Here is a 144,179-nt window from a genome sequence, read left to right as displayed (position 1 = left end):
ACTCTATCTTGGTTTCGAGGTTGTGGCGTCTGCTGTAGAGTTGGTGTATGAGATGGTTGCAGAGTGTGCGGGAGGTACGGCGGCAGAGTCTCTCAGCGTAATCCGAGTTGTATGTGGACTTGAGTGGGTTCTTGATCTGTAGTCCTTTCGGGATCTTGTCTGCTTTCTTGCAGCTCTGTAAAAACTTGATGTCTGTGTCGATATGCGCAATCTTCATGGAGATCCTTAACACTGTGAGCCGGCAGTTTGTGGTGTCGATAGTAGCCATGATGTGGAGATGCCGGTGATGGACTGGGGTGGACAAATGTAAGGAATCTTACAACACCAGGTTATAGTCCAACAAATTTATTTTAAAATCACAAGCTTTCGGAGATTATCTCCTTCGTCAGATGATTGAATGAAAAGGTTCTCAAATCGCATATCTTATACGATGTTGGGACAGCATCACACCAATCAAAAGGTGTCGTTGTTATTCAAACAGGCCAGTCACGGAGAACAGCACGTCCCAGTACACTCGATATACATTGTGTCTTTTACAGATGAGAAAAGACCAAGGTCCATCTAGTTCACCTTCTACCGTCCTGGTGGCCGCATGACACAATGATAATGGAGTTGTTGACTAATGGAAGCAATCAATCTCTATCAATTAGTCTACAACAGACCCAGACATGAGGTGAGGAAAACCCCATTTTTTTATTTATTCACAGATGACGTAAGGTTTAACTCGATATGTCACGGATATTCGAAGCACTGCATGACTTCATAGTTGGAAAATACAAATTGGACTGGACTAGTTGCAAAGTGATGGGCAGCAAATATGACAAGTAGGAATACCAGAGTTGTGAGAAGAATATCTGAGGCAGCTGATAATTATATTGTTTGGAATCACTGTTTCATTCACCGCAAAGCTTTGGCTTCCAAGGGTATTCCCCCTGATCTTACGGAAGTACTGAAGGAAGTAGTGAAAATTGTTAATTTCATGAAAGGAAGCTCACTGAACTGTAGGCTTTTTGAAGTGTTATGCTGAGAAATGGGAACGGAACATACTCATTTACCGTTTCACACTGAAGTACGATGGCTGTCATGGGGCAGGGTGCTTACAAGGTTGTACGACCTCCGCAAAGAGATTCACATTTTTCTGGTAGAGAGACAGTCTAACTTGGCAAATTTGTTTCACGATGACAGCTGGCTAATGAAGTTGTCATACCTAGCTGACATGTTCTCAATTTTAAACAAACTGAATTTGAAATTACAAGGAAGAGGCAATGATTCGTTTCGACATTGTGAACAGATACAAGCATTCCAAAAGTCATTAGAACTGTGGCAAGCGTGACTGAAAAGTAATCACCCGAGCTATTCCATGTTCCCAACACTGTTACAGCGTATTGAGGAGAACAGCATCAATGAAGAAAAAGTGAATGAAATGAAATGTCATACGGTTACATCTCGCTGCTCTGTCTGACAACTTTTGTCGCTACTTCCCTGCAGAGGGGTTTGAAAATTTGAAGGAAAAGCGTTTTGGGAAAGATCCTTTCGGTTTTGAAAATCCTGAATCAATAATGAAGCTAAACTTGATGCCTGAGCAAGAAAACAAGCCGGTGCAACTCACCTGTGATAGCACATTGAGAACACGCCGCAAGTCATTAAGTCTGCCATCTTTTTGGATCAGAGCTTTCAAAGAATATCCACTGTTAAGTAAGATCAGTGTTCTGTTGTTGCTGCGTTAACAAGAACCTACATGTGCGAACTGGAATTTTCGACTTTGACAAGGTTAAAAACAAGAGAAAGAAACTGACTCAACAGTGCACCTGATATGCGTGTAGTGCTTTCATCCTGTAACCCAGATTGGAATGAGATCATGAACAACAGGCAGACCCACATTAAGTAGGTGAAAGTCAACCTGATCTTTTTTTAAACTGTATTTATACTGTATTTAAAATGTTTTTCAAGTAACATTGATGTCTGATTTTAGTTATTACTTGAAGTGAAGTGGTTAAATCCAGCATGTCTTGACCTTTATTGTGATTTTATGAAAACTCTAATCAGAAGATATTATTGTTTTGGGTCCCTGGGGTAAGTGTTTGTCTTCCACTGGGTCACGAGAAAAAAAGGTTGAAAAACACTGTTCTACACAGTGCTAAACAGTTCGTGTTACAGACTACAGTATCATAAGTTCAATGCAGTGAGCTATTGTTACAGACAACATTCTCACAAGTTCTAAGCAGTGTATAAAGTACAGTAGGTTATACAGAGATTTCTGGTTCTCTGTGGTTAGTAAATAACATTCAGTATCCTGAAGGTAATGACTAACTTTCTTGATATGTTATGAAAAGTTCCCTGCAGTGTGGCACTAGGGAGCTCTGTACTTGTGCATAAATTCACCAATAGCAGAATAAAACACCGAGTGGACATGATCTGAAACCTGCTGTATAGGATCTTGTGACGAGGAAGATAGGTGATCAGCCCAAGCTGTCAAAACTGAACCACAAACATTTTTATAATGCAGACTCCGGCTGAGGATCAGTTGTTTTTTTTTAAATGGGAACAAATCCCAATCCAGATGTGATCATCAGGCTATGCGGGGCACAGTGCTATCTCTCTGCCCACACATATTCCCATTGCTTTTCACAGGGACAATGCTGGCAATTTTCTACAAACAGCTCCTGTGATATGTGTAGTTTCCGTAATTGCTAGTTTGCTGTGTATCGATTAAAAATAAATCATTCAGCACCTTCAGGATCGGGCATTGCTGTGATGTTCTCTGTGGTCAAATAGTCTGCCCTCTCTCGGTGTCCAGGTTAGCTCATGAAGAATGACCACTCGGGTCATGTACCGGGGTAACCAGCACCTGTGGAGCTGTAAGGAGCCAGGTGACTCGAGAGAAGGGAGAAAAGCTTTCATTCAGTGTGGAGAATGTTGATTGACAATAATGATGCTGAAAGTACCATTACTACTATAATGGTACTGCCCCACTGTAAGTCAGTCACAAGGGGTCATCCATTTAAAACTGTCACTGAAAGAGTGAGAAGAGCAGTTAGGAGAAATTTATGGAGAGAGTTGTTGAACTTGGAATGCTTTGAGACTGAGACTAGTAGAGGCAGAGGCCATTGCACCTTTTAAGGGAAAGGTGGATGAATATTTGAAGCGAAGAAAGATACGGGGCAGTGGGATTAATTTTGGATTGATATGGCTAAGAGTTCTGTGTTGTAAACGGCTTTCCTGCTAAGTGTGCGGCACCGGTAATGCAGACAGGGTGCTTTAGATTTAGAAATCTTTAGGAAGTGAAACAAACCCACCCTGTTCTCCCATGTGGTGGTGCACTGACGGCGCAAACTTGCTGCATCCAGCTCGGACTGGTCAACTTTAAAGTGAAACCTCTCATTGAAAACTCAGTGTGATGTCTGAGGAACAACGGTTGTTTTATTACTTGTTAGAAATCTGTTGTGGTTCATCAACAAGACTTTAACGTAAACATCTGCGTAGTGTAAAGGGAAAAAAGAAGATTAGGTTTGTTTAGGATGCATTTCATAAGAACATAAATAGGAGCAGGAGGAGGCCATTCGGCCCCTTGAGCCTGCTCCACCATTCAATAAGATCATGGCTGATCTTCGACCTCAACTCCACTTTCCTCCCCGATCCCAATATTCCTTGATTCCGTTAAGAATCCAAAAGTCTATTGATCTCAGTCTTGAATATGAAGAATTTCAAAGATTTACAACCCTCTGAGTGAAGAAATTTCTCCTCATCTCAGTCCCAAATGGCCGACTTCTTATCCTGAGACTATGACTCCTGGTTCTAGACTCCAGCCAGGGGAAACAGTATCTCAGCATCTACCCTGTCAAACCCTCTCAGAATCTTATATGTTTCAAGGACATCACCTCTCATTCTTTTAAACTCCAGAGAGTATAGGCCCATTCTACTCAATCTCTCCCCAGGAATCAATCTAGTGAACCTTTGTTGCACTGCAAGTATATCCTTCCTTAGGTAAGGAGACCAAAACTGTGCACAGTACCCCAGGTGTGGTCTCACCAAAGCCCTGTACAATTGCAGCAAGACTTCCTTACTCTTGTACTCCAACCCCCTTGCAATAAAGGCCAAGATACCATTTGCCTTCCTGTTTGCTTGCTATGCCTGCCTGTTAACTTTTTGTGTTTCTTGTACGAGGACACCGAAATCCCTCTGAACACCAACATTTAATAGTTTCTCACCATTTAAAAAATATTACATTTTTCTATTCATCCTACCAAAGTGAATAACTTCACATATCCTCACATTGTACTCCATTTGTCACTTTCTTGCTCATTCATTTAACCTGCCTTTATCGCTTTGCAGACTCTGTGTCCTCCTCACAGCTTACTTTCCCAACTAACTTTGTGTCATCAGCAAACTTGGATACTTTACACTTAGTTACTTCATCTAAGTCATTAAAATAGTTTGTAAATAGCTGAGGCCCAAGCACTGACCCTTGTGGCACCCCAGTAGTTACAGTCTGCCAAGCTGAAAATTTCGTAGTGAATTGTAAAGGACTCGATAAATGTTTCATAGGATCTTCAGTAACAGGAATTAATCAGAAGTATTATCTTCAATTTAGTATATCAGTATAATTTATTCAGAACAATATAAAATATTCTGTTTTAAACATTTCATTTATCCAATGCTTCTCATCGCACTTGGTACTAATTAAGGACGATATACTGGATAACAATGACAGCACCTTGCCCACTTCCCGCAGTTTCTACTGGGGGAAGTGGTGCTCATTAGTCACCCGTTAAACCAATCCTGGTGCTGTCTTTTAAGAGCTAATAATTTCAGTGAGAATAATTGAGTTTTAGCTCTTTGAAGAGGAAATGGAAGTTAATCTCCGAGTAATTGACTCACTGCTGGATATCATCACTTGGTTTAATGCCTTGCTCATCTGAGGGATGGGGAGGGGTGAGGAGGAGGGCACATTTGTTTCTTAACATTAACTCATAGGACGGTTATAAAGAAATGTCAAGTTTCTCTTTACTTTCAGAGTCAAAGGTCGAAAGATCAGGTTTAATTAATTACCTATCGTACTTATCCACTCATTCCCATTAATTGTGAGACAAAGTTCTATAAACCAGTTTATTTTTTATTCGGGGAAGCAGGACCGGCATCAGTGCTTATCGAGATGAAGCATGCCCATGTTGGGGAATGGGCTGATTTTGCCAATTTTGTCACCCAGTGCTCCCAGGTTAGGTACAGCACAGCCACATGCAGAGGAAAGCTCCCTCTGCTATGCCCCATCCTTGAAAGAGCATCAGAGTGGCATTTCCATCTCCCACATCAACCGTCCTCATGGAGTGAGATGAACAAGTCTATTGACAGTTTAGTAATGGGAAAATTCATTTCACACAGGACCTTCACAGTCAGTGAGAGTAGACTTTCATCCCATCAGTAGCCTGAGTTTGAACCCAGAACTCCAAATTGTCCGTCTCACTCACTTTCCCAGCCAGTTCCCCCAATTTACGTCATTAGCACTCACTCTTAAAATAAAATGATCTCATTTGCAGATGTTTACAAGCAAACATTTCAATCCTGTTTGCAGTAAAAATGCTGCAATAATTGTGACATTTTAAAGACTTGACACTAACATCTTAAAAATTGATTTTTGTTTGGAGTAATTTTAACCAATTTTTATGGTGTTTTGATACCCATTAGACCAAATACATTTTGACTAAACACATTGGCCCGGATTTTGCTGTAAAAATAACGCTGAGGCTAACAGTGCTCATCGTTATTCATGTGCAAATCAGACAGTAACTTCCAGCGACTGCACATGCGCAGTTAAACACGGAAATCCGGAAGTTGCTGGCCGAGATGTGATGCTCCTCCAAAAGCTGTGCGAAAATGGCATCTCGCTGTCTGGCTCCCCATTCAAATGTATTGAACGGCGTGAAGCTCCTGTACTTACCTTACATAGAATTACATGGAATGTACAAAACAGGATCAGGCCATTCAACCCAACAGGTCCGTGTGCTTTATGCTCCACACGAGCCTCCTCCCTCCCTACTTTATCTAACCCTATCAGCATGTCCTTCTATTCCTTTCTCCCTCATGTGTTTATCTAGATTCCCTTTAAATACATCTATGCTAATCGCCTCAACTACTCCATGTGGTAGCGAGTTCCACATTCTAACCACTCTCTGGGTAAAGAAGTTTCTCCTCAATTCCCTGTTGGATTTATTAGTGACTATCTTATATTTATGGCCCCTAGCTCTCGTCTCCCCCACAACTGGAAAAATCTTCGAGAAACGAGCCCCAGCCTGTTCAATCTTTCTTGAAAGGTATAACCTCCATTTCTGGTATCATCCTAGTAAATCTTTTTTGCAACTTCTCCAGTGCTTCTATATGCTTTCTATAATAAGGAGACCAGAACTGTTGACAGTACTCCAAGTGTGGTCCAAGTTTAACTTGCTTTCGATTCCCGAGTCCAAATTGTTTATGTAAATGGTGAACAACAGTGGACCCAGCACCGATCCTTGTGGAACACCACTTCCCATCTTTTGCCAGTCTGAGTAACTACCTTTAACCCCGACTCTCTGTTTTCTGTTTTGTAGCCAGCTTGCTATCCATTCTGCTATTTGTCCCCTGCCTCCACATGCACTGACCTTAGTCATGGGTCCACTATGCAGTACCTTAGCAAAGGCCTTTTGAAAATCCAAATATATTACATCTACTGCATTACACTTGTCTACTCTTTCTGTTACTTCTTCAAAGAATTCAGTAAGGCTGGTCAAGCATGACCTTCCCTTTTGAAATCCATGCTGACTAATCTTATTATATTTTTGCTTTCCAAATGTTTTTCCAGACATCTTTTAGTAAGGCTTCCATTATCTATCTTACCACCGATATTAAGCTAATTGGTCTAATCTTCCCTAACTTCTTTTAATGTGCGTGGATGCGATCCATCCTGACCAGGGGTTTTATCCTCTCGACGTTTGATTAGTTTATCTCCCCCTTTCTATCTTAAATGTCTTTATTTCTTTTTTGATTTCTTCTTCTAATGTCATGCTGACTATGTTAGTCTCCCTGGTAAATAATGATGCTAAGTAATGATTCAATATTTCTGCCATTTCGCTGTCATTACCTGTGAATTTATCATATGTGTCCCTTAGTGGCCCTATCCCTATCCTGATTTTTCTTTTGTTATTTATGTATCTGCAGGATAATTTACTATTTCTTTTTAAATTTGTTGACAATTGAATTTCATAGTTTCTCTTTGTCTTCCCAATTGTTTTTTTTACTTCTTTCCTAACCATTTCATATTCCCTCTTGTCATCCACTCCTTTTTTGTCTATGTACACAGTGTATTCCTTTTTCTTCAGTTTCAGCTTTGTCCTTATTTCTTTAATCATTCAAGGTGTGTCATTATTGGCTAGTTTTTTCTTGCTTTTTAGTTGGATATATTTCTCCTGGACTCTATTGATCATCGTTTTAAATGTTTCCCACTGCTGTTCTATTTCTTTGTTTCTCAGTAATTTTTTCCAGTTTATTTTCCCTAGTTCTATGCTCATCCCCTTAAAATTAACTTTTTTTCCAATTTATTACTTTGTTCTTTGTCTTACTTATGTCCTTCTCAATCTTTATCTTAAACCTTATGTTGTGATCGCTATTGCCCATATGTTTCCCGATGCTTACATTGGTTATCTGTTCTGGTTCACTTCCCGTTACTAGATCCAGCAGTTCTTCCTCTCTTGTTGGGCCTTTTACATATTGGGTAAGAAAGGAGCCCTGCACACATTGTAAAAACTCCATTCCCTGCACCCTTTTACCTATCTCTTCTTGCCAGTCTATTTGTGGTTTGTTAAAATCTCCCACAATTATTACTTTATGCCCTTTACTCATTTCATATATTTGCTTATATATTTCTTCCTCCACTTCCTTTCCACTATTAGATGTTCAGTAATATTCCCTTATCAGCATGATCGATCTCTTATCTTTTATTTCAATCCATATGCATCCTGTTTCTATCCTTTTTTCTATTGCCATTATGTTATCTCTGATTTGTACTGCTGCTCCACCTCCCTTTCTTCCTTCCCTGTCCTTTCTGATTATGTTATAACCTGCAATATTTAGTTGCCACTCCTGTTCTTTACGTAGCCATGTTTCAGTTATTCCTATTACATCTCGTTCCTCACTGTGGATTATTGCCTCCAGTTCCCCTTTTTATTTTGGACGCCGTGTTCGTTGCTGTGCAGGCAGTCTAATTCATAGTTGTTCCTTTTGCTTTATTTTTAACAATCCTTTATACTTCTGTTTTATAACTGTATTTGTTCCTTGACTGTTTATGTTATCTTTATTCCTTACCCTTTACACTCATCTCCTGTTTCTTTTATCTTTAGGTTTTTGTTATTGCAACCAAATCCCTCCTCCCATCTTGCTAGTTTAAAGCCTTTTTCAGCGCCCTATTTATCCTTTCTGCTAGGACTGAGGTTCCATTCATTGTTGCAGTGACATGTTTTGCTGTTTGCTGAATTAAGGTGCCAGACAAAAATGGCAAGTGGTCGAGAATTATACTGAAAAGGCTGAACACTGCAAACAAACAGAGATTTCCTCTCCACTCAGTCTTGTGCTGTGGATTCTCAGGGTTGGTTATAGTTTCCCATCTCAGTAGCTGTTAAACACTGTATAACTTAGGTAGTAATATAGAGTAATCGACTCTCTGACTGTAAAAGTAATCTTTTCACACATATAGGGAGAGCATAACCCAGAGTCTCAGTGCAAGTCATAACCTTATCATGTAACTGGGCAGTGTATATTTTAGGCACTGTAGCTCAGGTTGTGTAAACCATCAAATAGTGTCTTGCATATCTGGGACAGTGTACTCTAAGTAGTATATACTCTGGAGAGTGTACTTTGTGTAGTACATATCTAGGGCTGTGTCGGCAGGTAATAAGTTTGGTGCTCATTTAATGTGCATTCCGGATTTTGTACCCCACAAATCATTACCCTGAACACACTGGTGGGTCACTCGGTGATGGGTTTCTACAGGCTGCTAACCCTCACTGTCCAGGCTCAGGCGAGAAGAGCTGCTGCTTGTATGAGTTGCTGGAGGGTCACTACCAGAACGTGTGCTATAATGAGCGAGTCAGACTCTTGAGGAAGACAAGAAAGAAATAATATAACTGGGCTTGCGCAGCTTTGATGTGATATTCACCCCAGAGTGTAATCAGGGCAGAAGCAGCATCTTATAGAACAATTTCCCTTTTGAGGGGTGTCTATGATATAAATGGATATTGAACAGGAAATTAGGTTCCGATCTGTGATTTCCATTGTGCATCATTGGGAACATTTTCCTGAAACCGAAGGCTTTTTTTTAGACTTTTTTACAGGGCTACATTGGTTCCTACACTACAACAGTGACGACACTTCAAAAGCACTTCATTGGCTGTAAAGCGTTTTGGGACATCCTGAGGTCTGGAAAGAGCACTACATAAATGCAAGACTTTCTTCTCTATGTACTGACCGAGATCTTGTTAACGTTGCGGCTGATTTTCAGGTTACGTGCCGCTGGTTGGGAGCTGTGCCCAGCACCCCGCGCCTGCCCAGTAATTACTTGGAATCTCGGCCCCGTTCTTCCCACAGTGTTTGCAGGAGTTTAAATTTGCCAATATGGTTTTACATATTCGGATAATGTCACATGATTCGAGAGCCTTGAGATTTGATTGGCAATGGTCCTGGAGAGGATGGTGGGCAGTCAGGAAGGGATGTGTGGAACCTCCAACCAAAGAAGATTTTTTTGTGTGAATTGGGTTGCTTTTCTGTGTAGCACCTCAGACTTCTTGATCTCTGGTTCACACTTCCAGATAGTCCAGCCCAAAACCGACCAGTTAGCAATCTTAGATGCTCAGTTCCCCCCCGGGACAGGCCCAGCAGACATAGGGTTGTAGGTAGTTGGGTTGTAAGGCTGGTAATTGCCTTCTTTGACTAATTTGGTTAGCGTTGACACTGCACTTGACAGGAATTTGTGTATGAGAAGGCCTTTCTTCTAATGAAACATGAGCAAGGAAGGACCTGAAAATATCAAAATTTTCTTTCCGCATGCTCGTTTGTAATGGTTAGACTTCCTCTTTTCCTTGATCTCATGGTACGTTAACTGTAGCGGATATATTACTGCTACACCGCCACCATAGAAGGTTCCAGCACACAGACAGGCCATTAACCCCTCAAGTCTGCCTCAGTGTTTCTTTGCACATGAACCACCTAGTCTAATCCCACCGTCCTGCACTTTTTGTGATTATCTTAAATTTGTACCCTCTTGTTACAATCTTGCCAACTAGTGAAAACAATCAATCATTATTTATCTTATCATAATCGTTCATGATCTTGAAGATCAGTCATTTTTGCGCCTGGAAGGCTGTTTCCAGTGGGGACTCGCAAGGCTCAGTACTAGGTCCCTTGCTTTTTGTGGTATGTACTAATGATTTGGACTTGAATGTGGGGGGCTTGATCAAGAAGTTTGTAGATGATACAAAAATTGGCCGTGTGGTTGATAGTGAGGAGGGAAAGCTGTAGACTGCAGGAAGATATCAATGGACTGGCCAAGTGGGCAGAAAAGTGGCAAATGGAATTCAGTCCAGAGAAATGTGAGGTAATGCATTTGGGGAGGGCAAACAAGGAATGGGAGCACACAATAAATGGGAGGATACTGAGAGGTGTAGAGGAACAAAGGGACCTTGGAGTGCATGTCCACAGATCCCTGAAGGTAGCAGGACAGTTTGATAAGGTGGTTAAAACGGCGTACTTTCCTTTATTAGCCGAGGCATAGAATATAAGAGCAGGGAGGTTATGCTAGAACTGTATGAAACATTGGTTCGGCCACAGCTTGAGTATTGCGACAAGTTCCGGTCACCACATTACAGGAAAGATATAATTGCACTAGAGAGGGTACAGAGGAGATTTATGAGGATGTTGCCAGGGCTGGAGAATTTTAGCTATGAGAAAAGATTGGATAGGCTGGGTTGTTTTCGTTGAAACAAAGGAGGCTGAGTGGAGATTTAATTGACGTATACACAATTATGACGGGACTGGATAGAGAGGTTATAGAGGACCTATTTCCCTTAGCAGAAGGGTCAGTGACCAGGTGCCTTTGATTTAAAGTAATTGGTAGAAAGATTAGAGGGGAGCTGAGGAGAATTTTTTTCACCCAGAGCGTGGTGGGGGTCTGGAACTCACTGCCTGTAAGGGTGGCAGAGGCAGAAACCCTCAACTCATTTAAAAAGTACTTGGATGTTCACCTGAAGTGCCGTAACCTACAGGGCTACGGACCAAGTGCTGGAAAGTGGGATTAGGCTGAATAGCTCTTTTTTGGCCGGCACGGACATGATGGGCCAAGTGGCCTCCTTCTGTGCCTTGACTTTCTATGATTCTATATGACCTCTGTCAGGTCACCCTTAAATATTTTCCCTTCAAGTATTTGTCTAATTCCCTTTTGAAAGTTACTATTGAATCTGCTTCCACCACCCTTTCAGGCAGTGCATTCCAGATCATTACAACTCGCTGGGCAAAGAAACAAAACTGCTGCTGTGTAGGATTTTGTGACACGGAGAGATTGTAGGAACAGGTGATCAGCCCAAGCTGTCAAAACAGAAACACAAACATTTTTATAATGCAGACTCCGGCTGACGAGTCTGTTGTTTTTTTTGAATGGAAACAAATCCCGATCCAGATGTGATCATCAGGCTGTATCCAGCTCGGACTGGTCAACTTTGAAGTGAAACATTTCAGTGAAAACTGGGTGCGAAGTCTGGGGACCAACAGTTGTTTTTTCACTCTTTAGAAATCGATTGTGGTTCGTCAATAAGACTTAACATGAGCATCAGCGGAGTGTAAAGGGAAAATAGAAAATTGGCTTTGTTTAAGACACATTTTGTAGAGAATTGTAAAGGACCAGAGAGATATCTGATAGGCTCTTCAGTAACTGGAACTGATCAGAAGCATTATCTTCAATTTAAACTGTTAGTACTGATCTACCATTAGTAAGTACAAACATATTCTGTTTTAAATATTTAATACATCAAATCCTTTCGATCGCATTTGGTATTAATTAAGGACGATGCACCAGAGAAAGGACAATGCTCCTTTGCTGAACCCCAATAGTTTCTACTGCGGGAAGCGGTGCTCATTAGCAATCCTTTATGCCAACCTACCCTGTGAGAGCGTTCACTGTTATCCAGTGTATTGTCCTTAATTCCCTTTTGAAAGTTACTATTGAATCTGCTTCCACCACCCTTTCAGGCAGTGCATTCCAGATCATTACAACTCGCTGGGTTAAAAAACGACCTACCAAGCTCCCAACCGACCGCCATAGTGAGAAAGAAAAAAACTTAAGGTACCGTGCCCTCGCCGGAACCAGGCAGTAGACCCTTTGCAAATGCAAATAAGGGTCTGCGCTGAGTCGTCAGGTTTCAACCTGCGTGGTGGTAGGGCCTCTCCAATTGGCCTCAGCAACCCCGCATTTGTGAGGGGAAAAATTCACCTGCACCCAATCGCTGTGCAGTTGTTGTTTTTGTATCTTCGCACTCTTCCCTTGGAGAATAGTGTGAAGTAGTGGAAGGCTTCACAGGCTGATTCACAGTCCAACAGGCCACACCATGATCGGTCCTGTGACCATCTCTATACCAGTCAATAGGGTGCTTAAACCTTTACGACGTTAGAGTTTTATGGGCTCCCACCATCCACACAATGAGGTGGGGGGAGCCACCCACACTTACTGGGCGCGATTATTTCACTGGCTGTCAGCCCAGAATTCAGAGCCAGAGCTCTGGTCTCCACTCACTGGGACTGTCTGGAGTGGGATTCGGATCCTGCACCTTCTGACTCACAGGCAGGAATGCTACCACTAAGCCCAAGGCCAGCTCCTATCGCTATGCAGGGCAGCTTCATTCCCAATGCTTTGTTTAAAACTCCTGCTTTGGGTTTACAGAGGCCACAAGCTGTCTGATTGATGAATTTTTGAAAACTACAGCCCACTGCTGGATACTGGGGCAGGTGGAGGGGAGGGGAGGAGAAACAGGTGCATTAACTACAGCAGTAATTAAGTTTGAAACTTTAAACCAGAAGCAAGATACTGCGGATGCTGGAAATCTGAAATAAAACAAAAATATTATAAACCTATTCTTTATAAATGGGTTTCCGATTTTGGGCATAATTTTTACTGCGAGCCGGGTGCCCCACCATCCGCAGATACTCGTGTGAGGAACCCGGAAGCGAATTGAGTGCATTGCAATCTGCCAGATTGACATACTGGCCACCTGTTGGAAATGAAAGGAGCTGCAAATCAGAGAGGGGGTCGGAAGGGAAAAAGAGATCATCGGGCTTTGAAAAAAATCAGAGTGGGGGAAGTGGGGGCATGTAAATGACATCGGGGATCAGGGGGTCAGCCAGCCGCAGGGTAGGGGGTGTTCACCCGACACCAGACATCGGGGCGGGGGTGGGGTCACTTTCAGTGTTCCTGTCGGCCAGGTGAGCTTGTTGGGCCTGGATGAAGCACTCCTGATCCTCCGGGCCCACAAGCAGTGCAATAAAGGCACTCACCTCATGGATCCAACCCTTCCCACCTACTTTCACCTGACGTGAATCGGAAGCGATGGGAATCCCGAACAGTTAAGGTTAAATTAATTTTAAGTGTCCATTACACAAAATATTAAGTACCTCAAGTATCTCAATCAGATACATTGCCCCTTCAAGTATTGGCCTGCCGGCCTTAAGTGGGGGTTGCACTTCCTGGTGTCTGCTGTGCATGCACTCACAAATCTGCCTGGGTTAAACCCAGAAGTGGGCGAGTTGGAATTGGGAGGCGGTCCCACTCCAAAAAACTGTTATTTTAACCTCCCACCTGACCCCAACCCACCTGTTCTTGGGGGTTAATATTTACCCTTTTGTGTCAGTGCACAAGGAAATAGAATCATAGATCTCTCCATAATCATAATCTCTCCATGATCCATTCCTAATGGCGAAATACTGCTCAGTTTTCTGAAGTACAGCTGAATCCTGCTGGAAGAAACTACATGGGCTAAGATAACAAGACAGAATTTATGTCGAGCTTTTTCACATCCCAAAGCACTTCAGGGACTCGGAGGCGAGAGTGCTGCTCACTGAGCTAAGTTGTGAAGTGGAAATAATTTGTGTTTTTAAAATTCATCATTTGAGCTTTCTTCCCTAAACCACCTATTGTGAAGTTAATGATTTACACAAATTCCCTTGCACGTTAAAGGAGTAAATTTAACGATTTCCAATCTAGTGCTCCAGATGCAGAACTTTGTGCGATGGAACGTTAAGGAAATGGTCTGAAAATGTTGTGGTCCAATCGGTTCCACCAACTCCATGAGCAAGTCCCCAGTAAGAGCTCATTAATATAGAAGCAGCTGGTCAGCAGAATCCTCAGAGTGCTGCTGAACCCAATGATTTCTTGTAAACTTCTGCATATCTACGAATAAAATAACAGTCCAGCTCCTCATCTTTACTAAAGTCATCTTGTGGGCCATCCAAAATTCTCAACCAGGTTTAAAATGTACTTGCAAGCAAAAAACAAAAGTCTTTTGGATGTTTTGGCAAGGGAGGTTGAATCAAGGTTCCTTTAACTGGTCGGTGATGCGTTTGTGTTCCTGCTCTTTCAGATATCACTGTGTACTGGGACCACTGGCGGGGAGAGGAGATGTTGCAATCCACCCCAAGGAGTAAAATGATCAAGCTGGGACCCTGCTTACAGATTCAGGCTGCACAGTGTAGATGCTTCGTTCTACTGACATTGTTTATTATGGGATAAAGGTGCATTGGCACTTGGGGTTAACAGTATGTTTGGGTCTGGATACAAAATGCTGGAGAAAGTTCAGTACCTTACCAAACTAAACTGCAGCAGTACTAGTTACCAGAGAGACTGCTACTGAGACAGGAAAGTTCAAACGATTCATAACCACCATCTGAGCCCAGAGTAGTAATTATAAAGGGTAATTTTGCTCGACTCCAGAGCCAGTGTGAAGTCAGTAGCAGTTACCAAAAATTACTTTGTTGCCTTTTTTACTAATAATTGCTACTCAAACTGCTCCTGCCAACTCCCCTTCTGCTGTGACATCCACCTTTTGCTTAGCTCTTAAGCCGACTGTTATCAATAGTGCCACTCCTCCTCCCACCCCGCCTTATTTTGTTGGGTGAGTCTTTACAAAACGCTGTATACCTCCTTAGTCCCATCTCATGTCCATTATCTAGTCTCAGCCATGTCTCAGTGCTCCCGAAAATATCAATACGGTCTCTGGCTGCATATGCTTCTAATTCTAATTCTAATAGTTTACTCCTAATGGTCCTTCCATTAATGCAATGATTTTTTTTCCATATATCTTTAACAATTGCTACTCTTTCTTATGCACATATGTATCCTGTGTTGTTACTTAACAGTAATATTCAGCCTTATGTTTAAGTTGAGCACTTTCTCCCAGACCTCCTGACAGGTCCTCTCAGTCATTGGTGACAATGCTGACCCTTGTGTCATTGCCATTCTAGCAGGGTGTCCTGTCCCACCGAAAGTATGTTTGCATTGTTCCATTTACCTAACTTAACAGCAATGGCAGGGCCTTGCTGGAAAATTGGCTCTTTCTCAACTGGCATTCAGACATTTTCGACAACAAAAGCTAGGAACTAAATTAAAAAGCAGGATCTCACAGGCACTAATTGGCATAGGGATAGGTAGATCAGAAAGGTGAATGCATGGCTGAAAGACTGGTGTGGGAAGGAAGGGTCCATTTCATGGAACAGTGGCATCAGTACTGGGACAGGAGGGAGGTGCACCATTGGGATGGGCTCCACCTGAACCAGAGTGGGAGCAGAGACCTAGCGGAAAGGATAAATAGGGCCGTGCATAAGGCTTTAAACTAGCAAGACGTGGGGAGGGATCTGGTAGCAATAATAAAAGCCTAAAGATAAAAGAAACAGGAGATAAGTGTAAAGGTCAGACCAGGGTAAGGAATAAAGACAACATAAATGGTCAAGGAACAAATACAGTTATAAAACAGAAGTATAAAAGGACTGTTAAAAATAAAGTAAACGGAACAACTATTAAAGATGAATTCAACTGCCTGTAGAGCAATGTACGTAGCGTCCAAAATAAAATGGGGGAACCGGAGGCAATAATCCGTAGCGAGGAACCAGATGTAGTAGGAATAACTGAAACATGGTTATATAAAGAACAGAACTGGCAACTAAATGTTGCAGGTTATAACATAATCAGGAAGGATAGGGAAGGAAGAAGGTCGGGGGGGGGAGGTGGCTGGAGTAGCTGTATTAATTAGAAATAACATAATGGCAGTAGAAAAAAATGGGCATAACTAACAGAAGGATAGAAACAGAATCCATATGGATTGAAATAAAAGAAAAGGGATTGATCACGCTAATACGCGTATACTATAGACCCTGTAATAGTGGAAAGGAAATGGAGGAAGAAATATGTAAGAAAATATGCGAAATGAATAAAGGACGTAGAATAATAATCATTGGAGATTTTAACTACCCCCAAATAAATTGGCAGGAAGAGGGGTATCGGGAATAGAGTTTTTACAATGTGTGCAATATTCTTATCATACCCAATATGTAAAAAGCCCAAGAGAGGAAGCACTGCTGGATCTAGTAATGGGAAATGAACCAGAACAGATACGAAAAGTAAGTGTTGGGGAACATCTAGGCAATAGCGATCACAACATAATAAGGTTTAAGATTGAGAAGAACATATTCAAGGCTGAGATGGATAGATTTTTGGACCCTAGGAGAATCAAGGGATATGGGGATCGGGCGGGAAAGTGGAGTTGAGATCAAAGATCAGCCATGATCTGATTGAATGGCGGAGCAGGCTTGAGGGGCCGTATGGCCTATTCCTGCTCCTATTTGTTATGTTCTTATGTTCTCACAGGTCATGAGTGTATCATACTGTAATCCCTATTTCCTGACCCACGCTCGTGTCTAGTGAAGCGCGACACTGGCAGTGAAGCCTCACAAAGTCACCCCTATAGCCTTGATTTTAGTCCCGTGCACTTGTAATTTATCCTGTTGAATTTGTGGTGCATTAATTCTTCTTACGGTGATTTGGGATGGAAGTGAAGGTGAGGCCGAAATTCAGGACAGAAAAATTTGATTGTCCTTCAAAGGTGGTATTTAGGGTGAGTGACACAAGCTGTTGGTCAAGGCTGGGACTCAGGTCGAGTCTGGATGTTTTCTGCGATTCAGGGCGAGTCTGGATGTTGAAGCTGGGATTCAGGGCAGAAGGGTCAGTAACCAGACAACACAGATATAAGGTATTTGGCAAAAGACCCAGAGGTGACACGAGGAAGAAATTTTTTATGCAGCAAGTTGTTATGACCTGGAATGCACTGCTTGAAAAGGGGGCGGAAGCATATTCAATAATAACTTTCAAAAGGGAATTGGATAAATACTTGAAGGGAAAAAATTTGCAGGGCTACGGGGTAAGAGCAGGGGAGTGGGACTAATTGGACAGCTCTTTCAAAGAGCCGGCATGGGCTCGATGGGCCAAATGGCGTACTTCTGTGCTGTAACCATTCTATTATTCTCTGAACCCTATCGGCATATCCTTCTATTCCTTTCTCCCTTGTGTTTATCTAGATTCCCCTTAAATGCTTCTATGCTATTCGGCTCAACTACTCCTTGTGGTAGCAAGTTCCACATTCTAACCGCTCTCTGGGTAAAGAATTTTCTCCTGAATTCTCTACTGGATTCATTAGTGACTATCTCATATTTATGGCCCCTAGTTCTGGTCTCCCCAGCAAGTGGAAATATATTCTCTACATCTACCCTATCAAACCCCTCCATAATCTTGAAGACCTCTATCATGGCATCCTCCTGTGTGTATCATTCTGTGATTCTATGAGGGCGAGTCTGGAGGTTGTCTGGGATTCAGGATGAGTCTGAATGTTGAGACTGGGATTCAGATGCCCAGGTGTGATTGTTGGTTGAGATTGTGAATCAAATTAAAAGTTGTTTGGGTTGGATCCTTATACTTTCCTGTTAAAGGCACTGGACTGAGTGACAGGATTCAGATTAAAGGCACTGGACTGAGTGACATGATCCAGATTAAATGCATTAGACTGAGTGAGAGGATCCAGATTAAAGGCATTGGACTGAGTGACAGGATCCAGATTAAAGGCATTGAACTGAGTGACAGGATCCAGATAAAGGCATTGGACTGAGTGACATGATCCAGATTAAAGACATTGGACTGAGTGACATGATCCAGATTAAAGACATTGGACTGAGTGACATGATCCAGATTAAAGGCACTGGACTGAGTGAGAGGACCCAGAAGTCATTTGTAGAAACCTGTCTATTATTAGCCACTGTTAGTCCCAGACTATTGAACAGGAGCACAGCACCTTTTGCCAGTCTCAGTCCTAATCCTTGTAACATTCTCTAAGTGCCTCCTGGTAATCCCACTTCCAGTCGTTCACGCTTGGTGTCAGTTTAGTGTGTGGTTTTATACATGTTAATTTTGCCTGTCTGACAGTTCTCTGTACGTATAAAGCTAATTGTTCCTGAATGTTTTGTTTCTAAAGGGTCCCAAACAGTGAATACAACGGTACTGAAGGAGCTCGTAGCACATATTTCATCCCAGCACTCTCAACTTCTGACTGTGGAGCCCACAAACCATCAACGTGCGGACTCTGTGCAGTATGTGAACCTCGATAAGCTGCTGCCAGGCCTGGTGGTACATGCACGACTCAAAGTCGTCCTCATCACTGTGCTCTCAGGTCTGTGCCCTCTGACCACTCCCTGTTTTTCTCCCGATGTTTGTTCCCCTTCTCTCCTGAAGGTCCGGGGCTTCCACAGGCACCTGCAGTGCCTCTCCCCACCACTACCTTACACAAAGCAGCTATTCTTTACGTGTGAGCAGTAAACAGAGTGTGTGGCCAGCTATTTAACCATGGAGGGCATCACATGAACGCTTCATCCTGTCTTGACAAGCGCACTTCCCAGCGGTGGCCCTGGACAGCGATCAGGAGTGGGAATCCTGGCTAATGTTTTTCATTCCTTCTCAGGCTAATTCTAATCTGAGATCAGCTAACTCAGCACAGACTGGAAATCAAACACAGCTGAATTCCACACCACGCGGTGTATTCACCCGTCAGGGGTTGGATGCTGTCTGATATTCAAAGCTGTAAAAGTTTTTTTCTTATGCTCATCATGGTGAGGGACATTACTGCTGGAGAATGGAACACTTCCCACTCAACAACAACAACAACAGCAACAACAACTCGCATTTATACAGCACCTTTAACGTAGTAAAACCTCCCAAGTTGCTTCACAGGAGAGTTATCAGACAAAATTTGACACGGAGCCACATAAGGAGATATTCGGACAGGCTTGGTCAAAGAGCTAGGTTTTAAGGAGCGTCTTAAAGGAGGAGAGAGAGGTAGAGAAACTGAGAAGTTTAGGGAGGAAATTCCAGAACTTAGGGCCTGGACAGCTGAAGGCACGGCCGCCAATGGAGGAGCGAAGCAAATTGGGGATGCGCCAGAGGCCAGAATTGGAGAAACGCAGAGTCCTCAGAGGGTTGTAGGGCTGGAGGAGGCTACAGCGATAGGAAAGGATGAGGTCATGGAGGGATTTAAACACAAGGATGAGAATTTAAAATTTGAGGTGTTGCCGGACTGGGAGCCAATGTCGGTCAGCGAGAATAGGGGTGATGGTTGAACGGTACTTGGAGCGAGTCAGGATACGGGCAGCAGAGTTTTGGATGAGCTGACGTTTACGGAGGGTGCAAGGTGGGAGGCCGGGCAGGAGAGCATTGGAATTGTCGGGTCTGGAGGTAACGAGAGCATGGATGAGGGTTTTAGCAGCAGATGGGCTGCGGCAGGGGTGGAGACGGGTGATATTATGGTCACTTAAGGCTCCACTGTCACCATCGAACACTCCCAGGTCAGGTACAGCTCTGCCACCTCTGTTGTAAAGCTCCCTTTACTCATCCCCAAGCTTCAATCCTACCTCAAGAGCACCTCTTGTTGCACCATTGTGACATATTTTCCGTTTCCCACATTAGCCTAACTCTAGCCTCTGAATAAGATTACCAATTAGCAACAGTTTTGTGCTGTGGGCACATGTCCACAAGAAGTCTGCTCAGACTCATTGCACAGAGGACACTGACAGCCAGTAGAGGAGACTTTCATCCCTTCATCCGTCTTTTAGATGAGACGTTAAACGGAGAACCCGTCCCACTGAATCAGTCCTCCTCCATGTTGAACACCACTTGGAGGAAGCACTGAGGGTAGCAAGGGCACAAAATGTACTCTGGGTGGGGGACTTCAATGTCCATCACCAAGAGTGGCTCGGTAGCACCACTACTGAACGAGCTGGCCGAGTCCTGAAGGACATAGCTGCGAGACTGGGCCTGCGGCAGGTGGTGAGCGAACCAACACGAGGGAAAAATTTACTTGACCTCGTCCTCACCAATCTACCTGTTGCAAATGCATCTGTCCATGACAGTATTGGTAGGAGTGACCACCGCACAGTCCTCGTGGAGATGAAATCCCGTCTTTGCACTGAGGACACCATCCAACGTGTTGTGTGGCACTACCACCGTGCTAAATGGGATAGATTCAGAACAGATCTAGCAGCTCAAAACTGGGCACCCATGAGGCGCTGTGGGCCATCAGCAGCAGCAGAATTGTATTCCAGCACAATCTGTAACCTCATGGCCCGGCATATTCCTCACTCTACCATTACCAACAAGCCAGGGGATCAACCCTGGTTCAATGAGGAGTGTAGCATGCCAGGAGCAGCACCAGGCGTACCTAAAAATGAGGTGCCAACCTGGTGAAGCTACAACTCAGGACTACATGCATGCTAAACAGCGGAAGCAACATGTTATAGACAGAGCGAAGCGATTCCACAACCAACGGATCAGATCAAAGCTCTGCAGTCCTGCCACATCCAGTTGTGAATGGTGGTGGACAATTAAACAACTAACGGGAGGAGGAGGCTCTGCAAACATCCCCATTCTCAATGATGGCGGAGTCCAGCACGTGAGTGCAAAAGACAAGGCTGAAGCGTTTGCAACCATCTTCAGCCAGAAGTGCCGAGTGGATAATCCATCTCAGCCTCCTCCCGATATCCCCACCATCACGGAAGCCAGTCTTCGGCCAATTCGATTCACTCCACGTGATATCAAGAAACGGCTGAGTGCACTGGATACAGCAAAAGGCTATGGGCCCTGACAACATCCCAGCTGTAGTGCTGAAGACTTGTGCTCCAGAACTAGCTGCGCCTCTAGCCAAGCTGTTCCAGTACAGCTACAACACTGGCATCCACCCGACAATGTGGAAAATTGCCCAGGTATGTCCTGTCCACAAAAAGCAGGACAAATCCAATCCGGCCAATTACCGCCCCATCAGTCTACTCTCAATCATCAGCAAAGTGATGGAAGGTGTCGTCGACAGTGCTATCAAGCGACACTTACTCACCAATAACCTGTTCACCGATGCTCAGTTTGGGTTCCGCCAGGACCACTCGGCTCCAGACCTCATTACAGCCTTGGTCCAAACATGGACAAAAGAGCTGAATTCCAGAGGTGAGGTGAGAGTGACTGCCCTTGACATCAAGGCAGCATTTGACCGAGTGTGGCACCAAGGAGCCCTTGTAAAATTGAAGTCCATGGGAATCAGGGGGAAAACTCTCCAGTGGCTGGAGTCATACCTAGCACAAAGGAAGATGGTAGTGGTTGTTGGAGGCCAATCATCTCAGCCCCAGGGCATTGCTGCAGGAGTTCCTCAGGGCAGTGTCCTAGGCCCAACCATCTTCAGCTGCTTCATCAATGACCTTCCCTCCATCATAAGGTCAGAAATGGGGATGTTCGCTGATGACTGCACAGTGTTCAGTTCCATTCGCAACCCCTCAGATAATGAAGCAGTCCGAGCCTGCATGCAGCAAGACCTGGACAACATCCAGGCTTGGGCTGATAAGTGGCAAGTAACATTCGCGCCAGATAAGTACCAGGCAATGACCATCTCCAACAAGAGAGAGTCTAACCACCTCCCCTTGACATTCAACGGCATTACCATCGCCGAATCCCCCACCATCAACATCCTGGGGGTCACCATTGACCAGAAACTTAACTGGACCAGCCATATAAATACTGTGGCTACAAGAGCAGGTCAGAGGCTGGGTATTCTGCGGCGAGTGACTCACCTCCTGACTCCCCAAAGCCTTTCCACCATCTACAAGGCACAAGTCAGGAGTGTGATGGAATACTCTCCACTTGCCTGGATGAGTGCAGCTCCAACAACACTCAAGAAGCTCGACACCATCCAAGATAAAGCAGCCCGCTTGATTGGCACCCCATCCACCACCCTAAACATTCACTCCCTTCACCACCGGCGCACTGTGGCTGCAGTGTGCACCATCCACAGGATGCACTGCAGCAACTCGCCAAGGCTTCTTCGACAGCACCTCCCAAACCCGCGACCTCTACCACCTAGAAGGACAAGGGCAGCAGGCGCATGGGAACAACACCACCTGCACGTTCCCCTCCAAGTCACACACCATCCCGACTTGGAAATATATCGCCGTTCCTTCATTGTCGCTGGGTCAAAATCCTGGAACTCCCTTCCTAACAGCACTGTGGGAGAACCGTCACCACACGGACTGCAGCGGTTCAAGAAGGCGGCTCACCACCACCTTCTCGAGGGCAATTAGGGATGGGCAATAAATGCCGGCCTTGCCAGCGACGCCCACATCCCGTGAACGAATAAAAAAAAAACTCCAGAGACTTGAGCACATAATGCAGGGAGCGAGGGAGTGCTGCACTGTCGGAGGTGCCGTCTTTCAGAAGAGATGTTAAACTCAGGCCCCGTCTGCCCTCTCAGGTGGATGTAAAAGATCCCATGGCACTATTTCGAAGAAAAGCAAGGGAGTTCGCCCAATGTCCTGGCCAATATTTATCCCTCAACCAACATTGCTGAAACAGATTATCTGGTCATTATCAAATTGCTGTTTGTGGGACCTTGCTGTGCACAAATTGGCTGCCATGTTTCCCATTACAACAGTGACTACACTTCAAAAGTACTTCATTGGCTGTAAAGCGCTTTGGGTCGTCCTGAGGTCACGATAGGCGCTATATAAATGCAAGTCTTTTTTCTTTTCTTCAGACTTTGAACTTTGACCTGGAGATGAAAGGCCAGCGTTCCCACCTGGTTCCCAGAGAAAGTGTTTTTTGATGAAAACTTGTTTCAGTTCACTCGTTCAAAGGTTATTCTGACCTTTATTCTATTAAGAGTAAGGGTTCCTAGTATTAGTGACATATCGAGTTAAACCTTACGTCACCCTGCATAGTTTTCAGTGTTAGATTTTGTAGTGTCATTTACATGACAGAGTATTGGAAGGTCAGAGCAGGAAAACTCACCTCCTGGGAGTGCAGGAACCAGAAGGAGTTGGGAGGGGAGAATCAGACAGGGTTCCCTCTCTGATTGCTACTTAGTGACCCAACTACAAACTGTGTCAGTGAGGACAGGCTGGAGAGGTTTCTGAGACCCTCTCTATAGTCTAATACCAGGCTGGCGCGCACGTGTGTGGAAAAAGGCACTGGAAAAAAAGATTTTGTAAAACTTGAGAAACCTCATTTTAAAAAAAAGTGCAGTATTTATTATATGATCATCTAAACACGGGTCACTAACAAGCAGATTCAAACACTCCATTATTTATGCTTCTGTTCAGTAAAATATTTACAGGTTGCTGCGGCTGATGGTGCACTGTATAACGTGACATTACCTCATGTACAGAGAACACCTACACATATAGTGGGAAGGGAAAGTATTGCTGAGCGTGGAGCAGGTCAAAGATCACCCAGGCACGTTGACGCTTTGGGGAAATGGGACAGCCTGGCACGCTCGGATTCAAAAAAAATTGGGTGAGTGAGACACAGCGTCGATAGTAATGAGTGACCAAGGGCTAATGATGGACAATGTGTGTAAGGAGTGACCGAGGGGTAATAACGGATGGTGTGTGTAAGGAGTGATCGAGGGGTATTGATGGACAGCGTGTGTAAGGATTACCCGAGGGATAATAATGGACGGAGTGTGTAAAGATTGACCAAGTGATAATGATGGACGGTGTGTGTAAGAAGTGACCGAGGGGTAATGATGCTCGATGTCTGTAAGGGCCATTGAATAATGAACAGTCTGTTTCCTTTCCTAAATTTCTCCCACCCCTGCTGAAAATGCTGCTTGTTGTTTGGTGAACCAAATTCTGAGAGTCGACTGGCCATTTGACCGTGAAATGAATGGTAAATTCACAGCCTTTCTGGATCCTGTCCTCACCCGATGTAAATGCAGGGATCATTGGGCATTTGATCAGGAACAGGATCCCTGTCTGAGTTTTCTCCTCGAGAATCCGAGCTCACTGAGCCAAATTGTAACTCTTACCCTGGCTCAGCACAGACTGGGCATTGCAACTGTGAGTCCCAGTTCTATATGGACAGTGTTACATATCCTGTGCCTCTGCCCAGTTGACCTGATATCCCTGCTTCTGTTTATCGTTTTACTTATTGTGACTAAAGCCCATTACTGCTGCATCCGTTGGTCTTTTAGGTCATGTCTGGGACTTCAGAAAGCTGCTGGTCAGTCAAAATCCCATCACTGGGGACCTGGAACTGCACACCACACCTTGGTCATCCTACGAGTGCCTGTTTGATGATGATGAAAGAGCCATTGAGTTCAGGACCAAGTATCAACCCAGCGAGACAGCCTCTATTAAAGTGTAGGCCATTCAGCCACTCGAGCCTGTTCTGCCATTCAATTAGATCATGGCTAACCTGTACCTTAACTCCATCTACCCACTTTGGTTCTGTAACTCTTAATACCGTTGCCTAACAAAAATCTATCAATCTCAGTTTTGAAATTTTCAATTGACCCCCCGCCTCAACAGCTTTTTGTGGAGAGAGTTCCAGATTTCCACTACCCTTTGTGTGAAGAAGTGCTTCCTGACATCACCCCTGAACGGCCTAACTCTAATTTTAAGTTGTAAACAATTTTACAACACCAAGTTATAGTCCAGCAATTTTATTTTAAATTCACAAGCTTTCGGAGGCTTCCTCCTTCCTCAGGTGAACGATGTCGAAATGAAATCCTCGAAATGAAATAGCATTTATAATTCACAGAACAATGCTTGGTGATTACAGACAGTTTTTTCAACTGCCCGTTGCCAAGGCAATCAGTGTGCAGACAGACAGGTGTTACCTGCAAGGTCTCAGAATATACAAATCACCAAAAAAAACAACAAACAAAAAAAAAACAGAGATAGAGAGGTAGAAACATAGAAAAGACAGCAACTGACCTGTTATATTAAAAACAGATAACATTTGTTCGTTGGTGGGGTAACGTGTAAGGTTATGCTCCCTTGTTCTGGACTCCCTTGCCAGAGGAAATAGTTTCTCTCTATCTACACTATCAACTCCTTTAATCATCTTTAACACCTCAATTACATCACCCCATAATCTTCTATACTCAAGGGAATACAAGCCCAGTCTATGCAATCTATCCTCATAATTTAACCCTGTTAGCCCTGGTATCATTCTGGTGAATCTGCGCTGCACTCCCTCCAAGGCCAATATACCCTTTGCCAGAATCGCATGATGCTGCCTAACCTACAATATTTGTTTTAATAACCAACCCATGAATGGCGAGGAGGAGTAAGGCTCCTCTTTATTTGAGCAGAGGTGCGCTCGCTAGGATTTGCAGTGAGGAACAGTATCTGTCTGTTTGTACTGAGTTCAGGTTACTTGGGTTCATTAGTCTGGATTGGCTGCTATGATAGACCAATGGTCAGAGGTGTCACTCAACCCTAACGCTAACAGTTACGCCACAGCTGCGATCCGCTGTTCAGAATGGGGCTCGTTGTGGGATTTGTTGTAGGTGGAAAATCGCAGGTCCTGCTCTCTGGAATTTCCCCAAGATCCTGTCCCAACCGGGAGCCCCAGATCACAGAATCACCCCTCATACGAGCTCAGCCATTGGGCAGTTTCTCTCCGTCAGCTGCGCTCCACGGTTCAAACAAGCCTGGCTCCGTATCCTGACTGCATTGTAAAACCTGGCTGTGTGATTCGCTGGGATAAGGGAACAGGTTGCAGCAGTGTAAACACAGGGAGCTGGGCCGTGGCCATCGCTCTCTAACTAAAGCAACAAATACAAAATCCCTTTAAATCGGGCGCAGCAGAGGGTTTCTGGCTCAGTTCTTGTCTGCGCTGAGTTGGCTGATCTCGGCTAGATGGCAGTATGGAAGCTGCAGCTAGCCTCAGCGTCCGGGGAGGCTGAGGAGGGGAGAAACCAGCTGAGGTTCCCTATTCAGTGATCCCTGCTGGAAACTGCAAAGGGTTGAGAACACGGTCAGACTGAGCTGTGAAGCCCTGGTACACACCCCTCCCACTCGTGGTAAGCAGTCTGTGTGTGTCCTGCTGATGCTGGAAAGTGCTTGTTTGTAGATGGCAGATGCTCTCCATGGTGGAATAGCACTAACTGGCAAGACAATGCTTTATATAAACTGACACAGTCTATCCTATTTTGCTGGCACTAGATGGCATGCTAGAGCTTTCAAACACACTGACACAGTTTAACCTGAAGCTGGCACGAGATGGCATGAATGAGTTTAGAAACAGAAATCTTAGCACAGACAGGCTACATTGAACTTAGGTCGCTCTTGGGAATTTATTTTACACAGCCCTATTTCCTGCTCTCTCCCCAAATGCATCCCCTTTTCCTGCTTTCTCCCGATACCCTTTTTTATTCTTCTTCCTTACGTAATTATCCAATTCCTTTGAATGCTGTATGTGATTTAACATCAATCATGACTTATGACAAAGCATCTGAGACTCCAATGACTGCATGAAAACATTTTTTCCAATCCCCTTTCATACTCCTAGTGCTTATCTTGCAATAATGGGCACTTATCTTTCATTTACCAACCAATAGAAGTAACCTCTCTAGATACCCACTGATCCACTCTATCCTAAAGCAGGCAATAGAATGCTGAGAATGTTTTATATACTCTCGTCCATTCCGTCCTCTGTAGCCAGCACTGGTTGGTATGAGAGTACTTCATGCACGTGGATACAGACCACTCTATAGCTGGTATTAATTGGCATCAGATTCATTCATACAGACTACCCTATTGCTTACACTGGATGGCATGAGAGTATTTTATACATTCTGATAGAATGAGTCAAGCACTAGATTACATCTGGGCTTTAGAAACACTTCTACAGTCAATTCTGCATCACTGCTTAAAAGTATAAGTCCCACCAATGCCCCTCATTCATTTGATTAATGGAGAGAGTCTGAATAAAAACTTACACATAGAATCATTTATAATATGGGGTGTTTAATATTCATTTTGCACATTCTGTTAAGCCTCATCGAGGCTAACATTTCAAATCTTCCCAATATCATTGGTCCGGTATCACTCTCTTTTTGTGTACTTATACATATTTTAACTAAAAAATATAAAATATTTAACAGTAAAACTAATGTTAGTCGAATATTTTTCCGTTGAAAAACCTGTGCCAAGGACTAGGGCTCACAGCTCAGCACACTGCAGTGGTTGAAAAGAGCAGGAGAGAAGATGATCAAAATCTGGAACTAAAGATTAGGTGACATCAAGATTGAGTTTTAAAGACTGATGCATGTAAGGAGTTCCATAGATTTGAGACCCTGAGAACGATTGAGTTCTGTGTCTGGCAAATGTTGTGAAAGCTGCCCAAGGGAACGAGAACGACTGCAGGGTTCAAAATGTGTTGATTGGCTCAAGTGCCCCATTCACTAAAAATTGACAAATCAATAACCGCTATCTGAAAGAAGCGGCTGCAGCTGCACACTTCTAGCACTAGGTGGAGCTCCAGCCGCTGCTGATGGGCTGAATGGCCTCCTTCTGTGCTGTATGAGTCTATGAGTCACACTTAGGGCTCGATATTAGGAGGGCGGCGGGGGGGCGAATGGGCACGTGGGTAACACACCCGGTGAAATCAGTCTGCCCCGCGCGCGATCACAGCCTATTTGGATCCACTTACCTGGTCTCCCGGGTTCCCCGCTGCTGAGCTGCGCATCGGGTGGACTGCGCATGCGCAGTAAGATCTGTCAGCTGGAGGAGCTCTATTTAAAGGGGCAGTCCTCCACTGACTGATGCTGCAAGAAATAGGAAAAATTACAGCATGAAGCAGCCCAGGGAGAAGGCTGCTCCCAGGTTTAATGATGCCTCACTCCAGGTCCTACTGGATGGGGTGAGGAGGAGGGGGAGGACAGAGATCTTTCCCCCGGCGGGCGGGAGGAAGCGGCCTGCCTCTGCCACCAAGAAGGCCTGGCTCAAGGTGGCAGAGGAGGTCACCTGCACCACCAACATATCGCCCACCTGCATACAGTGCAGGAGGCGCTGCAATGACCTAAGTAGGTCAGCCAAAGTGAGTACACTTACTCATTCCCCTACACTCCGTCTGCCACATCACCGCCCCCACCCCACACCTCCTTCTGCACTGCCAACACTACACTGTCACATCACCCTTCACACCCATTCAAAGCTCATCCTCATCTTACCTGCACTTGCTCACCTCGCCAGTACTCATCCCGCCACTACCACTCAACCCAATCCTCATACAATCTCATGGCTCTATCACATACTCACCCTCTCATGCATCTCTTTCACGGTCAGCCTCACTCAACCTGCCACTACCTGTGCTGCAGCCACAGGGCATGCATCACATATGTGCAGTAGGCAGTGTAAGGCAAACGTGTTGTGAGCATGAAGGGGATGCACAAGGGTGTTTGAGGGTTTGTCATGGTTTTTACTTATATTTAATTTCTGACCAACTCACATCACATATATTGGCACCACTACTGCCACATCTGTGTGAATCTTGTCCGGTTCGTGCAATAATGCCCTTTCCTGAGGATCACAATGAAGACCCACACCTGATGCCACCCATTGTGTCACTGCAGAGTGGGTGTAGGTGTATTTGCAGGGCTCTTTTGTGCAGACGACTGAGAGACGTCGGCAATGTCCCCAGTGGCACCCTGGAAGGATGCGGAGGAGAAGTTGTTGAGGGCAGTGGTGACTTTGACAGCGACAGGTAAGAAGATGGTGCTCGGGCCAGCTGGGAGCAGCTCGGCATGAAGGAGGCTGCAGATGTCCACGACTACATGTCGAGTGACTCTGAGCCTCCATGTGCACTGCTGCTCAGAGAGATCCAGGAAGCTGAGCCTCGGTCTATAGACCCTGTGGCGAGGGTAGTGCCCTCTGCGACGCATCTCTCTCTGCGGTAGCCCTCCCTCCTGCTGTACAGGTGGATGTGTCACAGCACTGTGTTGTGGAGCTCCACGTGTCAGAGGTGGACGGCTTGGCCGGTGAGGCTGGTGATGCTGTTCGCCCTCCGAGGAGGTCATGACTGCAGCTACGGCGGCCCCCATCCGGAAGATGTACATCTGAGGGGATCCGCAAGGTAGGTAAATGTCTCTGGACCCCAGGGTAAGTGTGCAAGTTGGTGAATTTGATTGTTAGGAGGAGGGTGGTGGAGGCCAAACTTTGTCCCAAGTGACAGAGTGGCCTCCTGCAATGAGTGAGGGTCTCCCCGCCCCCCCCCACCTGTCAAATGGATCTTTGCAGCTGCCACAGGCTGATGGCTGCAACATGTCCATTTCAACTGGGAGAGTTTCCCCCAGTACGGGAAACAGTCCCAGTTGTTTGTAAAATTCCACCCCTCCTGAAATATCTCCTTAATCAGGTCAGTTAATGACCTGAAATACCAGAATAAATACTGTTAAGTGGAACCCCGCCGGCTTTAATTGCCTGCGGGAGTCCCACATGCGGGGGCTGCACACGCACGTCAGCGCGTCTGTGGGGAACCCGGAAGTGGGCGGGTTGGAGCTGGGCTCCCGACCCGCTCCGGGATTCCCCGATTTTCGGAGGCGCCCCTCCGCCAGGAACGCACCCGATAGCGGGTGCTAATATCGGGCCCTTAATGGTTGGTCCAACAATTGTGATGATGGTTAACTCGATGAGGGTAATTAGTGAGGCTCCACACTACAGTTGATTGAAATATTGATGGGCCCTATATTGACGGGCAAGATTTGCAGCAAAACGTTTGCCTGTAAATTGCTCCGAGTGACGAACCAGCACTGCTCACCGCTCGTTACATTTAAATTCACCCACTAAGTTACTGTGTTCTTTTTGGCGGCAACTTCCTTGATCTGCGAGTTCAAATAAAATCAGCGTTCTTTCCCGGGCTGTGTGAGTGGTGAAAGGATCGCTCAGGCCCCTCAACCAATCAGTTTGAAGCAAACCATGCTGTAAGAACCAGGAAGTGCAGTTCACTCACAAACTGCGCTGACTGAAAACTCGGATGTGCCCGATAAGGTATTATAAAATGAGATAGAGAAAGGGAAACAAAGAGAGGATAAGAGTAAAAGACTGAGACAAAAGTGATCGAAGGAAAAAGATTAAAAGATAATTTTAAATTTCTTAATTTTAAACAGTTTTTTTAAATGTCCAAAAACTATTAAAATGAGAAGTAATGAGACTCCACATTTGTAAAAGTTGATTTTTCGTGCCTGAGAGGATGTTTGTCAGTCATTAAAACTTACCATGTTGTTAAAACTTAGTTTAGACTTAAAAATTTGAGCAAACCTGTTCTGTGGCGAGATTAGTTTAAGGCGAAACTGTCACATTGTCAGCGAACCAGGAAGAGCAAATTCCAGATTTCCCCGTTTAACCGCACATGTGCGGTTGCCGGAACTTGCTGTTCGATTTCGCCCTTAATAACGGTTGGGCTCACCGTTATTTTAAAAGCAATTTCTGGGCCGTTAATTCTGATTCTTCCCTTGCTTGTGACATGGGCTCCAGCCTTTCATTTATTGTTTCTTGCTTTTTTACTACCCCTTGCTGCCGAGCCAGGTGTTTATTTGCATTCTTCACTGTCTCTTTTCAAATTATGCTTAATTTGATTTCCTGCTGCCATCATGTTGGATGATGTCTGTTTATACTCGTGCTGATGCCCATTTCATTAGCACAGACCTGGATACACTTCGAGCTATCATTTGCCAGTTGATTTCATGTGCGGATGGGTCCCAGTTTAGATGGGATTTTGGTATCTGTTACTGTGTTTTCTTTATGGGATTATCTGTAGCTTAATCTCAGTAATGTTCCTTGGTACTTTTCCATTTTAGCTATTGGAAATTCTTCATTAGGTCATGGATAAGCCTGGATTAGGAATTTGTGCCAAGGAGCACTGGATACTGTCAGATAATGTCATATGGAGCTCTGGCTAAATCCCTTCACATAATTCCCGGTGGAGTGATACTGTGGTTTGCTTTGACATTCAGTATCTCTGCAAACATTGGTTGTGATTAACAGCAAGAAAACAGATTTGCGGCCAAAAGCTTTGTGTCCCTTTAATGTTACGGAAGTGTTCCGAGTGGAAACTTGTCGAGCTGTCCTGGCTGCTGTCGGATCCGCCACGTTCCACGGCCCAAGCATCAAAATTGTTCTGCCCGGCTGTTTACGAGTCTGGATTTGCCCCACAGACATTCCCCAGTGATTTTTGGAATGCACGCTCCAAGGGGTAGCCTCACCCACTGGGTGTGATAATCGGGATATAGAGGGGACGCTCCCGGGGGTAGCCTCACCCACTGCGTGTGATAATCGGGATATAGTGGGCACGGTACAGGACAAACTTTGTCACTAAGATTGAGACCATCCGTACCAGCTGCCTCTGCTGCTTCCCTGCCTTCCCCTAGCCCACCAAGCCAAATTCCCCTACGGTTACCTCCTGCCCCAGACCTGAACTTGCATTAGAACATAAGAAACAGGAGCAGGAGTAGGCTGTACAGCCACTCGAGCCTGCTCCTCCATTCAGTAAGATCATGGCTGATCTTCAACCTCAACTCCGCTTTCCTGCCCAATCCCCATAACCTTTGGTTCCCTTAGAATCCAAAAATCGATCGATCCCAGTCTTGAATCTACTCAACGACTGAGCACACTAAAATCAACAAAGGGTCACAAAACAGATAGTAAAAGCTACAAAAAGAGAGTATGATAAGAAACTTGCAAGGGATATCAAAACCAATACGAAGAACTTTTATAGTTATATTAGGAAAAAGAGGATAGTCAGGAGCATTGTTGGCCCCTTAAAAACGGAAAGAGGGGATATTGTCATTGACAGTGGGGAAATGGCGGACATGTTGAACAGTTACTTTTTTTTTATTCGTTCATGGGATGTGGGCGTCGCTGGCAAGGCCGGCATTTATTGCCCATCCCTAATTGCCCTTGAGAAGGTGGTGGTGAGCCGCCTTCTTGAACCGCTGCAGTCCGTGTGGTGAAGGTTCTCCCACAGTGTTGTTAGGAAGGGAGTTCCAGGATTTTGACCCAGCGACGATGAAGGAACGACGATATATTTCCAAGCCGGGATGGTGTGTGACTTGGAGGGGAACATGCAGGTGGTGTTGTTGCCATGTGCCTGCTGCTCTTGTCCTTCGAGGCGGTAGAGGTCGCGGGTTTGGGAGTTGCTGTCGAAGAAGCCTTGGCGAGTTGCTGCAGTGCATCCTGTGGATGGTACACACTGCAGCCACAGTGCGCCAGTGGTGAAGGGAGTGAATGTTTAGGGTGGTGGATGGGGTGCCAATCAAGCGGGCTGCTTTGTCCTGGATGGTGTCGAGCTTCTTAAGTGTTATTGGAGCTGCACTCATCCAGGCAAGTGGAGAGTATTCCATCACACTCCTGACTTGTGCCTTGTAGATGGTGGAAAGGCTTTGGGGAGTCAGGAGGTGAGTCACTCGCCGCAGAATACCCAGCCTCTGACCTGCTCTTGTAGCCACAGTATTTATATGGCTGGTACAGTTAAGTTTCTGGTCAATGATGACCCCCAGGATGTTGATGGTGGGGGATTTGGCGATGGTAATACCGTTGAATGTCAAGGGGAGGTGGTTAGATTCTCTCTTGTTGGAGATGGTCATTGCCTGGCACTTGTCTGGCGCAAATGTTACTTGCCACTTATCAGCCCAAGCCTGGATGTTGTCCAGGTCTTGCTGCATGTGGGCAGGGACTGCTTCATTATCTGAGGGGTTGCGAATGGAACTGAACACTGTGCAATCATCAGCGCACATCCCCATTTCTGATCTTATGATGGAGGGAAGGTCATTGATGAAGCAGCTGAAGATGGTTGGGCCTAGGACACTGCCCTGAGGAACTCCTGCAGTAATGCCCTGGGGCTGAGATGATTGGCCTCCAACAACCACTACCATCTTCCTTTGTGCTAGGTATGACTCCAGCCACTGGAGAGTTTTCCCCGATTCCCATTGACTTCAATTTTACTAGGGCTCCTTGGTGCCACATTCGGTCAAATGCTGCCTTGATGTCAAGGGCAGTCACTCTCACCTCACCTCTAGAATTCAGCTCTTTTGCCCACGTTTGGACCAAGGCTGTAATGAGTTCTGGTGCCAAGTGGTCCTGGCGGAACCCAAACTGAACATCGGTGAGCAGATTATTGGTGAGTAAGTGCTGCTTGATAGCACTGACAACAACACCTTCCATCACTTTGCTGATGATTAAGAGTAGACTGATGGGGCAGTAATTGGCCGGATTGGATTTGTCCTGCTTTTTGTGGACAGGACATACCTGGGCAATTTTCCACATTGTCGGGTAGGTGCCAGTGTTGTAGCTGTACTGGAACAGCTTGGCTTGAGGCGCAGCTAGTTCTGGAGCACAAGTCTTCAGCAATACAGCCGGGATGTTGTCGGGGCCCATAGCCTTTGCGTCAGTATTTACAGTAGAAAAAGAGGATAGCATGCCAGAAATCCCAAGAAAACTAATATTGAATTGGGGACAGGGACTCAATAAAATTAACATAAGTAAAGCAACAGTAATGAAGAAAATAATAGCACTAAAGAGTGACAAATCCCCAGGACAAGATGGTTTCCATCCCAGGGTTTTAAAGGAAGTAGGTGAGCACATTGCAGATGCCCTAACTATAATCTTTCAAAGTTCTCTAGATTCAGGAACTGTCCCTCTAGATTGGAAAATTGCACATGTAATTCTGCTTTTTAAGAAAGGGAAGAGAGGGAAACCAGGGAATTATAGACTAGTTAGCCTAACATCTGTTGTGGGGAAAATGCTGGAGTCTATAATTAAGGATAGGGTGACCGAACACCTCGAGAATTTTCAGTTAATCAGGGAGAGCCAGCATGGATTTGTGAAAGGTAGGTCGTGCCTGACAAACCTGATTGAATTTTTTGAAGAGGTGACTAAAGTAGTGGACAGGGGAATGTCAATGAATGTTATTTATATGGACTTCCAGAAGGCATTTGATAAAGTCCCACGTAAGAGACTGTTAGCTAAGATAGAAGCCCATGGAATCGAGGGAAAGTACGGACTTGGTTAGGAAGTTGGCTGAGCGAAAGGCGACAGAGAGTTGGGATAATGGGTAGGTACTCACATTGACAGGATATGACTAGTGGAGTCCCACAGGGATCTGTCTTGGGGCCTCAATTATTCACAGTATTTATTAATGACTTAGATGAAGGCATAGAAAGTCTCATATCTAAGTTTGCCGATGACACAAAGATTGGTGGCATTGTAAGCAGTGTAGATGAAAACATAAAATTACAAAGCGATATTGATAGATTAGGTGAATGAGCAAAACTGTGGCAAATGGAATTCAGTGTGAGGTCATCCACTTTGGATCAAAAAAGGATAGACCAGGGTACTTTCTAAATGGTAAAAAGTTAACATGGTGGATGTCCAAAGGGACTTAGGCGTTCAGGTACATAGATCATTGAAGTGTCATGAACAGGTGCAGAAAATAATCAAGAAGGCTAATGGAATGCTGGCCTTTATATCTAGAGGACTAGAGTACAAGGGGGCAGAAGTTATGCTGCAGCTATACAAAACCCTGGTTAGACCGCACCTGTGAGCAGTTCTGGGCACCGCACCTTCAGAAGGACCTATTGGCCTTGGAGGGAGTGCAGCGTAGGTTTACTAGAATGATACCCGGACTTCAAGGGTTAAGTTACGAGGAGATATTACACAAATTGGGGTTGTATTCTCTAGAGTTTAGAAGGTTAAGGGGTGATCTGATTGAAGTTTATAAGATATTAAGGGGAACAGATAGGGTGGATAGAGAGAAACTATTTCCGCTGGTTGGGGATTCCAGGAGTAGGGGGCACGGTCTAAAAATTAGAGCCAGACCTTTAGGAGCGAGATTAGAAAACACTTCTACACCCAAAGGGTGGTAGAAGTTTGGAACTCTCTTCCGCAAACGGCAATTGATACTAGCTCAATTGCTAAATTTAAATCTGAGATAGATAGCTTTTTAGCAACCAAAGGTATTAAGGGATATGGGCCAAAGGCAGGTATATGGAGTTAGATCACAGATCAGCCATGATCTTATCAAATGGCGTAGCAGGCATGAGGGGCTGAATGGCCTACTCCTGTTCCTATGTTCACACACAGCCCTCTGGGTTAGAGAATTCCCAAGATTCACAACCCTCAGTGAAGAAATTTCTCCTCGTCTCGGTCCTAAATGGCCGCCCCCTTATCCTGAGACTATGCCCCCTAGTTCTAGCCAGAGGAAACAGCCTCTCAGCATCGACCCTGTCAAGCCCTCTCAGAATCTTATGTCTATCTTTGTCCTTTTCCATGACTATGCTAAATCTAACTGAATATGACCACTACCACCAAAATGCTCTCTCACTGATACCCCTTCCACCTGCCCAGCTTCATTCCCTTAAACTAAGTCCAGAACCGCCCCCTCTCTTGTTGGGCTTGCCACGTACTGGCTAAAAAAGCTCTCCTGAATGCATTTTAAGAATTCTGCGCCCTCTACACCTTTTACACTGCTTCTATCCCAGTTAACATTCGGGTAGTTGAAATCCCCTACTATTACTGCCCTATTGTTTTGCACTTCTCAGAAATTTACCTACATATTTGCTCTTCCATCTCCCTCTGACTTCTTGGGGGTCTATAGTACACTCCCAGCAGTGTGATTGCCCCTGTTTTGATTTTCAGTTCCACCCATATGGCCTCATTTAATGATCCTTCTAACATATCATCCCTCATCACAGCTGTAATTGTTTCTTTCGCCAATAATGTGACCCCCCCACTTCCTTTCTTATCCCCCTCTCTATCTCGTCTGAAAACCCTGTAACCAGGAATGTTGAGCTGCCATTCCTGCCCTTGTTTGAGCTATGTTTCCGTAATAACTATGATATCATACTTCCACATGTCTATCTGTGCGCTCAGCTCATCTGCCTTATTTACTAGACTCCTTGCATTGGAGTACATACCATTAAACGCTGCCATACTCCTTTGTTGTCTATTTTCTAGCCTTTGTTTCCTCTGCCTTCCAAACTTGCTAACTAATTTTCTGCCTTCCATTTCCAGCTCTGCTTCTCTCCCTTCTGAACCTATGCTCAGGTTCCCATCCCCCTGTCAAACGAGTTTAAACCCTCCCCAACAGCACTAGCAAACCTCCCCGTGACGTTATTGGTCCCAGCCCTGTTGAGGTGCAATCCCTCCGGCTTGTACAGGTCCCACCTCCCCCAGAACCATTCCCAATGCCCCAGGAATCTAATATTAACTAATTAGTTTATCTAGTTAAGTTATTAATTTAATAAAGTAATAGTTATCGTTTCCCAGCTCTTGGTTTAAACACTGCCCTAACTTAGAGAGACAAATAACTAATACTCACCAACCAAACATCTACCTGCTGTCCTGTGACATCACTCCTTGATTTTTTTTAATGTTGATTTGAATTCACCGAAAAATCTGGTCCGCGCTCTGTCCTGGGCCTCCGCTCCCGGTCCGCGCTCTGTCCTGGGCCACCGCTCCCGGTCCGCGCTCTGTCCTGGGCCTCCGCTCCCGGTCCGCGCTCTGTCCTGGGCCACCGCTCCCGGTCTGCGCTCTGTCCTGGGCCTCCGCTCCCGGTCCGCGCTCTGTCCTGGGCCTCCGCTCCCGGTCCGCGCTCTGTCCTGGGCCTCCGCTCCCGGTCCGCGCTCTGTCCTGGGCCTCCGCTCCCGGTCCGCGCTCTGCCCTGGGCCTCCGCTCCCGGTCTGCGCTCTGTCCTGGGCCTCCGCTCCCGGTCCGCGCTCTGTCCTGGGCCTCCGCTCCCGGTCCGCGCTCTGTCCTGGGACTCCGCTCCCGGTCCGCGCTCTGCCCTGGGCCTCCGCTCCCGGTCCGCGCTCTGTCCTGGGCCTCCGCTCCCGGTCCGCGCTCTGTCCTGGGCCTCCGCTCCCGGTCCGCGCTCTGCCCTGGGCCTCCGCTCCCGGTCTGCGCTCTGTCCTGGGCCTCCGCTCCCGGTCCGCGCTCTGTCCTGGGCCTCCGCTCCCGGTCCGCACTCTGTCCTGGGCCTCCGCTCCCGGTCCGCGCTCTGCCCTGGGCCTCCGCTCCCGGTCCGCGCTCTGTCCTGGGCCTCCGCTCCCGGTCCGCGCTCTGTCCTGGGCCTCCGCTCCCGGTCCGCCCTCTGCCCTGGGCCTCCGCTCCCGGTCCGCGCTCTGTCCTGGGCCTCCGCTCCCGGTCCGCGCTCTGTCCTGGGCCTCCGCTCCCGGTCCGCGCTCTGTCCTGGGCCTCCGCTCCCGGTCCGCGCTCTGCCCTGGGCCTCCGCTCCCGGTCCGCGCTCTGTCCTGGGCCTCCGCTCCCGGTCCGCGCTCTGTCCTGGGCCTCCGCTCCCGGTCCGCGCTCTGCCCTGGGCCTCCGCTCCCGGTCCGCGCTCTGTCCTGGGCCTCCGCTCCCGGTCCGCGCTCTGTCCTGGGCCTCCGCTCCCGGTCCGCGCTCTGTCCTGGGCCTCCGCTCCCGGTCCGCGCTCTGTCCTGGGCCTCCGCTCCCGGTCCGCGCTCTGTCCTGGGCCTCCGCTCCCGGTCCGCGCTCAGGTCCGTGCTCTTTCCTGGGCCTGCGTTCCCACACTATTTATAGCTCCATGCCGCCGCTCCTCCCGCCCCCCTCTGCTCAGGTCTGCACTGCCAGGAATAGCATAGATTCATCTAAGGGGAAGCTAGATAAGTACACGAGGGAGAAAGGAATAGAAGGATATGCTGATAGGGTGAGAGGAGGCTTGTGTGGAGCATAAACCCCGGCACAGACCTGTGGGGCTGAATAGCCTGATTCTGTGCTATAAAATTCCATGTAATGTAACAAAGATCTTCACATTTAGTCATGGCGTTTAAAATTTCTGAATATAGATGTGGTGAGACACTTGGGCCAAAAGTGAGCGTTCCTTTTGACACACTCCCGCTGTAGGTGCAGCAGGAGTGCATTAAAAGGACTGGAAATCAGGCCAGGACCCAGATACGTCAGGGATTCACCAGGGCCCTGTATGGGGACGGAGTCTCTCCCTCCACTTAACAGGGCAGTGGCGTAAGAGGGGCAGGGAGTTCTAATGCCATTGGGGCCTGGGATAAGATTGTTGGCCAGCATGCCCAGGGAATGCCGGCCGATAGAGCAGGGGGACCACTTGGGGGACCAGGCTTGGGGGACCAGGCTTGGACCACCAAATATCGAGGTCTTTCTTGAAAATACCCCTCCCCTCCACTGCCACCCATCCCGCCTTGATAAGGGGACTGATGTGAACACTAACAACTTTCTGGGGAGATGGAAGCATACCCTCCCAAAATCTGCAGTTTTCGGCTGATTTTCTGGTCCCTGGGGTAAGATGTGGGCCCTGGATATGCCCCTCTACTGGCACAGTCACGTGCTGTTGGGATGCTAAGAGACCTCTTCCTGAGCCTGTGAACTCTGGCGGGGTCAGCAGAGGAGGTCCCAGACAGAGGACGTCCTCCACAAATTTTTGGCATGACTAACTTTATGACCAGGCTGGAGATGGGAGACAGCAGCCTGGAGTGAGGCTTAATTGGCAACCAGCCAACCTTATATATCACCAGAGAGTGCTGCCTGGAGCAAGGAAGGACCTTTCCAATGGTTCTAACCCCATACTGTATGTGAGGGGCAATGACAGACATCATCACCACGAGCGCAAAAAACAATCATTCCAATCCCAACATTGAGCATGTTATTGATTTATTGCCATGCTGAATTCACACCCGCCACACCTATAAAGAGTATCCATCAAAGTTCCCACACAGTGGATTACACCGACTGTTGTTATTTGAGTAAGTATCTACATAACACCCATCAGTACAATCCAAAGTAAGTATGTCAGCAGTGTATTTAGTTGGAAGAGATACAGGGAGAGCCCTGCACATTCTCAATCAGCCAGGAGCAAGCTATCAGATGGTTTGGACTGACAGCTCGGCATTCCCTGATCCGTGTTTTCTTTATGCTTTCCCAGGCCTACAGTGCTTGTGCTAGCAGACGGAGATTCCAGGATTGATGTTCTTGTCTCATCCAAACTCATGGAGAAGATATTTCTCAATATTCCTCCCGCCTGGCTAAACAAACTCGTAGGTAACCGACCCCAGCTTGTATCTCAAGTACAGGATATCACCAGAGCAGCCAGACAGCACAAGTGCTGAGTGCTTAGAAATTCAAGTTCTACAGATGCATCACTCCAACTCACTTACCGGAGTGACTTTAGGCAGGAAGGCAGGAGGAGCCTTTTCAGCATGTGGGGTAGGCACACTGGAGACTGGAGCGGCATCAGGCAGGAAGTCTCAGTGACTCACAAGTAGCCAGCATGGAGCCAGTCACCTTTTACATGTGAATTATTATCCTCTGAATCTATCCCCAGTCCAATCAAGCTGAAGCATGAAGATCTGGAGTATGGATTATAAAAGTGAGGTTGAGTTGTAATCTCCGAATTTGGGAGCGTTTACGGGGGAGAGTTTGCATTGTTGTTGCCTCCCTGCTGTGATCTCCAATTACACAAAGATTACACTCCCTCAAAAAACACTCGAGTGTGTAAAACCATGCGATTTTTTTTCCCTAATTCGTTGTCTAAAGACTGCACAGTACGTATGTGTAATACTCAGTCTATTCCACTTGTGAGGAATACTGTTGGAGTTAATTCAAGGTGTCATTTTCTGAATTTCTGCTCCCAGCAGGAACCTCCCACTTTGGGATCACATATTGGGAATTTTGGCACGCACTGGCCAAATTTCCAATATGCATCTGTGGCGGGAACAATTCACAGTCAGAAGCACAAAGTCGGAAAAGTATCTCCATAATAACTATAGGAGCTCCTCCTTGCCAGTGAATTGAACTGGCTATTTTGGTACTCACTCTGCATCCTGTGTACCCCACAGATTAATGATCTAGAAATTAGGGACCATTTTAGGGCCTAGACTCGGCACTGCACAATCAGGGCATGTCCGAGAGAACTGAAGAGCGATGGAAATTGGCCCTTGGGCATCATTAACGTACTCGGCGCGAGCTGCCAGCGCTGGTCGCACCTCCACAGGCACCTTGCCCGACCAAAGACATCAGGGGGTGGGTGGTTTGGAGCGCTATCGCTGGGGGGGGGGGGGGGAGGGCGGGAGACGATCGCGCCTCTTCTGGAGTTGGAGGAGCCATCTTGTTCCTCCCGGCTCCACTGGAAGGGTTTTTTTTATTAACAATTTTTAAAAAACTTACCTGAAGTTATTGGCCGTGGGAGTCGCTGAAGAATCCATCACCGACTAATTTCTCGAAGGGCCTGCAGCAAGTTTTAAGCCCCTAATTTACATAATTAAGAGGCCCAACGCCCGTTTAGGTGTCCGCCCGGGACGCCTAAGAATAGGGCCCCACGAATTTAGCAGTGGGACCAATGCCTGTGCAGATTCCTGCTCCTGGGCTTGTCCAAGGTGGCTATCCACAGTTCCAGGTTAGACGTGGCCCGTGGGGGCGGTCGCTCCGACTGTCTGCCTCTCTTCCGCGGAATTCTCCGCGCCCGAGTGCTCCTGGAGAGGGAGCATGCGGTGTCTGCTGGTACGCTTGAGGTTTTCCGTGACCGGTGGGCACAGCAGGGACTGGAGTGCATCCTGGACCGACATAATAAAATTTTAATTTGACACTTATTTTTGGGGCTTTTTTGGTTTTCTGCACATGAACACACCCTAACCCCTCCTTCTTATAAAAGGGGCGGCCTAAAATACACAAAAAAAATTTTTTTTTAAATGCCTGTGCCGATTGGGCTCAGGCCATCACACTGCTGAATTGTGTTTTTTTTTGCATTCGTTTTACACCCAAAACGTGGGTACTACACATCCTAGTTTCTATCCCAATGAGTTCAGTCTGTATGGAAAGTTTGATGGGTGAGAGGCTCAGACCATGCTCTATAGCACTGCCTGGTAAATGCTACTGCCAGTGCTGCTAAGGCTCTACAGTGCTCTGGTGAGAACACATCTGGAGCACTGGGTACAAATCTGATAGGTGTGACACAGGAAGACCATTCAGATCCCAGAGGCTATGCAGAGGAGAGCAACCAGGTGTTCCCCAGTGTTCGAGGCTGAGTTGTGTAGGACGACTTGATAAGATGGAACTCTTCAGCCTGGAAAAAAGTTGTCTTATGGGATAGAGGAAGTAAAGCTAGGACAATAGCTTCAAAGCAGAAGGGTAAGAGGGCACAGGGTCAGGGTTCTCATGGGCAAGTAGTTGGAACAGGTTGTCAGGAAGAGTAGTTGAGCCCAGGACACTGGACTCATTTAAGAAAGCACTGGATGCTGTAATGGGCTGACTCTGGGATTGGTAACTTGGAAATATGAGATCAAATGTACAGAGTGACCTTCTACATCCAAACCCATCTTGTTCTTTTGATTTTCCAATACCAGACATCTGGTTTGGAAAGGTCAAACGATCAACTTGATCCAATGATCAGTGTTCAGCAGTGGCATTATAACTAAGATCACATGTTGACCTAGAGTTGGGTCAGCAGAGCCTGCTGCATCATGTAGATAGTTCAATGTGCTGTCCCACAATGGAAATCGACATTAAAATGGGAAGTGTCTCCATGAATCTAATTGAGAGATCAGTCACTAAAGTGCCGGGTTTGTGTGTTGCAGGTCCATCTGACAAAGTGACATACGGGATGGTGATAGCGGATTTGTGCTGCTCGCTGTTTGCAGACCCTAGTGACTGTTACCTACTGACAGTGCAGAGCCTGTTCCATCTGGATGAAAACAGCATCGCCATGAATGAGGATTTCTACTCTTCTCTGACCTGGCTAGCAACATAAAGGTGAATTCACTGATCCCAAGCTCCCAGCAGGAAAAGTGTGGGTAGGAGAATTGGCTGCAGTCATAGCCCTATCTTCAACCCATGCTCCTTTCAATTGCAGGTCAGGGTCAGTAAATTTACCTTTGAGTTAGCTCTATCCTTTTCTTTTATTATTATTCATTCTCAGGATGTGGGCATTGCTGGCAATGCCAGCATTTATTGCCCATCCCTAGTTGCCCTTGAGAAGGTGGGGATGGGATGCCTTCTTGAACCGCTGCAGCCCATGTGGTGAAGGTGCTCCCTCAGTGCTGTTAGGTCGGGAGTTCCAGGATTTGACCAGCGACGATGAAGGAATGGCAATATTTGTCAAATCTGGATAGTGTGTGACTTAGGTGGGTACTTGGAGGTGATGGTGTTCCCATGCATCTGTTGCCCTTGTCCTTCTGCGTGTGGAGGTCACGGGTTTGGGAGGTGCTGCCGAAGAAGCCTTGGCGTGTTGCTGCAGTGCATCCTGTAGATAGTACACACTGCAGCCACGGTGCGCCAGTGGTGGAGGGAGTGGATCCTGATAGCTCAGAAAGTAAATGCAACTAAACCACAGGCACGTGAAGGTCCGAAGTTTGATTCCGAATTTGTGCTGTGTTGGATGGTCTCAGATTGGTAGCTCAATTGGGCTTTGCACCTCTGGACTGGAAAGTGGCAGAAATGAGCCCTTCCTGAGTCCCTGCCAGAAATTGTGTGTGTGCAGTATGGCTGCCAACCCTCCAGGATTGTCATGGAGTCTCCAGGAATTAAAGATTAATCTCACGGACACTGCTGCAAACAGCCCGAAAGAAAAGTCATGGGGCATTGAAAACAATTGTGTGTTTTTTTTCATTTTCTTTGCACAATCTTGTTAATTAGTTATAAAATCAATTGGAGACGGGAAAAAAAGGCTGTTTGACTGACAAGAATCATCCAATCAGGTAACAAAGAGTCTGCTCACTTTCCAATCGGCGTGGGAAGGCAGTGCACCGCGAGGACGGGCATGTCAGCCGACCAATGGCGGGGTGGTTGGAGGCGGGAGGTCATGTGAGGAAACTCCCCAAATATGTCCAACCAGAGTTGGCAACCCTAGCGTACAGATAGTGGGTGACCATACAATCCGGTCATCCCATTGCAAAGCCGCATTGTCCCGGAATGGGATCCCCGAGACTGCGGGATTGTAGAATCACCCATATCATTCCCGCCAGTCAGTCAGATCTCAGTCCTGCAGCACCCTGTCTCTCCAGTTCACTACTTTGGTCCCAGGCCGACTTCATTACATCTCTCCAATGCTCCTTCCTGGGAGTGGACCCTCAACTCTGCCCTCAGGCCTCACCCAAGCAGAGACAGTCAACGGACTCTCCTCAGCCGGGGACCCGCATGGACACACATAACCATACTCGGAGACCCTCCTGATGTATTACAGAGAATGAGGCCCTTTTAGCCCTGTTAATGTATTATACAGATCACTGGAGCTATGGTTTAACCCTGTTAGTACCTTCTATGTAGCACTCGGGATATAATATAATTTAACCCTCTCACTGCAGTGCTCACAACCCCGTTCTATTGAAATGCCTGTTTTTGTCCAACCTACGATATATGCAGAAAAGATATTTTCTTTGCTGAGCCATGAGGGATTGTCTGTCTGTCTGTGATATGTTGCGACGTGTGTTCTATATTTTCAAACTGGCCGAACGTTTTTAAAGCGTCACCGAGTGACGGACAGCTTGTACTGATGTATGAAACGGAGGCTGTGGTCGGTCGTGGAAGATCTTTGGCTCCTGGACTTTCTGTGAAAACTGCAGACATCACTCCTGATGGAGGTGAGATTTATCACCAGCGGTATCTTTATAAATGACACTGAACGTGTGCTTAAGACTTTCACCTTCCAGCAATTTTCAATTTCTTCTCGGGGTTGAATATGTCAGACACAAGATAATGGATGAGACGGTTCAGCTAACATCATTATGGACAAACAGTCCTTTCTCCCAGGCTGGTGCGTGAGCACAATGGGGAGTGGGAGAGCACCATCCACTTTATAAGTGACCGCTCGTTTAACATTTGACAGTGTTATAGAATCATACAGCATAGAAGGAAGCCTTCTGCCCATTGTGCCTGTGCTAGTTCTTTGAAAGAGCTATCCCATTAATCCCACTCCCCTGCTCTTTCCCCATAACCCTGCAAATTTCTCCTTTTCAAGTATATCTCCAATTTCCTTTTGAGAGTTACTATTCAATCTGCTTGCATCACCTTTTCAGATAGTGCATCCCAGATCATGACAACGCGCTGCATAAAAAGTGTTGTCCTCATTTTCCCGCTTGATTTTTTTGCCAATTCTCTTAAATCTGTGTCCTCTGGTTACCGATTTTTGTTGCAGTGTTGTGTTTTGCTGTTTGCTCAATTTAGGTGCCAGACAAAAATGGTAAGTGGTTGAGAATTGTACTGAAAAGGCTGAACATTGCAAAGAGAGATTTCCTCTCCACTGAGTCTATGCTGCGGATTCTCAGAGTTGCTTATAGTTTCCCAGCTCAGTAACTGTAAAGCACAGCATTAATTAGGTGGTAATATATACAAGGTGATGAGTAATCCACCTTCTGACTGTAAAAGTAATCTTTTCACACATATAAGAGAGAGCATAACCCTGGGTCTCAGTGTAAGTCATAACCTTATCATATAACTGGGTAGTTTGCCCCTGGGCAGTGTATCTTGGGTAGTGTATATTTTAGGCACTGTAGCTCAGGTAGTGTAAACCATCAAATAGTGTAGTGCATATCTGGGACAGTGTACTCCAGGTAGTATATACTCTGGAGACTGTACTTTGTGTAGTACACAGCTTCAATTATCCTTTATATTTCCATAACTGATTAAATGGTAGTATAATTTGTGTTGGGCGGTTATACAGGGTCTGTAGAAGGAGGCTTGCTCGATACACTGCAAGGCCCTTCCGTGTTCCAAACCTCCTTCAGATGGTTAAATGTCAAGAGACATCCAAGATGATCTGGTTGATTTCCTTTTGATAATTTAGGCTTTATTTATGATCACATTATTCCCCTTCAATTGCTAGACACAGATTACAGGTCACAGGTCCAGTGTTACAGACTACAATATCACATGTTCTGTGTAGTGTATAACAGATAGTGTTTTAGACTATAGTATAACAATTTCTGCACAATGTATATAGATACAGTGTTTCAGACTACAATATCACAAGTTCTACGCACAGTGTAACAGATACAGTGTGTTAGAGTGCAGTATCAAAGTTCTGAGTGGTGTATAATAGACAGTGTTACAGAGTACAATATCACAAGTTCTACGTACAGTATAACAGCTAGTGTTACCAATACAATATCACAAGTCCTGCTCAGCGTATAACAGATACAGTGTTACAGACTACAGTATTACAAGTTCTAAGCAGTGTATAACAGATACAGTGTTACAGTCTACAGTATTACAAGTTCTAAGCGGTGTATAACAGATACAGTGTTACAGTCTACAGTATTACAAGTTCTAAGCGGTGTATAACAGATACAGTGTTACAGACTACAATATCACAAGTTCTACGCAGTGTGTAATGTATAGTAGGTTATAAAGTAATTTATGGTTGCCTGTGGTTAGTAAATAATATTCAATATCCTGAAGGTACTGGCTACCTTTGTTGATAAGCTGTATATTAGGAAAAGTTATCTGCAGCATAGCACTAGGGAGCTCCGTACTTGTGCACATAGATTCACCAATAGTAGAATAAAACACTGAGTGGACATGATCAGAAAGCTGCTGTATAGGATTTTGTGACACGGACAGATTGTAGCAACAGGTGATCAGCCCAAGCTGTCAAAACTGAACCACAAAGATTTTTATAATGCAGACTCCGGCTGAGGAGTCAGTTGTTTTTCTTTTAAATGGAAACAAATCCCAATCCAGAAATGATTACCAGGCTGTGCAGGGCATGGTGCTATCTCTCTGCCCATTCACATTCCCATTACTTTTCAAAGGGACAATGCTGGCTGATTCTACAAACAGCTCCTGTGATATCTATGGTTTATGTAATTGCAAGTTTACTATGTATTGATTAAAAATAAATCCTTCGATACCAGAGACATCAACACTCTCCAACAGCTGCTACATGCCCTTGCTGAGTGCATGCCACTGCGTTACAAGCTCTTTTGGTTTGTTAATTATTTTGTTCCAGTGTTTCAGCTGTTTACCACGTGCGTACATGAATGGGCCCAGCACAACTCGCCCCAAAAGCTGGCTTCCTGTGGGGGGAAAAGAAAACATTTCAATGGGAGCACGATCACTGCACGGACTGCAGCGTTCAGGGTGAAGACCCACCACGACCTTCACAGGGCAACTAGAGATGGGCAATCGATAGAAAGAGCTTGCATTTATATAGATCCTTTCACAACCATTTTTGGATGTCCAAAAATGCATTACAGCCAATGAAATACTTTGAAGTGTGGTGACTGTTGTAATGTAGGAAATGTGGCAGCCAATTTGTGCACAGCAAGGTCCCACAAACAGCAATTAAATAGATGACTGCATAATTTGTTTTAGAGATGTTGGTTGAGGGATAAATATTGACCAGAACACCAGGGAAAACTCCCCTGCTCGTCTTTGAATAATGCCATTGGATCTTTTATGCCCACCTGAAAGGCAGACAGGGCCTTGGTTTAACGTCTCATCTGAAAGACGGCACCTGCGACAGAGCAGCACTCCTTCAGTACTATACTGAAGAATCAGCCTAGATTAGTGTGCTCAAGTCATCATTGACGCCCTGCTTGGGGAGTGTGGATTAGATCGGGCATTGCTGTGATGTTCTCTGTGGTCAAATAGTCCGCCCACTCTCGGTGTCTCGGTTAACACATGAAGAATGGCCACTCGGGTCGTGTACCGGGGTAACGGACACCTGTGGAACTGTAAGGAACCAGGTGATTCAAGAGAGAAGGGAGAAAAGCTTTCATTCATTTGGAGAATGTTGATTGACAGTAATGATGATGAAAGTACCATTCCTACTATAATGGTACTGCCCCACTGTAAGTCAGTAACAAGGGGTCATCCATTTAAAACTGTCACTGAGAGAATGAGAAGAGCAGTTAGGAGAAATTTCTTTACAGAGAGAGTTGTTGAACTTGGAATGCTTTGAGACTGAGACTAGTAGAGTTAGAGGCCATTGCACCTTTTAAGGGAAAAATGGATGAATATTTGAAGCGAAGAAAGATACGGGGCAGTGGGATTAATTTTGGATTGATATGGCTAAGAGTTGTGTGTTGTAAACGGCTTTCCTGCTAAGTGTGCGGCACCGGTAAAGCAGACAGGGTGCTTTAGATTTAGAAATCTTTAGGAAGTGAAACAAACCCACCCTGTTCTCCCATGTGGTGGTGCACTGACGGCGCAAACTTGCTGCATCCAGCTCGGACTGGTCAACTTTAACGTGAAATATCTCATTGAAAACTGGGTGCGAAGTCTGCGGAACAACTGTTGTTTTTTTACTCATTAGAAATCTGTTGTGGTTCATCAACGAGACTTTAACGTAAGCATCTGCGTAGTGTAAAGGGAAAAAAGAAGGTTAGGTTTGTTTAGGACACATTTCGTAGAGTATTGTAAGGGACAGGATAGACATCTGATAGCAAGTTCAGTAACAGGAACTGGCCAGAAGTATTATCTTAAATTTAACTGATTGGCCTTTCTAATTGTACATCAATACTGTGTTTTAAACATATCGCACATCAAATGGTTTTGATTGCACTTGGTGTTAATTAAACCTGACCTTTCGACCTTTGACTTTGAAAGTAAAATGAAAGTTAATTTTCTTTATAATCGTCCTATGAGTTAATGTTAAGATGAAAACAAATGTCCCCTCCTCCCCGCACCCCCACCCCCGTCCAACCCTCAGGTGAGCAAAACATTAAACCAAGTGATGATATCCGGCAGTGAGATAATTACGTAGAATGTCAAATTTCATTCCTTTCAAGAGGAATGAAAAGTTAACGGTTCTCATTGAAAACATTGGCTCTTAAAGGGTAGCATCAGGCTTGGCTTAAAGGGTTGCTAATGAGCACTGCTTCCCCCAGTAGAAACTGTGGGAAGGAGGCAAGATGTGGTTCTGTTTTCAGTGTTATCCGTAGTATAGTTTGATTAGTTTATCAATTACCTCTCCCCTTTCTATCTTAAATGTCTTTATATCTCTTTTGATCTATTCTTCTAATGTCATGCCCACCATGTTAGTCTCCCTGGTAAATACTGACACAAAGTAATTATTTAATATTTCCGCCATTTCGCTGTCATTACCTGTGAATTTATCGTGTGTATCCCTTAGTGGCCCTATCCCTATCCTGATTTTTCTTTTGTATTTTACATGTTTGTAGAATAATTTACTATTTCTTTTTATATTCCTTGATAGTTTCAATTTCATAGTTTCTCTTTGCCTTCCTAATTGTTTTTTTGACTTCTTTCCTAACCTTTTCATATTCTCTCATGTCATTCTCTCCTTTTTTGTCTATGTACTTAGTGTAGGCCTTTTTCTTTAGTTTCAATTTTGCCCTTATGTCTTTATTCATCCATGGTGTGTCATTATTGGCTAGTTTGTTCTTGCTTCTAGTGGGATATATTTCTCCTGGACTCTATTGATTACCGTTTTATATGTTTCCCACTGCTGTTCTATTTCTTTGATTGTCAGTAAATTTTTCCAGTTTATTTTCCCTAGTTCCATTTTCATCCCCATAAAATCAGCTTTTTTTCAATTTATTAGTTTGTCTTACTTATGTTCTTCTCAATCTTTATCTTAAATCTTATTATGTTGTGATCGCTATTGCCTGGATGTTCCCCTACACTTACTTCTCTTATCTGTTCTGGTTCATTTCCCATTACTAGATCCAGCCCTCTCTCATTGGGCTTTCTACATACTGGGTAAGAAAGGAAGCCTGCACACATTATAAATACTCCATTCCCTGTACCCCTTTACCTACCTCTTCATGCCAGTTTATTTGTGGCTAGTTAAAATCTCCCATGATTATTAATCTATGTCCTTTACTCATTTCACATATTTGCTTACATATTTCTTCCTCCACCTCCTTTCCACGATTAGATTAGTATACCCCTATTAGCGTGATCGATCCCTAGTCTTTTATTTCAATCCATATCGATTCTGTTTCTATCCTTCTGTAAGTTATGTCCCTTTTTTTCCTACTGCCATTGTGTTATCTCTAATTAGTACAGCTACTCCACCTCCCTTTCTTCCTTCCCTATCCTTTCTGATTATGTTATAACCTCCAATATTTAGTTGCTAATACTGTTCTTTATGTAGCCATGTTTCAGTTATTCCCACTACACCTGGCTCCTCGTTAAGGATTATTGCCTCCAGTTGCCCCGTTTTATTTTAGATGCTGTTTACATTGCTGTACAGACAGTGTAATTTGTCCTTAATAGTTGATCCTTTTACTTTATTTTTAACAGTCCTTTTATACTTTTGTTTTATAACTGTATTTTGTTCCTTGACCATTTGTTATCTTTATTCCTTATCCTGGTCTGACCTTTACACTCATTTCCTGTTTATTTTATCCTTAAGCTTTTGTTATTGCTACCAGTTCCCACTCCCATGTTGTTAGTTTAAAGCCTTATCTACCGCCCAATTTATCCTTTCCGCTGGACACTGGTCCCATTCTGGTTCAGGTGGAGCCTGTCCCATGAAATGGAGCCCCTCCTTCCCACACCACTCTGTCAGCAACGCATTCTCCTTTCTGATCTGCCTATCCCTTTGCCAATTAGCAAGTGGCTCGGGTAGTAATCCTGAGATTACCATCCGGGAGGTCCTGCTTTTTAAATTTAGTTCCTAGATTCTAATATTCCCTTTGCAGGACCTCCTCTTTGTGTCATTGGTGCCAACATGGACCATGACAACTGGATCCTTGCCCTCCCTTTCTAAATTCCTCTCCAGTTTCTCCAAGATGTCCTCTATCCTTGAACCAGGTAGGCTACACACCCACCTGGACTCTCGATCGTGACTGCAAAGGACGCTATCTATCCCCCTGATTATGGAATCCCCTATGACTACAACCCTTCTATTCTGACCCTCCCTCTCTTGGACTGCCTCATGCTCTACAGTGCCATGGTTAGCACTCTGGGCATCCTCCCAGGTATCAAGTACCTCGTACCTGTTGGCTAGGAGCAGTGTCTGCGGGACCTCCTTCTCTATCTCCCCCTCCCTAATTTGTCGCAGTGTCTCTAACTTGCACTCCAGCTCAATGACTGAGCCAGAGTGTCTCAAGCCAGATGTGGCAAACTGGGAAAGTCTCGCAGTCCACAAACTCCCACATATTACAGTCCCAACACACAGCCTGTACTGCCATTTCTAGTTTTTATTTATTTATCTATCAATCAATAGTTTATTTCTAAGACAAATAGAATCACTTGAGATCTAGATTATATTTAGTAAATGGATTTAGCTTGATTTAGAAATAATTAGTAACTACTTCGTCTTCTTTTACTTTATGTTTTTTTTATTATTTAAAGTTGATAGATATAGTCCCTTGGTTTATATCACTTAGCACCTCCTTCCCCCTCTGCACCTAATACCCCCACACTTCAACCAACACCTAAAAACAAATATAAAAGCAAAATACTGCGGATAAAAACAGAAAATGCTGGAAATACTCAGCAGGTCAGGCAGCATCTGTGGAGAGAGAAACAGGGTTAACGTTTCAGGTCGATAACTTTTCGTCAGAACTTAAACTGATAGATACGGACTAAACTTGCCAAAAAAAGTTAAGTCAAGTTATTTCAAGTTTAAGTATCCCTTTAACGGCGTAGTAAATCTTAATTACTGCCAAGCAACCCTTCTGGCACTGAAAATTAACTTTTACAATTGTGGAGTCTCATTCCTTCAGATTTTAATTATTGTTGGACATTAAAGAACAATGTAAATTAAAAAAATGTTTTTACTTTTTCTTTCTGTCTCTTTTATCTCTGTCTCTTAATTCAATCTTTCTTACCCTCTCTTTATTTCACTTTCTGTAGCTGATTTGACTTTGAATTCACTATTCTAACTTATACTTCCTGGTTCTGACTGCTGTTATTAACAATGCTTCAATCTGATTGTGCATCTCCTTAACCAAACACTTGCCCTGTTCACACAGGTCCCAAATGCCCTGTAGAGGACACCTTGCTTTCTGGCTCTCTAATATCCAGGAACTTGCCGTGGAAAAGCTTATAGGAAGTCAATAGGCAAGTGCAAGTCTAACGAGCTGCTGCCCACAGCAAAATCCAGCCCATGATTCTGGATATAAATTAAGGTTATAAAAGGTACCAAATTAATTTGGTAAACACCTTAGGCTAAATCTTTTGAGCCTCTGCTCCTGGGATGGTCTCGCTGGATGGGACTGCAGATCGGAGAATTAGCTGCGGAGGTCAGCACCTCTGGGGTTTCACAGCACTCCTGATTTCCTAGTTATTAAATGGGTGGTCAGAAGATTAGAGTGCCACCAAAGTCATACACTGCCCTCACGTTCAGTCCCTGATTTACAAACCACCGATTGAGACTCTACACTGATAGAGGAGTTCTCACAAAATTTACCCTTTCCTAGTGGGGAATCAGGCCAGTGGTTGTGAGTACACTGACTGCGGTGCGATACTTACTCAGAAGACCTCTCTCTTCCTGGAATTTTAAACCTTTAGCTCTCAAAACCAACACTGTCAGTTGACCCAGATCGCCATTGTAACTAAGGGAGAAATTAATGTCTCCATACTCGGAGGGGACCTGCAAAAATAGGAGGTGAGATTGAAGAAATGTAGTCAGATATTTTTTCCCCCAATCCTGCATTTGTTGATTTAGCAGCAAGTAAAAGTTATTTTATTTACTCTGTCTAGACCCTTCAAAATCAAATAAAGAAAAACTATTCCCACTGGCAGATGGGTCGCGAACCAGAGGACACAGGTTTAAAGGAGATTGGCAAAAGAACCAAAGGCAACATGAGGAAAAACCTTCTTACACAGCGAGTGCTTAGGATCTGGAAAGCACTGCCTGTAAGGGTGGTAGAAGCAAGGTCAATTGAGGCTTTCAAGAAGGAATTAGATAGGTACCTGAAGGAGAAAAATTTGTAGGGCTATGGGAAAGAGCGGGGGAGTGGGACTAGCTGGATTGCTCTTGCAGAGAGCCAGCGCAGGCTCAATGGGCCAAATGGCCTCCTTCTATGCCATAACCATTCTATGAAAAGTATTTACCAATCAGTGTGAACCACACCAAGTTGGGCGAAGGACCTGGGGGATGCGCAAGGGGCCAGAGTTGGAGGAACGCAGGGCTCTCGGAGGGTTGGAGGAGGTTACAGAGATAGGGAGGGGTGAGACCATGAAGGGATTTGAACACTAGGATGAGAATTTTAAATTTGAGGCATTGCTGGACCGGGAGCCAGTATAGGTTAGCAAGCACAGGGGGGATGGGTTAATTGGACTTGGTGTGAGTTAGGATACGGGCAGCACAATTTTGGATGAGTTCAAGTTTATGGAGGATGAAAGATGGGAGGCTGGCCAGGAGAGCATTGGAATAGTCCTGCAGAGATCAAGATTAGGAGTGGGAGCCCTGGCTGATTTGTTTACCCTGCCTAGGCCAGGTGTGTTGAAGCCAATTGTAGCATCTCACTGCTGCCCAGCTGAGTTTGGTGAGCACAGCACAGATCAGGGACTGAACCAGGCACCTTCCTTTGTCTGTCAGAGCACCACACCACACAGTGCAGACACCCCCCACCACACAACTAGTCAGCACCTGAAGAAATCCCTTTACATCTGTACAAGTCAACAAGCAACTACCAGCTTCAAGTAAACTGACACAAGCCCCACAAAGCTGACAACTCAAGAACAGCCCTGAGTCTATGCCTGTGACATGTGAAAACAAGTGGTTATATGGGTTTGTGACTAAGGCTGTAGATGTACTCAATAATCCTTCCCTTGTGTTGGAGAAAAAAATGTAAGTAAATAAAATCCTGAATGAGGAAATCTAAATGTTGAAGGCCCACATTTCTAGGGAAGATCGGGAATATGCTCCCCTGAAAGATATTGGGGGGAAAATTGAGCACCCATTGTATTTTTACATTAAAAATGATGAATTCTGATTAACTTTAAACATATCTATACTTCAAAATTGATTGATTTTTAATCTTAAAATATAGATACATTTGGATTTTCAACAGACCTACCACTTTCTCAAAAGTATCTTCACCAGTCACTCTCCCACATACAGCTGCCCATCCCAGTTCACAGAAACACTATATGGCTTCCAACTCCTCACTCTTTCACAGAGACTCTCTAACCCATATAATTCCCCACTCAATTCTCCACTCTTTCACACAGGCTCTCTACCCCGTCCAACTCCTCACCCAATTCTCCACTCTTTCACAGAGTCTATAATCTGTCCAATTCCCCACTCAATTCTCCACTCTTTCACAGAGGCTCTCTATCCCATCCAAAACAGCATAGGGGTTAAGGGTAGCTACTCAGATGAGCAAAAGGTGGGAAATGGTGTTCCACAGGAATTGGTACTAGGACCACTGTTGTTCACAATTTAGATTAACGATTTGGACTCGAGAATCGGAAGTACAATTTCAAAATTTGCAGATGACACCAAATTAGGGGTTGTAGTTAATACAAAGGAAGAATCCATCAAAATGCAAGAAGACATTAATAAACTTGCAGAATGAGCGTGTAATTGGGAAATGAATTTCAATATAGACAAGTGTGAGGTGGTGCATTTTGGTAGGAAGAATAAGGAGGCCACATACTTGGAAAATAAGAGTCTAAATGGGATAGAGGAGCAAAGGGATCTAGCGGTACAGATACACAAATCACTAAAAGTAGTGACACATGTTAATATGACCATAAAAAAGGTAAATCAAGCACTGGGGTTCATTTCTAGGGGACAGAATTGAAAAGCAGAGAAGTATGTTAAACTTGTTTAGATACTTGGTTAGACCACACTTGGAGTACTGAGCACAGTTCTGGTCTCCATACTGTAAAAAAGATATAGAGGCATTGGTGAGAATGCAAAAAAGATTCACAAGGATGATACCAGAACTGAGAGGATATACTCATCTGGAAAGGCTAAACAGGCTGGGGCTCTTTTCTCTAGAAAAAAGAAAGCTGATGGGTGACCTGATAGAGGTCTTTAAAATTATGAAAGTGTTTGGTACAGTAAATGTAGAGAAAATGTGGGGGAGTTCAAAATTAGAGGTCATAAATATAAGACAGTCATTAATAAATCCAATAGGGATTCAGGAGCTACTTCTTTACCCAAATAATGGTAAGAATGTGGAACACGCTACCATGCAGCAGTTGAGGCGAAAAGCATAGATGCATTTAAGGGGAAGCTAGATAAGCACACAAGGGAGAAAAGAATAGAAGAGCATGCTGATAGGGTTAGATGAATAGGGAGGGAGGAGGCTCGTGTGGAGCATAACGCTAGCATAGACCAGTTCGGGCGAATAGCCTTTTTCTGTGCTGCAAATTCGTTGTAACTCCCCACCAAATTCTGCACCCTTTCACATACTCCCTAACCCATCCAACAGAGACTCCCTAACCCATCCAACAGAGACTCCCTAACTCATCCAACAGAGACTCCCTAACCCATCCAACAGAGACTCCCTAACCCATCCAACAGAGACTCCCTCACCCATCCAACAGAGACTCCCTAACCCATCCAACAGAGACTCCCTAACCCATCCAACAGAGACTCCCTAACCCATCCAACAGAGACTCTCTAACCCATCCAACAGAGACTCCCTAACCCATCCAACAGAGACTCTCTAACCCATCCAACAGAGACTCTCTAACCCATCCAACTCCCCATTTTTCACAGAGACTCTTTGACCCACCCAGCTCCCCATCCTTTCAGGGAGACATTTTCTTCTCTTCCAACTCTCCCAGTTCATGTTGACACTCTTTTCCCTCTCCTCCCTCAATTCATAAGACCATATGAGACCATAAGAGATAGGAGCAGGAGTAGGTCATTCGGCCCCTCGAGCCTGTTCCACCATTCAATGAGATCATGGCTGATCTGATTTTTACTTCAAATCCACTTTCCCACCTTTTCCCCATATCCTTCGACTCCCTTGCTGATCAAAAATTTGTCTAACTCAGCCTTGAATGTATTCAATGACTCTGCCTCCACAGCTTTTTGGGGCAAAGAATTCCAAAGATTCACAACCCTCTGGGAGAAGAAATTCCTCCTCATTTCCATCTTAAATGTGCAACCCCTTATTCTGAGACTATGCCCCCTAGTTTGAGATTCCCCCACGAGGGGTAACATCCTCTCAGCATCTACCCTATCGAGTCCCCTCAGAATCTTGTATGTTTCAATAAGATCTCCTCTCATTCTTCGAAACTCCAATGAGTATAGACCCAACCTGTTCAGTCTTTCCTCATAAGGCAAGCCTTCCATACCTAGAATCAACCTAGTGAACCTTCTCTGAACTGCCTCCAATGCAAGTATGTCCTTTCTTAAATAAGGGCACCAGAACTGTACGCAGTACTCCAGGTGTGGTCTCACCAGCACCTTGTACAGTTGTAGCATGACTTCCCTGCTTTTATACTCCATCCCCCTAGAAATAAAGGCCAATATTCTGTTTGCCTTCCAGATTACCTGCTGCACCTGTATGTTGACTTTTTGTGTTTCATGTAAGAGGACACCCAGATCCCTCTGTACCGCAGCATTTTGTAGTATTTCTCCATTCAAATAATATTTTGCTTTTTTATTTTTCCTCCCAAAGTGGATGACTTCACATTTTCCCACATTATATTCCATCTGCCAATTTTTTGCCCATTCGCTTAACCCGTCAATATCCCTTTGCAGACACTTTGTGTCCTCCTCGCAACTTGCTTTTCCAACTATCTTTGTATCATCAGCAAATTTGGCCACAAGACACTCTGTTCCTTCATCCAAGTCATTGATATATATTGTAAATAGTTGAGGCCCCAGCACTGAGCCCTGCGGCACCCCACTAGTTACAGATTGCCATTTTGAAAATGGCCCTTTTATCCCGACTCTTTGTTTTCTGTTAGTTAGCCAATCCTCTATCCTTGCCAGTATATTACCCCCAAACACCATGAGCTCTTATCTTGTGCAGTAATCTTTTATGTGGCACCTTATCAAATGCCTTTAGGAAATCCAAATATACTGCATCCTTTGGTTCCCCTTTATCCACCCTGCCCGTTACTTCCTCAAAGAACTCTAATGAATTTGTCAGACACGATTTCCCCTTCATAAAACCATGTTGACTCTCCTTGATTGTATTATGAGTCTCCAAATTCCTGCTACTGCTTCCTTAATAATGATTCTAGCATTTTCCCAATGACAGATGTTAGGCTAACTAGTCTATAGTTACCTGCTTTCTGTCTCACTCCCTTCTTGAATAGGGGTGTTACGTTTGTGGTTTTCCAATCCGCTGGGACCTTTCCAGAATCTAGTGAATTCTGGAAGATTACAACCAATGCATCCACTATCTCTGTAACCACTTCCTTTTAAGACCCTTGGATGCAAGCCATCAGATCCAGGGGACTTGTCAGCCTTTAGACCCATTAGTTTACCTAGTATTTTTTCTCTAGTGATCGTGATTGTTTTTGGTTCCTCCCTCCCCTTTGCCCTTGATTTTCTATTATTATTGGTATGTTATTCGTGTCTTCTACTGTGAAGACAGATACAAAATATCTGTTCAATTCCTCTGCCATTTCCTTGTTTTCCATTATTATTTCCCCATCCTCTAAGGGACCAATGTTTACTTTAGCTACCCTCTTCCTTTTTATATACTTGTAGAAGCTTTTACTGTCAGTTTTTATATTTCTTGCTAGTTTACTCTCATAATTTATTTTCTCCCTCTTTATTATTCTTTTAGTCATCCTTTGCTGGTTTTTAAAGTTTTCCCAATCTTCGGGTTTACCAGTAATCTTTGCTATGTTGTATACTCTTTCTTTTAACCTGATACCATCCTTTACTTCCTGAGTTAGCCATGGTTGATTCACCCTTTTTGTGGAATCTTTCCTCCTCACAGGGATATATTTTTGTTGCCACTGCTTATTCACCATCATACCATCTAATCTGTTTACCCAGTCCACTTTAGCCAATTCCACCCTCATTCCTTTATAATTGCCCTTATTTACGTTTAATACTGTAGTTTCAGACCCAAGATCCTCGCTCTCAAACTGGATGTGAAATTCTATCTTGTTATGATCACTGCTTCTCAAGGGATCCTTTTCTTTGAGATCATTAATTAATCCTGTTTCGTTACCCATTACCAGATCCAAAATGGCCTGTTCCCTGGTTGGTTCCCCGACGTATTGGTCTAAGAAACAGTCCCTAATACACTCTATGAACTCCTCCTCAGGGCTATTTTTGCCAATTTGATTTGTCCAATCTATGTGAAAGTTAAAATCGACCATGATTATTGCATTACCTTTTTTATAAGCCCCCCTTATTTCCTGATTAATATTTTGCCCTACAGTGCAGCTACTGTTAGGGGGGCTGTATACTACTCCCACCAGTGATTTCTTTCCCTTGCTATTTCTTACCTCCACCCAAATTGATTCGACATCTTGATGATCTCAGCCAAGATCATTTCTCACTATTATACCAATTTCATCCTTTATTAACAGAGCTACCTCACCACCTTTACCTTTTTTCCTTTCCTTCCGAAATGTTAAATAACCCTGAATATTTAGCTCCCAACCTTGGTCACCTTGCAACCACGTCTTTGTAATGGCCACGAGATCATACCCATTTGTTTCTATTTGTGCCGTCAATTCATCTATCTCATTACCAATGCTGCGCGCATTCAGATAAAGAACCTTTAATTTTGTCTTTTTACCATTCTTTCCTACCCTGGCCCCATTTGCTAGTGCACTCTTATGTTTGTACGCTCTGTCCCTTCCTGACACACTCTGTTTATCATTACCCCCATCACTTTCCCGTACTACTTCCTTGTCTTTTCTCTTTATCAATCTAAACTTCGCCCCACCTGAGCCCTCCCCTCCCCCCCCCCCCCTCTATTTAGTTTAAAGCCATTCAACATGACATTCTTTTCCTGCACAACCAAGTTCAGTCTGATACTCTTCTTCTCACCCCCAAGCACTGCTCCCGGCTTCTTTCCACAAATTCCTGCTGCTACTTGAAGTGACTCCAGCAGCTGTTTATTGTAGGTGGGAAATCTTACAGTAAGCAACCACTGAAATCACTATGAATAGCAGCAGGACTCATTCCCCCCAGCCCCACTCCTGGCAGTTCAGTGTCCATGCTTGGGAGATTGCCCTTGGTCTGCTCTGTGAAAAATTCATATATTTGCCATCTCTTGGCCACTTAATATCCTTTGGGACCTTTCAAACGCCCACAATCTCCTTTTTCACAACAACAACGACTTGCATTTATATAGCGCCTTTAACTTAGTAAAAGTTCACAGGAGCGTTATCAGACAAAGTTTGACACTGAGCCACTTAAAAAGATATTAGGATAGGTGACCAAAAGCTTGGTCAAAGAGGTAGGTTTTAAGGAGCATCTTAAAAGGAGAGAGAGGAGGAGAGGTTTAAGGAAGGATTTCCAGAGCTTGGGGCCTGGACAGCTGAAGGCACGGCCGCCAATGGTGTGGCAAAGGAAATTGGGGGGTGCACAAGAGGCCAGAATTGGAGGAGCGCAGAGATCTCAAAGGGTTGAAGGACTGGAGGAGGTTACAGAGTTAAGGAGGGGCGAGGCCATGGAGGGATTTGAACAAAAGAATTAGAATTTTAAATTTGAGGCATTGCCAGACCAGGAGCCAATGTAGGTCAGCGAGCACAGGGGTGATGGGTGAACAGGACTTGGTGCGAGTTAGCATACGGGCAGCAGAGTTTTGGATGACCTACTTGTTGCGACTATATTTATAGAAATGCCTGACATTACCTTTAATATTCCCTACTATCCCATCCTCAGTTTCTATTTTAGCTCTTCAGTTCTCAACCTCCTTTCCCTTGTTTTTATATTCATTCACCATTCTACCCATAGCTTCATACGTTAGGTTCTATCTCTTTTTTTGCCCTTATCCCACATATTACTTCCATTATTGCCCACATTGCTCTTTTCCCTGTTACCCTCTTTCTCTAGCGGTCTGTATCTGTTCTGTACTCTTGACTATTTCTAAGTATGATCTAGTTCTCCTCCCTGCATTTTCCCCTCTAACAGTGCTGTCCTGCTCACTTTCCTTCACTCACTCCTCATAATCTACCTTTCTAAATTCGAATCCTCATCGTTTTTTCAAGCTGGCAGTCCTCAAGTAACTCTCCTGGTAACTGTCCACTTGCCTCTAACCTCAAAACCTATTGTGGTCACTGTTGCCGAGTCTCCGATTCTGACCTGCTCCACCATCTCCTAGTTGGTATTTAATATCAGGTTCATCAGCGGCCCTGCTCACAAAGGTACCTTGACCAATTGTAGCAATCCAATATTGTCCGGAAGCACATTTTCAAAGCTGTTGCACATTTTATAGATTTTGAATCTATCCCTGGTATTTTGAAGTCATCATCTCTTCCTGTACACACATCCCTCATTTGATGGGAAAACCCTTGGTGCAATCCATCCTCGACAACAACTTGCATTTATATAGCACCTTTAACATAGTAAAACGCCCCAAGGTGCTTCACAGGAGTGATTATCAAACAAAATTTGACACCGGGCCATATAAGGAGATAACAGGACAGGTGACCAAAAGCTTCATCAAAGAGGTAGGTTTTAAGGAGCGTCTTAAAGGAGGAGAGAGAGGTGAAGGGGTTTTGGGAGGGAATTCCAGAGCTTAGGACCTAAGCAGCTGAAGGCACAGCCGCCAATGGTGGGGCAATTAAAATCGGGGACGCGCAAGAGGCAAGAATTGGAGGAGCGCAGAGATCTCAGAGGGTTGTAGGGCTGGAGGAGGTTACAGAGATAGGGAGGGGCGAGGCCATAGAGGGATTTGAAAACAAGGATCAGCCAGTGTAGGTCAGCGAGCACAGGGGTGATGGGTGAATAGGACTTGGTGTGAGTTAGGATATGGGCAGCAGAGTTTTGGATGAGCTCAAGTTTATGGAGTGTGGAAGATGGGAGGCCATCCAGGACAGCATTGGAATAATCCAGTCTAGAGGTAACAAAGGATGATTGAGGGTTTCAGTGGCAGATGAGCTGAGGCAGGGGCAGAGACAGGCGATGCTATAGAGGCGGAAGTAGGCAGTCTTGGTGATGGAGCGGATATGTGGTCAGAAGCTCATCTCAGGGTCAAATAGGATGCCAAGGTTGCGAAGGGTCTGGTTTCAGCCTCAGACAGTGGCCAGGGAGAGGGATGAAATCAGTGGCCAGGGAACGGAGTTTGCGGCGGGGACTGAAGACAATGGTTTCGGTCTTCCCAATATTTAGTTGGAGGAAATTTCTACTCATCCAATATTGGATGTCAGACAAGCAGCGTGACAAATCAGAGACAATGGAGGGGTCGAGAGAGGTGGTGGTGAGGTAGAGCTGGGTGTCGTCAGTGTACATGTGGAACCTGACATTTTGCTTTTGGATGATGTCGCCGAGGGGCAGCCTGTAGGTGAGAAATAGGAGGGGGCCAAAGGGGACTCCAGAGGTAATGGTGCAGGAGCGGGAAGAGAAGCCATTGCAGGTATTTCTCTGGCTACGACTGGATAGATAAGAATGGAACCAGGCGAGGGCAATCCCACCCAGCTGGACGACAAGGAGAGGCGCTAGAGGAGGATGGTGTGGTCAACTGTGACAAAGGCTGCAGACAGGTCAAGAAGGATGAGGAGGGATAGTTTACCATGGTCACAATCTCAGAAGGTGTCATTTGTGACTTTGATAAGGGCCGTTTCAGTGCTGTGGCAGGGGCGGAAACCTGTTGGTCCATAGCAGACACCCACAATCAGTTTCCTTCCCTTCATTACCTTCATCCTTGCCCATAGAGGTCCCACCTTATCCAAATCCAGCTCCCGTAGGTCCACCTCTACGATAATCAAGTTCTCTTTCACATTAACCATATGCGAACCAGATCAAAAAACAATTAGATTGAAGACACCATTTAAATGTTTTTAATACGACAAATAAGTAGTCATATCTTAAAAATTAATTCTTGGGTTGTGGTGTCACTGGCAAGACCAGCATTTATTGCCCATCCCTAGTTGCCCTGAGAAGGCGGTGGTGAGCCTCCTTCTTCAACCATAGTGGTTTTATACAACTGAGGGGCTAAGTTAAGAGTCAACCACATTGTTGTGGGATTGGAATTACATATAGGCCAGACTGGGTAAGAACAGCAGGTTTCCTTCCCTAAAGGGCATTAGTGAACCAGTTGTGTTTTTACAACAATCCAACAGCTTCATGGTCACTTTTACTGGTACCAGTTTATTAATTTCTGGCTTTTTTTAAACTGAATTCAAATTGGGATTTGAACTCACATTCTACCAGATTATTAGTCCTGGCCTCTGCATTACAAGTCCAGTAGCATAACCACTACACTGTATTACCTCGAGATCTCCTGTTTCCAGATCCTTCCACATCGCCAGCTTGCCATCTTCACTTAGTACATTGCTGTTGAGTGGGAGAATGACCTGTCCAATGAGCTGATGCTTTTTCTGTTTATCAATATCATACACAAGTACCTTCAGAGTCCTCTGACTTAGAGTTTCGTTTGAAACCTGTAGGAAGATGAGCAAGAAGTCCCTAGCAATACTATGACATACATTAATCATTCAAATCATCAGATATATTTGAGGTTATAGATACTATTGAGGTTCAGTCCAGAAGACCTGTAAAAAAGAGATCCAGACACACACTGCAAGATTAAATAAAATAAGGGACTTTACTGCATGACTGTTAATACAGAAACTCACCACCAGTTAGTCTGGGCACTCCCCTATGACTTTATAGAGTTTGGGCAAGGACTTTCCTTTATTCACGAGTATCTCACAATCAGCTGTACCTGGATCCATTATGTCATCACTTTCTGTCAGACAGTTACATTCAGGAAGCCCTCGGGTGTAGTTATGAAAATAAAATAATAGTAAAAACCCCAAGAAGGGCAACGAGGACGGTCCCGGGTCTCAAATCGTGCTTCAGGCGATGTCTGACTCGTCCACACCTCTGAAAAGATTGGCAAAATAGTGAGGGTTCCTGCACAATACTGTCCTTGCTAGAAGGATTAGAATGTAACTCAGTGACAATCAGCAGACACCAAAATAAGAGCCGGAACATCAACATTCAGCCCCTGGAGAAGGGGCTGCTGGCAGAATGGGAGCAGCAACTAATGGACTGTGGCATCTGCCTTGTGCTGGCTGCAATCATTGAATCATAGAAAATTTACGGCACAGAAGGAGGCCAATCGGCCCATCGTGTCCGTGCCAGCCGAAAATGAGGTACCCAGCCTAATCCCACTTTCCAGCACTTGGTCCATAGCCTTGTAGGTGACGGCACTTCAGTTGCATATCCAGGTAAATGAATTGAGGGTTTCTGCCTCTACCACCCTTTCAGACAGCGAGTTCCAGACCCCCACCACCGTCTGGGTGAAAAAAATTTTCTTCATCTCCCTCTAATCTATCTACCAATTACTTTAAATCTATACCCCCTGGTCACTGACCCCTCTGCTAAGGGAAATAGGTCCTGGCATCCAAAGTCTCAAAAAAAATGTTCCAGTGACACTTGTTCTGGGCTGGGTGTTCACACAGGAACTGCCTTCGACTGGGAGGGCGACCAGCAACGTAAGCAAAAATGCAGGAACCTGCACAGTGATGTACATTAATAGTTTGAGAACCAAAAACAGGGACATTAGTGGAAAACAAAATGGCAAAAATTCCTAGATTCAATTCCTGTGCTACTTTAGCTGATCACAACCAGTGAACTAAGTGCTCCAGGCAAGGGAGGGAAAATGAGCCAGAGATCCTGTTCCTGATCACTGCCCGGTGACACCCTGCTAACAGGTTCACATTTGTGGATGTCAGGTGAAAACTGGATACGGTTCAGCTGTGATGCCCAACACAGTCAAAGAGCCTGCCAACATTCACTATCTAGGTTCACATTGGGTGAGGTACTGGACGGTTAACGGTGCCCATGGAATTTTACTGCACTAAGCACAGGAGCAGGGAGTAAATAGGCGCAAAAGAACTCTGTGTGTCACTCAATCTATCTATTTCTGGGTAAATCAATCTGTACCTCTTTGGCTGATAGTGTTTGGGGCTCAGTTGGTGGTACTCTCACCTCTGAGACAGGAGGTTGTGGGTTCAAGCCCCACTCCAGAGGCCTGAGCACAAAATCTAGGCTGACACTCCAGTGCAGTACTGAGGGAGTGCTGCATTGTTGGAGGTGCTGTCTTTCAGATGAGACATTAAACCAAGGTCCCGTCTACCCTCTCAGGTTGATATATAAGATCCCACGGCACTATTTTGAAGAAGAGCAGGGGAGTTCTCCCTGGTGTCCTGGCCAATATTTATCCCTCAACCAACATCAGATTATCTGGTCATTATCAAACTGCAGTTTGTGGGACCTTGCTGTGCGCAAATTGGCTGCCACATTTCCTATATTACAACAGTGACTACACTTCAGAAATACTTCATTGGCTGTAAAGCGCTTTGGGACATCCTGAGGTCGTGAAAAGCGCTATATAAATGCAAGTCTTTCTTTTTCTGTATCTCTGGGTCGGTCGGTCTGTCTGTACCTCTGTGACTGACAATCTAACTTTCACCTGTTCAACACCCACCTGGAAAACAATCCTTTCATTCAACTGTGAGTTTCTGGTTTGGTGTTTGGTTCTTGACTGAATGTAAAATCTTTCATTGGGTAGAAGGCATACTTTCACAAAGAATTTTGAAGTCCCTGATGGTGACCGGAGGTTTCTTACTTTGATTAAAGTGACCATAAGCCGTTCCATTTCCTGTTCATATTGTACAGCGAGCCAGAGCCTGCCAATATTTCCCTCCGGATAATCTGTCTCACTATCTTCCTCTGGAAACTTGTATAAATCTGGAATTAAGGCTCCCAGGGCACATGCTCCTGTTTTTGGAGATGGAGAAAAAGGTAATGATTGAATTGCTATCAGTGGGGAGTGGATAATAATATGATAAGGAATGGACTGAGAAAAGGCTGCTCAGATCACCTAGCTCATTCTGCCCAATAAACCATGTTCTGTAAACACTGCCCTGATTGTTCAGGGGTGTTTGCGTCACTCAGTACAGGACTGAAACATATCAACCAGGAAACATCAGATTTCAAATGTGCACTGACAACACCCAACTCTATCTCACCACCACCTCTCGACCGCTCCACTGCCTCTGATTTCTCATGCTGCCTGTCCAACATCCAGTATTGGATGAGCAGAAAGTTCCTCCAATTAAATATTGGGAAGACTGAAGCCATTGTCTTCGGTCCCCGCCACAAACTCTGTTCCCTGGCCACCGACTCCATCCCTCTCCCTGGCTACTCTCTGAGGCTGAACCAGACCGTTCGCAACTTCGGCATCCTATATGACCCTGAGGTGAGCTTCCAACCCCATATCCTCTCCACCTCTAAGACCGCCTTTTCCCACCTCCGTAATATCACTCGTCTCCACCCCTGCCTCAGCCCATCTGCTGCTGAAACCCTCATCCATGCCTTTGTTACCTGCAGACTCGACTATGCCAATGCTCTCCTGGCCGGCCTCCCATCTTCCAACTTCTGTAAACTTCAGCTCATTCAAAACTTTGCTGCCCGTATCCTAACTTGCACCAAGTCCCATTCACCCATCACCCCTGTGCTCACTAACTTACATTGGCTCCCGGTCTGGCAACACTTCAAATTTAAAATTCTCATCATTGTGTTCAAATCCCTCCATGGCCTTGCCCGTCCCGATATCTGTAACCTCTTCCAGCCCTACAACCCTCCAAGAACTCTGCATTCCTCCAATTCTGGCCTCTTAAGCATCCCCAATTTCCTTTGCTCCACCATTGGCGGCCATGCCATCAGCTGTCTAGCCCCTAAGTTCTGGAATGCCCTCCCTAAACCTCTCTGCCTCCCTACCTCTGTCTTCTCCTTTAAGACGCTCCTTAAAACCTACCTCTTTGACTAAGCTTTTGTTCACCTGTCCCAATATCTTACATGACTCGGTGTCAAATTTTGTTTGCTAACGCTCCTGTGAAGTGCCTTGGGATGTTTTACTATGTTAAAGTTGCTATATAAATGCAAGTTGTTGTTGCTGAAACTCCAGCTTCAACCCCTGGTCTGTGCAGAGTTGGCTGATCTCAGCTTGGGCGCTCGTATGGATTATAAGATTGGCCTCAGTCAGCCTGTATTAGGAGGAGGGAATCAACCCAGGCTCCAGTATTTTACAGTGAGAGCTCTAGGTGCAGGGTCAGTGTTTTACAGTGAGAGCTCTAGGTGCAGGGTCAGTATTAAGATTCAAAACTAGGAAAGGAAACATGTCGCGATCCGGCAACACCAAGCTTGAGTTTTAGAAGCTTGAGGATTATGGGAGGATGGAAGACTGACAAGGGCATAAGGAGTTCTTCCCGATTTCTATCCAGCAACACCCTGCTAGAAAGTGCTCTTTCTTGGACGCCAGCTGAAGATAGGACTAGGCTGAGCTGAGACATTTCCTGTCCCAAGGACACAGAGGCATCTCTATCGCTGCCCACACTGACATCAACTAATTCAGCACAGACCGGAGAATGAGATTATGTCGAGTTTACCCTATTCAAGGTTACTCATCTGTGTTAATAAACACAGAAACCATTGAAATTCAGACATAGGAACTTAGCGAGGAAGCATGCAGGCTGAAAATAAAGAGACATTATTTATTATTTTTTCCAAATGTCACTAATGAAAATCTGGTTTAAATATTCCAGGACCCTACCCATAGACTCAAACAACGAATGGTGTAGATCCAGGTTACTGTTGGCTGGACTGTCAGCTCCAACACATTTGTCATTCCCCAGATGTAACCGCTCTCGCACATGATACTTTGGTGGGACGACGAACTGGACATTTTTAATCCTGGAAAGAAAAGGGTTTTTTGACATCAGTCTGTGATGCTAACAATGTCTGATGTTACTCAGAGCATGGAGCTGCTGGAGGGATAGACTGACAGGTGAGATATGTTTATAGGTAACAGAGACCTCCTGTTTGTACAGTCCCACTGGAATGTTCTACTGGCTGCTAGAAATGTTGAAACTGTAGATATGTGGAACTGGTCAAAAATTGAATGTCAGTCTAGCATCCCTCTGGCTTAGTGCTTGAATGTGCAGCAGGGGCTGAGCCACACAGACAAACTCAGGTTCTGTTGGCAGTCCACATAAAGATTTCAGCCTTGGCTCAGTGGTAGCACTCTTATCTCTGATGTCAGAAGGTTGTGGGTTCAAGTCCCACTCCAGAGACTTGAGCACATAATCCAGGCTGACACTCCAGTGGAGTACAGAAGGAGTGCGGCACTGTCAGAGGTGTCGTCTTTCAGCTGAGGCATTAAACTAAAGCTCATCTACCCTCTCAGGTGAATGTAAAAGATCCCAGGGCACAATTTGAAGAAAAGCAGAGTTCTCCTCAGTGTCCTAGCCAATATTTATCCCTCAACCAATAGCACTAAAACAAATGATCTGATCATTATCTCATTGCTATTTGTGGGATCTTGCTGTGTGCAAATTGGCTGCCGCGTTTCCTACATTACAACAGTGACTACACTTCAAAAGTACTTCATTGGCTGTAAAGCGTTTTGGGACGTCCTGAAGTTGTGAAAGGCACTATATAAATGCAAAGAGTAGCCTGCCAGCACACCACACACTAGCGGTGAAAGTGCTGGAAAGGGTGCCTGAGATGAGGCACCAAGTGGTTACTGGCAGCTGAGAACCATACCCAGAACCAGATAAACCGAGGCACCATCTACATTTTCAGCTGGATGTTAAGGATCTCATGGCACTGGATGAGGAAGCACAAAGGAGTCTCCTGGTGTCCTGGCCAACATTCTCAACCAGCAACCCCGAAAAGAGATTCATTTGCTGTTCATGAGGACCTTGCTGCATTCACCTACATTACAACAGCGAGCACACTTCAAAAGTAATTCATTGGTTGTAAAACTTTGGGGACATGATCTGAAGATATGATAAGCTGCTATATAAATGCAACTTCTCTCTTTCCTAATTTTCAGTCTAAGGAGAGCCCCCTCCCTCTCCACCAGTATATTTTCGTGTTCCATACCAGTCTTCTTACGGTCTCTCTGAGTGAGACTAGTTAGTGCCAACTAATGCAGAACGATGAGCATTTTTGTGCTGGGATTCACAGCCACGAAGAACTGGGTTGAGATTCCCTCAAACTAAATTTCATTTGAGATCCCTTTAGCCGGCAGAGAGAGAAGAGTCTCATCCCATTAATTTGATTGGATAGAAACCCATGTGAAAAAGTGGAGTATTGGCCCATGGCAGCACTCAGTCAGTCCATATATTAACTCTTTAATTGAAAGTCCACTTACCTTTGAACTACTGGCTGGCTGGAGAAGCTCAAGAGTGCAGCCTGATGTTGATTGTTGCTATTGGTTGATGATGAAGTGTGTGCCAGGGACAAAGTGGAGTACAAATCTTGGTAAATACGACTGGAACATTTCGCCCTCCAGAGGTAAACAGCAACTCCAATCAAGAGGAAGAAGAAGATGCCTCCAATTATCACTGCAGCTTCAACAGAAAGATCAGAGATCAATGGTACATCATCTGAGCAACCCAAGCACAAACTAAATACACTTGTTGTATTTTATTTTCCAATTGTACCCACCCAGCCCAGCCGCTCAAAAGCACAGATCCCAGCAGCCCTCCGATGCCTCAGTGGAGTACCCACTTTCCTACCTGGGCCTAGACAGTGTGGATCAATGGACTATTCAACTGTGAAATACATCACAGTCAACCCCAATCCTGTCCTCACTTGACATCCACAAGTACACATATTTCAGCTGGAGTCACTCGATACGAATCTGGAAAGGAAGTCCTGGCTGATTTTTTTTTCAAAAAATATACTTTATTCATAAAATTTGCAGCAATACATACAATACAGTTGTCATATCACATTCCAAACATACACAACACAGATCATACAATTTGCAGGTAACATCAAGTACAGTTCAATGAACACACTGGACACAATCACAGTTCATGACACTCTAGGGTGCCTCATTGCATTACACTCAATACAGATTATTGATAACAGGTACGTTACAGATTCTTTACAGGTGCATTACAGATTCATTTCAGTTACATTACATTAATTCGAATTTTACATTCTGCCCGAGGGGGTTTTTCCCTGATTGCAGCCCCTCGGTATACAATGGCGGGAAGGCTCTAAACGGTTGCCTTTCCCCACAGAGCCTTTGCGGCGGCCGCACCCATCCTCAGTGCGTCCCTAAGCACGTAGTCCTGGACCTTGGAATGTGCCAGTCTGCAACACTCGGTCGAGGACAGCTCCTTGCACTGGAAGACCAGCAAGTTTCGGGCAGACCAAAGGGCGTCTTTCACCAAGTTGATGGTCTTCCAGCAGCAGTTGATGTCCGTCTCAGTGTGCGTCCCCGGGAACAGCCCATAGAGCACAGAATCCTGTGTTACAGAACTGCTCGGGATGAACCTGGACAGATACCACTGCATCTCTCTCCAGACCTTCTTTGCAAAGGCACATTCCAGAAGGAGATGGCTGACGGTCTCGTCTCCACCGCAGCCTCCTCGGGGACAGCGCACGGTGGCGCAGAGAGTCCGGGAGTACATGAAGGATCTGACGGGAAGGGCCCTTCTCACCACCAGCCAAGCTAGGTCTTGGTGCTTGTTTGAAAGCTCTGGCGATGAGGCGTTCTGCCAAATGACATTGACAGTCTGCTCGGGGAACCAACCGACAGGATCCACCATCTCCTTTTCCTGCAGGGTCTCGAGGACGTTACGTGCGGACCACTTGCTGATCGCCTTGTGGTCAAAGGTGTTTTTCTGCACAAACATTTCCACGAAGGACAGGTGGGGTGGAACGGTCCAACTGGTCGGAGCGTTCCGTGGCAGCGTGGCCAGGCCCATCCTTCGCAACACCGGGGACAGGTAGAACCTCAGCACGTAGTGACACTTTGTGTTTGCGTACCGAGGGTCTATGCACAGCTTGATGCAGCCGCACACAAAGGTGGCCATCAGGATGAGGGCCACGTTGGGCACGCCTTTCCCCCCTTTCTCTGGAGATTTGTACATCGTGACCCTGCGGACACGGTCCATTTTTGATCTCCAGATAAAGCAGAAGATGGCTCGGGTGACTGTCGCGGCGCAGGAGCGAGGTATGGGCCAGACCTGCGCCACGTACAGCAACACCGAGAGCACCTCGCACCTGATGACCAGGTTCTTGCCCACGATCGAGAGGGATGGTCGATCCCACAGTCCCAGTTTCTGCTTAACCTTGGAAATACGCTCCTCCCAGTTTTTGGTGCACGCCCCGGCCCCCCCGAACCAGATCCCCAGCACCTTCAGGTAATCCGACCTGATGGTGAAGAGGACTAAGGATCGGTCGGTCCAGTTCCCAAAGAACATGGCCCCGCTCTTGCTACGATTTACCCTGGCCCCCGAGGCCAGTTCGAACTGGTCGCAGATGCTCATCAATCTGCGGACCGACAGCTGATCCAAGCAAAAGACGGTGACGTCGTCCATGTAGAGGGAGGCCTTGACCTGAGTGCCTCTGCTGCCTGGGATCGTCACCCCTCTTATGCCCACATCCCTCCTAATGGACTCAGCAAAGGGCTCGATGCAACACACGAACAAGACGGAGGAGAGTCCTGGCTGATATTTCCCCTCTCTCTGGCCCAAGGGTTCTGATCATCGGCAGCTCCAACAGCTGCTCCAGACGGAGATCAGCCAACGGCACAGACTGAAAATTGAACCAGAACCTTCCTGACCCGTGGGTTTAGAGTGCTGTCTTTAAAGGCCAGGGATGTCCACCACACAGGCTAAATCCAGGTCTTTACAGGTTCTTTGAATACGCACGATTTTGACTTTGGCTCAGTTCCAGCTCTTTAAATTTGCACAATTGGAAAAAGCTGCTCCAGGCTGGTTGGATTTAGACCAATCAGAGAGCAGCCTTTTTTGCACCAATCAGGATTACATTTTTTAATAGTCCTAGCAGTTTAAAGAGGAGGTTGGAGATTGGGTAGAGGCGGAGAGATAGACAGGGGAGGGAGAAGGATTGAGATTTATAGTTCTTGCTGAAGCTACTGCTACAGGGAGATCTCTCCCTACCCTCAAGTGTCCAATCCCTGGCACCTAGAACAGGTCGTCATTCACAGTGCTCTGGTCCTGACAACTGACTGACTCCAGCAACTATTGTAAACAATTTTACAACACCAAGTTATAGTCCAGCAATTTTATTTTAAATTCACAAGCTTTCGGAGGCTTCCTCCTTCGTCAGGTGAACGATGTGAAAATGAAATCCTCGAAAAATCATTTTCACATTGTTCACCTTGGTGTTGTAAAATTATTTACAATTGTCAACCCCAGTCCATCACCGGCATCTCCACATCATGACCAGCAACTATGTCCAAGCTTAGCATCAAAGCCCAGCTTCACAGTTAGTTGTAAATGGTCTGTCTCATGGTCATGTGGCATGGATTGCATGGTGCACTCTGGGCACTGTAGTTCCTCCAGGAGCAGCAGGAAAACCACAACTCCCATAATGCATCTCTCTCCCTCACGCACAGAATTTATCAGCAGCAGCACCCAAGGCCAGGACTGAAATTTCAGCTTTGGGACCAGGGTTGCCAACCCTCCAGGATTGCCCTGGAGTCTCCAGGAATTACAGATTAATCTCCCGGACACTGCTGTGAGCAACCCGGGAGAAAAGTAATAGGGGCATTAAAAAAATTGTGTTTTTTTCAATTTCCTCCGAACACTTTCGTTTATTAATCATAAAATATTGGAGATGGGAGAAAAGGCCGGTCAACGGACAATCAAGAAACATCCAATCGGATTTAATGAAATGTCTGTTTGCTTTCCCATTGGCTGGGAAGGGGCACCCTGAGGATGGCCGTGTTTGGTGACCAATCGTGGGCCAGGACGGCTGGAGGCAGGAGGTCATGTGATGAAACCTCCAGGAATACGTCCAACCAGAGTTGGCAACCCTATTTGGGACTGAAGCGAAATGCAAGCCCCAGGAGGGCCAGAAAAAGGGATTGGCCTATGCAGGGAGACTTCTTACAGGTCTTGTAAAATTAAAGAGGCAATTTTATGGGTCGGTTTAATGATGGTTGGAGACTGTACTGGAATTCTTAATACCGACCTCAGGGAATCAGTGGTGTCCTGGTTTCCTCATGCTGGTGTAATTGTCCTTTATGATTAATACTTGCAAAGTAAGAAGGGTCAATTCAGATAAGTTGCACTCCCATTGCTGAGTCTCATTTGATGGCAGAATGGATCGGGATTGGGCGTGAGTCTGATTCCTGGATGTGAGTGCACTTGATTCACACAAATCCTGATTTTCTGGTGGTAGATTTTAATGACTAGAAAATCAGGATTTGTGTGAATCAAGTGCACTCACATCCACACCAGATTCTCTGTTCTCTGCTCCTGTCGTTGGGAATGCACCATCGCTGAATTGATCCTGTAGATTCCACATGTAAAATAACAAAAGGGAGAACTTGCTGATTACTCACTCCCACCCTGCACAGTGCACTCACTCACTGCTCTGTCTATCTCCCCCTCCCTCTACACAGTGCACTCACTCACTGCTCTGTCTATCTCCCCCTCCCTCTACACAGTGCACTCACTCACTGCTCTGTCTATCTCCCCCTCCCTCTACACAGTGCACTCACTCACTGCTCTGTCTATCTCCCCCTCCCTCTACACAGTGCACTCACTCACTGCTCTGTCTATCTCCCCCTCCCTCTACACAGTGCACTCACTCACTGCTCTGTCTATCTCCCCCTCCCTCTACACAGTGCACTCACTCACTGCTCTGTCTATCTCCCCCTCCCTCCACACAGTGCACTCACTCACTGCTCTGTCTATCTCACCCTCCCTCTACACAGTGCACTCACTCACTGCTCTGTCTATCTCACCCTCCCTCTACACAGTGCACTCACTCACTGCTCTGTCTATCTCCCCCTCCCTCTACACAGTGCACTCACTCACTGCTCTGTCTATCTCCCCCTCCCTCTACACAGTGCACTCACTCACTGCTCTGTCTATCTCCCCCTCCCTCTACACAGTGCACTCACTCACTGCTCTGTCTATCTCCCCCTCCCTCCACACAGTGCACTCACTCACTGCTCTGTCTATCTCACCCTCCCTCTACACAGTGCACTCACTCACTGCTCTGTATATCTCACCCTCCCTCTACACAGTGCACTCACTCACTGCTCTGTATATCTCACCCTCCCTCTACACAGTGCACTCACTCACTGCTCTGTATATCTCACCCTCCCTCCACACAGTGCACTCACTCACTGCTCTGTATATCTCACCCTCCCTCTACACAGTGCACTCACTCACTGCTCTGTATATCTCACCCTCCCGCTACATCGGGAAACTTTGTTTATTACTCTCGTCTCACTTTTAATTTTAAAAAGCTGGAAGCAGTTCCGCTGTGACAGACACAATGGGGTAAATCTTGTGAGGCTCTGGGTCCCAGCCTCGGAGCTCTTCGCCTGGTTTTGTAGCCACTGAAATCCCTACCCCGCCGCCCTGTGGAATTTCCAGTGAGTGCCGGCTTTGTGCGAGGCTTTATCGGTGATGCGGTCTCTTAGAAAATAAGCACATTAATGTCGTGCAGCCTGAGGTTTCAGCTGGGCTACGCTGAGAGCGGAGGTAGGAAACTCCCTGCTGATTCTTTGTTGCTTCAAATACTCGGGATGTGCTCCGGTCACACGGGGATTGCAGCCTGCTCCTTACTTTCAGAAACAATGATGTGGAGATGCCGGTGATGGACTGGGGTTGACAATTGTAAACAATTTTACAGCACCAAGTTATAGTCCAACAATTTTATTTGAAATTCACAAGCTTTCGGAGGCTTCCTCCTTCCTCAGGTGAATGTTGTGGAAATGAAATCCTCGAACCCTTCGCATTTATAAATCACAGAACAATACCTGGTGATTACAGATAGTCTTTCCAACTGCCCGTTGCCAAGGCAATCACAGTGTGCAGACAGAGAGGTGTTACCTACAAGTCCACCGAATATACAAACAACCAAAAAAAAACAGAGAGAGAGGCAGAAACATAGAAAAGACAGCAAATGACTCGTTATATTAAAAACAGATAACATTTGTTCGCTGGTGGGGTTACGTGTAGCGTGACATGAACCCAAGATCCCGGTTGAGGCCGTCCTCATGGGTGCGGAACTTGGCTATCAATTTCTGCTCAACGATTTTGCGTTGTCGTGTGTCTCAAAGGCCGCCTTGGAGTATGCTTACCCGAAGGTCGGTGGCTGAATGTCCTTGACTGCTGAAGTGTTCCCCGACTGGGAGGGAACCCTCCTGTCTGGTGATTGTTGCGCGGTGTCCGTTCATCCGTTGTTGCAGTGTCTGCATGGTCTCGCCAATGTACCATGCTCCGGGGCATCCTTTCCTGCAACGTATGAGGTAGACAACGTTGGCCGAGTCACAGGAGTATGAACCATGCACCTGGTGGGTGGTGTCCTCTCGTGTGATGGTGGTATCTGTGTCGAAGATCTGGCATGTCTTGCAGAGGTTACCGTGGCAGGGTTGTGTGGTGTCGTGGATGCTGTTCTCCTGAAAGCTGGGTAATTTGCTGCGAACGATGGTCTGTTTGAGGTTGGGTGGCTGTTTAAAGGCGAGTAGTGGAAGTGTGGGGATGGCCATAGCGAGGTGTTCGTCGTCATTGATGACATGTTGAAGGCTGCAGAGAACATGGCGTAGTTTCTCCGCTCCGGGGAAGTACTGGACGACGAAGGGTACTCTGTTGGTTGCGTCCCGTGTTAGTCTTCTGAGGAGGTCTATGCGATTTTTCGCTGTGGCCCGTCGGAACTGTCGATCGATGAGTCGAGCGTCATATCCCATTCTTACTAGGGCGTCTTTCAGCGTCTGTAGGTGTCCATCGCGTTCCTCCTCGTCTGAGCAGACCCTGTGAATTCGCAGGGCCTGTCCATAGGGGTTGGCCTCTTCGACGTGGTTAGGTTGGAAGCTGGAAAAGTGGAGCATCGTGAGGTTGTCCGTGGGCTTGCAGTAGAGTGAGGTGCTGAGGTGCCCATCTTTGATGGAGATTCGTGTGTCCAAGAAAGAAACTGATTCTGAGGAGTAGTCCATGGTGAGCTTGATGGTGGGATGGAACTTGTTGATGTTATCGTGTAGTCTCTTTAGTGATTCCTCGCCGTGGGTCCATAGAAAGAAAATGTCGTCGATGTATCTGGTGTATAGTGTTGGTTGGAGATCCTGTGCAGTGAAGAAGTCATGCTCGAACTTGTGGATGAAAATGTTGGCGTATTGGGGTGCGAATTTGGTCCCCATGGCTGTTCCGTGTGTTTGGGTAAAGAACTGGTTATCGAAGGTGAAGACATTGTGATCCAGGATGAAGCGGATGAGTTGTAGGATAGCGTCTGGAGATTAGCTGTTGTTGGTGTTGAGTATTGATGCTGTCGCAGCGATGCCGTCATCGTGGGGGATACTGGTGTAGAGTGCCGAGACGTCCATCGTGGTGAGAAGTGTTCCTGGTTCAACTGGTCCGTGGGTACTGAGTTTTTGTAGGAAGTCTGTAGTGTCGCAACCTTCGGGTAAGCATACTCCAAGGCGGCCTTTGAGACACACGACAACGCAAAATCGTTGAGCAGAAATTGATAGCCAAGTTCCGCACCCATGAGGACGGCCTCAACCGGGATCTTGGGTTCATGTCACGCTACACGTAACCCCACCAGCGAACAAATGTTATCTGTTTTTAATATAACGGGTCATTTGCTGTCTTTTCTATGTTTCTGCCTCTCTCTCTCTGTTTTTTTTTTGGTTGTTTGTATATTCGGTGGACTTGTAGGTAACACCTCTCTGTCTGCACACTGTGATTGCCTTGGCAACGGGCAGTTGGAAAGACTATCTGTAATCACCAGGTATTGTTCTGTGATTTATAAATGCGAAGGGTTCAAGGATTTCATTTCCACAACATTCACCTGAGGAAGGAGGAAGTCTCCGAAAGCTTGTGAATTTCAAATAAAATTGTTGGACTATAACTTGGTGTTGTAAAATTGTTTACAATTTTCAGAAACAAGGAAGATTCGGAGACAAAAGACCAACGCGCCAGTCTGAGCAGAATTCACCCTCTCAAGAGATCAAAAAAACACAAACGCTGGAATAATATTTGATTTTTAATAATATCTATAAGTAGAAAATAACTGGAACCCACACCACAAGTTCAAAAAATAATTTAAAATGTTAATGGAATGTTAGTCTTTATCTCAAGAAGGCTGAAATACAAAGGGTTGGAAGTTATGACACAGCTGTACAGAGCTCTGGTTACACTCCATCTGGAGTACTGTGTTCAGTTCTGGTGACCACACTTCTGGAAGGATAAATTGGCCAAGGAGAGGATGCAGCCCAGATTCACCAGAATGATACGGGGCTAAAGGGGTTAAATTATGAGGACAGGTTGCATAGACTAGGCTTGTATTCCCTTGAGTGTAGAAGATTAAAGGGTGACCTAATTGAGGTGTTTAAGATGATGAAAGGATTTGGTAGGGTAGATGGAGAGACACTGGTGGTGGAATCCAGAATAAGGAGGCATAACTTTAAAATTAGAGTAAGGTCGTTCAGGGGTGATGTCAGGAAGCACTTCTTCACACAAAGGGTAGTGGAAATCTGGAACTCTCTCCCACAAAAAACTGTTGAGGCTGGGGATCAATTGAAAATTTCAAAACTGAGATTGATAGATTTTTGTTAAGCAAGGGTATTAAAGGTTATGGAACTAAGACTGATCTTAACAAGATGGAGTTAAGATACAGATTGGTCATGATCTAATTGAATGGCAGAACAGGCTCGAGGGGCTGAATGGCCTCCTCCTGTTCCTATGTACATTCCACACCTGAAAAGATTGATCCCGGGTCGAAGGGTGAGGTCAGAACATTGACCTGTTTTTCTCTTTCAGACGCTGACTGACTGTTGTGTTCTGCCAACACTTTCTATTTTTATTCCACTTTTACATCAAGCTTGCTCAACTGTCCGTCCATTGTGTTCTGCCACCAGGACAGGTTCTAACTCAAGTCTCACACATGAGATTCTTGAGCCACTCCATAGGGAAGAGTAGCTGAGGTGGTTATCCATTTCCTTCACCTACCCTTTAGGAGGGAGGGACACCCACAGCCAGCGGATGCAAGTACCCCCGCTGGACATCAACCCAGTATTCAGAGTTGGTCCTCTCTCCATTCACCAGGGCTGTCTGGAGCAGGGCCCGGACCCTTCACCTTCTGACTCAGAAGCGGGAATACTATGAACCAAACCGGGGGTCACTCCGTCCGGATGTGAGTGCCTCGCTGGATATCAACCCAGTATTTAGAGGCCGTATTCTAGTCTCCACTCACCAGGACTGTCTGGAGTGGGGCTCGAACCCTTCACCTTCTGACTCAGAGACAGGAATACTATCAACTGAGTCAGTGGTCAGCTTGCCAACCAATTCAGAAAAACTGAAACACAAAAGTTTATTAAGTGTTTTAGAGAACTCAGTGCTTAAGGCGAAAGCACCAACTGAAAGTTTTCACGGTAACTCCGTTTGTGTTTGCTGCGTCTTCTCTCAATATTGATAAGACAACTGAAATAAAAATATAAAAAAGACACTCCTTTCCCCTCGGATAAGTTAGGTGAGTAGCTGATCCGCACAGAGCAGGGAGGTCCCAGCTCCCAGTCTGTGATGAGTTAGCTAGAAAGACGTCGGGTTCAGGAGTCCCGGATTTGTGAGGGGAAAGTCGCTCAGCCTAATCCTGACCTCCCCTCACATCCAGACACTTGCAGCTCCAGCAGCAACCAGTTCCTGATCCTGATCACGACACCACACAACCCTGCCACGGCAACCTCTGCAAGACATGCCAGATCATCGACACAGATACCACCATCACACGAGAGGACACCACCCACCAGGTACATGGTTCATACTCCTGTGACTCGGCCAACGTTGTCTACCTCATACGTTGCAGGAAAGGATGCCCCGGAGCATGGTACATTGGCGAGACCATGCAGACACTGCGACAACGGATGAACGGACACCGCGCAACAATCGCCAGACAGGAGGGTTCCCTCCCAGTCGGGGAACACTTCAGCAGTCAAGGACATTCAGCCACCGATCTTCGGGTAAGCGTTCTCCAAGGCGGCCTTTGAGACACACGACAACGCAAAATCGTCGGGCAGAAATTGATAGCCAAGTTCCGCACCCATGAGGACGGCCTCAACCGGGATCTTGGATTCATGTCACGCTACACGTAACCCCACCAGCGAAAGAAAGTTATCTGTTTTTAATACAACGGGTCATTCTCTGTCTTTCTCTTCCTTTCGGATGTTTCTCTCTCTCTCTGTCTGTCTTTTGTTCTGGCCGTTTGTATATTCAGTGGTCCTGTAGGTAACATCTCTCTGTCTGAACACTTTGATTGCCTTGACAACGGGCAGTTGGAAAGATTATCTGCAATCACCAGGTATTGTTCTCTGACTATAAATGTGGTAACCTTCCATGGAATCCCACACTCACCTGACGAAGGAGAAAGCCTCTGAAAGCTTGTGATTTTCAAATAAAACAGTTGGACTATAACCTGGTGTTGTAAGATTCCTTACATACTGATCCTGATTGCCATCCAGTGGTTGCTGCTGGAGATGCAAGTGCCTGGATGTGAGGGGAGGACAGGATTAGGCTCAGGAGCTGTCGGGCCCCGATGGAACTTTCAGGTACCGAGGGGCGTAGTGTGCACCACGCTGGACATAGAACAGCCTTAAAGGGACCCCCTCCCCCAGCTAGAGGCCACTCCTGAATCATTCCAGGCACCACAAAAATGTCCCACCGCCCGCTGTCAGTCCTCCCATCACCCGCTGTCAGTCCTCCCATCGCCCGCTGTCAGTCCTCCCATCGCCCGCTGTCAGTCCTCCCATCGCCCGCTGTCAGTCCTCCCATCACCCGCTGTCAGTCCTCCCACCGCCCGCTGTCAGTCCTCCCACCGCCCGCTGTCAGTCCTCCCATCGCCCGCTGTCAGTCCTCCCATCGCCCGCTGTCAGTCCTCCCATCACCCGCTGTCAGTCCTCCCATCACCCGCTGTCAGTCCTCCCATCACCCGCTGTCAGTCCTCCCACCGCCCGCTGTCAGTCCTCCCATCACCCGCTGTCGGACCTCCTGTTAGAGGATGCGTGTTCTTATAAGTTACTCCTCAAAGTAATAAGGTTCGCAGCATTGAATGTCACAGATTTATTAAGCATACAATAATAATTATTATTGACAATAATTAAACATACACTTAATAGCAGCACTTACGGCAAAACCTGTTAGCCGGAAAATCCAAAACGCGTTACAGTTTCAAGTTTGTGTTTTTCAAGGTGGATCAGACTTTAATCGAATTCTGAAGTATCTGTCCTAACAATCAGTTTTTATACCTTTTTTTCCAACCCTTCCAACGTGACCTTACGTTTCTGTATTAACTAATACAGTTATCTGTTCCCCTTGTCCCTTATCAATAACTTTTGTTTTAACGAGTTATTTTCTAACAGACTTTGTTACCTTCTTATTGATAGTTTCGCCTAGGTTACATCTGTCAATCAATCAAATCATTAGGCTGAAAGACAGTTACAGAGCTCAACCAAAAGGATGGAATTAATGAACAAAGACCCTCTACAGGCAGTGATACCATTTCTCTGCTTCTCTCTCCTTCCTTATAACCTACCTAGCTTTTTGGCCACCTGTCCGGTTTCAAATTTTGTTTCATAACACTGCCTTGGGATATTTTACTACTTTAAAGGCACTATATAAATGCAAGTTGTTGTTGTCTGTATTTCCTATACAGGTGTGGCCTTGTAGGAATTAACGGTCCCTGGAATATATTTTCATCCCACGATTGAATGTTATGCTTGGGTAATTAATTGGAACTATAATATCTTGAATTGATGGTCAAAACATACAGCCTTGCCAATCAACCACACAGGCAGGTATCTCCCCATCTTGTCTTCATCGGCCTGGAATGACACTTAACTATCATAAAGATGTCATACCTCTCCTGCTTTCCTGTGAAGCTGAGGCGATGTACAGGATAGGGGCTGCCCTACTGTCTCACATTCGCACTTGGTCAGGTCTTTATCTCTCAAGGCTTGAATGAACAAAGAAAGCTTCTCTGTCCACTGCAGAATTTTGTTATCAAATGAAACAATATTTCATCAGCATCATGTACCTAAAAGTCATCGGGACTCAAAAGATCCTCCATTACTCTTTTACTGTTATCCATATTTAATTTCAATTTTGGGGGTTCACAATGAATTTGGAATTTTCAATTTTATATCTTTACTTGAATTTCCATCCCTCTGATATGTACGCGTGTATAGCCCTGTCCTGATTGTTTCATTAATTTGTGTATAAAAAGTTGGTTTCTGTATGGAGCATGTGCCAGAGCTTTGAATAAAACTTTAAATCAGTAGTGATACAGTATATGTTCTCACTCTCCTGAGCCACATTAACCATTTCGTGTAGTGGTGTTGTCAATGTGACTAAGCAAGTCTGAGACCCGTTTTTCAGTGCATCTTCATCCTGCATTCTGCATACAAGTTGCCTCACGCGCAACATATCACATTTGCTCACACAGCCATATCCCAAGATCATGCCACATTTGACAACATATACAAGCCATTCCTGCATTTTCAGGCTTTCTTATCAAAAGATCGGGGGGTGTCTGGAGATCTTTGCTTATCTCCCCCTGGCCAGGCTATTAAATGTTCATTGTTCAGTTTAAGCAAAGACATAACCATCTCCAAGAGAAAGCTATCAATGAACTCTTCTTAACTACACTTTCCTAACTTTCACTAGATTGTTCATTGATGCTAGATTGATATTGTTTGGTCAATCGTGCCCAGGTGATTTATATTACTCGTAGATGCATTCACACATCTTTTCCCAAACCCCTTTGGTTTGTGTTCCTCAAATTCACCGATAATATCTAGGGCAATGAACTTAAACCCCATTTGGTATAATATTCCTAGTTCTACCTTATACCCCCAGTCACTTATTCTCGTTTAATTTATATATACCATAATATAATTTTGCCATCTCATTCATGAGCCCTGGAGGAACTTTACAATCCAATACAATATTGACAGTTTGGTCCAATGTATCATTACATTTTTGTTTATTTTACTTAAACTCTTCTTGGACCTTTTTTTCCTCAAAATATCCTGCTACATTTGTGCCTGAGACCCTTTTATATTTTCAAGATTGTAGCAATTCTAGAAGGCAGTCTGCACGATAATGGATATTAATTACCTTTAATATGTCCTCTCCTTTACAGCAGGATTAGGTTCAGACTGGACGGGCATTGTTGGACAGGACTTTGTCAATATTCAGTAATCTCAGCTCTCCTCAGTTTGGAATCCTGAGTACTTGTCCCTGGCTCCTGATACCCGAACGGTTCCAGAGTGCCCAGGATTTGTAGTCAATTAACTTCTCTCCTATCTGTAATTTTATTCCCAACATTTTTTCACTTATCAATTTCAATTTCAGCTGACTGACATGGAAAATAAAACATTCTTCCTCTGTTGTAATCTTACTTTATACACAGCATTGTGCTGGAAGCACCTAGACGGGACTTGTTTTTAAAGTAACATTTGATTATCCCCGGTTAAACCCTTCAGGTAAAGTTTTACCCTTCTCGAGTGCTTGAACAGCAACTCATATCAAAAGCGGCTCGATAACTCTGTGGAGCTACTTCCATGTAAAAGAAATATTCTGGTAATCCTGCGCCAGCACCACTGACACGGTCTCGAAAACCACAATCACCTATTTAAAAAAAAATGTAAATCCATTGTGGCTCTTCTTGAACGCCCTTGAATGGGTTCATTGCATAGCATGCATTTGTACTGGGAAAAAATTAAATCACGTTCTCTGCAACTCTGACTGAAAAGGAACAAAGCCAGCTTCAGCCCGGAGAGCTGCAGACTCGTGCATCTCAAATCTCACAGACGTAAAAAAGGACATAGTCCAGTAACTGTGTAATTCTGCAAAGTCATTTTAACTTATTTTTAACTTTTTGTGCATTTATTGCTATAGTGTATCCTGTGGATTTATAAAACTTGTAATCAATTTAACTTAAAATAAAACACGCACAAAGATCCTGATACAATTAAAGTCATAGATATGATTTGCCCAATCAAATACATATATATTCTGTCAAATAACTTCCAGCCTAATTGGGGCTTAGATTTACAATTTTCCAAACATTATCCGTGAAGGCACAAAAGTATTCCCGTTGTTTACCATTGCTACCTTAAGCAACAATACTACAGGTACATTGTTAACTATAAAGAAATTATATCTTTAAGAATTGCAAATCCATTAAACAAGCAGAAACCATTAGTCAAGTGATAACATCTCTGCCGTTAACTTTCATATTTCTGTGAAACACAATCCTGTTGGAGAAGACAGAATTTTAATTCATTCATTTTACTCATTTTAAAAAAGATTAAACACCAATTTTTGTTAAATCATTTATTTTCGTTTCGTAGTTGAGTGCTGTTAATACCCCTTATTTTATTAACTCTTTGGTAGCCAGTACAGTCTGATATCTCCAGTACAAGATGTCTCCAGTTGTTGACATAGAGATGGCTGTAGACCGTCCAGCATTTTTCTAGACTCAGGTCCCTTTATTTTTGGCCACAGTCAATTGCAAGTTCAAAGGGTGCTGTCAACTTTCTGGTGGCTATTCACTACCAAACTTAATCCAGTGCGAACAGGCTGAATTAACTGTTGTAATTTCTTTAAAAATCGACCAAAACGACTGAGACAAAACAAACCCACCTTAAATCTCCTGATATTTCTGCAGGCACTACATTAAGTCAAAATTAATGTCTTCTACTGAATTAGTTTTCTTAGATATCAACAGTATTCACGTTCTCCAATACTTAGCATAACAACTCCAGTTACCTTAATTGTACTCTCAATATTAATTATCCACCTTAAATCATTGATTCCCTGCTATGGGTGATGAATTCAGGAGTGTCAATTACTAAGTGACAATGCCATGTCACAAACTAGGGACTGTTCATGTAACTTATGATTACTGAGAGCAAAAAGTGAGTGCAACACGCAGGCTGCCATGGCAAAGGCTGGACGCCAGGCTAAAGCTCACTGCTCCTTTGCGGAGAGTAAATCAAAGGCATCATTACGCTTACTGCCTCAATGCCAGCTTTTGAGCCTGGCTGCGGATTATGCTGAAGCTCTTCCTGTCTGCAAAATGTTTATGGCACAGGCAGACAGCACCAGAAACAGAAATAATAAGTTAATTTTTAACTAAAAAATACAATCAAACTTTAAAAAAAATAACCCCAAAAAGAACAGGAGATTGACACATGCGTGAATTCACAGACTATCTGGAGTCAAACAAACTGAGTGAGCTCCCACAGGGCAGAGAAACAATCTCTAATTCTGAAGGTGGGCCGTTTGGACGGTGTCTCAGAGCTAAGCTTTCACCTAGGTCTGAATCTTGTGCATAAGAAAACACAATTTAAAAATATGTGACTTGTACAGAAGTTATTAAACAAGGATGGTGTGAGATACAAATCAAACCAATCCACATCACAAAAGCATTTTGGTTTAAAAAGGATCTTATTTTTAAAAATAGACAAGAGCAAAACTTCTGAAACCTCCGACTGGATGAAAATGGATCAATGCAAATCTCCGACTGTACACTGAATCATCAAAGTTTTCCTCGGATCTCTCTTCCTCAAAATGTTTATGATGTGGAGATGCCGGTGATGGACTGGGGTTGACAATTGTAAACAATTTTACAACACCAAGTTATAGTCCAGCAATTTTATTTTAAATTCACAAGCTTTCGGAGGCTTCCCCCTTCGTCAGGTCGTTTCACATCGTTCACCTGACGAAGGAGGAAGCCTCCGAAAGCTTGTGAATTTAAAATAAAATTGCTGGACTATAACTTGGTGTTGTAAAATTGTTTACAATTGTCAAAATGTTTAGTTCTTTTTTTACAGCAAACCCTGTACAAGGCATTTCCTGATCATAGGGAACAATTTTGACTGCTCTCTTTCTGATGAAGTGAAATAAGTTAGAGATAAGTAATATACTTTTACATACTTACCAGGCATCATTGCTCAATTGTTTTTGTTCATTTAGACACTGCTGTTAAAATAGTAGCAACTTCTGTTCTATTACGCTGTGCTCCTGTGTTCCTTCAACAGTGAGGCCTGGGTCTGATGGAAATGGTTTTTATCTCGAAATCCAACTCATGCATAGTTTAGATGACAACGTCACCATCAGTCTTTCCAATGAGAATGCACCAGCGTCTTCTCACTGCTTTGCTTCTTCACGCTAAGATGTAGACGTTTACGTGCTTGTACGTAACACATCCTCCTGCTGCTGTCTTTTGATGACCTGCGCATTTATCCCAGTACAGCAATTTTTCAAATACGTTTTGCTATCCATTGCACAGCTTAATGATGTACAAGGAATATGTCTTTTTTCATCTGTAATTCATTAATTAATTCATTCATTCATTATTTATTTATAGATGTATTTCATCATTTTTTTAAATTCTCAGCCAGATTTTTCTCTCCCCTTCCCTATTCTACCGGAGACATTGGAATCTCACTGGGCTATAGTTCCATAGGTGTCAGCTACCATCCTCCACCCCAATATCTTGCCCAAGTGGCCAACGTTCATTTGTGAACCTCAACAGTGACTGTCAGAGGAGTGTTTAGCCACAAGGAGGGCATCATGGCAACCGCTCCTCCTCCAACCACCAGGGGCATGCGCACGTCCAGCAGGGGCACCAGACAGTAACTGGCAGTGGGAACCCTGGCAGATTTCCCCCCTCACCCAGGGGCACTGAAGCCAATTGTAGTACCCCTACCACTTTCCTGGCTGAGATCAGCAAGCCCAGCACAGGCAGGTGATTAAACCAGAGACCCTCCGGGGGCAATTGTAACCTCACCTGCCCGTTGGGAAACTGACGGGATCGGATGCAATGCTGGTTTTAGACCCCGCCTGATTTTATAATCCATTGGAGTCAATATTGGGTGTAAAACCGACATTCCACCCCATCCGGTGGGTTTCCCGCCCAGCAAGTTAGGTTAAAATGACCCCTTCCTGTTCTGTATGACTCAGCTACTCACTAGATAAACACAGTCTCTCTTATCTGTGCTTTTTTTCCAGAATTGTACACCAGTTTTCATGTTTGTATGTGGTATTGACAAGAGTATAAGCTGATACAATGGGCATGATTTTCACTCGGAGACAGGAATCAAGCCCATCTGCAGATATTTGCGTGGGGAACCCGGAAGCCAATGAGTGCGTCGCAATCTGCGATCGCAACACAATTGAAGGTGAATATTTGTGCTTTTGGGTTTCCCATGCACCAGGCAGCCAGATTGACAGACTGGAATGGCCCCTTCCTGTTCTGTATGACTCAGCTACTCACTCTGGAAGTGAGTGGAGCCACGAATCGGAGAGGGGGGAGGGAGGGAGAGAGAGATCGTGGGCCGTGAAAGAAATCACAGGGGTGGGGGGAGGTGAATGACATTGATTGGGCCTTGGAGAAGATCAGAGGGGGGTTCAGTATCAGGGGGAGAGGCGGCGGGGGGGTTGGCCAATTGCAGCGGTCCAATCACGACAAGTGAGCTTGTTGGGCCTGGATGAAGCACTCCTGCTCCTCCAGGCCCACAAGCAGTGCAATAAAGGCACTCACCTCATGGATCCGACCCTTCCCACCTCCTTTCACCTGACGTAGAACTATAGAAAAGATACAGCATAGAAGGGGGCCATTCGGCCCATCGTGTCCGCGCTGGCTCGAAGAACAACCAGGTGCCCATTCTAATCCCACCTTCCAGCATCCGGTCCATAGCCCTGCAGCTTACAGCACTTTAGGTGCAGGTCCAGGTTCTTTTTAAAAGAGTTGAGGGTCTCTGCCTCTACCACCAATTCGGGCAGTGAATTCCATACACCCACCACCCTCTGGGTAAAAAAGTTTTTCCTCATGTCCCCTCTAACCCTTCTGCCAATCAGCTTAAATTTATGTCTTCTAGTTCCTGAACTCTCCGCTAGGGGAAACAGGTACTTCCTGTCCACTCTATCTGGGCCCCTCATAATTTTGTACCTCTCAGCCTCCTCTGCTCCAAGGAAAACCACCCCAGCCTATCCAATCTCTCCTTGTAGCTGCAATTTTCAAGCCCTGGCAACATTCTTGTAAATCTTCTCTGCACTCTCTCCAGAGCAATTACGTCCTTCCTGTAATGTGGTGACCAGAACTGTGCACAATACTCCAGCTGTGGCCTTACCAGCGTTTTATATAGTTCCATCATCCTGCTTTTGTATTCTATACCTCAGCTAATAACGGAAAGCATTCCGTATGCCTTCTTCACAACCTTATCTACCTGTACTGCCACCTTCAGGGACCTGAGCACATGCACTCCAAGGTCTCTCACTTCCTCTACCCCTCTCAATATATTCCCGTTTATTGCGTATTCCCTTTTACTGTTTGCCCTCCCTAAGTGCATTACCTCACACTTCTTCGGGTTGAACTCCATTGGCCACTTTTCTGCCCACTCCACCAGCCCGTTGATATCTTCTTGGAGTCTACAGCTATACTCTTCACTATCAACTCCACGGTCAATTTTTGAGTCGTCTGCAAATTTGCCAATCTTGCCCCCTACATTCAAGTCCAAATCATTAATATATACCACAAACAGCAAGGGACCCAACACTGAGCCCTGTGGCACACCACTGGAAATGGATTTCCATTCACAAAGAAATCCATTGACTTTTACCCTTTGTTTCCTGTTATTGAGCCAATTTTGGATCGAATTTGCCAGATTTCCCTGTATCCCATGGGCTTTTACCTTTCTGACCAGTCTGCTATGTGGGACCTTGTCAGATGCCTTACTAAAATCCATGCAGACAACATCCACTGCACTACCCTCATCAATCCTCCTTGTCACTTCCTCAAAGAATTTAATCAGATTTGTAAGGCATGACCTTCCCTCAACAAATCCATGCTGACTATCCCTGATTAAACCATGCCTTTCCAAGTGACAGTTTATCCTATCTCTCAGTATTGATTCTAATAGTTTGCCCACCACTGAGGTAAGACTGACCGGCCTATAATTGTTTGGCCTTTCCCTCGTACCCTTTTCAAACAATGGTATTACGTTTGCCGTCTTCCAGTGCTCTGGTACCTCCCCTGTATCTAGTGAGGATTGGAAAATGTTTCTCAGAGCATCCGCTATTTCCTCCCTGGCTTCCTTCAATAGCCTAGGAAACAATCCATCCGGTTCTGGTGACTTATCAACTTTCAAGGATTCCAGTCCCTCGAGTACTTCCTCTCTCATTATGTTTACCTTATCCAATATTTCACACCTCTCCTCTTTAATTACTACGTCCGGATCATCCCTTTCCTTTGTGAATACAGAGACAAAATATTCATTTAAAACCCTACCCACATCCTCTGCTTCTACACACAAGTTACCCTTTTCATCCCTGATAGGTCCCACCTTTGGGGTAATTTTAACCCCAAGAATGGATGGGTTGGGGGCGGGTGAGCAGTAAAAATGGTTGCTTTTTGGCGTGGGACCGGATCCCGGCTCCAACACGCCCACTTCCAGGTTTGACCCAGGCGCATTCAGACGCGCGTGAATCAGAAGTGATAGGAAACCCAAACAGGTACAGTTAAATTTGTTTGACATTTCTAATACACAAAAAATTAACTATCACAATGAGGCACATTGCCCCTTTAAGTATTGGCCTGCCAGCTTTAAGTGGGGATGGGACTTCCGGGTTTCTGTTGTGTGTGCATCTAAATACGCCTGGGTCAAACCTGGAGGTGGCCATGTTGGAGCCGGGATGCGGTCCCACTCCAAAAAGCAACCATTTTTACTGTTCACCCGCCCCCAAACCATCCGTTCTTGAGGTAAAAATTCCCCCCCAATGGGTCTGTTGACACAGTTCTATGCACTGATTTAGAGCATTACATCCTCTAGGATCAGCATGTTTGATTGGCAGTAGCCGCAGAGGCAAGGGGTAGCTGGGTAGGAGTTACTGTTGAGTTGGCTCCTTACTGAGTTGGCTGGTCTTGGGCACTATATTTGGCCTCAGTATCCCTGGGGGAGTGAGAGTCTACTCCTGGTGTTCCTACTCCTGATCACTATCAATATAACACTTGCTGGAACATACATATAAGATGAGAACAGGATTGGATTCAGCTATGATGCTATCCATGGTCGAATAGCCTACTGACTCTTAAGGAGAGAAATTCTGATCGGTGAAGCTCACTTATGAACATTTAACACACTTGTACTACATCGCTGTGTGCACTATTTTAACACAGGGTTATTTTAAATGGGGAAAAAGCCTGCTTAAAATAACTGGTGTCTACAGCTCTGGGGCTGCATCTTGGTATCATTGCATGTTTTGTGCATCCTATATCGGTGCACCAGGAGGGTGCTGAGCATTTGATGGTTTTATCTTACTATTATTATCTATTTATTCTGTCGTTGTTGAGATTTTTTTTCATACAGTTACACAAAGAAATTTGAGGAGGATTTTAAAGGCGATATGGAGAGACAGAGATACACATGGGCAGACAGATATGTGTGTGTGTGTGTGGAGACAGGGAGATAAGGATGGAGGGGCAGGATTTGGGATGAATCACTTCTTGTTTATAATCTGCGAGTGGATACGGAATGAAAAAAAAAGAGCCAGCTCATTCGCGCAATCTGACTGCTCGAAGCTGCTGCCAGACCGGCGGAATTAGGCGAGGACCGCGGGACTATCTTCCTTAATCGGATGAAAGATTTCTCGTCTCTCTTTTCTCCATTGCGCCTGTAACCGTGTGAGCTGCGGGGCTCAGCCCTGCCCGTCCTGCCGTCCCTCCACAAACTTCTCAAATCGACAACACTCTGAGGGTGGGTCAAAAAAAAAAACACACAAAATATAATCATACATTTCAAGGGGGGGGGGGGGGTTTGTTTGAGCTGTGGATAGACTGGATTTATAGCCCCCACTCCCCGGGCTCCTCACACGGTGAGTGCTGATACCTGGCAGAAACGGTCCGAAGGGATTTCTCCATCGGTGCGCCAGGTGGGTGCTGAACATTTGATCATTTTATGTTATTATTATTATTATTATTATTAATAATTTATTTATTATTGTTGTTGAGAGGCTGTCAGTGGAGCCCGACCCCGTCGGGATGATGAGGTATTTCTGGTACTCGAGTCCTCTCCCAGTCCCATAGCCTTAAAAGTGTAAAATAATATCAAAAATAATCACAATGATTAATGTTTTATTTTACCTGAGGTGCAGGTTGTTGAGGAACGGGGTGTGTGTTGTGTGTAGCGATTTATCAGCAGGTAAGAGGCCTGTTGCATTTACAAATGGATCATCTCGCCGGTACGTTTAGTGTTTTCTTATGTTGGTTAAAATAAACCCCCTCCGGAATAAGTCTTGTTTATCTCGGTTTTGCAGGGTCGGTGACGCCACTTTAAATGGATGTGTTACAGATGGAATTTTTTTAAAAGACAGTCTGTCACAGTCTGTCACAGTGTGAGGCGGGAGGGGCTGGATCAGGGCAGAGAATCGAGGCTGCCGCTCAAAACAAAATCCCTGCTTCTCCGGACTCGGAATCTCCATTAATGAATCTGCATTTGTTGCCGGCCCCACTCCCTTCTCCCCTTCCCTCTGCCCTCTGCCTCGTCGTCTACTTCAGGAACCCCAGTCCCTCAGTGTCCGGTTCCAAATTTCCATCAATGTCAAGCTCCAAATGCCCCGCTGTGTCCACTACCCGCTGTGTCCAGTTCCCTCTGTGTCCTGTATCCTCTGCGTCCAGTTCCCTCTCTGTCCAGTACCGTCTGTGTCCAGTATCCCCTGTGTCCACTACCCTCTGTGTCCAGTTCCCTCTCTGTCCAGTACTGTCTGTGTCCAGTATCCCCTGTGTCCACTGCCCTCTGTGTCCACTATGCTCTGTGTCCAGTTCCCTCTCTGTCCAGTACCATCTGTGTCCAGTTCCCTCTCTGTCCAGTACCATCTGTGTCCAGTATTCTCTGTGTCCAGTATTCTCTGTGTCCAGTACCCTCTGTGTCCAGTATTCTCTGTGTCCAGTATTCTCTGTGACCCAGTACCCTCTGTGTCCAGTACCCTCTGTGTCCAGTATTCTCTGTGTCCAGTATTCTCTGTGGCCCAGTACCCTCTGTGTCCAGTACCCTCTGTGTCCAGTACCCTCTGTGTCCAGTACCATCTGTGTCCAGTACCATCTGTGTCCAGTATTCTCTGTGTCCAGTATTCTCTGTGTCCAGTACCATCTGTGTCCAGTATTCTCTGTGTCCAGTACCCTCTGTGTCCAGTACCCTCTGTGTCCAGTATTCTCTGTGTCCAGTATTCTCTGTGACCCAGTACCCTCTGTGTCCAGTACCCTCTGTGTCCAGTACCCTCTGTGTCCAGTATTCTCTGTGTCCAGTATTCTCTGTGTCCAGTACCATCTGTGTCCAGTACCATCTGTGTCCAGTATTCTCTGTGTCCAGTACCCTCTGTGTCCAGTATTCTCTGTGTCCAGTATTCTCTGTGTCCAGTACCATCTGTGTCCAGTACCATCTGTGTCCAGTATTCTCTGTGTCCAGTACCCTCTGTGTCCAGTACCCTCTGTGTCCAGTATTCTTTGTGTCCCAGTACCCTCTGTGTCCAGTACTTTCTGTGTCCCAGTACCCTCTGTGTCCAGTACCCTCTGTGTCCAGTATTCTCTCTGTGTCCAGTATTCTCTGTGTCCAGTACCCTCTGTGTCCAGTATTCTCTGTGTCCAGTATTCTCTGTGTCCCAGTACCCTCTGTGTCCAGTACCCTCTGTGTCCAGTATTCTCTGTGTCCAGTACCCTCTGTGTCCAGTACCCTCTGTGTCCAGTATTCTCTGTGTCCAGTACCCTCTGTGTCCAGTTCCCTCTCTGTCCAGTACCATCTGTGTCCAGTATTCTGTGTCCCAGTATTCTGTGTCCCAGTACCCTCTGTGTCCAGTATTCTCTGTGTCCAGTATTCTCTGTGTCCAGTACCCTCTGTGTCCAGTATTCTCTGTGTCCAGAACTCTCTGTGTCCAGTATTCTCTGTGTCCAGTATTCTCTGTGTCCAGTATTCTCTGTGTCCAGTACCCTCTGTGTCCAGTATTCTCTGTGTCCAGAACTCTCTGTATCCAGTACTCTCTGTGTCCAGTATTCTCTCTGTGTCCAGTACTCTCTGTGTCCAGTACCCTCTGTGTCCAGTATTCTCTGTGTCCAGAACTCTCTGTATCCATGATGTGGAGATGCCGGTGATGGACTGGGGTTGACAATTGTAAACAATTTTACAACACCAAGTTATAGTCCAGCAATTTTATTTTAAATTCACAAGCTTTCGGAGATTTTCTCCTTCCTCAGGCAAATGTTTCAAGATCTCCTTGAAGCCTACGCATTTATACATGCGTAGGCTTCAAGGAGATCTTGAAACATTTGCCTGAGGAAGGAGAAAATCTCCGAAAGCTTGTGAATTTAAAATAAAATCTCTGTATCCAGTACTCTCTGTGTCCAGTATTCTCTGTGTCCAGTACCCTCTCTGTCCAGTATTCTCTGTGTAACTGTCCATTGTGCTCTGTATAACAGTTATCTTCAATGTGATTTTTCCAACCTATCAGCATATTTCATTTCTTTAAATATAATTCAGGGTGGACAAAATTAAGCCTTTGCCTGCACCGCGTTTCCCACTAGCTCTCCTTTTCTCCCCTCCTCGTATGAAGGGGCTGACGCTTGTCTTGGTAAGTTTCTGTAAATGCAGTCAGTGCCCTGTCCGCTTGCCCAGATGGTCATTATTCGTGTGTGAGTCTTGATGGTGAGTGTCAGGAGAGCTATTTGACCGTGGAGGGGGATCACAGTTGCAACCAATCCTTTGACGATCAGGAGTGGGAGGTCCGGCTGAGTTTTCTCACTCTAGCCCAGGGGCACCGGGCTAAATGTAGCACCTGAACCGCTGTTCCAGCTGAGATCAGCATAGACCAGGGATGGAATCTGGGATCTTCTGGTCTGTATGGCTCAGCCCCACACCAAACAGTGCCCCTATCCACTAGGTTAATGAGCTAAATTATCAACAAATTTCAATTCAGAATAACATTAAGGAGTGGCATGGGGCAAATTCAATGGAAGACGCACATTCTTGTTTCTCCACCCCCACCCCCGATTTTCTGCCCGTTAACAATGAAAATTTACCCCACACTTATTTCAATTACAGTCTCTGTTTGGCTTTGAAACCTAACCTATATCAAGACAATTGCAAGCACATGGTAATATTTTACAATTATTGCCAGGAAGGGCTGTGTTCTGAGGATCATCCTTGAAAGGAAACAACTGAGAGGGGGCCTCGTAGGGGTTTACTGTCCCCCTCTATAGGGGAACAGCAAACAGTACGTGGAAGATAAATCCAGAACATTGCTTCATACTGTACTGTGATTGTGAGGGGGGACAGGTTCAAACTACTTATAGGAACAGGAATAGGCCATTCAGCCCCTCGAGCCTGTTCCGCCATTCAGTTAGATCATGGCTGGTCTGTATCTTTAACTCCATCTGCCTTGGTTCCATATCCCTTAACACCCTTGCCTAACAAAAATCTATCAATCTCAGTTTAGAAATTTTCAATTGACCCTCAGTCTCAACAGCTTTTTGGGGGAGAGAGCTCCAGATTTCCCCTCCCCTTTGGGCGGGCGAGAGCAGGAACAAGTGGCAGGAGGCTGCACAGGTGGAGACGGTCCTTGGCAGTCAGTAGGGAGGGAAGTGGGAGCTCCAGGCTGCCATCGGTGCTGAGTGGGGATGGGGATGGTGGGGGGGAGAGGCTGAAAGCTCTAGGCCCACAAGGAGTGCCAAATGGAGCAGATCTTTAGCTCTTACCCTGACCAGTCAGCGCCTCCCGCCTCGGATCCGTTGCCGGGCGACCGACAGCTCCGGCCTCCCCCTTCACTTACAGTTAAATTTAAGTCGCATCGCCGATGATATCATCAGGCCGCAACTTTTGAATGTTAATTAGGCCCCCCGCCTGCCTTTTGCAGGAGCCTCGTCGATGGCCTGATTTGTGTTCATTCACATTTAAACGGGCGGGAATGGGGTCGGGCTGCTCGATCCCGATATTTTAACCGTCCCCCCCACACACACCCCCTGACCCTCTCCAGCTCGTTGGGAGGGGGTTAAAATCGAGGCCAGAGTGACTGCTCCTGATTGCCGCCCAGTGACCCTACTTGAGTGGCCTGATTAAACCCAAGTGTGACTTGGGAGCCAGTACTAGAGTGTGGCCACTGCCTGTGGAAGTGTACTCCAGCATAAGTCATTTCCTTCAGGACAGGAGGGATAAAATTTGTGTTGGGGGGAGAAAGGATGGGGAAGCAGGAATAACGTACTTACTCATAACTTACCAGTTCTTCATTATATTCCTTCAGCATGTCGACCTACAGTCGAAGTCTACCTGACCATTCCTTCCAGGAAATCCAGAACACAGCGTGTCACAACACTCTGGAACCAAACTGTTTCCCACTTTCAAAAAGCTCTTCTGACATCCTGTTCCCCAGAAGGATCAGCACAGAAGAAAGGCAAACGACTAAACAAGAACCGAGAAAGACTCTCAGCAGCGTTGTCTCTTCAAGGAGCTCTGGTGAAACGGACGTGAGGTGTCCTCATCGTCCGTCGTGTTTCACACCGCAAGATAATATCACTGTGATCCCCTTGTGTGGCTGCTTCCAAATGGGAACCGTCTCTGATCCCAACCGTGTCTCCGAATTCCCAATCTTTCAGGATGATTCGAAAATCCGTGCCAACAGCTGCACTAACACCAACTCAGCCATGAGAAGAGACACAGACGCAATGTTATACAAAGACTCAAACTTGGGGAAATTGCAGGCCAAGATGATGTACAGGAGTTGCTCAGACATCATCTGTGGTTATAAAGAGAACTGCTGTCAAGGCAATGTCGCACACAGTCAGACGACTGCCGCACATCAGGTTACTGTGCCTGGCAGATGCTATGCTGTCATTCCTCAAGATAAAATGATGACTAAAGACTGTGGTCAAAGGATTGTGATCAATATTTCAGGGAGCGAAACTGACACTGGGCATCAGGAAAATGTATGGGGAAATGCACCCGTCGCTGAGCATCAGGTCAACAGTATGGTCAATAATGCGTGCGGTCCTATGCATCAAGGCCATTTCATGTTTACAGAGAGTTCTCCCAATTATCCAGGTGTCGTGTTTGTCCAAGAATCCGGTAGCCAATATCAAGGCAATAGTATGACAGAGAATGAGGCAATCATCATGGAGCAGGGTAATGTGGCATATAGGGAAGGAGCTGCCATCCACCAAGACAGTTTAATGGACAATCACACTTGTACTGGACTCCAAAACCATATGTTACCTGGTCTGATGATACAAGACACCACTCCTGCTTATTGTCATTCTCTGCCCATCCCGGCTATCCATCTCTTTCCAAGGCAAGTCAGTTCTGTCAGTGAATCTGGAAGAGGAAATGTTGTCGATGCATGTTGCCGTGCACTGCCAGTTTCGGGTATTCTGACATTCCCAAGGTTGGTGTCGTCAGTGAGTGAATCCGGGTTGGATGCGAGGCATCTAAAATGTCATGGAACCCTAGGAAATGGAGCAGTCCCCACTGTGATTGATAGGAATCCTCACAACACCTCAGACGGCAAAAAAGTGGAACTGGAAAAGGTTCCTCACTCTTTGCTGCAGAACAATCCAATTGGTAATATTGGTGTGAGAACACAAGACACATATACTATGACTTCTATAACAGACCTGACCCTTAGGTTTCATCATCAGCTGGAATATAAAGATGCAGAGATACAGACATCATTGGCAGTTGACTGCAGGTCAGTAGGCACCAGCCCCATGTCTCCGACTGATAGCTGCCTGGTCCATATGTTCCCAGAGGTTAGCCTTGAAGAGAACCAGCTGATTCAGGAGTCCCCAGTCCGTGAAGTAAAATGGGATGATGAAGGGATGACATGGGAAGTCTACGGGGCCTCTGTAGATCCTGAGGTCCTTGGGCTGGCCATACAGAAACATCTGGAAATTCAGATAGAACAGTATGAAAAGGACAAGATGTCGACAGTGAAGCAGTCGGATACTCACTTTGACGGAACATGTGTGGTGGAACAGCCAGCGAAAGGCAGGAAGAGACATTTGCCAGGTCTTAGGAATATGATGTCTAGTCTAAGCCATCCTACATGTTGTGTGCGTTCCAGTACAGCAATAGACTGAATAGCTGTACTCAGTGCAAGAGTGTAGATCATATCACTGTCGGGGGACATTGCGTGTGAGCTGTATTCACAAAAAATAAATCCAGTTAAGGCTGATTCGTAAATGTCAGAAATAATTATTTTGCTCATGAGTATTTATTTTATTTAATAAATGGTGTTGGGATAATTCCTTTCTTATCCTTTTAACAGATTCGAAAAGCTAGAGACAGTAATACGTCTGAGAATTAACTTAATTTATTATTTCAAAACATTCATCTTAAAACTTCATTCGGAATAGTACACATTCAGTCCTATGCCTAAAACCATCTGTGCAGGGAACCTCTAAGGGGAAATCGTGAGAATGACTTTTCCAAGCCTATTCACGTTACCTGGTCTTGCAGGTAGGCAAAAGTTCCTATTAAGTACAGCAATAGACTGTTTTATCTCTTCTTACATTTTCTTTTATGGTCTAGTTCCTGCTAGATTCAACACTGCGAGGTGTTTTATGACCCTTGGAGCTTTGAACAGATTGCTAGACAGGGAGTTTTATCACACCATATGGCTACTTCCTATCATTGGTTTTCCTATCATTGCCTTTTTATATTGCGGTAACCTTCTCTTACACTTCACCCTGCTGTGCTCAAAAGCCTGTGTTTTAAAAGCCTATGTTTTAACCTAACAACTCTTTCAGCTCCATATTATCCAACTAGCTTATTTATTTAATCATTTATATGTGCCTATCCTTACAATGTCTTCAGCCTCTTCAATGTTATCAGTGTTATTGAGGGTGAAAGACAGGATTTGCGAACACACAGTTTGAACCAATTCTGTCTACATTACTGTTCTGTCTTCGTTCTGTATTAGAATAATGTAAAAACATGTCAATATTCTTACAAATGCATTGTTCTTTCTAGATATTTATCAGGGTAGCTGAGTGAGATGTTCTGGAGAGGGTAGGGTCTTCAGAAAATTTAAGATATGTTTTCCAGAAAATTATAGTCACTGATATGGGTGTAGGTTTGGGTAGATGTGTGAGTGCAGGTACAGGATGCTTAGGTAGAGGAAGATGTAAGGAGCTCCATAAAGGGATAAATATACATTGGGTTTTTATAGGATAATCCGTCTCCAGACCCCTTTAAACAAGCTCAAAAACCAGGAAACAATGAGATGTCGGTTTAATGCATTTTAATCATATTACACAACCCACTACATACAGTGACCATGAGATTACTGGTACAGACAGATACTCAAGGGAGGACTCATCAGGAAAAGTTGTAGTGGGTAGTTCTAATCTGCTTACACTGGTTGCAGCTAGAGGTTCAAGTCCACTGAGCTTTTGTGTGTTGTACCATTTATAGTTTTAGTAACGTCTTGCTAACGTGATGATAACTTGTCGATGCGTTCTAGTTATTTCCAATTAATATGTAACATGTTAACCCATTGAGTCATCTTGTAAATTATGTGATCCTCTTTAGTGCGTCTGCGCGGCACTAATTGCTTTTCTCACGGTTTGTACCTTGCCATCTCATCTTTTCTCACAGTCTTAACAACGTTCTTTGTATTAAGCTTATCTTCTGACCATCTGGCTCGGTGCCTGGAACATACCATGTCTGTCCTGGCAGATTATTAGTCTATTAATGTTTCTTCACAGGGTCTAAATTTGTCCTGAATATGACCCCTTAGAACCTGCTTACATTGCAGATTCCCAGTTTTAAAATGTGTAAGTGCTTTTAATATTGAGAAATGTTAAATAAAGTTATTGGAATGATTAGGGTCTTCCCCACCTGGCCTGCCCCTGTCTACAGCTTGGAAGACACTTGCAGACCATCTGTTCTTTACCTGCAAGCCTCAATTGACCAACTGCACTATGTGACCCTTGGTGTCTACTTGCATCTCACTCAGTTATGGAGTGCCACCCAGAATTCAGTACTGTTCATTCTCTTATTCTGTCCAGTGAGAGAATGCGATAAGACACTGCCAGCAGGGCTATCTCAGTGTCCATAGAACAAAGAAAGAATTTGCATTTATATAGCGCCTTTCGCAATCTCAGCACATCCCAAAATGCTTTACAACCAATTAAGTACTTTTGAAGTGCAATCACTGTTGTCATGTAGGAAACGCGACAGCCAATCTGCGCACAGCAATATCCCACAAACAGCAATGTGATGATGACCAGATCATCTGTTTTAGTGATGTTGGTTGAGGGATAAAAATTGGCCAGGTCACTGGGGAGAACTCCCCTGCACTTCTTCGAAATAGTGCCATGGGATCTTTTACATCCACCAGTTTAACATCTCATCTGAAAGACGGCACCTCCAACAATGCAGCACTCCCTCAATACTGCACTGAAGTACCAGCCTAAATTATAGGCACATGTCCCTGGAGTGGGACTGAACCCACAACCTTCTAACTCAGAAGTGAGAGTGCTACCACCGAGCCACAGCTGACACCTAAAACTTGACTGAAACAAGTGTAAGAGCCATGTCAAAATATAGGCCCAGAATTTCAACGGAACGATCTGACCTGTGGATTTTTTTCTTTCTCCTGACAAGCATCTGGCAGATGTCCATGGTAAGATGAGCTCACCGTGTGTTGAACTGCGGGCTCAGACCTGTGTCCCCTCTCTCTCTGTGAAGCAGAGTTTTGCAATCACCTTCGCAGTAGAGATACAGGTACTGGCAGAGTCTTATGTGACGCAGGTGCTCTTGCTGGTAATGCTGACACTTTTTTTTTAGTCCTTCCATGGGGCAGCCACATGGCCACAGCTTGGGTCAGGAAGTGCACACAGCACAACAACATAAGGTGGGAGCCAATTCCATAAATGTTTTACAGATGAAACATATCAAAGAGTTGAGAATGTAGAGGACAGGGTGGCATTGGAGGTTAGACACCTTTCACCTCTGGGTGTCTACATTCAAATCCAGGCTGTACTGATGGACGGGACCCTCCTTTCCTGACAGTAAGGGTCCTGTGTGAAATGAGTATGGGCAATTTCATTCCAGTCCCTAGTGGACTTAGCTGCCTTGTACAAAATATGGGACTAAATTGGCAATCTTACTCAGAGAGGCAGTGGGCTGGTGTAGAGAATGGGAACCAGGTCGCACTGCTGCAGGGAGTGCATTCTTTTGCAGGGAGGACTGAGGTACATTGTTGGGGCAAAGTAAAGGAAACTTCACTCAGCATCTAACCATGCTATGATCGAGTTTGAAATTTTTTGACGTTCCGTTTAATGAACAATTTGACTTTATGGCCTTAAAAGGACACAGCTCTGTCTTAGCAGCAGATTGATACACAATGCATTACAAAGTACGATGGTCTCGTCTTTATAAAACTACTTATTGTGAGCAATGCCGAAGGATATCAGTTATTATATAAGGAGTAATTCTGTGATTTCACATTTCCAGCAGAGAAGCCATGCTCAGTGTGAGTGTGAGTTAGAGAGGGGCCTATAACATTGTGGCCCCGATTCTCTGACTCGTGGTTTCTGCGAGGATGGAGTTGCTGAATTACTCCGATGTATTAAAGTCTCACACCAGAAATCTTAAAAATAAAAGAAACCCAGTCATTGATTTGGAGCCTGAAATTTACAAGCAGTTACAGCTGCTCTCTGATTTATCTCGACAGTTTGTAAGTAGACCGACTGGATGCAGGGAGGATGTTTCCTCTGGCTGGGGGGTCCAAAACGAGGCGTCACAGTCTCAGGATATGGGGTCGGACATTTAGGACTGGGATGAGGAGAAATTTCTTCACTCAGAGGGTGGTGAACCTGTGGAATTCTCTACCACAGAAGGCTGTGGAGGCCAAGTCACTGAATATATTTAAGAAGGAGCTAGATAGATTTCTAGACACAGAAGGCATCAAGGGGTATGTGGAGAGAGCGGGAATAAGGTATTGAGATAGACGATCAGCCATGATCATATTGAATGGCGGAACAGGCTCAAAGGGCCGAATGGCCTACTCCTGCTCCTATTTTCTATGTTTCTATGTAGCTACAACTCCCTGGATTTGCATATTTAGACCAGTTGTCTCAAAGGCACAGGATAGGTTCACAGTTAAACATCACAACCATCTCCCAGACCCCAGGCTGCCCATGAGCAATGCCACGGGAGATCTGCTGATATCCTAAATGTTGCCATTTTCAATTGAACTTTCACTGAAGCTTGGTCAACAATTGGCCTTTTATCCTCACTCTCATTCTTGTATCATCAAAAGAGTTCCATTTTTCTCACTGTTGCCAGTTTATAATGTAATCCATGAACTGGAATGTCAAACACTACTTGATGAGACTCCCCGAGTTGCTCAGTTGGTGAGCTTCATGTGAAACGAAGCCATTTGTGTTGTGTAAGTTGACCTTAGGTGAGGCTGTGGCAGGAACACTACAATTGATCTTAGTACTTCCGGGTAGAGAGGGGATAAATTAACCAGCAATCCCTCTCGATCACAGTCCAGTGACCCTGCAAGAAAATGCATATAGATGGATGCTGTAAGGACAGGATTACACTCAACTGTGATGCCCCCATCAGTCAAATAGCCTGCAAACACTATAGGTTCACAGGAAGAAAACCTATTCAGGTGACCTCTCTGTGGGTGCCCAGCATCTGTAGAGCTGCATCATGGAGGATGAGTCTTCAGGAGAAGAGAGGAGAGAACTGGAGGACAAAAGACAAAGGGGCTGATAACCCGTGCGGATTCCACTGTAACTCTGGTGGGCTGGTTATGCCAGGTCTCCGCTGTTCCCAGGAGTCTCCTCAGATGACGGGCTGGTGGCAGGGGCGCCCTAAGTCAGGAGGTCCCACTCCTGCTCCACAATCGTGACCCAGTGTTGCAATGGTAACTGGTACACTAAGGGAATGGAGGCATGCTGGTCTTCACAAGTGCGTAAGTGGGCCCCACCAATGGAGTCCACGGGTCTCCATTGGGGTGGGCCAGGCGGGCAGCACAGATGCTGTCCCATTCTAACGAGGTGCACTCCCACTGGCTGCGGGGACGGGTGTGAGGGGGGAAGTCGAGGGACAGAAGAAGTGTTTAGCCGTGATGGTCCATCCATCATGGTTTGGGGCAGGCTTGATGGACCAGCTGGTCTTTTCCTACCAGTCAATTTTGTATGTTCGTATGAAGGATATCAAGTATAACACTAAAAGTTTTGACAACAACTTGCATTTATGTAGCACCTTTAACGTAGTAAAGCGCTGCACAGCAACGTTATCAGACAATATTTGACACAAGAGAAAGAGGGTTGCTAAGGGTAATGTGGGTAAAGACAGACGCAGATGATACTGTAATTGAAAATAAAGAAATGGCAGACTTGTTAAATGATTACTTTGTATCAGTCTTCACTGTAGATAAGAGGAAAAGAAGCAGAAACAACAAAAACTGAAAATAAATCAAGGGGAGGAACTTATTAGATTTAATATAAGTAAATCATAATGGAGTACATAATGAGACTGTAGATTGACAAATCTCCAGGGCCTGATGGTTTACACCCCGGAGTATTAAAGCTTTAGTCATGATCTGCCAAAGCATTTTTGATTAAGGAATTGTCCCCTTGGATTGGAAAATTGCCAAAGGCAGGCTATTATTTAAGAAGGGTGGAAGAGAGAAACCTGGAAATTGTAGACCTATTAGTCTAGCATCTGTTGTGGGGAAGTTACTAGAATCTATCATTAGGGACAGTGTGACTGAGCACTTGGACAAATATGAATGCTTCTCTAAGGGTGCTGTAGGGGGCGCTCCTCTAAGGGTGCAGTAGGGGGCGCTTCTCTAAGGGTGCAGTAGGAGGGACACTTCTAAGGGTACAGTAGGAGGTGCTCCACAACGGGTGCAGTAGGCATGCTTCTCTAAGGGTGCAGTAGGAGGGACACTTCTAAGGGTACAGTAGGAGGTGCTCCACAACGGGTGCAGTAGGCATGCTTCTCTATGGGTGCAGTAGGGGGCGCTACTCTAAGGGTGCAGAAAGGGCACTCCTCTAAGTGTGTGGTGGGGTTCATTTCTCTACAGGTGCAGTAGGGGCACTCCTCTAAGGATGCAGTAGGGGTTGCGCTCCTCTATGGGTGTGGGGTGGTTCATTCATCTATGGGTACAGAAGGGGCACTCCCCTAAGGATACAGTAGTGGGCGCTCCTTTACGGGTGCAGTAGGGGCGCTATTCTAAGTGTGCAGCAGGGCGCGCTCCTCCACAAGTGCAGTAGCGGGGGCTCCTCGAAGGGTGGAGTAGGGGGCGCTCTGCTAATGGTGCAGTAGGGGGCGCTACACTAAGGGTGCAGTGGGGGGCATTCCTCTACGGATGCAGTAGGGGGCGCTCCTCTACGGGTGCAGTAGAGGTCGCCATTCTAAGGGTGCAGTAGGGGGCGCTCCTCTAAGGGTGCAGTGTGGTTCGGTCCTCTGGGGGTGCAGTAAGGGCCCTATTCTAAGAGTGCAGTGGGGTGCTCTACTATGGGTGCAGTAGGGGGCACTGCTTTAAAGGTACAGCAGGTACGATCCTATAAGGATGCAATAGGGGGCGCTCTTCTAAGGGTGCAGTAGGGGGTGCTCCTCTTAGGATACAGTACGAGGGGCTCCTCTAAGTGGGGGATTGGGGGCGCTGCTCTAAGGGTGCAGTAGGAGGCACTCTACTAAGGGTGGAGTAGTGGGCGCACCTCTAAAGGGGCACTGGGGTGCGCTCCTCTGCGGGTGCGGTGGAGGGTGCTCCTCTACGAGTGCAGTAGGGGGCGCTCCTCTAAGGAAGCAGTGTGGTTCGGTCCCCTACGGGTGCAGTAGGGGGCACTATTCTAAGAGTGCAGTAGGGGGCGCTCCTCCAAGAATGCGGTGGGTGGGCGCTCTTCTAGGGTGCAGTGGAGTGCGCTACTGTAAGGATGCAGAAGGGCGGGGCGATCGTCTATGGGTGCAGTAGGGGGCACTGCTTTAAAGGCACGATTCTATAAGGGGGCGCTCCTCTAAGGGTGCAGTAGGGGGCACTCCTCTAAAGGGGCATTGGGGTGCGCTCCTCTGCGGGTGCAGTAGGGGGGCGTTTTTCATAGGGTGCAGTAGGGGTGCGCTCCTCTATGGGTACAGAGGGGGGCGTTTTTCATAGGGTGCAGTAGGGGGGCGCTCCTCTACGGGTGCAGTGGGTTGCGTACCTTTGTGGGTGCGGTGGGGGGCGCTCCTCTCCGGGTGCGGCGGGGGGGCGCTCCTCTCCGGGTGCGGCGGGGGGGGCGCTCCTCTCCGGGTGCGGTGTACCTCTACCCATGCCACAATTTCTAAAAGGAGCAGGTGAACCCAAACCCAAAAATGATGTGGTCGGAGCTAAATTCAGAATGGTGGTAAGAGTAACATTCTGTTAAGGAGACCTTGTTCCTGCTCCCAATTGATACCAGTTTGCCCAAAACAATACCTTCTAGAAAGTGATGTGTAGTCACTGCTGCAGCTGTTTGTGCATGGTCAGTCAACCCATTATTGAAACGATTGATTTGACTCACCATGGGATTGGCTGACAATCAGGTGCACACAGAGGAACAGGCCACCCAGAACTGTCTGGACCCCTCTGTTTAGCTCGGGCTTTATTGTTGTACAGCAGTGCGGGTCAATCCTGGGACAATCGTGACATGGAGTCACATGAAGGCTCCTGCACACCCCGCACTTGTATAAATAAAGGGAGTGAAGGGAGGGATGTTTGGAATCACACGATGGAAAGCTGCTGAAAATGCTGGGACAGAGTGTGCTTCTCATTGCCCTCGTACTGTCTCTAACCCGGGCCTTGTATATTGGCAATGGCCTTCAACACAAAGTTACACACCTAGGTAAGAACGTTGAAATTGCCTGCTGAATGAAAAAAAGTCAAAAAGCATTTACTGACAATCTAAACAATGTTAGTGTGGATCAGTGACCACATAAATACTGTGTGTGTGGAAAATACAGTTAAGTTTCTTTTTATTTGTTCTTGGGATGTGGGTGATGCTGACGAGGCTGGATTTAGTACTCATCCCTAGTGTCCCATCGAAGGTGATGGTGGACCTTCTCCTAAAGTCCTTGTGGGCTTGTTGGTCATGGGATCTTTAAATTGCATATGAGCAGACAGGCAGTGTGAGCCATGGTTTAACACCTCATCTGAAGGACGGCACCTCCGACAATGCAGCACTCCTTCAGTACTGCACTGGAGGGTTAGCCCAGTCCTGGAGTGGGGCTTGACTCTTTTTTCTAATTCATTCTCGGGATGTGGGCATCGCTGACAAGACCAGCATTTATTGCCTATCCCTAGTTGCCCTGAGAAAATAGTGGTGAGCCTTCTTCTTGAACCGCTGGGAGCAGTTTTGAGCATCTTGCTAGGCCACTTCAGAGGGCAGTTAAGAGTTAACAATGTTGGTATGGGACTGGAGTCACATATAAGTCATGATGTGGAGATGCCGGTGATGGACTGGGGTTGACAATTGTAAACAATTTTACAACACCAAGTTATAGTCCAGCAATTTTATTTTAAATTCACAAGCTTTCGGAGACTTCCTCCTTCCCCAGGTAAATTACCTGAGGAAGGAGGAAGTCTCCGAAAGCTTGTGAATTTAAAATAAAATTGCTGGACTATAACTTGGTGTTGTAAAATTGTTTACACATATAAGTCAGACAGGACAGTAGGTTTCCTGCCCTAGAGGACATTAGTGAAACAGTTGGGTTTATTACGACAATCTGACACCTTTACTGATAATAGGTTTTTATTTCCAGATTTTTAAAACTGAATTCAAATTCTCAAACTGCCATGGTGGGATTTGAACTCACGTTCTCTGGGTTTTTAGACTAGACTTCTGCATTACTCATCAAGTAACATAACCGTTACATTGCTGTACCCTTTTTTAATCCAAGCATTGTTAGTGCAGATCAGTGACAGAGCAGCTCTCCTGTTCTTGATGTTATATAAGTAGTTAGTGTACGGGAATCACACTTCTGTTTAATAACTACAAGGATGGTGTAGGATAGCAGATAAAGACTTGGGCCTCAGTGTAGCACACTACTGAGTATTTAGCACTGCAGCTTTCAGCGTGGCTTCCCCCCATGGTGAATTCCCTATTCAGGGAGCCAGCCTAGTGATTCCACAGAGAAGGGAGACAGTGGGCTGGATTCTTCCAGTCCTGGTGGGGTAGCGAGGGGCAGGACTACCTTTGACCTCAGCGAGACCCCAACCCATTTTCTGGGTTGGTGGGCAGGGTAGGATGTATTCCTGGAGGTGTCGTCACATGACTTCCCATCTCCAACCACCCTACCCCCACACTCCTGCCATTGGTTCCAAGATACATCCATCCTCATGGCACCTCCTTCCCCCACCACTTCCCACACCAATCGGGAAGTGAACAGACTCTCCATCGCCCGATTGGATGAACTAGGCTGTCTCCGACATTTTTGTAAAAGTGATCAAAGAAATGTTTTTAAATTGTAAACAATTAAATTAATTGTAAACAATTAAAACAATTTTTTTTAAGAAGACCTATGATCTTTCTCCTGAGTTGCTCACAGCAGTGCCCTTTGCATATGCAAATAAGGGGCCTAATCCTGTTTGAGGCCCCCACTGCAAGATTGGTGTGCCCTGAGGCTGGCTGCCCTCAAGAAAAGCAGGCCCCTTAAAGGGACCGCTGCAGGCCACCATCAACAAGGTAAGCTTTTCGAAAAATACGTACCTGAACGTGGAATCGGGAGGAGCAGGACTGCATCTCCCGACCAGCCACCATGCCATGCCACCCCCCACCCCCACCCCGATCCCCGCTACCTCTCACCCCTCCCCCGACCACCATTGCTCCTCGCAGCTCTTCAGCTCGACGTGAATGAGGCCCAATATTGGGAGCACCTCAGGCCTTACCATTCAGGCGCAGTTATCGTTCCAAAATTGGGCGCCCACGAATTTCAACGCCTGGATATCCTACAAAATTCCCACAAATGATGGTGCATCAGTCCCGGTTTCACTGAGGGTTTTGAATGAAAAGTAAACTGGGGGAGATGAGCAAAAAATCTTATGCCACTCAACTCCTTTTTGAAAGCCCCTTACACCAGGGCGACATGGTTTCAGTTGGTTGTGATATTTAGATGTCGACTGCAGGCCCACTTCGCACAATGATAAAGAAAATCAGATGGGGTGTAAACCGGGGGGGCTGATTCGCTATTGCCCGTTCTGCGCTACTACCAAGAATGATTTCAGCCCCCGACCACCACCACCCCACCGTGGGTTTATATTTCAAAAGCTGTGCTTTCGTTATTCAGCTTGTTCTATAGAAATTTGCAAACAATGAGTCAAATCCCTGATGGTCTACACAAAAACTGAGCTGGAAGTGACAGAAAACACAACTGTGAGTTTGAACCATGCAAAAGCACAATTGAAATCATCAGCTTATCAGCAGAATAACTTACACCGGTCAATCAGATCACTTGGCCCTCATAGTTTGACTGATGTCCATTATAAGCGTTGATGTGGTTTCCTTTTTTCTTAAGATGATCGATTATTTTTTCTCTCTCTTTCTCACTCTCTTCTGTTCTCAGACCAGGGAGTGAAGTCAGTCAGTGGGGTATTGGATTGGTGTTTTATTGCTTCTGCGTTTTCAATGTGTGAGGTGAGGTGTTTAATTGGCAAAAGCAAATCTCCGGAGCAGCTGTATCAACAGAAAGCCTGTCGGCGACCCAGTAAATCAAGCTCCATCTTTCCTCATCTTAGTAAATCCGCACTTTGGGAATAGAAGAATTCATCATAATACTATTCAAAAGCACTCGTGACGTTCAAACTCAGGGTGGTGACTATGGGAGCAATCAGATGGAACGCAATAGTTTTTTTTTTCTGGGCCTGTACGTTCCTATCTTCCTATGATTATATGAAAAGCACTGCGGGAGCACCATTGCCACAAGTTCAATCAGTGGTTCAAGGAGAAGGCCCGTCATCACCTTCTTGGGGCAACGAGGGATGGGCATTAATGCTGGCCTTGCCAGCGACCCCCACATCCTAACAGCAAGTAAAGAAAAATCATGGTAACAGAGCAATGCTTTATGAGCTACCTTTATTGCCATTCAAAACAGTGGTGATATCTTGTTAGGCAGCCCCATTCCATACAGAGGTGAAATGGGTGGACAGTACAGTCACACATTCTGTGACCCGTTGATCACAGCAGTATACACAGTTTTAAATGAGGCTGTGGTTACACTGAAAGGCTTGTATTGCCTTACTTATCACATGTCTCAGGAACATCCCAACGCACTTCATCTAAATTACTCTGAAGTGCAGTCACTCATTATGTAGAAAAATACAGCAGCCATTTTACACACAGCAAGATCCCACAAACAGCAATGAGATGAATGGCCAGTTAATTTGTTTTTTTTGGTGGTGTTGTTTGAGGGAGGAATGTTGGCCACAGGATCTTTAAAATTGCATCTGAGCAAACAGGCAACTCCGACAATGCAAGGTGAAATTCTACTTCTGTGTTTTCCCCTTGCCAATGACATTAGTGTCAACATGCAATGTTTGCTTATGAGCGAAGCTCACAAAAATGTGACTGTCACCTTTCTTATAAAGATTTAAAATAGCTTCCTCTCAGCACACTGCTGTTATAGCGCCTCCAATAGTACTGGGAACTCTCAGCACTGCTGTTACAGAGTTTCCAAAATTACTGGGAACTCTCTCAGCACTGCTGTTACAGAGTCTCCAATAGTACTGGGAACTCTCAGCACTGCTGTTACAGAGTTTCCAGTATTACTGGGAACTCTCTCAGCACTGCTGTTAGAGTCTCCAATAGTACTGGGAACTCTCAGCACTGCTGTTACAGAGTTTCCAGTATTACTGGGAACTCTCTCAGCACTGCTGTTACAGAGCCTCCAATAGTACTGGGAACTCTCTCAGCACTGCTGTTACAGAGCCTCCAATATTACTGGGAACTCTCTCAGCACTGCTGTTTCAGAGTCTCCAATGGTATTGGGAACTCTCTCAGCACTGCTGTTATAGAGTCTCCAATATTACTGGGAACTCTCTCAGCACTGCTGTTTCAGAGTCTCCAATGGTATTGGGAACTCTCTCAGCACTGCTGTTACAGAGTCTCCAATATTACTGGGAACTCTCTCAGCACACTGCTGTTACAGAGTCTCCAATAGTACTGGGAACTCTCTCAGCACACACTGCTATAGAGTCTCCACAAGCAAAAGGAAAGAACAGCTTGGAGTTCCTCGAATGGCTAAGGTATGAAGTAGCTGAGCCATCCAGAGCAGGAAAGTTGCCGGTCATTACTGAGTTATCCTATCTCAGGAAGGGTGTGTAGTAGAGATGCTCACAATTGGCCACAGTGTCCAAAGGATGAGGGAAGGAAACACAGGCCAGGGTTCTCACTCCCATTTGCTACCCAGGTAGCCATGTTGTAAATACATACGTGTGAATGTTGGATAAGGACAGGACAGGATTGATTGCGTTGCTTCCTACAATCAAGTAGCCTATTGACAAATTTCGAACATGAAGAACGGGTGAGGTGCAAATGGCAAATTGTAACAGGAAACTATCACCCCAGAGGCTTACAGAAGTGATGAAAATGAGTTACAATGTCTGAAGCTGATAGCTGGTCCACTCAGAGTCAATTTAAGGCAACCATCTATGAACTGGTACCAACAGCTGTGTTATAGTCATCAGCTTCACTTTGTGAAGAAGAAAACACAATGGGACCTGCTTGAAGAGGCTGTAGTTTGTGACACAACAGTCCTATAATCTCACCAGACTAGAGTTTTGGTGTTTTTGTCCACTATCATCTCTAATTAATGGCAATAACCGTCCCCAACATCATTTAGTGGACAAAAGAGAGAGCATTCATCAAACATGTTCCTTGTTTTCAATCACTAGCCTACAAGAGTTTAATAAGGGCAAATGGTGATTGTATTGGTGCAAGACGCTGAGCACCAACACACAATATCATGGTATTTGTGTGTGTGGGGTAGTGGGATTGTAGTTTAGATGCCTCTACGGCTGAGTGGCTGACTCAAGAGCGCTCCTGTGGCGAAGCCCCAAGCAATGGCCAGGCTCGTCCTCATGGGGGAGGAGGGAAGGAGAATAATTCCCTTGGCTGCTCATGCATAATAACTGGCAGCTGGCTCAGGGCAGCGTGGCCAGATGTTGCTTGCTTGCCCAACCAGCCACAGTCAGTCTGCTACCCGGAGATAGAAAAGAAAACCTGGGAGAAAATAGCAGGATTTACACTATAGATAGATAGACAGGTAGATAGACCAATAAATACATACATAGAAATACATAGAATATGCAGCCCAGAAACAGGTCATTTGGTCCAACTGGTCCATGCCAGTGTTTATGCTCCATATGAGCCTCCTCCCCCCCCCTCTTCATCTAACCCTATCAGCATAACCTTCTATTCCTTTCTCCCTCATGTGTTTATCCGGCTTCCCCTTAAATGCATCTATACCAGTCGCCTCACCTACTCCTTGTGGTAGCGAGTTATACATTCTAACCACTTTCTGGGTAAAGTCGTTACTCCTGAATTCCCTATTGGATTTATTAGTGACTATCTTATATTTATGGCCCCAAGTTTTGATCTTCCCCACAAGTGGAAACATCTTCTCTACATCTACCCTATCGAACCTCTTCATAATCTTAAAGACCTCTATCAGGTCACCCCCTCAGTCTTTTCTTTTCTAGAAAAAAGAGCTCCAGCCCATTCAATCTTTCCAGATAGGTGTAACCTACATAGGTAGACCGACAGGTAGATAGAGAGGCAGATAGAGTGATAGACAGACAACTATATATTGAGAGAAGTCCATGCTGACATTTATATTTATTGGGTTTTCAGATTGGCCAAGGGACTGTGGTATCGCACAATTCTTGCCGAACATAGCTGGGAGGATCGTATCTGGGAATGAGGCACGTCCACATTCCTGGCCGTGGCAGGTCTCTCTACAGGTAAACAATTAAATGAGGAGCACTAATGTGCGACAATCAAAGGGACGATGCTCAGATCTGGGATCGCTGCGAGAAGGTATTCCATTTTACAGAATAGAGATCTCCATGGTCGGCCCATCACTCTGGACAGCTCTTTCAGAGAGCCGGTACAGAAGAGCTATCCAGTCCGTCCCACTCCCTTGCCCTTTCCCCATACCCTTTTACATTTTTCTTCTTCAAATATTAATCAATTTCCCTTTTTAAAAGTTGTTATGGATTCTGGTTCCATTGTAGTTTCTGGTCGGACATCCCATGTCCGAACAACCCTCTGCGTAAAAACAAATTCTCCTAACCTCTCCTTATCTTTCTTTCGGTGATGGTTTTAAATTTTTGCCTTGGGGTTACCGATTTACCATCCAGTGGAGATAATTTTTCTATATTCACCTTATTAAAACCCTTCATAATTTGGAACGCCTCTATCAGATCTTCTCGTAACCTTCTCTGCTCTAAGCATAGGAACATAGGAACAGGAGTAGGCCATTCAGCCCCTCGTGCCTGCTCCACCATTTGATAAGATCATGGCTGATCTGTGATCTAACTCCATATACCTGCCTTTGGCCCATATCCCTTAATACCTCTGGTTGCCAAAAAGCTATCTATCTCAGATTTAAATTTAGCAATTGAGCTAGTATCAATTGCCGTTTGCGGAAGAGAGTTCCAAATTTCTACCACCCTTTGTGTGTAGAAATGTTTTCTAATCTCACTCCTGAAAGGTCTGGCTCCAATTTTTAGACTGTGCCCCCTACTCCTAGAATCCCCAACCAGCAGAAATAGTTTCTCTCTATCCACCCTATCTGTTCCCCTTAATATCATAAACTTCGATCAGATCACCCCTTAACCTTCGAGACTCCAGAGAATACAACCCCAATTTGTGTAATCTCTCCTCATAACTTAACCCTTGAAGTCCGGGTATCATTCTAGTAAACCTACACTGCACTCCCTCCAAGGCCAATATGTCCTTCCGAAGGTGCGGTGCCCAGGAACTAATCAAACAAAAGAAAATGACTAAAATCTATTTAAAGAGGGACTGGATGCCACCACAGGTTGGCACAAAGGGAACTTCTATTCTCCCAGTTTGGACCCTCGCTTGACAGGACCACGGGTCAGGGACTCGGGACTACAATATTCCTTGGGGAGCACAGAAGTGCAGAGTTACCCCATTGTCTTTTTACTTCTGGAACCTGGCCTCATGTTGATCCCAGACTGGTGGAGCGAAAGTCTCCACTATGTTTTATCAGGTTGCATATGAAATGAGTTTGTGCAGTCTCGTCCTAGTTTCCAGTGGGTGTGGGTCCATGGCACAAAACTGCCCATTAATTTTGCACCAATTGGCACAGAATTAGCCACCTCGCTGAGGGTGATGTGAGAATAAGGAGGGAAACATGCTTAGTGCATGGGACGATCTTACCCCTTCAGAGATGCTACAAGGATGACTGGCATGAGAATTGGAAATATCACTCTGGTGCAGTGGGAAGTAATTGTCGAATGTTCATGGTCTAAGACACGCTGGTGGAAGAGCTCCTTGATCTACCATTTATAACAAAATTAAAAGAACTCATTTATGATTTTAGTACAAATACACAACATTAAAAGAACTCATTTATGATTTTAGTACAAATATACAGAGGAAATCTTCCCCCATTATCAAGCAGAGCGGAGGAACTTCACTCTGCAGCTGACACGGTGAGGCCGATTTTTGTCCCTGTTTACGAGCAGGAATGAAGTGGTAGTGCAAGAAAATGGCAGCGCACTACGAACCGCCCCCTTCCGACTGCTGATCCGCCCACCGCCATTTCCATCCAGTCCTGGAAACGTCTGACCAGAGCGGCATTAAGGTATGAAAATGGGGGTCCTATGACCCTGATGCAATTTTCAGGTACCAATGGGTGGAGAGCATGTCGTGCGTACATTGGCCATTGGTTCTTAAAGGGGCCACTGCAGGCTGCTCAAATAACAGTAAATAAAGGTTCTTTAATATGATATTTGTAGAGTCGGGAGCAGCATTAACCCTCCTCCTGGCCCCACAGAAATCTTTTCATCAGCTGCTCTTCCCTCCATTCCCCCCCTCCACCCTCAGGCTTGCCTCCCCACCTTTATAGGAACATAGGAACAGGAGTAGGCCATTCAGCCCCTCGTGCCTGCTCCGCCATTTGATAAGATCATGGCTGATCTGTGATCTAACTCCATATACCCGCCTTTGGCCCATACCCCTTAATACCTTTGGTTGCCAAAAAGCTATCTATCTCAGATTTAAATTTAGCAATTGAGCTAATATCAATTGCCGTTTGCGGAAGAGAGTTCCAAACTTCTACCACCCTTTGTGTGTAGAAATGTTTTCTAATCTCGCTCCTGAAAGGTCTGGCTCTAAAATCCCCAACCAGCGGAAATAGTTTCTCTCTATCCACCCTATCTGTTCCCCTTAATATCTTATAAACTTCAATCAGATCACCCCTTAACCTTCTAAACTCTAGAGAATACAATCCCAATTTGTGCAATCTCTCCTTGTAACTTAACCCTTGAAGTCCAGGTATCATTCTAGTAAACCTACATTGCACTCCCTCCAAGGCCAATATGTCCTTCCGAAGGTGCGGTGCCCAGAACTGCTCACAGTACTCCAGGTGCAGTCTAACCAGGGTTTTGTATAGCTGCAGCATAACTTCTGCCCCCTTGTACTCTAGTCCTCTAGATATAAAGGCCAGCATTCCATTAGCCTTATTGATTATTTTCTGCACCTGTTCATGACACTTCAATGATCTATGCACCTGTACCCCGAGGTCCCTTTGGACATCCACTGTTTTTAACTTTTTACCATTTATAAAGTACCCTGTTCTATCCTTTTTTGATCCAAAGTGGATGACCTCACATTTGTCTACATTGAGTTCCATTTGCCACAGTTTTGCTCATTCACCTAATCTATCAATATCGCTTTATAATTTTATGTTTTCATCTACACTGCTTACAATGCCACCAATCTTTCTGTCATCGGCAAACTTAGATATGAGACTTTCTATGCCTTCATCTAAGTCGTTAATAAATATTGTGAATAATTGAGGCCCCAAGTCAGATCCCTGTAGGACTCCACTAGTCACATCCTGCCAATGTGAGTACCTACCCATTATCCCTACTCTCTGTCGCCTTTCGCTCAGCCAACTTCCTAACCAAGTCCGTACTTTTCCCTCGATTCCATGGGCTTCTATCTTAGCTAATAGTCTCTTATGTGGGACCTTATCAAATGCCTTCTGGAAGTCCATATAAATAACATCCATTGACATTCTTCTGTCCACTACTTTAGTCGCCTCTTCAAAAAATTCAATCAGCTTCAAATTAAGACTCCACGTCTGCCCAGCTCTGCGTTTGTAGTGAGAACAGTTCAGTTTGTAGTTGACTTTTAGTTGCTTGCTACAAACATCCCAAGCATGTACAGACCCCTTCTCTCAATAAATAAATAAAAGCTGTGGGGAAAGTCTGGGACCATATACTTACATTGTAAAAAGTGCATATTTGAAAGCAAAATGAAACATGTTTTCATTGGTTTTGTTCTCAGGCAGGTGGATAATGAAAACTGCTTAATTTTGCCTCTCCTAATCCTAGGGACAGGGTCAGTGGCCCAACCTCTGAGGGTTAAATCTGACCATCGTTAGCTTTAAGACTGTACAGTAACTTGTCCTTCTCTCTTGCTAGGTGCGTCCCAGAGGGAGTAGGTCCTACAGCCATGTATGTGGTGGGACCCTCATTCACAGGCACTGGGTCCTGACTGCGGCACATTGCTTCCAAAAGTAAGCGAACAAAAGCTTGAATCACCGCGTTCAAATAACAGGCACAACAGGACTGGCAAAGTGTGTCTGCATTAATCCTTCAGTGGATCTGTAAACAGAGGCCCACAGAATTGGTGATAATGTGGCTGTGTCATTCTATCAATGGTTGTATTTACCCATTGATTATGTTTTTACATTTCATTGAAAACAATGGGGGCCAAAATTGCTTGCTCCTCCAGGTGCAGCTCCAGCCGGAGTGAGGCCCAGACATAGGCCGGGACCCTATATGCTTGGTCTTGCTCCCTACAAACCTAGTGATGCAAAGCTAGTGGAGCCTAAGGCCGAGCTGGGGGACGTGGCTAGGGGCGGGGAGTCCGAGTGGGACCCGGGACAAGGTTGGAGGCCTGTACGGCTGGGCCCTACTGGGGTATGTTTGGTGCGGGGGGGGAGGGGGGCGACCAGGCCAAGGAAGCGGCTTGGACCCCTGAAGGTCAAATCTGTTTATTATTGGCCCCCTCATTTCTCCCGGGGTGGGGGGAGGGGGTGACGGGGACCGGGCATTCCATTCCCACCTGGCAGCATGTGCCTGAGTTCCTGGCAGCGGTGGAGCTGGTGGGTGCCCCAAATGCTCCATAGTTGCCCAGGTGCCCGTCAGCCCGAGATGCCCACTCAATGGCCCATCGTACTCCAGCAGAGTTAACGCTGCAGGGCCCCAGGTTTGGGGCTCATGCAATTTCGGGGCCTAATTCTTTTCTTTAGGGGCTCAGTGGCCTACAAATGTCTGCCCCTAGACTGCCTCAACCAGCAACTCTAAAGTGTAACAAAGCAATAGGAGGTGACTGAGAGACACTGGTCAATGTACAAATACCTCCATTTATTATATTTAGAATTACGGGATAATACAGTAATTCCCACATTAAACCATTTACCTTGGGAGCTTGACCCTTGACCCAAACCACCGTCTATTCCAGGGGCAAAGCAGAGGATGCTGCTGATTGGCGTATTGTCCTTGGTAAACACAACCTGAACCGTACTGAACGGACAGAGAAGATCTATCGTGTGAAAAGAATCTACAGACATGAGCGTTTCCGCTACCCACTCCTCAACGAAATTGAGTACGACGTGGCCATGGTCAGGTCTTCAGTGGACATTCCACAAAGCAGCTACATCCGATATGCTTGCATCCCCAGGAAGGCCAGCTATCTGCAGCCTGGGCATCTGTGCTGGGCCACAGGCTGGGGTGACACCAGAGGTAAGAGAATCACTTGAAGAATTAGCAATGAGCGGGTGAAAGTGACACAACACCCTCCTTTTGCTTCTCGAACATGAGTTCAGATCCAAAAACAGGGAGGGTAGGGAATGTAACTCCCAGTCACCGCGGTCTCCTGATTGATGGCCTTTGGAGATCGGAGAGGAATTTCATGCAATTTTTTTCCCCCTTAATTGGCCTAGGGTTTTTTTTTTCCCTCTGTTTTGTTTAGCCTCTCCCAGGGGATTGGGTGGCTGGTTGGTGAGGGAGGGTATGACAGCATGGGCCAGGCTAGTTAGTCCAGCTGGTCTTTTCTTTTCCTTTGTTTTTATATGGATGAAGATCTTTCCGAATGGGAGCTGACCGTTACCATGTGCTAAACGTCGACCTGTTACCTTGAAGTCCTCCAATGGTTCCAAAAGTATCCATGCACATTATGTTTCACATTGTTTCCATTATCCTCGTCTTTGCAAGGAAATTGGTCCAAATAAAAAGTGTCACTTTTCACATTGATTTACAATTCAAAATGAAAACAATCAAAATGATAAGACATCCCTTCTACAGAATGCTCAGCGATCCATCTGACGGACTGTGCAACCAGGTAGAGTTTGGACAGAATTGGACCACTGGAGTATTATCTGCAGCAGTGGGAAACCAAAGTCAGTAACATAACAGAAAGCGATTGACCATGTAGATACGCACTCACTGCAGTGTCAGTCATGGCTCAGTGGGTAGCATACTCGCCCCTGAGTCAGAAGGTTGTGGGTTCAAGCCCCAGTCCAGAGACTTGAGCACAAAATCTAGGCTAACACTCCAGTGCAGTACTGAGGGAGTGCAGCACTGTCAGAGGTGCCGTCTCTCAGATGAGATGCTAAACCGAGGCCCTATCTGGTGGATGTAAAAGATCCTATAGCACTATTTGAAGAAGAGCATGGGAGTTTTTCCTGGTGTCCTGGCCAATATTCATTCCTCAACCAACATCACTAAAAGAGATTAGCTGGTTGTTATCATTGCTGTTTGTGGGAGCTTGATGATTGCAAATTGGCTGCCGCATTTCCTACATCACAACAGTGACTACGCTTCAGAAAAGTACTTCATTGGCTGTAAAGTGCTTTGGGACATAAGGTTATGAAAGACACTATATAATTGCAAGTCTTTCTTTCTCACTCCTAATCTAAGCTCATTGGCTTGTTATCTCATCTGAGTTACTCCAGGTAATTGTAGAGCAAAGGTGGTTGTAAAAACTTGTGGATCAGTGATAGCCCTGCAAGAATGCTCAGGCCTATTGCCAGAGTAAGCTTAGTGGGCTACATATCTTGCATTTCATCCAGTGAAGAAGCCCTGTTTTTCAAGGTGCAGAGAATCCCCATTTCCTACTGCTGGATGCAGAACAGTCTGAAATTGTGCAGACCAGCAGAACGGATGAGGATGGGCTCCCTCATGCCAGACTTCACCCCCTCACACATCAGAGAGGTGTGGCTGTGACTACTAGTCTTCCACAATACCATGGCTGGATCAGCACCACAAGGGCTGTTAGCATTTTGGCCCGAGCTCTGTATGGTACCAGAAGCACAAGAACTGGTGCAACTGCGTCTCAACCTTCTACATCGCCATTCGACCCATCTCAGTTCATCCACCCAGAAAGACCCGGAAGTTGCCCCCCCCACCACCCCCCCACCCTCCAATCCAATTGGTTCCAGGATTTTTGCTCTATCCGGGAGCCCTTTCCGTTGACAGAGTAAATAAGGAGAAACTGTTACCAGTGGCAGAAGGGTCAGTAACCAGAAGACACAGATTTAAGGTGATTGGCAAAAGAACCAGAGATGACATGAGGAACATTTTTTTATGCAGCGAGTTGTAATGATCTGGAATGCGCTGCCTGAAAGGGCGGTGGAAGCAGATTCAATAGTAACTTTCAAAAGGGAATTGGATAAATACTTGAAGGGAAAAAATTTACAGTGGTATGGGAAAAGAGCAGGGTAATGGGACTATTCAGATAGCTCTTTCCGGCACAGGCACAATGGGCCGAATGACCTCTTTCTGTGCTGTAACATACTGTGATACAATGATGTGTTGATCACTCATTGTGTGAAGATGAATTTGCTGACATCAGTTCTATCTTTGCTTTTTACCAGTTTGAACGACTGCATCAATCCACAAGACGATTACAGAAGGAAAGTTTCATGCACTTATCCTGTAGTGTGTGGGCCTCTCTCCCAGACCCCTGGAATTCTGACCCGACATACAGATGTTCGGTTGTTGGCCACCACTTGCTGAACATCTGGTATGTTGGTACCCCACCACTTATTCTCAGGTCTTTCTGTGCTCCCTGCAGCTGCTGTGGTCAAGTATCCAGATATCTGAAATGAACAAACAGAAAATGCTGGAAACACTCAGCAGGTCAGGCAGCATCTGTGGAGAGAGGAAGGAAGGGTTAACATTTCAGGTCGATGATTTTTCGTCAGGACTATGATGGTGTTACAGATGAACAGTTTATAAGGAGGAACCTTGCCAGGGGAAGGGTGCGGAGAGAAAAATAAAGAGAGGTCTGTGATTAGGTGGAGGATAGGAGATGATTAAATGACAGAAGTGATGATGGTGCAAGACAAAGGGAAGCAATATCTGTCCTTGTAACAGTTTCTGCTGGTTAAACCCTGTTATTCACAAAGAAAGAAGGAAAAGAAAGATTTGCATTTATATAGCGCCTTTCACATCCTCAGGATGTCCCAAAGCGCTTTACAGCCAATGAAGTACATTTGAAGTGTAGTCACTGTTGTAATGTACAACAGCAGCAGCCAATTTGTGCACAGCAAGATCTCACAAACAGCAATGTGATAACGACCAGATAATCTGTTTTGGTGATGTTGACCGGGGGATACATACTGGCCAGAACACCGAGGATAACTCCCCTGCTCTTCTTCAAAATAGTGCCATAGGATCTTTTACATCCACCTGAGAGAGCAGACAGGGCCTCGGTTTAACGTCTCATCTGGAAGACGGCATCTCCGACAACGCAGCACCCCCTCAGTACTGCACTGAGTCGGCCGAGATTTTGTGCTGAAGTCCCTGGAGTGGGACTTGAACCCACGACCTGCTGACACAGAGGCGAGAGCGGTACCAACTGAGCCAGCCTAGATATACATTCATATGTCAATAGCCCCAAGCTTAAATAGCACATGGCGTGATAAAACAAAACGTATTAGTCATTCCAGGCATTATTAGGAGTGAGGTATTAGTCCAGCCAAGTAACATGGAGGTCTGTCTCGTTCCTTTTGTAACAGGTCGAAAGGAAAATGTCACATTGTCTGAAGTGCTGAACCAAGCCAGGTTACCAATCATCGATCACCAAACCTGCAAACTGAAGAAGTTCTGGGGGGATCGAGTGCGGAACACGATGATCTGTGCTGGTTTCAAAGATACGGAGGAGCCTCCTGCTGCTTGCCAGGTAACTGGAAGGAAGTAGTTGGATCTTAACCCCCCCCCGCTTCCAACCCCCGCACCACCCACCCGTTTCACCCTTTTAAACCGTCAGGGATCCATAAATTAAGTATTGGTTTTGAAGTTTCATGCAAAAGACCAGACTAGATTTCAGAGGCCCTTCCGATGGCTTACGGTGAACGCTCCATCCTAACTGGCTTTGAGCTGCTGGGCCCAGGAAAGTCCCCGTTTCGATCACCTGTGTGTCCTGAGTCTGCTGATACCCACTGGGACAGCAGCAGGAGAGAATAGTGGGCTTCACCACCATTTTGTGGGAGTGGAGATCGGCCAATGTGCCTAATCCTGATCGCTGTCCAGTGACGTCCATTGGAAAATGGGTGTGTGTACAAGGACAGAATTGGGCTGTAACATCCCCCACCCTCCCCACAACCAAATAGCTCATTATTGCTCAGCATCCAAATTCACCTATGTGTGTGATGGTGTGTTACTGGGATTCACTGTACTGTGTGTGATGGTGTATTACTGAGATTCACTGTACTGTGTGTGATGGTGTATTACTGAGATTCACTGTACTGTGTGTGATGGTGTATTACTGGGATTCATTGTAATGTGTGTGATGGTGTATAACTGCGATTCACTGTACTGTGTGTGATGGTGTATTACTGAGATTCACTGTACTGTGTGTGATGGTGTATTACTGGGATTCATTGTAATGTGTGTGATGGTGTATTACTGGGATTCACTGTACTGTGTGTGATGGTGTATTACTGTCATTCACTGTACTGTGTGTGATGGTGTATTACTGAGATTCACTGTACTGTGTGTGATGGTGTATTACTGGGATTCATTGTAATGTGTGTGATGATGTATTACTGGGATTCACTGTACTGTGTGTGATGGTGTATTACTGGGATTCACTGTACTGTGTGTGATGGTGTATTACTGGGATTCACTGTACTGTGTGTGATGGTGTATTACTGTCATTCACTGTACTGTGTGTGATGGTGTATTACTGAGATTCACTGTACTGTGTGTGATGGTGTATTACTGGGATTCATTGTAATGTGTGTGATGGTGTATTACTGGGATTCACTGTACTGTGTGTGATGGTGTATTACTGTCATTCACTGTACTGTGTGTGATGGTGTATTACTGAGATTCACTGTACTGTGTGTGATGGTGTATTACTGGGATTCATTGTAATGTGTGTGATGATGTATTACTGGGATTCACTGTACTGTGTGTGATGGTGTATTACTGTCATTCACTGTACTGTGTGTGATGGTGTATTACTGAGATTCACTGTACTGTGTGTGATGGTGTATTACTGGGATTCATTGTAATGTGTGTGATGGTGTATTACTGGGATTCACTGTGCTGTGTGTGATGGTGTATAACTGTGATTCACTGTGCTGTGTGTGATGGTGTATAACTGTGATTCACTGTACTGTGTGTGATGGTGTATTCCTGGGATTCACTGTACTGTGTGTGATGGTGTATTCCTGGGATTCATTGTAATGTGTGTGATGGTGTATTACTGGGATTCATTGTAATGTGTGTGATGGTGTATTACTGGGATTCACTGTACTGTGTGTGATGGTGTATAACTGTGATTCACTGTACTGTGTGTGATGATGTATTACTGGGATTCACTGTACTGTGTGTGATGGTGTATAACTGTGATTCACTGTACTGTGTGTGATGGTGTATTACTGGGATTCACTGTACTGTGTGTGATGGTGTATAACTGTGATTCACTGTACTGTGTGTGATGATGTATTACTGGGATTCTCTGTACTCTGTGTGATGGTGTATTACTGGGATTCACTGTACTGTGTGTGATGGTGTATAACTGTGATTCACTGTACTGTGTGTGATGATGTATTACTGGGATTCATTGTAATGTGTGTGATGGTGTATCCCTGGAATTCACTGTACTGTGTGTGATGGTGTATTACTGGGATTCATTGTAATGTGTGTGATGGTGTATAACTGTGATTCACTGCACTGTGTGTGATGGTGTATTACTGGGATTCATTGCAATGTGTGTGATGGTGTATTACTGGGATTCACTGTACTGTGTGTGATGGTGTATTACTGGGATTCATTGTAATGTGTGTGATGGTGTATAACTGTGATTCACTGCACTGTGTGTGATGGTGTATTACTGAGATTCACTGTACTGTGTGTGATGGTGTATTACTGAGATTCACTGTACTGTGTGTGATGGTGTATTACTGGGATTCACTGTACTGCGTGTGATGGTGTATTACTGGGATTCACTGTACTGTGTGTGACGGTGTATTACTAGGATTCACTATAATGTGTGTGACAGTGTATTACTGGGATTCACTGTAATGTGTGTGATGGTGCATTACTGGGATTCACTGTACTCTGTGTGATGGTGTATAACTGTGATTCACTGTACTGTGTGTGATCGTGTATTACTATGATTCACTGTACTGTGTGTGATGGTGTATTACTGTAATTCACTGTACTGTGTGTAATGGTGTATAACTGTGATTCACTGTACTCTGTGTGATGGTGTATTACTGGGATTCACTGTACTGTGTGTGATGGTGTATTACTGGGATTCACTGTACTGTGTGATGGTGTATAACTGTGATTCACTGTACTGTGTGTGATGGTGTATAACTGTGATTCACTGTACTGTGTGTGATGGTGTATTACTGGGAATCACAGTACTGTGTGTGATGGTGTATTACTGGGATTCACTGTACTTTGTGTGATGGTGTCTAACTGGGATTCACTGTGCTGTGTGTGATGGTGTATAACTGGGATTCACTGTGCTGTGTGTGATGGTGTCTAACTGGGATTCACTGTGCTGTGTGTGATGGTGTCTAACTGGGATTCACTGTAATGTATGTTGGTGTATTACTGGGATTCACTGTAATGTGCGTAACGGTGAATTACTGGGATTCACTGTAATGTGTGTCATGGTTTATCACTGGGATTCAGTGCACTATGTGTGATTGTGTATTACTGGGATTCACTGTACTCTGTGTGATGCTGTGTTACTGGGATTCACTGTACTCTCTGTCATAGTGTATTTCGGAGATACACTGTACTTTGTGTGATGGTGTGTTACTGGGATTCACTGAACTCTGCGATGGTGTATTCACTGGGATTCACTGTGTGCTGGTTTGTTACTGAGATTAATTTAACTGTGTGTTGGTGTGTTACTGGGATTCACTGTGCTGTGTGTGATGGTGTATTACTAGGATTCACGACTGTGTGTGTTGGTGTATTACTGGGATTCACTGTACTCTGTGTGATGGTGTATTACTGGGATTCACTGTACTCTGTGTGATGGTGTATTACTGGGATTCACGACTGTGTGTGTTGGTGTATTACTGGGATTCACGACTGTGTGTGTTGGTGTATTACTGGGATTCACTGTACTCTGTGTGATGGTGTATTACTGGGATTCACTGTACTCTGTGTGATGGTGTATTACTGGGATTCACTGTACTCTGTGTGATGGTGTATTACTTGGATTCACTGTAATGTGCGTGACGTTGAATTACTGGGATTCACTGTAATGTGTGTGATGGTGTATCACTGGGATTCTCGGTGTGCTGGTTTGTTCCAGGGATTCACTGTCCTGTGTGTTGGTGTGTTACTGGGATTCACTGTACTCTGTGTGATGGTGTATTACTGGGATTCTGTGCAATGTGTGTGATGGTATGTTACTGGGATTCACTGTATTGTCTGTGATGGTGTATTACTGGGATTCACTGTACTGTGTGTGATGGTGTGTTACTGAGATTCACTGTACTCCGTGTGATGCTGTATTACTGGGATTCACTGTACTCCGTGTGATGGTGTGTTACTGAGATTCACTGTTCTGTGTGCGATGGTGTATTCACTGGGATTCACTGTGTACTGGTTTGTGACTGAGATTAATGGTACTGTGTGTGATGGTGTATTACTGGGATTCACTGTATTATGTGTGATGGTGTGTTACTGGGATTCACTGTACTGTGTGTGATGTTGTATTACTGGGATTCTCGGTGTGCTGGTTTGTATCTGGGATTCTCTGTCCTGTGTGTTCGTGTGTTGCTGGGATTCACTGTAATGTATGTTGGTGTATTACTGGGATTCACTGTAATGTGTGTGATGGTGTATTACTGGGATTCATTGCAATGTGTGTGATGGTGTATTACTGGGATTCACTGTACTGTGTGTGATGGTGTATTACTGGGATTCACTGTACTGTGTGTAATGGTGTATAACTGTGATTCACTGTACTCTGTGTGATGGTGTATCACTGGGATTCACTGTACTCTGTGTGATGGTGAATTACTGGGATTCACTGTACTGTGTGTGATGGTGTATTACTGGGATTCACTGTACTGCGTGTGATGGTGTATTACTGGGATTCACTGTACTGTGTGTGACGGTGTATTACTAGGATTCACTATAATGTGTGTGACAGTGTATTACTGGGATTCACTGTAATGTGTGTGATGGTGCATTACTGGGATTCACTGTACTCTGTGTGATGGTGTATAACTGTGATTCACTGTACTGTGTGTGATCGTGTATTACTGTGATTCACTGTACTGTGTGTGATGGTGTATTACTGTAATTCACTGTACTGTGTGTAATGGTGTATAACTGTGATTCACTGTACTCTGTGTGATGGTGTATTACTGGGATTCACTGTACTGTGTGTGATGGTGTATTACTGGGATTCACTGTACTGTGTGATGGTGTATAACTGTGATTCACTGTACTGTGTGTGATGGTGTATAACTGTGATTCACTGTACTGTGTGTGATGGTGTATTACTGGGAATCACAGTACTGTGTGTGATGGTGTATTACTGGGATTCACTGTACTTTGTGTGATGGTGTCTAACTGGGATTCACTGTGCTGTGTGTGATGGTGTATAACTGGGATTCACTGTGCTGTGTGTGATGGTGTCTAACTGGGATTCACTGTGCTGTGTGTGATGGTGTATTTCTGGGATTCACTGTAATGTATGTTGGTGTATTACTGGGATTCACTGTAATGTGCGTAACGGTGAATTACTGGGATTCACTGTAATGTGTGTCATGGTTTATCACTGGGATTCAGTGCACTATGTGTGATTGTGTATTACTGGGATTCACTGTACTCTGTGTGATGCTGTGTTACTGGGATTCACTGTACTCTCTGTCATAGTGTATTTCGGAGATACACTGTACTTTGTGTGATGGTGTGTTACTGGGATTCACTGAACTCTGTGCGATGGTGTATTCACTGGGATTCACTGTGTGCTGGTTTGTTACTGAGATTAATTTAACTGTGTGTTGGTGTGTTACTGGGATTCACTGTGCTGTGTGTGATGGTGTATTACTAGGATTCACGACTGTGTGTGTTGGTGTATTACTGGGATTCACTGTACTCTGTGTGATGGTGTATTACTGGGATTCACTGTACTCTGTGTGATGGTGTATTACTGGGATTCACGACTGTGTGTGTTGGTGTATTACTGGGATTCACGACTCTGTGTGTTGGTGTATTACTGGGATTCACTGTACTCTGTGTGATGGTGTATTACTGGGATTCACTGTACTCTGTGTGATGGTGTATTACTGGGATTCACTGTACTCTGTGTGATGGTGTATTACTTGGATTCACTGTAATGTGCGTGACGTTGAATTACTGGGATTCACTGTAATGTGTGTGATGGTGTATCACTGGGATTCTCGGTGTGCTGGTTTGTTCCAGGGATTCACTGTCCTGTGTGTTGGTGTGTTACTGGGATTCACTGTACTCTGTGTGATGGTGTATTACTGGGATTCTGTGCAATGTGTGTGATGGTATGTTACTGGGATTCACTGTATTGTCTGTGATGGTGTATTACTGGGATTCACTGTACTGTGTGTGATGGTGTGTTACTGAGATTCACTGTACTCCGTGTGATGCTGTATTACTGGGATTCACTGTACTCCGTGTGATGGTGTGTTACTGAGATTCACTGTTCTGTGTGCGATGGTGTATTCACTGGGATTCACTGTGTACTGGTTTGTGACTGAGATTAATGGTACTGTGTGTGATGGTGTATTACTGGGATTCACTGTATTATGTGTGATGGTGTGTTACTGGGATTCACTGTACTGTGTGTGATGTTGTATTACTGGGATTCTCGGTGTGCTGGTTTGTATCTGGGATTCTCTGTCCTGTGTGTTCGTGTGTTGCTGGGATTCACTGTAATGTATGTTGGTGTATTACTGGGATTCACTGTAATGTGCGTAACGGTGAATTACTGGGATTCACTGTAATGTGTGTCATGGTTTATCACTGGGATTCACTGCACTATGTGTGATTGTGTATTACTGGGATTCACTGTACTCTGTGTGATGCTGTGTTACTGGGATTCACTGAACTCTGTGCGATGGTGTATTCACTGGGATTCACTGTGTGCTGGTTTGTTACTGAGATTAATTGAACTGTGTGTTGGTGTGTTACTGGGATTCACTGTGCTGTGTGTGATGGTGTCTTCCTGGGATTCACTGTAATATTTGTGATGGTGTGTTACTGGGATTCACTGTAATATGTGTGATGGTGTATTACAAGGATTAACTGTACTCTGTTGGTGTATTACTGGGATTCACTTTCCTGTGTGTGATGGTGTGTTACTGGGATTCACTGTAATGTGTGTGATGGTGTATTACTGGGATTCACTGTGTGCTGGTTTGTCACTGAGATTAATTGTACTGTGTGTGATGGTGTATTACTGGGATTCTCGGTGTGCTGGTTTGTTCCTGTGATTCACTGTGCTGTGTGTGATGGTGTATAACTGTGATTCATTGTACTGTGTGTGATGGTGTATTACTGGGATTCACTGTACTGTGTGTGATGGTGTATCCCTGGAATTCTCTGTACTGTGTGTAATGGTGTATAACTGGGATTCACTGTGCTGTGTGTGATGGTGTATTACTGTGATTCATTGTACTGTGTGTGATGGTGTATTACTGGGATTCACTGTACTGTGTATGATGGTGTATTCCTGGGATTCACTGTGCTGTGTGTGATGGTGTATTCCTGGGATTCACTGTACTGTGTGTGATGGTGTATTCCTGGGATTCACTGTACTGTGTGTGATGGTGTATTCCTGGGATTCACTGTACTGTGTGTGATGGTGTATAACTGGGATTCACTGTGCTGTGTGTGATGGTGTATTACTGGGATTCACTGTACTGTGTGTGATGGTGTATAACTGGGATTCACTGTACTGTGTGTGATGGTGTATTACTGGGATTCACTGTACTGTGTGTGATGGTGTATTCCTGGGATTCACTGTACTGTGTGTGATGGTGTATTACTGGGATTCACTGTACTGTGTGTGATGGTGTATTACTGGGATTCACTGTACTGTGTGTGATGGTGTATTACTGGGATTCACTGTACTGTGTGTGATGGTGTATTCCTGGGATTCACTGTACTGTGTGTGATGGTGTATAACTGGGATTCACTGTGCTGTGTGTGATGGTGTATTCCTGGGATTCACTGTACTGTGTGTGATGGTGTATTACTGGGATTCACTATAATGTGTGTGATGGTGTATCACTGGGATTCACTGTACTGTGTGTGATGGTGTATTACTGGGATTCTCTGTACTCTGTGTGATGGTGAATTACTGGGATTCACTGTACTGTGTGTGATGGTGTATTACTGGGATTCACTGTACTGTGTGTGACGGTGTATTATTAGGATTCACTGTACTGTGTGTGATGGTGTATTACTGGGATTCTCTGCACTGTGTGTAATGGTGTATAACTGTGATTCACTGTACTCTGTGTGATGGTGTATTACTGGGATTCACTGTACTCTGTGTGATGGTGAATTACTGGGATTCACTGTACTGTGTGTGATGGTGTATTACTGGGATTCACTGTACTGCGTGTGATGGTGTATTACTGGGATTCACTGTACTGTGTGTGACGGTGTATTACTAGGATTCACTATAATGTGTGTGACGGTGTATTACTGGGATTCACTGTAATGTGTGTGATGGTGTATTACTGGGATTCACTGTACTCTGTGTGATGGTGTATAACTGTGATTCACTGTACTGTGTGTGATGGTGTATAACTGTGATTCACTGTACTGTGTGTGATGGTGTATTACTGGGATTCACTGTGCTGTGTGTGATGGTGTATTACTGGGAATCACAGTACTGTGTGTGATGGTGTATAACTGGGATTCACTGTGCTGTGTGTGATGGTGTATTACTGGGAATCACAGTACTGTGTGTGATGGTGTATTACTGGGATTCACTGTGCTGTGTGTGATGGTGTATTACTGGGAATCACAGTACTGTGTGTGATGGTGAATAACTGGGATTCATTGTAATGTGTGTGATGGTGTATTACTGGGATTCACTGTGCTGTGTGTGATGGTGTATTACTGGGATTCACTGTACTTTGTGTGATGGTGTATCCCTGGGATTCACTGTACTGTGTGTGATGGTGTATAACTGGGATTCACTGTGCTGTGTGTGATGGTGTATCTCTGGGATTCACTGTAATGTATGTTGGTGTATTACTGGGATTCACTGTAATGTGCGTAACGGTGAATTACTGGGATTCACTGTAATGTGTGTCATGGTTTATCACTGGGATTCGGTGCACTATGTGTGATTGTGTATTACTGGGATTCACTGTACTCTGTGTGATGCTGTGTTACTGGGATTCACTGTACTCTCTGTCATAGTGTATTTCGGAGATACACTGTACTTTGTGTGATGGTGTGTTACTGGGATTCACTGAACTCTGTGCGATGGTGTATTCACTGGGATTCACTGTGTGCTGGTTTGTTACTGAGATTAATTGAACTGTGTGTTGGTGTGTTACTGGGATTCACTGTGCTGTGTGTGATGGTGTATTCCTGGGATTCACTGTACTCTGTGTGTTGGTATATTACTGGGATTCACTGTACTCTGTGTGATGGTGTATTACTGGGATTCACTGTAATGTGTGTGATGGTGTATTACTGGGATTCTCGGTGTGCTGGTTTGTTCCAGGGATTCACTGTCCTCTGTGTTGGTGTGTTACTGGGATTCACTGTACTGTGTGTGATGGTGTATTCCTGGGATTCACTGTACTGTGTGTGATGGTGTATTACTGGGATTCACTGTAATCTGTGTTATGGTGTGTTACTGGGATTCACTGTACTGTGTGTGATGGTGTATTCCTGGGATTCACTGTACTGTGTGCGATGGTGTATTACTGGGATTCACTGTACTCTGTGTGATGGAGTATTACAGGGATTCACTGTAATCTGTGTTATGGTGTGTTACTGGGATTCACTGTACTGTGTGCGATGGTGTATTACTGGGATTCACTGTACTCTGTGTGATGGTGTATTCCTGGGATTCACTGCATTCTGTGTGATGGTGTATTACTGGGATTCTGTGCAATGTGTGTGATGGTGTATTACTGGGATTCACTGTACTGTGTGTGATGGTGTGTTACTGGGATTAACTGTACTGTGTGTGATGGTGTGTTACTGGGATTAACTGTACTCCATGTGATGGTGTATTACTGAGATTCACTGTACTCCGTGTGATGCTGTATTACTGGGATTCACTGTACTCTGTGTGATGGTGTATTACTGGGATTCACTGTGTGTTGGTGTGTTACTGGGATTCACTGTGTACTGGTTTGTGACTGAGATTAATGGTACTGTGTGTGATGGTGTATTACTGGGATTCACTGTACTGTGTGTGATGGTGTATTACTGGGATTCTCGGTGTGCTGGTTTGTTCCTTGGATTCTCTGTCCTGTGTGTTGGTGTGTTACTGGGATTCACTGTAATGTATGTTGGTGTATTACTGGGATTCACTGTAATGTGCGTAACGGTGAATTACTGGGATTCACTGTAATGTGTGTCATGGTTTATCACTGGGATTCACTGCACTATGTGTGATTGTGTATTACTGGGATTCACTGTACTCTGTGTGATGCTGAGTTACTGGGATTCACTGAACTCTGTGCGATGGTGTATTCACTGGGATTCACTGTGTGCTGGTTTGTTACTGAGATTAATTGAACTGTGTGTTGGTGTGTTACTGGGATTCACTGTGCTGTGTGTGATGGTGTCTTCCTGGGATTCACTGTAATATTTGTGATGGTGTGTTACTGGGATTCACTGTAATATGTGTGATGGTGTATTACAAGGATTAACTGTACTCTGTTGGTGTATTACTGGGATTCACTATCCTGTGTGTGATGGTGTGTTACTGGGATTCACTGTAATGTGCGTGACGTTGAATTACTGGGATTCACTGTACTGTGTGTGATGGTGTATTACTGGGATTCACTGTACTGTGTGTGATGGTGTATTACTGGGATTCACTATAATGTGTGTGATGGTGTATCACTGGGATTCACTGTACTGTGTGTGATGGTGTATTACTGGGATTCTCTGTACTGTGTGTGATGGTGTATTACTGGGATTCACTGTACTGCGTGTGATGGTGTATTACTGGGATTCACTGTACTGTGTGTGACGGTGTATTACTAGGATTCACTATAATGTGTGTGACGGTGTATTACTGGGATTCACTGTAATGTGTGTGATGGTGTATTACTGGGATTCACTGTACTGTGTGTGATGGTGTATTACTGGGATTCTCTGTACTCTGTGTGATGGTGTATAACTGTGATTCACTGTGCTGTGTGTGATGGTGTATAACTGTGATTCACTGTACTGTGTGTGATGGTGTATTACTGGGATTCACTGTGCTGTGTGTGATGGTGTATTACTGGGAATCACAGTACTGTGTGTGATGGTGTATAACTGGGATTCACTGTGCTGTGTGTGATGGTGTATTACTGGGAATCACAGTATTGTGTGTGATGGTGTATTACTGGGATTCACTGTGCTGTGTGTGATGGTGTATTACTGGGAATCACAGTATTGTGTGTGATGGTGTATCCCTGGGATTCACTGTACTGTGTGTGATGGTGTATCTCTGGGATTCACTGTAATGTATGTTGGTGTATTACTGGGATTCACTGTAATGTGCGTAACGGTGAATTACTGGGATTCACTGTAATGTGTGTCATGGTGTATTTCGGAGATACACTGTACTTTGTGTGATGGTGTGTTACTGGGATTCACTGAACTCTGTGCGATGGTGTATTCACTGGGATTCACTGTGTGCTGGTTTGTTACTGAGATTAATTGAACTGTGTGTTGGTGTGTTACTGGGATTCACTGTGCTGTGTGTGATGGTGTATTCCTGGGATTCACTGTAATGTTTGTGATGGTGTGTTACTGGGATTCACTGTAATATGTGTGATGGTGTATTACAAGGATTAACTGTACTCTGTTGGTGTATTACTGGGATTCACTGTACTCTGTGTGTTGGTGTATTACTGGGATTCACTGTACTCTGTGTGTTGGTGTATTACTGGGATTCACTGTAATATGTGTGATGGTGTATTACAAGGATTAACTGTACTCTGTTGGTGTATTACTGGGATTCACTGTACTCTGTGTGTTGGTGTATTACTGGGATTCACTGTAATGTGCGTGACGTTGAATTACTGGGATTCACTGTGTGCTGGTTTGTTCCAGGGATTCACTGTCCTGTGTGTGATGGTGTATTACTGGGATTCACTGTACTCTGTGTGATGGTGTATTACTGGGATTCACTGTACTGTGTGTGATGGTGTATTACTGGGATTCTCGGTGTGCTGGTTTGTTCCAGGGATTCACTGTCCTGTGTGTGATGGTGTATTACTGGGATTCACTGTACTCTGTGTGATGGTGTATTACTGGGATTCACTGTACTGTGTGTGATGGTGTATTACTGGGATTCACTGTGTGCTGGTTTGTCACTGAGATTAATTGTACTGTGTGTGATGGTGTATTACTGGGATTCTCGGTGTGCTGGTTTGTTCCAGGGATTCACTGTCCTGTGTGTGATGGTGTATTACTGGGATTCACTGTACTCTGTGTGATGGTGTATTTCTGGGATTCACTGCACTCCGTGTCATGGAGTATTACAGGGATTCACTGTAATCTGTGTGATGGTGTGTTACTGGGATTCACTGTACTCTGTATGATGGTGTATTACTGGGATTCACTGTACTCTCTGTGATGGTGTGTTCCTGGGATTCACTGTACTCTGTGTGATGGTGTATTCCTGGGATTCACTGTACTGTGTGTGATGGTGTGTTACTGGGATTCACTGTACTCCGTGTGATGCTGTATTACTGGGATTCACTGTACTCTGTGTGATGGTGTGTTCCTGGGATTCACTGTACTCTGTATGATGGTGTATTACTGGGATTCACTGTACTCTGTGATGGTGTGTTACTGGGATTCACTGTACTCTGTGTGATGGTGTATTACTGAGATTCACTGTACTCCGTGTGATGCTGTATTACTGGGATTCACTGTACTCTGTGTGATGGTGTGTTCCTGGGATTCACTGTACTTTGTATGATGGTGTATTACTGGGATTCACTGTACTCTGTGATGGTGTGTTACTGGGATTCACTGTACTCTGTGTGATGGTGTATTACTGGGATTCACTGTGTGCTGATTTGTTACTGAGATTCACTGTACTGTGTGTGATGGTGTATTACTGGGATTCACTGTACTGTGTGTGATGGTGTATTACTGGGATTCACTGTACTGTGTGTGATGGTGTGTTACTGGGATTCACTGTGTGCTGGTTTGTTACTGGGATTCACTGTCCTGTGTGTTGGTGTGTTACTGGGATTCACTGCTGTATGTTGGTGTGTTACTGAGATTCACTGTTCTGTGTGTGATGGTGTATTACTGGGATTCACTGTACTGTGTGTGATGGTGTATTACTGGGATTCACTGTGTGCTGGTTTGTTACTGGGATTCACTGTCCTGTGTGTTGGTGTGTTACTGGGATTCACTGCTGTATGTTGGTGTGTTACTGAGATTCACTGTTCTGTGTGCGATGGTGTATTCACTGGGATTCACTGTGTACTGGTTTGTGACTGAGATTAATTGTACTGTGTGTGATGGTGTATTACTGGGATTCACTGTACTATGTGTGATTGTGTATTTCTGGGATTCACTGTACTGTGTGTGATGGTGTATTACTGGGATTCACTATCCTGTGTGTGATGGTGTGTTACTGGGATTGACTGTAATATGTGTGATGGTGTTTTACAGGGATTCACTGTAATATGTATGATGGTGTATTACAAGGATTAACTGTACTCTGTTGGTGTATTACTGGGATTCACTGTACTGTGTGTGGTGGTGTATTACTGGGATTCACTGTATTCTGTGTGATGGTGTATTACTGGGATTCACGACTGTGTGTGTTGGTGTATTACTGGAATTCACTGTACTGTGTGTGATGGTGTATTACTGGGATTCACTGTACTCTGTGTGATGGTGTATTACTTGGATTCACTGTAATGTGCGTGACGTTGAATTACTGGGATTCACTATACTGTATGTGATGGTGTATTACTGGGATTCACTATACTGTGTGTGATGGTGTATTACTAGGATTCATTGTATTCTGTGTGATGGTGTATTCACTGGGATTCACTGTAATATGTGTGGTGGTGTGTTACTGGGATTCACTGTACTCTGTGTGATGGTGTATTACTGGGATTCATTGTATTCTGTGTGATGGTGTATTCACTGGGATTCACTGTGTGTTGGTGTGTTACTGGGATTCACTGTAATGTGTGCGACGGTGTATTACTGGGATTCACTGTACTGTGTGTGATTGTGTATTACTGGGATTCACTGTACTGTGTGTGATGGTGTATTACTGGGATTCTCTGTACTGTGTGTGATGGTGTATTACTGGGATTCACTGTACTCTGTGTGATGGTGTATTTCTGGGTTTCTCTGTACTGTGTGTGATGGTGTATTTTTGGGATTCTGTGTGTTGTGTGTGATGGTGTATTACTGGGATTCACTGCAATGTGTGTGATGTTTTATTACTGGGAATCACTGTACTGTGTGTGATGGTGTATTACTGGGATTCACTGTACTCTGTGTGACGGTGTATTCCTGGGATTCATTGAACTGTATGTGATGGTGTATTAATTGGATTCACTGAGCAATATCTTGTGTTTCAGGGGGACTCTGGTGGTCCTCTCCTCTGTCAGCTTGGCTCGCACAAGTGGGAAGTCCATGGTGTGGTCAGTTTTGGACCCATTGGATGCACAGTTGAGAACAAGCCCAGTGTGTTTACCAGTACCAGTGCCTATCTTCCCTGGATTGAGAAAACACGGATACGGGATTATTTCTTAGGCTGAAGCCAAGTCCAACGCTGGTTGCAAATTAGAGCTCACAAATTAATTTAGGGGAACAGAAAGTGTTGTGAAGTGTTAATTTTTCCATGAAAATAAAAGCTTTTGAAGGAAAAAGTGCTCCTTGTGTTTATTCGAGTTGCTGTGCCAGTGATCCTTGGGTATTTATTTAAACATTCTATGGAAGAGACAGGGCAGTGTTACGGACTTTTCCCTCGTTCGTCAGATCAAATCCAATCAAACTAAGGGGACGAAGATCCCCTCGCTGATGGTTGTACTGAATTTGGACAGTCTCACCCCAGCTCCTGAGGGGCGTGAACCTGTAGCACACGATTTGCCATTGCCCCACACTCAATTGCACTTGGGTCAGACACAGATGTGATGAACACCCACAACAGGCTAAACCACAAATTGCAAGACAAACCCATAGGTTCAGTCGTGGATTGATTGCTTACAATGGACACTAATGCTGCTTTCATCAATTTCTGTCGCTGGCAAACAATAGATTTGGTTTGAAGTTCAAGGTTTTGTCCCTGAATCTGTGGCTGAGGATACCAGCAGGAATTTTCCAAGCTGGTGCCAGTTGTGAGGATGGTGTCTGCTGTCAGCGCACATCGAAAAACTGACAGCCCATTTCAAGCCCAAGAAAGGGCATAAAGGAATTTCCATCCCAGTGTCCAGTCGGGTTGCCAACCCTCCAGGACTGTCCTGGAGTCTCCAGGAATTAAAGATTCATCTCCAGGACACTGCTGCGAGCAACCCAGAGGAAAATCATTGGGGCATTAAATTAATTGCGTGTATTTTTCAGTTTATTTGAACACATTTGTTCATGAAATTATTGGAGATGGGTAAAAGGCTGTTTGACTGGACGGGACCGTGGGAGGCAGAAGGTCATGTGATGAAACCTCCAGGAATATGTCCAACCAGAGTTGGCAACCCAAGTGTCCAGAGTGACACAGTGTCCAGAGTGACACAGTGTCCGGAGTGAGGCAGTGTCTGGAGAGAGGTACAGTGTCCAGAGATGCAGTGTCCAGAGAGAGGCACAGTGTCCAGAGTTACAGCACCCAAAGGCACAGTGTCCATAGGTGCACAGTGTCCAGTGATACTGTGTAGAGAAACAGTGTCCAGAGGTGCAGTGTCCAGAGAGAGACACAGGGCCCGATATTAGGAGGGAGGCGGGGGGGTCGACTGGGCGCGTGGGTAACCAGCCCAGTAAAATCGATGGGTTCCCCACACGATCGTAAGTAAATTGAAGCCACTTACCTTGGCTTCTGGGTTTCGCGCTGGAAAGCTGCGCAGCGGGCGGACTGAACACCCGCATCACAGGCTGTCAGCTGGAGGAGCCCTATTTAAAGGGGCAGTCCTCCACTGACTGATGTTGCAGAAAGGAGCCAAAATTGCAGCATGGAGCAGCCCAGGGGGAAGGCTGCTCCCAGGTTTAATGATGCCTCACTCCAGGTCCTACTGGATGGGATGAGGAGGAGGGGGAGGACAGAGATCTTCTCCCCGGCGGACGGGAGAAGTGGCCAGCCTCTGCCACCATGAAGGCCTGGCTCAAGGTGGCAGAGGAGGTGATCAGCACCACCAACATATCGCCCACCTGCATACAGTACAGGAGGCGCTTCAATGACCTAAGTAGGTCAGCTGAAGAGAGTTACAATTACTCATTCCCCTACACTCCGTCTGCTACATCACCACCCCCACCCCACATCTCCTTCTGCACTGCCAACACTACTCTATCACATCACTCCTCACACCCGCTCAAAGCTCATCCATCTTACCTGCACTTACTCACCTCGCCAGTACTCATCCCACCACTGCCACTCAACCCAATCCTCATACAATCTCATGGCTCTATCTCATACTCACCCTCTCGTGCATCTCTTTCACGGTCAGCCTCACCCAACCTGCCACTACCTGTGCTGCAGCCACAGCTCATGCATCACATGTGTAGTAGGAAGCGTAAGGCAAACGTGTCGTGAGCATGAAGGGGATGCACAAGGGTGTTTGAGGGTTTGTCATGGTTTTTACTTATATTTGATTTCTGATCAACTCACATTACATATTATATTGGCACCACTACTGCCACGTCTTGGCCATTCTTGACTGGCTTGTGCAATAATGCCCTTTCATGAGGTTCTCCATGAACACCCTTGATGCCACCCATTGGGTCACCCTACAGTGGGTGTATGTGTAGCTGCACGATTACTTTGTGGAGGTGCCTGTTGCGCAGCTCCAGGTGCCGGAGGTGGACGGCGTGCCTGGGGAGGCTGGTGATGTTGCTCGTCCTCCAGTGGATTGATGAATGCAGCAATGGAACCCCCCCCCCCCCATCCTGATGGTGTGAGTGTGAGGGGGTCCACAAAGTAGGTAAATGTGTTTGACAGCAGAGTTTAGGGTATGATTTAATAATTTGGAGCGTGGAGACAACGGTGTGGCAGGTAAAACTTTGTCTGAGGTGACAGAGTGCCCTGCTGCAATGAATGAGGGTTTACCCCACACCTGTTAAATGGACCTTTGCAGCTGCCACTGGCTGCTGGCTGCAACACGTCTGTTTAAACAGAGAGTGTTTCCCCCAGCATGTGAAACACGCTCTGGATTGTCCAAAATCCGAATCCTCCTAAAATCTCCAACTAATGAGGTCTGTAAACGACCTCAAATACCCAGATAATGATCTTAAGTGGGATCCCGCTGGATTTGATTGCCGGTGGGAGTCCCGCATGCGGGGGCTGCGCGCGCACCGATTCGTGTCATTGGGGAACCCGGAAGTGGGTGGGTTGGAGCCGGGCTCCGGACCCACTCCAGGAATTCCCAATTTTAGGAGCCCCCCCACCACGAACGCATCCACTCGGCCATCCAAAAATTGACCCCACAGTGTCCAGAGAGGGGCAGTGTCCAGAGTGAGACAGTATGCAGAGAAGCAGTGTCCAGAGCTGCAGTGTCCAGAGGTCACATCCTCGCAGCCCGACATAATGAGGATCTGCAAATCCTTTTATGCCGGACTGTACGACGCAAATCCCACAGACAGCGCGGCCTCCCAGTCCTTCTTGTCGTCTATCACGGAGGTTCGAGACGACAGCAAGCAGGAGAGTCTGGATCACCCGCTAACTCTGGATGAACTGACAAAGGCCATCCGTTCCTTTGAGAAGAGTAGGACTCCCGGAAGCGATGGCTTACCGGTGGAGTTGTACGCGGCTCTGTGGGACTGGATAGGCCCAGACCTGCTGGAAGTGTACGGGGGTATGCTTCTGGCAGGCAGCATGTTAGATTCCATGCGGAAAGGCATCGTCACCCTCATCTACAAGCGGAAGGGGGAGAGGGAAGAAATCAAAAATTGGCGACCCATCTCACTATTTAACGTGGACTACAAAACTCTGTCCAAGGTCATCACCAATCGGGTCAAGTCAGCCCTGGAGGTGGTGATCCACCCCGATCAGACCTGCGCCGTACCCGGCAGGAAGATCTCTGATAGCCTGGCGCTACTCAGGGATACGATCGCCTACGTACAGGACAGGGGGGTGAATACCTGCCTGATCAGCCTGGACCAGGAGAAGGCCTTTAACAGAATATCCCACACGTACATGATGGACGTGCTCTCCAAAATGGGGTTTGGAGAGAGAATCCGCAATTGGATCCAACTGCTCTACACAAACATCAGTAGCGCCGTTTCAATCAATGAGTGGGAATCAGAAAGCTTCCCGATCAAATCGGGAGTCAGGCAGAGCTGTCCTCTCTCCTCCGTCTTGTTCGTGTGCTGCATCGAGCCCTTTGCCGAGTCCATCAGGAGGGATGCGGGCATAAGAGGGGTGACGATCCCAGGCAGCGGAGGCACTCAGGTCAAGGTCTCCCTGCACATGGACAATGTCGCCGTCTTTTGCTCGGATCAGCTGCCGGTCCGCAGACTGATGAGCATCTGCGACCAGTTCGAACTGGCCTCGGGCCAGGGTAAATCGCACCAAGAGCGAGGCCATGTTCTTTGGGAACTGGACCGACCGATCCTTTGTCCCCTTCACCGTCAGGTCGGATTACCTGAAGATGCTGGGGATCTGGTTCGGGGGGGCCGGGGCGTGCACCAAAAACTGGGAGGAGCGTATTTCCAAGGTTAAGCAGAAACTGGGACTGTGGGATCGACCATCCCTCTCGATCGTGGGCAAAAACCTGGTCATCAGGTGCGAGGTGCTCTCGGTGTTGCTGTACTTGGCGCAGGTCTGGCCCATACCTCGCTCCTGCGCCGCGACAGTCACCCGAGCCATCTTCCGCTTTATCTGGAGATCAAAAATGGACCATGTCCGCAGGGTCACGATGTACAAATCTCTGGAAAAAGGGGGGAAAGGGTTCCCCAAGCAGACTGTCAATGTCATTTGGCAGAACGCCTCATCGCCAGAACTTTCAAACAAGCACCAAGACATAGCTTGGCTGGTGGTGAGAAGGGCCCTTCCCGTCAGATCCTTCATGTACTCCCAGACTCTCAGCGCCACCGCGCGCTGTCCCCGAGGAGGCTGCGGTGGAGACGAGACCGTCACCCATCTCCTTCTGGAATGCGCCTTTGCAAAGAAGGTCTGGAGAGAGATGCAGTGGTATCTGTCCAGGTTCATCCCGAGCAGTTCCGTAACACAGGATTCTGTGCTCTACGGGCTGTTCCCAGGGACGCACACCGAGACAGACATCAACTGCTGCTGGAAGACCATCAACTCGGTGAAAGACGCCCTTTGGTCTGCCCGAAACCTGCTGGTCTTCCAGTGCAAGGAGCTGTCCTCGACCGAGTGTTGCAGACTGGCACATTCCAAGGTCCAGGACTACGTGCTCAGGGACGCACTGAAGCTGGGTGCGGCCGCCACAAAGGCTCTGTGGGAAAAGGCAACCGTTTAGAGCCTTCCCGCCATTGTATACCGAGGGGCCGCAATCAGGGAAACCCCCCCCCTCCCCCCCCGGGCAGAATGTAAAATTCAAATTGCTGTAATGTACCTGTAATGAATCTGAAATCAATAATCTGTATTGACTATTATGCAATGAGACACCCCAGAGTGTCATGAACTGTAATTATGCACAATGTGTTTGTTGAACTGTACTTGATTTAACCTGCAAATTGTATAATCTGTATTGTGTACGTTTGGAATGTGATATGACAAATGTATTGTATGTTTTTGCTACAAACTTTATGAATAAAGTATATTTTTTGAAGAAAAAACACTGTCCAGAGGTGCAGCGTCCAGAGAGACAGAGTGTCCAGAGTTACAGGGTCCAGTGAGAGGCAGTGTCCAGAGTTAGTGACAAGTGAGAGGCACAGTGTCCAGAGGTGCACAATCGTGGACAGGGGCCCCAATCACTGAGTATCTGTATAAAAAGCAAATAAGGAGTGTGTGACATACATAACAAGTTTAAAATGCAATTAAATAATATTTCTTACAACTAAAACTAAAATTAATAAACAGAAATGCATTATAATTTTTTTGTATTAATTTTCACTGTCAGCAGTGGGTAGCCCTTTAGAATCTGAGTCAGATGGTTGTAGGTTCAAGCCTCACTCCAGAAATTTGAGCACAAATATCCAGGCTGACACGAGTGCTACGTTGTCGGAAATGCCGTCTTTCAGAAGAGACATTAAACCAAGGCCCCGTCTGCCCTCTCAGATGGACGTAAAAGATCCTGTGGCACTATTTCAAAGAACAGCTGGGGTTTCTCCAGGTCGCTATTCATCTCTCAACCAACATCACTAAAAGAGATTATCAGGTCATTATCATGTCGCTGTTTGTGGGACCTTGCTGTGTGCAAATTGGCTGCCATGTTTCCCTACATTACAACAGTGACTACATTGGCAGTACCATTTTGCCACCCTGTGGAGGCGGAGGTCCCCAGTGGAGGGCCCGATACGCGGGAGAGCTCACTTGTGCCGAGAGTGTTGCACGGAGCAGTGCCCATGAACAAGCTGCTAAACTGTTTTACAGATTCCAAGGCTGCCTGTAATTTCTGCGGCCTGGACTGGTCCGTTTTCCGTATTTATACAGAGTGGGTGAGGTTGCTGCCCATTTCAATATTTGGAGGGGGCTGCTCCTCAAATTCTGGCAGCACTTCAGTCCCACGCCCCCTGATCTTTGGCCACCCTGTGAGGCGGGGTGGGGTGGGGGGGGGGAGGAAGTGGAGCCGGCAAGTCGGAGAACGTCCTCGTGGGTCTGCTCCTGGGCCTGACCGTGGCGACCATCCACAGGTCCGGGTTGGACGCAGCCCCCCCGGGGGCGGTCGCACCAACTGCCTGCCTCTCTTCCGCGCCGTGGTGGGCCTGGAGAGGGACCGCGCGCCGTCTGCCGGTACAGTGAGCACCGCAGGGACCGGAGTGCAAAATCGGCACCGGCAATAAAATTATTATTGGACTGGTTTTAGTGGTTGAGGTTATCGAGATGACATTGGTTGCCCCAGTGTCCTCAGTGAAGGGACGCATTTGTACCTAAGCACCCTTTTTTATAAGCAGCTTAAACTAAAATAAAGTAATTAATTGTCTGTAAAGCACTTTGGGACATCCTGAGGTTGCAGAAAGACATTATATAAAAACAACTTCTCTCTGGCAGCTTCTGGCCTCAAGTGTTGACCTGGTCACGTGTCCTCACCACGCCCGGGGGGGGTAACGTCATCATCACGTGACCCCGGCGTCGTAAAGCGCGTTGGCCGGGCGGCTGTAAAGTGTCGCGCGGAGGCTGGTTGCCATGGTTTGAGCGGTCGGTGAGTGCAGGCCCGGCGGGCGGTGACAGGGATCCGGTTTCCAAGGTCATCACCAATCGGGTCAAGTCAGCCCTGGAGGTGGTGATCCACCCCGATCAGACCTGCGCCGTACCTGGCAGGAAGATCTCTGATAGCCTGGCGCTACTCAGGGATACGATCGCCTACGTACAGGACAGGGGGGTGAATACCTGCCTGATCAGCCTGGACCAGGAGAAGGCCTTTAACAGAATATCGCACACGTACATGATGGACGTGCTCTCCAAAATGGGGTTTGGAGAGAGAATCCGCAATTGGATCCAACGGCTCTACACAAACATCAGTAGCGCCGTTTCAATCAATGAGTGGGAATCAGAAAGCTTCCCGATCAAATCGGGAGTCAGGCAGAGCTGTCCTCTCTCCTCCGTCTTGTTCGTGTGCTGCATCGAGCCCTTTGCCGAGTCCATCAGGAGGGATGCGGGCATAAGAGGGGTGACGATCCCAGGCAGCGGAGGCACTCAGGTCAAGGTCTCCCTGCACACGGACAATGTCGCCGTCTTTTGCTCGGATCAGCTGCCGGTCCGCAGACTGATGAGCATCTGCGACCAGTTCGAACTGGCCTCGGGCCAGGGTAAATCGCACCAAGAGCGAGGCCATGTTCTTTGGGAACTGGACCGACCGATCCTTTGTCCCCTTCACCGTCAGGTCGGATTACCTGAAGGTGCTGGGGATCTGGTTCGGGGGGGCCAGGGCGTGCACCAAAAACTGGGAGGAGCGTATTTCCAAGGTTAAGCAGAAACTGGGACTGTGGGATCGACCATCCCTCTTGATCGTGGGCAAAAACCTGGTCATCAGGTGCGAGGTGCTCTCGGTGTTGCTGTACTTGGCGCAGGTCTGGCCCATACCTCGCTCCTGCGCCGCGACAGTCACCCGAGCCATCTTCCGCTTTATCTGGAAATCAAAAATGGACCGTGTCCGCAGGGTCACGATGTACAAATCTCTAGAAAAAGGGGGGAAAGGGTTCCCCGAGCAGACTGTCAATGTCATTTGGCAGAACGCCTCATCGCCAGAACTTTCAAACAAGCACCAAGACCTAGCTTGGCTGGTGATGAGAAGGGCCCTTCCCGTCAGATCCTTCATGTACTCCCGGACTCTCTACGCCACCGTGCGCTGTCCCCGAGGAGGCTGCGGTGGAGACGAAACCGTCACCCATCTCCTTCTGGAATGCGCCTTTGCAAAGAAGGTCTGGAGAGAGATGCAGTGGTATCTGTCCAGGTTCATCCCGAGCAGTTCCGTAACACAGGATTCTGTGCTCTATGGGCTGTTCCCAGGGACGCACACTGAGACGGACATCAACTGCTGCTGGAAGACCATCAACTCGGTGAAAGACGCCCTTTGGTCTGCCCGAAACCTGCTGGTCTTCCAGTGCACGGAGCTGTCCTTGACCGAGTGTTGCAGACTGGCACATTCCAAGGTCCAGGACTACGTGCTCAGGGACACACTGAAGCTGGGTGCGGCCGCCACAAAGGCTCTGTGGGAAAAGGCAACCATTTAGAGCCTTCCCGCCATTGTATACCGAGGGGCCACAATCAGGGAAACCCCCCCCTCCCCCCCCGGGCAGAATGTAAAATTCAAATTGCTGTAATGTACCTGTAATGAATCTGAAATCAATAATCTGTATTGACTATTATGCAATGAGACACCCCAGAGTGTCATGAACTGTAATTATGCACAATGTGTTTGTTGAACTGTACTTGATTTAACCTGCAAATTGTATAATCTGTATTGTGTACGTTTGGAATGTGATATGACAAATGTATTGTATGTTTTTGCTACAAACTTTATGAATAAAGTATATTTTTTGAAAAAAAAACTGTCCAGAGGTGCAGCGTCCAGAGAGACAGAGTGTCCAGAGTTACAGGGTCCAGTGAGAGGCAGTGTCCAGAGTTAGTGACAAGTGAGAGGCACAGTGTCCAGAGGTGCACAATCGTGGACAGGGGCCCCAATCACTGAGTATCTGTATAAAAAGCAAATAAGGAGTGTGTGACATACATAAGTTTAAAATGCAATTAAATAATATTTCTTACAACTAAAACTAAAATTAATAAACAGAAATGCATTATAATTTTTTTGTATTAATTTTCACTGTCAGCAGTGGGTAGCCCTTTAGAATCTGAGTCAGATGGTTGTAGGTTCAAGCCTCACTCCAGAAATTTGAGCACAAATATCCAGGCTGACACGAGTGCTACGTTGTCGGAAATGCCGTCTTTCAGAAGAGACATTAAATCAAGGCCCCGTCTGCCCTCTCAGATGGACGTAAAAGATCCTGTGGCACTATTTCAAAGAACAGCTGGGGTTTCTCCAGGTCACTATTCATCTCTCAACCAACATCACTAAAAGAGATTATCAGGTCATTATCATGTCGCTGTTTGTGGGACCTTGCTGTGTGCAAATTGGCTGCCATGTTTCCCTACATTACAACAGTGACTACATTGGCAGTACCATTTTGCCACCCTGTGGAGGCGGAGGTCCCCAGTGGAGGGCCCGATACGCGGGAGAGCTCACTTGTGCCGAGAGTGTTGCACGGAGCAGTGCCCATGAACAAGCTGCTAAACTGTTTTACAGATTCCAAGGCTGCCTGTAATTTCTGCGGCCTGGACTAGTCCGTTTTCCGTATTTATACAGAGTGGGTGAGGTTGCTGCCCATTTCAATATTTGGAGGGGGCTGCTCCTCAAATTCTGGCAGCACTTCAGTCCCACGCCCCCTGATCTTTGGCCACCCTGTGAGGCGGGGTGGGGTGGGGTGGGGGAGGAAGTGGAGCCGGCAAGTCGGAGGACGTCCTCGTGGGTCTGCTCCTGGGCCTGACCGTGGCGACCATCCACAGGTCCGGGTTGGACGCAGCCCCCCGGGGGCGGTCGCACCAACTGCCTGCCTCTCTTCCGCGGCATTCTCTGCGCCGTGGTGGGCGTCTGCCGGTGCAGTGAGCACCGCAGGGACCAGAGTGCAAAATCGGCACCGGCAATAAAATTATTATTGGATTGGTTTTAGTGGTTGAGGTTATCGAGATGACATTGGTTGCCCCAGTGTCCTCAGTGAAGGGACGCATTTGTACCTAAGCACCCTTTTTTATAAGCAGCTTAAACTAAAATAAAGTAATTAATTGTCTGTAAAGCACTTTGGGACATCCTGAGGTTGCAGAAAGACATTATATAAAAACAACTTCTCTCTGGCAGCTTCTGGCCTCAAGGGTTGACCTGGTCACGTGTCCTCACCACGCCCGGGGGGTAACGTCATCATCACGTGACCCCGGCGTCGTAAAGCGCGTTGGCCGGGCGGCTGTAAAGTGTCGCGCGGAGGCTGGTTGCCATGGTTTGAGCGGTCGGTGAGTGCAGGCCCGGCGGGCGGTGACAGGGATCCGGTTTCCAAGGTCATCACCAATCGGGTCAAGTCAGCCCTGGAGGTGGTGATCCACCCCGATCAGACCTGCGCCGTACCTGGCAGGAAGATCTCTGATAGCCTGGCGCTACTCAGGGATACGATCGCCTACGTACAGGACAGGGGGGTGAATACCTGCCTGATCAGCCTGGACCAGGAGAAGGCCTTTAACAGAATATCCCACACGTACATGATGGACGTGCTCTCCAAAATGGGGTTTGGAGAGAGAATCCGCAATTGGATCCAACTGCTCTACACAAACATCAGTAGCGCCGTTTCAATCAATGAGTGGGAATCAGAAAGCTTCCCGATCAAATCGGGAGTCAGGCAGAGCTGTCCTCTCTCCTCCGTCTTGTTCGTGTGCTGCATCGAGCCCTTTGCCGAGTCCATCAGGAGGGATGCGGGCATAAGAGGGGTGACGATCCCAGGCAGCGGAGGCACTCAGGTCAAGGTCTCCCTGCACATGGACAATGTCGCCGTCTTTTGCTCGGATCAGCTGCCGGTCCGCAGACTGATGAGCATCTGCGACCAGTTCGAACTGGCCTCGGGCCAGGGTAAATCGCACCAAGAGCGAGGCCATGTTCTTTGGGAACTGGACCGACCGATCCTTTGTCCCCTTCACCGTCAGGTCGGATTACCTGAAGGTGCTGGGGATCTGGTTCGGGGGGGCCGGGGCGTGCACCAAAAACTGGGAGGAGCGTATTTCCAAGGTTAAGCAGAAACTGGGACTGTGGGATCGACCATCCCTCTTGATCGTGGGCAAAAACCTGGTCATCAGGTGCGAGGTGCTCTCGGTGTTGCTGTACTTGGCGCAGGTCTGGCCCATACCTCGCTCCTGCGCCGCGACAGTCACCCGAGCCATCTTCCGCTTTATCTGGAAATCAAAAATGGACCGTGTCCGCAGGGTCACGATGTACAAATCTCTGGAAAAAGGGGGGAAAGGGTTCCCCGAGCAGACTGTCAATGTCATTTGGCAGAACGCCTCATCGCCAGAACTTTCAAACAAGCACCAAGACATAGCTTGGCTGGTGGTGAGAAGGGCCCTTCCCGTCAGATCCTTCATGTACTCCCAGACTCTCAGCGCCACCGTGCGCTGTCCCCGAGGAGGCTGCGGTGGAGACGAAACCGTCACCCATCTCCTTCTGGAATGCGCCTTTGCAAAGAAGGTCTGGAGAGAGATGCAGTGGTATCTGTCCAGGTTCATCCCGAGCAGTTCCGTAACACAGGATTCTGTGCTCTACGGGCTGTTCCCAGGGACGCACACCAAGACAGACATCAACTGCTGCTGGAAGACCATCAACTCGGTGAAAGACGCCCTTTGGTCTGCCCGAAACCTGCTGGTCTTCCAGTGCACGGAGCTGTCCTTGACCGAGTGTTGCAGACTGGCACATTCCAAGGTCCAGGACTACGTGCTCAGGGACGCACTGAAGCTGGGTGCGGCCGCCACAAAGGCTCTGTGGGAAAAGGCAACCATTTAGAGCCTTCCCGCCATTGTATACCGAGGGGCCGCAATCAGGGAAAAACCCCCTCGGGCAGAATGTAAAATTCAAATTGCTGTAATGTACCTGTAATGAATCTGAAATCAATAATCTGTATTGACTATTATGCAATGAGACACCCCAGAGTGTCATGAACTGTAATTATGCACAATGTGTTTGTTGAACTGTACTTGATTTAACCTGCAAATTGTATAATCTGTATTGTGTACGTTTGGAATGTGATATGACAAATGTATTGTATGTTTTTGCTACAAACTTTATGAATAAAGTATATTTTTGGAAAAGAAAACACTGTCCAGAGGTGCAGCGTCCAGAGAGACAGAGTGTCCAGAGTTACAGGGTCCAGTGAGAGGCAGTGTCCAGAGTTAGTGACAAGTGAGAGGCACAGTGTCCAGAGGTGCACAATCGTGGACAGGGGCCCCAATCACTGAGTATCTGTATAAAAAGCAAATAAGGAGTGTGTGACATACATAACAAGTTTAAAATGCAATTAAATAATATTTCTTACAACTAAAACTAAAATTAATAAACAGAAATGCATTATAATTTTTTTGTATTAATTTTCACTGTCAGCAGTGGGTAGCCCTTTAGAATCTGAGTCAGATGGTTGTAGGTTCAAGCCTCACTCCAGAAATTTGAGCACAAATATCCAGGCTGACACGAGTGCTACGTTGTCGGAAATGCCGTCTTTCAGAAGAGACATTAAACCAAGGCCCCGTCTGCCCTCTCAGATGGACGTAAAAGATCCTGTGGCACTATTTCAAAGAACAGCTGGAGTTTCTCCAGGTCACTATTCATCTCTCAACCAACATCACTAAAAGAGATTATCAGGTCATTATCATGTCGCTGTTTGTGGGACCTTGCTGTGTGCAAATTGGCTGCCATGTTTCCCTACATTACAACAGTGACTACATTGGCAGTACCATTTTGCCACCCTGTGGAGGCGGAGGTCCCCAGTGGAGGGCCCGATACGCGGGAGAGCTCACTTGTGCCGAGAGTGTTGCACGGAGCAGTGCCCATGAACAAGCTGCTAAACTGTTTTACAGATTCCAAGGCTGCCTGTAATTTCTGCGGCCTGGACTAGTCCGTTTTCCCTATTTATACAGAGTGGGTGAGGTTGCTGCCCATTTCAATATTTGGAGGGGGCTGCTCCTCAAATTCTGGCAGCACTTCAGTCCCACGCCCCCTGATCTTTGGCCACCCTGTGAGGCGGGGTGGGGTGGGGGGGGGGAGGAAGTGGAGCCGGCAAGTCGGAGAACGTCCTCGTGGGTCTGCTCCTGGGCCTGACCGTGGCGACCATCCACAGGTCCGGGTTGGACGCAGCCCCCCCGGGGGCGGTCGCACCAACTGCCTGCCTCTCTTCCGCGCCGTGGTGGGCCTGGA

At 45.8% G+C, this 144,179-nt stretch overlaps 3 protein-coding genes and 1 long non-coding RNA gene across 4 annotated transcripts; 3 read left to right on the top strand and 1 right to left on the bottom strand.

The window, feature by feature from the left end:
• The first annotated feature begins 14,645 nt into the window (after positions 1–14,645).
• On the top strand, positions 14,646–24,752 carry LOC137303986 (uncharacterized). Its single transcript, XR_010958497.1, has 4 exons — positions 14,646–14,750; positions 18,576–18,770; positions 23,793–23,920; positions 24,600–24,752. It is a non-coding gene; the product is annotated as an uncharacterized lncRNA (long non-coding RNA).
• Positions 24,753–46,177: 21,425 nt separating this feature from the next.
• Positions 46,178–92,718, bottom strand: syt15 (synaptotagmin XV). Its single transcript, XM_067972339.1, has 11 exons — positions 92,692–92,718; positions 88,004–88,181; positions 82,446–82,500; positions 76,662–76,729; positions 67,587–67,785; positions 65,982–66,121; positions 63,855–64,147; positions 61,630–61,800; positions 51,778–51,898; positions 47,503–47,685; positions 46,178–46,403 (listed from the first exon to the last, which is right to left on the bottom strand). Exons 1-11 carry the CDS (start codon positions 92,716–92,718, stop codon positions 46,267–46,269), a joined length of 1,572 nt encoding a protein of 523 aa, XP_067828440.1. The 3' UTR covers positions 46,178–46,266.
• On the top strand, positions 88,037–94,662 carry LOC137303985 (GRIN2-like protein). The gene is made up of 2 exons (XM_067972377.1): positions 88,037–88,362; positions 92,716–94,662. Exon 2 carries the CDS (start codon positions 92,717–92,719, stop codon positions 94,544–94,546), a length of 1,830 nt encoding a protein of 609 aa, XP_067828478.1. The 5' UTR covers positions 88,037–88,362; position 92,716; the 3' UTR covers positions 94,547–94,662.
• Positions 94,663–102,201: 7,539 nt separating this feature from the next.
• On the top strand, positions 102,202–131,177 carry zgc:112285 (uncharacterized protein LOC561476 homolog). Its single transcript, XM_067972338.1, has 6 exons — positions 102,202–102,298; positions 108,299–108,408; positions 112,129–112,223; positions 113,174–113,454; positions 116,733–116,896; positions 130,998–131,177. Exons 1-6 carry the CDS (start codon positions 102,202–102,204, stop codon positions 131,175–131,177), a joined length of 927 nt encoding a protein of 308 aa, XP_067828439.1.
• The last annotated feature ends 13,002 nt before the right edge of the window (positions 131,178–144,179 follow it).

The sequence above is a fragment of the Heptranchias perlo genome, chromosome 36 (assembly GCF_035084215.1).
Source record: "Heptranchias perlo isolate sHepPer1 chromosome 36, sHepPer1.hap1, whole genome shotgun sequence".
NCBI lineage: Eukaryota > Metazoa > Chordata > Chondrichthyes > Hexanchiformes > Hexanchidae > Heptranchias > Heptranchias perlo.
Note: the sequence above shows the minus strand (reverse complement) of the source record. Positions and strands in the feature narration are given on the sequence as shown.

Coding starts and splice junctions, on each gene's coding strand:
- LOC137303985 (XM_067972377.1), top strand. CDS start 92,717: ATGTCGACCTACAGTCGAAGTCTACCTGACCATTCCTTCCAGGAAATC.
- syt15 (XM_067972339.1), bottom strand. CDS start 92,718: ATGCTGAAGGAATATAATGAAGAACTG. Junction 82,501..88,003: donor TCTGGCAGCAGCTTCGAGCA/GTCAGATTGCGC, acceptor AACATTTTGCAG/ACAGGAAGAGCTTCAGCATA. Junction 66,122..67,586: donor AGCCAGCCAGTAGTTCAAAG/GTAAGTGGACTT, acceptor TTTTCTTTCCAG/GATTAAAAATGTCCAGTTCG.
- zgc:112285 (XM_067972338.1), top strand. CDS start 102,202: ATGCTGGGACAGAGTGTGCTTCTCATTGCCCTCGTACTGTCTCTAACC. Junction 108,409..112,128: donor CGTGGCAGGTCTCTCTACAG/GTAAACAATTAA, acceptor CTCTCTTGCTAG/GTGCGTCCCAGAGGGAGTAG. Junction 112,224..113,173: donor GCGGCACATTGCTTCCAAAA/GTAAGCGAACAA, acceptor CGTCTATTCCAG/GGGCAAAGCAGAGGATGCTG.